At 41.3% G+C, this 144179-nt stretch overlaps 5 protein-coding genes and 2 pseudogenes across 7 annotated transcripts; 5 read left to right on the forward strand and 2 right to left on the reverse strand.

The window, feature by feature from the left end:
- Nucleotides 1-1296: 1296 nt before the first annotated feature.
- On the forward strand, nucleotides 1297-2754 carry Apela (apelin receptor early endogenous ligand). Its single transcript, XM_076852336.1, has 2 exons — nucleotides 1297-1372; nucleotides 2666-2754. The coding sequence occupies exons 1-2, from the start codon at nucleotides 1297-1299 to the stop codon at nucleotides 2752-2754; spliced, it is 165 nt and encodes a 54-aa protein (XP_076708451.1).
- Nucleotides 2755-20227: 17473 nt separating this feature from the next.
- On the forward strand, nucleotides 20228-21649 carry LOC143398171 (tripartite motif-containing protein 60-like). The gene has a single exon (XM_076855254.1). The coding sequence runs from the start codon at nucleotides 20228-20230 to the stop codon at nucleotides 21647-21649; it is 1422 nt and encodes a 473-aa protein (XP_076711369.1).
- A 15220-nt stretch (nucleotides 21650-36869) lies between these two features.
- On the forward strand, nucleotides 36870-37664 carry LOC143396464 (centriole, cilia and spindle-associated protein pseudogene; annotated as a pseudogene).
- Nucleotides 37665-51073: 13409 nt separating this feature from the next.
- On the reverse strand, nucleotides 51074-52492 carry Trim60 (tripartite motif containing 60). The gene has a single exon (XM_076852338.1). The coding sequence runs from the start codon at nucleotides 52490-52492 to the stop codon at nucleotides 51074-51076; it is 1419 nt and encodes a 472-aa protein (XP_076708453.1).
- Nucleotides 52493-60257: 7765 nt separating this feature from the next.
- On the forward strand, nucleotides 60258-60896 carry LOC143398173 (tripartite motif-containing protein 75 pseudogene; annotated as a pseudogene).
- A 16953-nt stretch (nucleotides 60897-77849) lies between these two features.
- LOC143398174 (tripartite motif-containing protein 75-like) lies at nucleotides 77850-79238 on the forward strand. The gene has a single exon (XM_076855255.1). The coding sequence runs from the start codon at nucleotides 77850-77852 to the stop codon at nucleotides 79236-79238; it is 1389 nt and encodes a 462-aa protein (XP_076711370.1).
- Nucleotides 79239-84790: 5552 nt separating this feature from the next.
- Nucleotides 84791-118447, reverse strand: Tmem192 (transmembrane protein 192). Of its 3 annotated transcripts, XR_013091105.1 has the most exons (7): nucleotides 118324-118447; nucleotides 111939-112085; nucleotides 104881-105145; nucleotides 95577-95711; nucleotides 89453-89555; nucleotides 88299-88623; nucleotides 84791-87637 (listed from the first exon to the last, which is right to left on the reverse strand). XR_013091105.1 is itself a non-coding variant. In XM_076852340.1 (6 exons), exons 1-6 carry the CDS (start codon nucleotides 118348-118350, stop codon nucleotides 88485-88487), a joined length of 801 nt encoding a protein of 266 aa, XP_076708455.1. In that variant the 5' UTR covers nucleotides 118351-118447; the 3' UTR covers nucleotides 84791-88484. The 3 variants fall into 3 exon arrangements, 2 of the variants coding, with proteins under 2 accessions (XP_076708455.1, XP_076708454.1); XM_076852340.1 differs by having other exon boundaries at nucleotides 84791-88623; nucleotides 118339-118447; XM_076852339.1 differs by having other exon boundaries at nucleotides 84791-88623.
- Between the last annotated feature and the right edge of the window lie 25732 nt (nucleotides 118448-144179).

Raw genomic sequence — 144179 nt, forward strand, 5'->3', positions numbered from 1 at the left:
ATTTTTTTATGCTCTTGCTTGCTATAACTGCATGGATAACTAGGCAGATAGGAAATTTTTTTATAAGTCAATTTGTAAAATCAAGACAAATTGCATTAATTTAAAAACTTAGGAAGCCCAAGCTTGTGTACCAACTACCTGAATCTAAAGAAAACAAACATAACAAAATTCTTGGCAGTTAATTACAAGTTACATATGCTTTAGATTTAGTGTTTTGGATCTATTTGTATTTCAGAGTGTAGCAACACCATCCTTTTGGTTTAATTTATAATAAGTGCGGTAATTTCTATCTATAACAGCTATATATTACATATAAGGAAATACTTAAAAAGAGGTCTTGGTGCATGTACACAAAAGACAAGTCTAAACTGCTTTTCTTCTGAATTCACTGGGAAATGAACTAGAAAGTTCTACATCTCTAATTCCTGTGACGTGATATGTTAGCCTGGTCTTCCACCACATATAAATTTATAACAGAACACAGATTTTATGAGTTTGTGGCTTGTCCAAATTTCCTTTTTTAAAATCGTGGACATTTGCAGATGAAAATAATTCCGGTTACTTTTGAAATCGCACTGTAGAAAAATAAAAATATAAACACTTTGCAGATTTCAGAACATTCTAAACCCCAGAACTCTTTAATGATACAAACCCACATGAATTCAGCAATTTGGAGATTTAGTATAAATAGTCACCCCTTTGTAGTAGGTTTGTTAAAGATAAAGCAGTTCAGCACATGTTCCCACAAAGCATTTGGGAGTCTTAAGTTCGAGCTTCAGAATTCCTTCTGAAAAGGACAAAAGAGAGACTTCCTGTCATTTCCATTGGTTTCTGCATGTGGGACCAATATGGGCAATGCAAAGTTTAAACAGATGCAAATGGTGAGGGGAGGAGGCAGTGTCATGCCTTGTTTTACATATTTCTCCATATCCAGGCTGAATTTAAGTCACTCTCTGCAGAGCTTCCAGAGTAGACTTCCCACTGAAGTTACTGCATGCTTGAATGGTCTATTTCACCAATATTTGCTTATGGAAATAAAGGGGAGTGACTGGGGAGGGGGCAGGGAGGAGGAGATGAGTGGAGGAGGGGTTTGAGGCTGAGGGAGCCTCTGACCACAGCACAGCGCACCAGTAACCTTGTCTGATGTGATCATTAACCTTTCTGGAAAATGCAGCTGGCAGTCCTCTGAGGTTTGTCATTAGAATGTGAGGAGAGCCACACAGATATTGCACAGACTATTTACAGATTGTTTGGTTTACTTTAAGAGCTATTACTCCACTTGCCCGTGGCAGGAAAATGAGATTTCAACAATTTTTGTGTGTGTTTTTAATTTTTGTGATGAGTCTTCTCCTAATCAACGGACAGAGACCAGGTAGGACTTTCATTCATTTGAATGGAGTAACTTGTTTTTATGCCTGTTTATGTCTCTGGTTCTGAGTACAACTGTGTTTATGTCGAGAGTTGCCTGGGCGTGTTTGCAATAATATTGGGGGTAAATGTGTAGGATTTCTGAAGTAATGTGATCCTGCTGGTGACAGGATAGATCTGAATATATGAAAAAGCGATTGTATGTTAAAGTATTGCTAAATATTTTACCACTATTTTTCTAAATGCAAAGAAAATCTAAATGTAAGCTTTTGTAGATGGGTTGTTCTTACAAATAGAAAGAAATGCAAATCATAGTTTATTCATTAAAGAGTTTAATAAATCAACAACTTTTAATTAGAATGCAAAATTCAGAGCAGTTTCATCCAAAGAGCATGGAGCTGACAGAGGAGAGCAATGTTAACTGAGTGTACAACATGTAAAAATCATAGCATGACAAAATGTAGATGAAATCATAAAATGAGTCAATAGTTGCAATTTCTAGTTATATAATAGGTAGATCACCTAAAACAAAGAAAGCACAGTTTGTAGTATTGTGTTTATAGAGCCAAAAATGTGCATGATCAAGACATATAATATTAAATTTACCTGACATCTTTTTCAAGAATGTGTTATATTTAACCAACAGGAATTTGGTAGACAATATTATTTGAATGTATTTTTACTTCAAAGCCAAATGACTTAGATTTTAAAGTACGAGTAGGTAAAAAATTTAGAAAGTTAAAGTTTTCTGACACAAAAAAACTGCAAACCCAAGCTTTAATAGAAAGGTGATAATCCAAATATTATATTTACTTGATAATGTACTTCTTCAGTCAAACAGAAATGGTACATAACGTTAAAAACTCAGACTTTTAGTTAATTAGAAGTTTGATTGGCATGAGGTTATTTCAAATGATGTCCCAGGCTGTCCTTTTACATAAGTAAGAAAAACAGTCCAAGTCAGCAACTCAGAAAGCAGCAACTGCTATTCAAACCATTTCTTCTTTTCCAAAATACAAAACACTGGGCAATGTCCTGTGATTAAGTTCCTATATATAAGAATATTTAGGAAGAAATTACATGAAAGGAGGAGGATATTACTATTAAGATCTTGCTATTAACACTGTTAGGAATCTACTTTGTGTATATGCATCAGATTATTTATGCTACAATCATCTATGAACAAATGGCAAATAACCACAGAACAGTTTGACTGCAAATATAATTTTATATTCTCCAGATTATACAAATTGATTTTTTTAAAAAGGCTCCTAATCTTTCTTTTTCCTTCCTTTAGCTAATTTGGCCCTGAGAAGAAAACTGCACAGACATAACTGTCTTCAGAGGAGATGTATGCCTCTCCATTCCCGAGTCCCGTTCCCCTAAGGTATTTATGATAGAAAATTGTTTTACTGCATGTAGTTACCTATTCCAAAAATTGCATTTTTGTATTTTGTAATACGTAATTATAGCTTATGATGACATAAAAGTTTCAGGAATGTGTACTAATGAATGGAAGAGGGAATTGATATGATGTTTGGGAATTACTTTTATAGTTAAAGAAGAAGATAGACTAGAGTAAAAAAAAATCCTGATATTGTTGAACCTAAGTGATAGTCAATGCTCTTGTATGTGGTTGAAAATTTTCATAATTAAAAAATCAGACATCAGGAGAATTTAATTATAAATAGTATCTTTCAGGGTTTTTAAAAACATTGAAAAACACATTTTCCATTTAGACCTCTATGTACTTGAGAGCATATTTACCGAACACCACTATAACAATACCAACACTTCCAAATTTCCAGCCTCAACACTTCCAAATTTCACATATAAATCAACTTAATATTAATGGCATGGCAGCTTTCCAGCCTCACTAACAGTATTGGTCTTGATGACTGCATCTTTAAGAATAAATTCAGAATAGAACTTTGCTCCTCCTTTTTTGTTTTATACTCACTAAAAAGCCAATGATTTTAACCACCTCACTTCAGTAATACTACTGGCATCAGTTTTCAAACAGTGCCCAAGTTTAAGTCATTTTCACACTAAAAACTAACTTGACATCCTATTGTAATTATTTTAAGCTCTTTGGTTCATTTAAAATATGTCTTCCTAAAGAAAATACATAGAAATATCCTACAGCTGGTTAACATACACAGGCATTTGCTAAATTAGCTTTTTCAACTGGTCTGTAAACTCTAGTTTTTATGGCTTTGCTCATTCAGTGCAAAGAATATGTGCTTTTCATACCCAGTGGAAGCCTTGTAGTAGGAAATTAAATGAAGTGATAAGCATTTATCAGAGGACTGAGACAAAAAACCAAGATATCTATGCCTTATCTGCAACAAATTACTCTTTGCTATCAAAAAATGTAAAGTAGGTTGGGTGGAAGAATCCAGAAAGATACAGTGGGGGTTGCTAAGAAGAAGCCAATTCACAGTGACAGAAATATGCTTTAAAAGGATTACTATGTTAAAATATCCTTTGGTGTGCGTCAGCGTTTCCAGCAGTGTTTCCACCTATGTAGGTGAGACTGAAAAGCTGGGCTTATAAAGAGTGAAGAACTTCCAGATTTTCCCAGCACTCCTCTGTAAATAACAAAGAGGAGAGGAGGCATTTCACAATTGCAAGAGAATTCCTGTATATACAAAGATGCCTTGCAAAATACAAACACAAGTCCTTAGTTAGCCATAGATTATTTTGGCTTTCACCTCACACAACCTACCATAAAAACTGAGCTACAAGTAAACAAGATAAGAGTAGTGAAATTTGAAAAAGTAAGGGAAATTTTGACTTGCAAACCAAAGGGGAATTTAAATACAAGCTATATAAACCTTTTAATAATAACAATCCTTCACAAAAGCTAGCTGATAGTTTTGTAGAACTGCTCAGGTTACACACCCATTTTTAATGTTTAGGCTAGTCCTAGATCCAGCTACAGTTCTGTGAAGACTGTATGAAAGTCACCTGTTGGAATCTAGTGATTATTATAATAGTCAGTGGAAGATAAACATTAAGGTAATTCCTCAATGTCTTAGTCAGAACTAAAAAGTACTGCCTTCAGATTTGACAACACACTTCTCACTGTCCTGAATACTGTCTCACTTTCTATGTCTTGAAAAAAAGCCACTCTGACAAGTAGGTAAAGACACAAATAGGATCTAAGTAGTGAGTGGACTCTAAGGCAAAAACCACCCTTTCATTTCTCCCTTTTTCTACATTTTTTAGATAAAATCACTTGTGGTTGATTCAGCTAGGGTTAAGTGAGACTGTAAAAAGACAGATAAACAATTGACTTTGGAAGTTTCCAGATTAACCCATTAGAGTGATTTAGACCTTTAGCTCATTTGATCAAATGACTTATCTTTACTCTGTATATTGTCTTTTTTTTTTTTTTTTTTTTTTTTTCTTTTGTGGTGCTGGGGATTGAACCCAGGGCCATAGGCACACAAGACTGAGCTACATCCCAGTCCTGCTCTGCATACTCTGTTCCTTTTGCAGGTTCCTGGAGTCCTTCTCAGTGATCCTCAGCATGATTTCCTACTTTATATAACTGAGTCAATTAAATAGAAGAACTATGCTGCTTACAGTGCATTTCCTTGATATTTGTTTTTCAAAGAAATGTTTTAACATTACCTTCAGCTCTAAGGGAGAAAAGGAATAGGAGAAGGGATGTCAGGAAACAGGAACTCACAGATTAATGAGGGAACTACAGAGTGGGAAATAAAATAGGGGCTTAAAATTCGAGTATCTTCCCTCTGCCAATGTACTATCTCATTACATCAATGCCTTTATTTATAAATATGCACTCTAGATAACTGCATACCCTATTAGTAATACTCTATTCAGTTCTTTCTTTTTTTCTTTCTTTTTTTTTTTTTTTAGGTACCAGGGATTGAACCCAGGGACATTTTACCATTGAGCTACGTCCTCAGCTCTTTTTATTTTTAATTTTGAGACAGTCTCACTAAGTTACTTAGAGCCTTGCTAAATTGCTGAGGCTGGCCTCAAACTTGTAATCCTCCTCCCTCAGCCTCCAGAGTCTCTGGGATTATAGGCATGCACCACAGTGCACAGCCTCTATTTTTTCTTAATATTTATTTTTTAGCTAGGATTATAGCTCAGTTGGTAGAGTGCTTGCCTTGTATGCACAGGGCCCTGGGTTCAATCCCCAGGACCATCAAAAAAAAAAGAAAGAAAAAAAAGAAAGAAAGAAAGTTATTTTATCTATTTTTATGTGGTGCTGAGGATTGAACCCAGAGCTTCGCATGTGCTAGGCGAGCGCTCCACTGATAAGGCACAACCCCAGCACCTCTCAATTTGGCTTTTTAATAACAGTTGTAATGTTATGTTCATGTTAGAAAAGTTTATTTCTAACAGTATAAAAGAATATAAAGTCAGAAGTAAAAGTTCCTTGCCCTCGCCTATCGTTCATTTTCACTTCCTAGGCGTAATGGCTTTGAAAATGTACATGGTAATACACCATTTTAAATTACTTTTTTTCAAACTTGCTTTCCATTCAAAATGTCTCTAGTTCTCTATTTTGTATCTTATTCTCCCCTCCTTGATCAGACCTCTGCTCTGCCTCCCAGCTCCTTCTCCAGTCATCCTATTGTCCTGCCATTTCTCACCCCATTCTGTCTGTGGGGCTTCCTGAAGCCCAGCTCTGCCTTCAGCACAGATTTCCACTTTAGTGAAACACTTCATCTCCAACATTAGCAGGACACTTAGGAAGGACTCTTCTGCTCATTTTTTTAAAACCTATGATATTCAACCAGCTATATTTCAAACATTTGGTCACCTCTAGTTCCCTTTTTTTTGTTGTTGTTGTTGTTTGTTTGTTTTGCAAAGCTAGGGCTCAAACAATCCAGGGGCCCATGTGCTAGGTGAGCACTGTTACACACTGAGCTACACCCCCAGCTAGCTTCTTTATAGCACTTCTAACCTCCTCTTCCAACTCACAACAGGAAAAAACTCCTTTTCATGGAGAAAAGAAAGATTATGAAGCATCTGTGACCCCATAGTGCTCTCTAGTGACCAGCCCATGATCTTCTCACAGGCAAATTTCTTGAAATAGAGGCTGTTTTCTTTTCCTCGCATTTCACTCTGAGAAAATTCCTGTAGACTTCCTTCTGAACACAGTTCAGTTCTGATTTGTTACTTCACTATAGATCAAATGGTGGAACGGATTTTCCTTGGCTTCCATGATACCATGCTTCCTTTTGTTTTTCCCTGGAACAAATGACTATTCTTTTTAGGACCCATATGGGTGACCAAATGCCTCCTTGGAATCGTCTTAGCTGCTCTATAGGCACCTCGGGCCCATGTCTACAGCATACATGCAAATCTCTACTATGGCTTCTCTCAGACTTTTTCTTGCATCTGTTTCCTGTTCCATTATCATATTCAGGAAGACCTTCCCTGATAACTCTTCTTGTGAAATGATAATACTTTGCCTCACTCAAGATACCCCATTCCCTGGTTTGCTTTCTCCATAACACCCATTGTCATCTGGCACATGTAACATATATTTACTTTGTTATTAGGTTTAGTATTTGCTTCTCTTCATTACAAGATAAGTTCTATGAGAACAGAGATTTCCCTCTGGTCCCAGCTGTGTGCCCACTGACTATAGTAAGCTTTCTAGAAATATCTGATGAATGGTGCTGGGGGTGTGGCTCAGTGGTAGAGCACCCCTAGGCTCAATCCCCAGTACCACAAAATAAATAAATAAAATACACTGTAAATCCAATCATGTTACATCTTGATGAATATTGTTAACTTCCCCCACGACTTTCAGAACAAAGAGAACTGACATAATTTGGCAAACATCACTTATAAGGTGTACCTCTCCAGTCTCATCTATCACCTCTTTCTTTTCCCCTCCCATTTACCTAAGGGGACAAAAACTAAAGACTGTTTATACCATCTGAATTCAAGCTCTGGCCACATAGCTCATTCTGGTGAACACTGGCAATTCACTGACCTTCTCCAACTCTCCTTCCCCTTCTACATCTGCAGAATGGAACTAGTTATATACCTGTCTATCATAAGACTATGTGGGCACATAATGAGTGCTAAATAAATAGTACCTGGAGTTCTTATTATTGTTGCTTCAAAAACAATCCATTCTCCACCTCTTGTTGCTCTTCAAGCTACACTTTTGCCTATCCTTTTCTTTACTATCATTCATCCTACAGGATAATTCCCTTGATTTTGATACCCCACCAATTTTATTAAATGCTCATTTTTTGCTTTCAGAGCATTATTTGCATACTTTCTGTCACAGTGCTTGATCCGCTGCATAGTAATGTGTTAACTGACTGTACTCTACTCCCACTCCTCTACCCTGCCCTCTGTATACTGTGAATTCCCTGAAGGGTGAGTTTTATTTATTTTCATATCTGCAATCCAATAAAGTGCCTGGAGCACAGTAGACATTCCATAAATGTCCCCGAAAGGAATAAAATAAGGCCAGGCACAATGGAGCCTACCTGTAGTGCCAGCTACTAGAGAGTCGGAAGTGGGAGGTCAGTTTGGGCAACATAGTGACCATGTCTTAAAAAAAGAAAGAAAATGAAACTTTTTCTTATTATGTTAGCATTTAAGACTTACTGTTATCATACCTGAACACAATTTTCAGTTTTACTTTCTAATATACTACCTGCCAAGCCACACTGATTTCCTATCTCTATGCTGGAGACTTCTTGTTTTCGTTTTGTTTTGTTTTTCCAACATTTCACCACATGTATTTGGAGACCTTTTGACTTCTATGAATTCCTTCCCTTACTTTATCAAGTCCAGACTCTTCCCCTCCCCCATGTTCTCTTCAAATCCCATTTTCTTCATGGGGACTACCTGGCATTAATTAAAATACTTTTCAGTGCCAGCAGGGTGGCACAGGCCTGTAATCTCAACTGTCAGGAGGCTGAGGCAGGAGGATCATGAGTTCAAAGCCAGTCTCAGCAAAAGCAAGGTGCTAAGCAACTCAATGAGATCCTGTCTCTAAATACAAAATAGGGCTGGCGATGTGGCTCAGGGGTTGAGTGCTCCTGAGTTCAATCCATGGTATCCCTCCCCCCAAAAAAACTTCATTCTCCCAATGATAAATTTATGAGATTTGTTGTTGTTCTAAGCCATATCCCTAGCCCTGTATTATTTTCATTTTTGAGACTGGGTCTCTCTAAGTTGCCTAGGCTGGCCTCAAATTTGCCATCCTCCTGCCTCAGTCTTTTGAGTACTTGGAATTGCAGGCATGTATCATCAACACCCAGCTCATTCCAAGCCTTGTCTTTTTTTTTTTTTTTTTTCCTTTTTATTGGCACATTATAATTATACATAACAGTGGGGGGATTTGTTATAATATATCCTACGTGTACACAATAAAACAGTATAATTTGATCAGTTTCAAACTCCAGTACCTCCCCTTTCCTTCCCCTCCCTCCCCCTGGTCCCCTTTTTTTATTCTACTGGTCTTCCTTCTATTTTTTTTTTTTATTTGTTCTAATTAGTTATACATGACAGTAGGATGCTTTCTGACACACTGTACACAAATGGAGCACAACTTCTCCTTCCTCAGACTGTATATGGTACAGGACACACCAGTAGTGTAATCATACATGTATATAGGATAATAATGACTGTCTCATTCTACTATCCTTCCCATCCCAATAGCCCCACCCTTCCCCTCACTCCCCTCTGCATAATCCAAACTTCCTTCATTCTTCCCTACCTTTCCCAACTATGGATCAGCATCCGCTTATGAGAGAAAACATATGCCAAGTCTTGTTTTTGTTTTTTGTTTTTGTTTTTTTGAGACTGGCGGCTTCTAGTTAAGTTGCTCAAACTGGCCTTAAACTTGCAATCCTCTTGACTCCGTCTCCCAAGTCACTGGTATTATAGAGTATATCATCACACCTGGCAAAACGCAGAATATTAACAGAAATTGTTCAGATTGCTAATGGAGACAACTGAGCAAATAAAGATTATTAGGTGAAAAATAATGTACTGTACTAACTTCTTTAATATCTTAAATTCAGGCTTCTAAAGAAATAGGAGCTATATTTATACCAAAAGATAAGGATATATAAAGGTGCTTCAAACACTGAAAAACAGGTAGTTTTAGAACTCTTTTGTCTATTAAAAAAAATTAGCATGAGTAAGTTGGTTTACTGGATAATACATCTTATTATGATATGTTCTCTCGTGTCTTTCAGATATAGAACTCTGCAGCTCATTTCCTTAGGTGTACCAGAAGAAGAGTGAAGGAGAGATCTCAATCACCCAAAAGAACTTCACTGTGGCAATAGGGGGATTGGTTACACTTCATAAAACAAAAAGGAATTGTTTGAAAGTACCAGAATGGTATTTTAGTTCATAGGACTGCCTTCTTCCTGGTTATTCATTTGCCTGCATAACAAAAATCACTCATCTTTTTTCTGCAATTATTCTTACATTGATTAAAAAGAAAAACATCTTTTAATGTCTTAGAACACTCTATAGGTAAAAAGTGCAAGAATTTAAAATATTTTTTTATATTCCTATAATCTCCAAAAGTGTGTTGTATATGTTTAATTCTTAAAATAAATGCTAAATCGGTGAAATGAGTTAGACATTATTACCCTAAGTACATATATGAAGATACGAATGGTATGAAAATACTTTGTGTACAATCAGTGACTTGAAAAATTGTGCTCTATATGTGTAATATGAAATGGATTGCATTCTGCCATCATGTTAACAAATTAGAACAAAATTTTAATAAAAAAAAAGAAATGCTAAATTTAAAATCAAGTGCATTGACTGGCTTTGAAGAATATGAAGAAAATTCTTGATTAATTATTTATACTGAACGACTAAGAAAAAAACTACTAGTTGCCACTGTATTGTATGATAAATTTTAGTGTTTATAATAGTACGTTTTTATTTTATGAACAGTATTCACAAGAAGCCCAGAAGAAAGCATAAAATACTAATTGTAGTCCATGTTATTTTAAAAGGGAAATGTTTATTTCTCAAAAATTTTTTCTCATCACGTAATTTTAAGAAGCCACTGTTTATTTTCCTTGAATGTTTTGTTTTATGGCCTGGATCATTTTGTATAGATAGTTCCTTAAAAAGCCTGGCTTAGTTAACATTAAAATAACAGTTATGCAACCAGGCACAGTGGCACATGCCTATAATCCCAGCAGCTCACCAGGCTGAGGCAGGAGAATCGTGAGTTCAAAGCCAGCCACAGCAATTTAGCAAGGCCCTGTCTCAAAATAAAAAAGGGTTGGGAATGTGACTCAGTGGTTAAGTGCCCTGGGTTCAATCCCCCATACAAAAAAAAAATTAGTTATGCCAATGATGCCCTAACATGACAAAATCTGTATCTAATAGGTGAGCTTATCATTTCTGATAAGCTTTGTTTTGATGCTATTCAACCTGTGATAGATACACAAATAAAAAAATCAGAAAAAAATTTAGAAATATGATTACCCAGAAAGGAAACTATTATCTAGATCTGAATTAATAACTAGGTATTCCCCAAGTGATTAAATGTTATTAGTTTGTATTTATTGAAAGACTGTTAGCTTAGTAACACAAAGTTTAAGTTAATTCCAGATGATGAGTTTACAAAATCATACCTTGAAACTTGTAAACATTGTAAACATTATAAAGTAAGACAAGATATTAAATTAGTAACCTTTATTTTGCTAAAAATAACAGTTTGGCATTAATGTTAAAGAATCTGAAACAGAAAAATCTCAAAATATCATGGAGTTTGTCTTCCTGTCAAGGTTTATTTAAAAATGTCTTTTGGAATAAAAGGTACTTAAGGCACTGAAATTAAACTTATATAAAAATTGTTTATCTCATTAAGTTAGATGTTATTGGGGAACTCCTAAATAATTTTCTGGATAAATTATAATTCCTTTCCACAAGTGCACCTTGAGTAGAAACATAAGCTATTGTCAATTATATTTATATTTAAAACAAACTCACTTGTATACTATACATATAAAACACTTTATACAATTCAAATACATCTCATTCAATAAAGCCTATATTTTTCAAGTATGAATTCTCATATTCACAGAAGAACAGTTAAAATCAGCCTTAATAATGTAATTAAGTGGCTATTGATTTCTGCTCCTAATAATTTAATAAAACACTTGGCGACTTGAGTGTCTGCTGTGTGTGTGTGTGTGTGTGTGTGTGTGTGCAATCATGACGCATGCCGGGTGTGGGTACTGGTGATTAAACCCAGAGGTATTCTACCACTGAGCTATATCCCCAACCACTTTAATTTAATTAACTTAGTTTTGGCTATGGAGATTCATTTAGGGGTGCTACATCCCAGGTCTTTTTATTTTTTGAGATGGGGTCTGCTAAATTGCTGTGGCTGGTCTCAAACTTAAAATCCTTATGCCTCAGCTTCCCAAGACACTGGAATTGCAGGCATGTATCACCAGGCCCAGTCCTATTTATTTAGTTATGTATTTGGGTACTAGGGATCAAATCCAGAGAGGCTTTACCACTCAACTACTTCCCTAGCCCTTTTTATTTTCTATTTTGAGATGGGATCTCGCCAAGTTGCTTAGGGTCTAAATTGCATCCTCCTGCCTCAGCCTCCCAAGCCTCTTGGATTACAGACATGCACCACTGCATCCAGCTCCTTTTACTTTATTTTTTTGTGAGGAGGAGGAGGTACTGGAGATTTAACCCATTGGATACTTTCCCAACTCTTTTTTTTTTTTTTTTCCAACTCCTTATTTTGAGACAGGGTCTCTCTAAGTTGCTGAGGCTGGCCACTGGTCTTGACTTGTGATCCTCCTGTCTTAGTCTCCCAAGTCTTACAGGCATGTGCCACCATACCAAGCTATTTTGTATTTTCAGACAAATTGCCAAAATTGGCCTTGAATTTCTTATTTCCCTACCTCAGCTTTCCACATAGCTAGGATTATAGGTGTGTATCACCACACCCTGCTTTGTTATCTTTTCTCAGTATAAGAACTATTCAGTCTTACAGCTGGGCTTGGTGGTCTCAGTGGCTTGGGAGGCTGAGGCAGGAGGATCACAAGTCAAAGCCAGACTCAGCAACTTAGCAAGACCCTGTCTCTAAATAAAATATAAAAAAGAACTGGAGCAATTACAAAAGACCAAAGGCCAAATATTCTCACTAATATGCAGATGCTAACACTCAATAAGGAGTGGGGGGCAGAGGAGAACAGAAGTTTACTGGATTAGACAAAGGGGAATGAAGAGATGGGGAATGGGAACAGGAAAGATAGTAAAATGAATCAGACACGCCTGTAATCCCAGCAGCTCAGGAGGCTGAGGCTGAGACAGGAGGATAATGGGTTCAAAGCCAGCCTCAGCAACTTAGTGACACCCTGTGTCTAAATAAAATATAAAGCCAGGAGCAGTGGCACACATATGTAATCCCAGGGACTCAAAGGCTGAGACAGGAGGATTGAAAATTCAAAGCCAGGATCAGCAAAAAGTGAGGCACTAAGCAACTCAATGAGACCCTATCTCTAAATAAAATACAAAAAAGGGCTGGGGATGTGGCTCAGTGGTCGAGTGCTCCTAAATTCAATCCCCAGTACCAAATAAATAAATTTTAAAAATTATAAAAAAGGGCTGAGGATGTGGCTCAGTGACTGAGTATCCTTGGGTTCATTCCCTGGTACCAAACAACAACAACAAAAAACAGCCTTTCTCTTTTAAAAATTGCTTGCAAGTGACAAGAAAAACACAAATTTCACAGTTTTCTTTTTAAGTTTTACAAAGTATACAAAAGCAAAACACTTAAATCTGCTCACTCTAAATTTTAGTTAATTATTTCCTAGTGCTAAAGATCTAACCTGGGACCTCATACATACCAAGCAAGTGTTCTACCACTAAGGTATACTCCCAGGCCTTGCTCTAAATTTAATTTCTGCCCTCAAAAAAACAACAAAAAAAGACATTTTTAGATGAATTTATAGATAATGTGTATAATTACATATGAACAAAACACTTTTTATATGTATAATATGTATACGGGTGTATATTTATATATCATTTTCCATGTCTGACACTGTTCAAAATGCTTTAACTTATGAAAACTCGTTTAATACTCAACAATTTCAAGAGATATGCTGTACTATTATTATTGCTCCACTCTTCATTTTATTTCTAGATAATAAAACAGGCATAAAAAGATAACCTGAAAAAGGTCCAAGGAGGTAAAAGAGCCTAGATTTGAAATCATGGAAGTCTGGTTCTAGATCCTAGTCTTATCCACCATCCCTTATCTTCACAGAATTACAGACATTGAGAATGTGGACTCATATATATACAAATACATTTCACAACACAAATAATAAGTCTGTTGGGTGTTCTTGCTAAAAACCATATGGAACTACCAGAGACAAAGATTACAAAGCATCTCAGGAGTAACAGGTATGAAACATATTCCTTGGCTGATAAAGTAGTTCACACTCTAATAAACTGAGAACAGTTTCTGTGGAAGAGTAAGGATGAATGCCAGATTGCTTCTGAACTCCTCATGCCAATTCTAAAAACAACTGGTCCAGAAGAAGACTCAAATCAATAATAATCAACTCTTTAGGTTAATTAGCATCTATCAGCTAGTCTGGCCCCACCCTGTATAATTACGAGGGACCCTACAAAGTATGGTCAGCCTTTCAAGATTCAGGGCCATACTGATGGGGTTCCTATGTTAAGTAATTTTTATGCCATATACTGTGACAGGAACTTATTTTCCATATTATGATATTTAAGTTGAAACAATTCTCTCATTCCACAGAGAAAGAACAGAGATGAACTGCTACCACTAGTATTTCAAAAGGTCTAGCAACCAGGACTTTATCAATATCTTTAGATTTTTCTAGTTCACACTTGTAACTGCTCCTTCTTGGATCTCTTAAAAGTAACAAAAAAAAAAAAAAAAAACGTTTCCTTTCAACTATAGCTAGTCGTCCTTTCAAAGATGTGTGACATCATGTTTAAAATATTTCACTAAGCTGGGTGTGATGGCAGATACTAGCGATTCCAGATACTCCAGAGGCTGAGGCGGGAAGGTCACAAGTTCAAGGCCAGCCTGGGCAACTCAGTCCAGAGACCCCATCTCAAAATAAAACATAATAAAAGAAGCTCAGTGATAAATGGCTCCAGGGTTCAATCTCCAGTACCGCCTTCCCCCCACACACAGAAATGAAATCCCCAACTTTGTCTCAAAGGCCTCGCACTGACTCTTGCCTACCTCACCCTCCACCCAAAGCCATTTTCTACGCCCTGCCCCTTGGCCCTTCTCTTTCCTTGAAGTTCAACAAGCTCCTCACCTGTTCTTCCTTCAGCCTTGAGGGCTATTACCCTTGAAAGGTCAAAAATTTACAGTCATTTCTTCAATTCGGCCTAAAAAACATGACCTCCTTAGGGGAGACTGGAGCGAACTGGAATAGGTGGGAACCGGCTAACGTCAGGGGACAGACACACCCACCTATTGAGATGCAAACTAATCCAAAAAGGGACTGGTTCCTCCTGGATTTTCTGGGTACCATCCAGGTGACCTTGCTCCAGGCTACTGAAGCAGCTTCTCTGCTCAACAACACTCCCTTACCCTCTGAGAGAAGTCTGAGAGAAGGCCTGCGGAAGCTTTCAAAACCAGCCTGCAGCCTTCCTTTGGGCCTCAGGTTGCACACAGAGATATCAGAGTACGAATCTGAAAAGGGTGTGCCAGGAATGAAACCGTCACTCGAGGGCAACCGGGAGATCCTCACTGAGCCACCCAGCTCTGCCCAGGAGCTCTTCACGCGCTCCCCGCCACAGAGGATCATTGAGCATGCGCAGGCCCATTCCCCGCCCACTTTGTAAGGAACAGCCAATCACCGCGCGGGTTTAACAGTGAGCTGGAAGCCCTGCTCTGGGGTCCTCGGGGTTCCCATCACACGCCCCTGCGCGCTGCCGGATTACGACGGGTCTCTCCAGAGCAGCGGAGCTGCGGAGCCGTTCGCTCCAGGTAAATCGAGGGATTGGCAGAAGGAAGCCAGGCAGTCCCTGAGGTGAAGCCTGTCTGAGCAGTGGCTTCGTGGGCCGCGACCACGAGCCAGTCCGCAGGGTCGCAGCTTAGGTATGACTGGGTCTCCGTGTCTGGAGAAGGTCTTGTGAAAAATCAGACAGACAGACAGCCGGGTTCCAGATCAGTGGGCTAACAGCGAGGGTAGGGGGCCGTGGAAATTCAACTTTCAAGAAGACTTTTGAACTGAATGAGAATTAGTGAAGTGATCACCTTCAAAGGATGACTGTATGCATTTGGGGTTGGGGCCGTGGAGGTAAGGGAGCGGGGTGGTAGCCGCCGTTTTGAGAACCCACCACCCTCCATCACCTGCACCTCTCTAGTCATCCTTCAGTCCTCGCAAGGGCCTTACGGGTAGGAATGACCTTTTCAAATTTATACATGAGCAGGTTTAGGGCCAGTTGTGGTTAAAACAGAACTGGGAATCCACCACAGATTTTATTTATTTGTCAAACACTTAAGCCAAAGGCATAGACCACCAAGAACTTCATAGTCAAGTGGGGATTTGGACCCGCTGGATAATAAACGGCAAAAGTAGCCAGATGTGGTAGTGCACGCCGGTAATCTCTGCACCTCTGGAGGCTGAGGCAGGAGGATGGCAAATTTGAAGCCAACCTGGGCAATTTGGTGAGGTCTGTCTCAAAGTAAAAAGAAAAGAAGGATTTTGGATGTAGCAAAGATCAAGCTGTTGTGTGGTGACCAAGGCCTGGAATCCCAGCCACTCGGGGAGGCTGAAGCAGGAGGATGGAAAGTGTGAGGCTGCCTGCAATTTAGTGAGACCCTGTCTCAAAATAAAAAGGATTGGGGATGTGGCACAGTGGTTCAATCCCCAGTAGAGAAAGAAAAGATTGATTCTGCTACATAGTTAGGAATTGATTGGAGGCACCATTGTGTATCCAGGAATTAGAATGGTGATAGTGCCTACAGACCGGTTCCGTTTTCTGTTCACTTCATGACATTAAAAAGGAGGAAAGGCTGATTTGTGTGTGTGTTCTAGGAAAGGGTGACACACTAATACTGGGAGTGAGTGTGTTTTATATCCTTTGCACTATGCCAGAGTTCCTTTTCTGTACATACTTTCTTTAAAGTATTGTATTCTGATTTTATACGTTTTCCACGTGTTCTCTATGTGACAATGAGCAAGATTCTATTTTGGTAGTGGGGATTGAAACACCGAAATGAAGATAATGAAATATGAAGGTTTCTGAATGATAGGCTAAGGGAAGGAAACTTTGTCCTGATTAGGGGAGTTATCAGCAGGAAGGATTTAATGGGTTTATTAGGGTACTGAAGACTAAACTCAGGGATGCTTTAGATACTTTACTACTAAGTTTTATTTGCCCCCTCCCCCCAGTCCCTTTTATTTTCAGATAAGATCTTGCTAAATTATTGTGGCTGCCCTCAAATTTGCAGTCCTCTTCCCCTAGCCTCCAAATTGCTGGGCATTATAGGCATTTGCCACCAGCCTGGCAGATTTAATCAGTTTTACAAGTGAAGGGTTGAACCCAGCATGATGGCTCACACCTGTGATCCTGAGAGGCAGAGGCAGGAGGATTGAAAGTCAAAGCTGGCTTCAGCAATTTGGTGAAGTCCTAAGCAATTGAGACCCTATCTCAAAACAAACATTAAAGCCAGGCATGGTGGCCCATGCCTCTAATAGCAGCTGAGGCAGGAGTATTTCAGGTTCCAAGCCAGCCTCAGTAATTTAGTGAAGCTGTAAGCAACCTAGCGAGACCCTGTCTCCAAAAAAAAGTAAAAAGGGCTGGGGATATGGTTCAGTGGTTAAGCATCCTTGGGTTCAATCCCTGGTATCAAAACAAAAAAAAAAAAAAATTTTTTTTTTTTTTTTTTTTTAAGTTAAAAAGAGCTGGGGATGTGGTTCAGTGGTTATTTAAAAAATAAAGTGCAGGCTTGAGCCTGGAATATGACTAAGTGGTGAAGTGCTTTGTGGGAAGGGGGAGAAGCAATGGGCAAATCTAGAACTTGGGTGGACCTTAATTGAATCCAAATTGCATTATATGCCAAATGAAGGCTTCATTGGCCAAGAATGATGGTCATATATTAGCTACCATTTACATTATATTTTAATAACAAAGTGTTATAATTTTTATTTTACAGTTTAAAGAAAGAAGATTCAAAAAAGATACATAGATTTTCCTGAAGATAGGTAAGTAAGTGAGCCAGGATTCAAACATGTCCTGTGGGGTTTTGTTTTTGTTTTTGTTTGTTTTTTTCAATACTAAGGATTGAACCCAGGGCCTTCAGCATGCTAGATAAGCACCCAGCCACATGCTTAGCCCTTAGTGTTCTCTTAATATTAGACCTTATATAGCCTTTTGCTGTGATAGCTCTTGCTTGTGCAGGTCTGAGACACTGAGTCAGATCATAAGTTTGGAAATAATTTATAAATGGAAACTTTCTAGTCCCGTGGCATTTTTTTAAATTCTGCTGATATAAAGAGAAAGTGTGTATAATAAAAACAATTTACTTGAGAAGCAAAACAAAACCAACCTCACATGTCACAACCATGTCCATGTTATTACTCTTACTATAATAAGGAAAGTTATAAGGAAGGGGAGAAGAATAGAAAAAGCTGAGAAAGTGTCTGGTAGTGTGTTCAGGAAGGGGGAGACTTGTGTGTGATGGTGAGGTAGTTTGCAAACTTGATGGAAGATTTTTTTTTTTTTTTCCTAATTTAGTTTTTGTTGTTTTCTTAATCTTTTTGGAGGAATTTAATTTTTCTTAAATTTGAGTTTGGAGTTTGTTAGAAACAAGCCAGGGAATTTTCTGCCTTGGATTTTTATTTGAAAATGATATCTGAAAAATTCAAACCTATAGAAAAGTTGAAAGTATATGCAGTAAACCTCAGGATATTTTTGCTTTGATTCACCAATTGTTAACTTTTTTCCACATTTGTTCTCTCTCTTCGTCTCTCTATTTATTTATTTATTTGTGGTACTAGGAATTGAACCCAGGGGCCCTCTGAGCTACATTCCCAGTTCTTTTTATTTATTTATTTATTTTATTTTGAGATAGGGTCTTGGGCTGGGGATGTGGCTCAAGCGGTAGCGTGCTCGCCTGGCATACATGCAGCCCGGGTTCGAATCCTCAGCACCACATACAAAACAAAGATGTTGTGTCTGCCGAAAACTAAAAAATAAATATTAAAATTCTCTCTTTCTCTCTCTCTCTCTCTCTCACTCTCTCTTTAAAAAAAAAAAAAAAAGAGATAGGGTCTTGCTAAGTTGTTGACGCTGCCCTTGAACTTGTGATTCTCCTGCCTCAGCCTCCCAAGATGCTGGAATGATAGGTAAGTGCCACTGCATTGACCTCTTTTTGTTGTTGAACTTTATGAAAGGGAGTTGCAGCCATCTAGATGGTACCCTTATTTGTCTTTTTTTTTTTTTTCCTTAGTATCAAAGATTGAACCTAGGGGTACTTTACCAGCAAGTTATATTCCCAATTCTTTTTAAATTAAATTTTTAAAAAAAAATTTTCTCTGTACTGGGGATTGACCCCAGGGGTGCCTCACCACTGAACTACATCCCTACCCCTATTTTATTTTATTTTACTAGTACCAAGAATTGAACCCAAAGGCACTTTTCCATGCAGCTATATCCTAGCCCTTTTATTAGTTTATTTTTGAGACTGTTGCTGAGACGGGCCTTGAACTTTTAATCTTTATGTTTTAGCTTCCTGCATCCCTGGGATTACAGGCCTGTGCCACTGCTCCAGACTGGGCTGTTTCTCTAGTCTTCTTAAGTGTAGAACTTTGTTTCTTTTCGTGCCATTGTCATTTTTTTTAAGAATACATACTAGTTGTCTTATAGAATGCTCCGCAATCGGAATTAGACTAATTTGCTCATAATTAGATGAGGCTAAATATCTTGGGCAAGAATATTATATAGGCAGTGTGTGTGGTGTATCAGAAAACATCTAAGGTTTGTCCTGAATTTTTTGTTGTGGGGATGTGGCTTATTACTTTTAATAAGTAGTATGTGGGGTGAATTTGCAAAGTGAATACCCTATATTTCCAAGAATTTCCACCCCATAATTTTTGCATTAATTTATGATTCCCATGTGAATGGGATTTTTTGTTGTTGTTGTTGTTGTTCTTTTTAGTTACACTGACAGTAGAATGTATTTTGACATATACATGGTGTATAATTTGCCCTTTTTGTGGCTGTACATGATGTGGAGTACACTGATCGAGTATTTCATATATGAACATAGGAAAGTGATGTCTTGATTCATTCTACTGTTTTGCCTATTCCCTTCACTCCTCCCTCCCTGCTGCCTATTGTGAGTCAGCATCTGCATATCAGAGAGAACATTTGGCCTTTGGTTTTTTGGAATTGGCTTATTCCATGTGAATGTTTTAATGCATTGATGATTATAGAACAAATTTTTAATTTAAGCATCTTTTCTCACCCATAGGAAGGATTCCTCATTGTGAACCAAGGTTACTTCTTTTGAGCAAGAAAAGTCTTAAGCTTGACTTCAGATCATTGAGTGGAAAGAGCAGCCACCCAGCTAATATGTCCTAATGTGCAATAGGTTGTAGGCTCAGGAGCATATTGGTAGTAGATTCTGGGGGGTAAGTCACAGAAGGCTAAACAGGTTTTTAAAGGCTGCCATCAGCGAGCTGAGCCAATAGAACCAAAAAACTAGTCAGTTTTGAAATTCTAAGGGAAGATTTCTACTGCTTACCAGGTCTTGAGCCCTATAGAGCCAGGCCCTCCTGAAGGAAATATTACTTTGTCCACCACCTTTGTTTATCCAAGGCTTATGGAGTTTACAACTGTCCTGGCAGACCTCCACAAGGAGGCTAACTGTCCCATCTGTCTGAAGCACTTGAAAAACCCAGTGACGATCCATTGTGGGCATAACTTCTGCCTGTCCTGCATCAGTCTGTCCTGGAAGGATCTAAAGAATAGTTTTCCCTGCCCTTTTTGCCACTTTCACTGTCCAGAAAGGAAGTTCAGGAACAATTACCAGCTGAGTAACTTGACTGAAATTGCTAAGCTACTCCCATTACGAAGAAGCAAGAGAAAAAGACAGGAAGGAAAGTTTATATGTGAGAAGCACAAACAAGCTCTGACTTTTTTCTGTCAGAAAGACCTAGAGGTTTTATGTCCGCAGTGCCGTTTCTCCATTGATCACCAGCATCATACTATTTGGCCGGTAAAGAAGGCTGCCCTCTATCACAGGAAAAAATTGGAGTGCTACATTGACCCATGGAAGGAGAGAGTGGAACAAATTGAAAAAACGATTAGTATGCAAAGTAGAAAATCCCTGGAAGTGAAGAAAAAGGCAGAACACAGAAAAGAAGAACTCAAATCTGAATTTGAACAAATTGTATTGTTTCTCCAAAATGAGCATGAGAGTGCTCTTAGGCAACTACAAGATGAAGAGATGGATATTTCAGAGAAACTGCAGGAAAACTTGACACAGCTTTCAGATCATGCCTCCTCATTAAAATATCTGTTGAAGGAGATAGAGAGCAAATATGTAAAATCAGAAATGAAATTACTGGAAAATGTTAAGAGTATCTACCACAGATATGAAACCTCAAAATGCCCTGAAACTTTTTTATTCAAATTAAAAGATTATGTTTACCAGCTTCCTCCACAGTATTCTGGCCTAAGTAGAATTATCAAACAATTTCACGTAGATATAGTTCTAGATCCTGAAACAGCCCATCGGAACCTTATTATCTCTGAAGACAGAAAAAGTGTGCAATATGGAAGTATGAAAATAAGACCTGATCATTCCAGAAGATTTTATCTCTGCCCGGCTGTTCTAGGTTCTGAGGGATTTCATTCTGGCAGACAGTACTGGCAGGTAGAAGTGAAAGACAAGCCTGAGTGGATTGTGGGTGTCTGTAAACAGACTCTTTATAGAAGAAGGAAGATTCAAAGACAAACAGTTGTAGTACAGGATGGATTATGGGGAATTGGGCATTGTAGTCAGACTAATTATGTAGCATTGGGTTCTGAGGAAATTAGTATTCTCCCAAAAGTAACACCTAGTAAGATTGGTGTTTTTTTAGACTCCGAAATGGGTGAGGTTTCCTTTTATAATATGGATGATAGAGCTCTTCTCTATACTTTTGACGATGATTTTACAGAAAAGCTTTGGCCTTATTTCTGCACTGGAACTGACTCAAAACCTCTTAAAATCTGTACAGTAATAGATTCTGATTGGTGATGTATTCGAAGATTTCTTTTTCTTTCAGTTAGTGGATATAACTGAGCCAGTGAATCTTGTTGACAGTTGCTTTTTAAAAAAATGTTTTTACTATAAAAAACAGTGACTATTATTTCATATAAAATTTTAAGCAAGTTCATAAAAATGTAGTTCCTGATTTATAGGCATACTATGGGGTCTAATTAGGAAATGCTTAAGAAATTCTTAGATAAAATATTTGGGAAAAAATGTATTACTTTGGAAAGTATTACTTCAATGATTGTTAATAAAAGTTAGATTTTTTTTTCTGGTATTTGCCTACATATTTTCCCTATAAGAAAAACAAAGCCTTTATTAAATGCAAACATAACCATGTATGGACCATACCTGCTCTGTAAAGGTCACCATTTTTAACTTTTATCTGTTTACCCCTATATATATTTTTTTTTAATATTTTATTTCTTAGTTTTTGGCAGACACAACATCTTTGTATGTGGTGCTGAGGATCGAACCCGGGCCGCACGCATGCCAGACGGGCGCGCTACCACTTGAGCCACATCCCCAGCCCCATCCCCTATATTTTTGAGTCATGTTTTTAGTCTTGATAGCTTGCAGTGCTGGGGATGGAACCCAGGGGTCCTTCACATCTTTTTTTTTTTTTTTTTTTTTTTTTGAGGCCAGGTTTTACTACCTGTGTTGCTGAAGCTAACCTCCTGAGCTGCTGGGATCACAAGCTTTTTTTTTTTTTTTGTAGTCATACATGGCAGCAGAATGTATTTTGACTTATAATACATACATGGGATGTACATACATCAATCTCAATGTCTATTCTATTCTGCTGCCCTTCCTATGCCCCCTACCTCTCCCCTCCTCTCCCATCATTTCTCTCTATCCAATCTAATGTGACACACTTTTTTTTCTTTTTCACATCACAACATCATATATGTATTCTGTATTAACGATGAGGTTTTCCTATTCATCTATTCAAGGGCATCTAGGTTGGTTCCACATTCTAGCTATTGTGAATTGTGCTGCTATAAACATTGATGTGGCTGTGTCCCTGTAGTATGCTCTTTTTAGGTCTTTTGGGTATAGTCCGAGAAGGGGGATAGCTGGGTCAAATGGTGGTTCCATTCCCAGCTTTCCAAGGAATCTCCATAGTGCTTTCCAAATTGACTGCACCAATTTGCAGTCCCACCAGCAATGTATGAGTGTACCTTTCCCCCACCCCCCATCCTCGCCAGCACTTATTGTTTGACTTCATAATGGCTGCCATTCTTATTGGAGTGAGATGGTATTTTAGAGTAGTTTTAATTTGCATTTCTCTGATTGCTAGAGATGGTGAGCATTTTTTCATGTATTTGTTGATTGATTGTATATCCTCTTCTGAGAAGTTTCTGTTCAAGTCCTTGACCTATTTGTTGATTGGGTTATTTGCTTTTTTGTTGTTTAACTTTTTGAGTTGTTTGTATACTCTAGAGATTAGAGCTCTATCTGATGTTTGAGGGTAAAAATTTGTTCCCAGGATGTAGGCTCCCTATTCACCTCACATATTATTTCTCTTGCTGAGAAAAAAACTTTTTAGTTTGAATTCCTCCCATTTGTTGATTCTTGGTTTTAACTGTTGTGCTATAGGTGACTTATTAAGAAATTTGGGGTCAGCCCCCACGTGATGAAGATTAGGGCCAACTTTATCTTCTATTAGACCCAGAGTCTCTGGGTATGATTCCTAGCTCCTTGATCCATTTTGAGTTGACTTGTGCATGGTGAGAGATAGGGATTCAATTTCATTTTGTTGCATATAGATTTCCAGTTCTCCCAGCACCATTTGTTGAAGATTCTATCCTTTCCCCATTGCATGTTTTCAGCACCTTTGTCTAATATAAGGTAGTTGTAATTTTGTGGATTGGTCTCTGTGTCCTCTATTCTGTACCATTGGTCTACCAGCCTGTTTTGGTGCCAGGATCACAAGCTTTTTAAAAGTATTTTATTTAGAAACAGGGTCTTGCTAAGTTGCTGAGGCTGGCTTTGATCCTCTTACCTCAGCCTCCCAAGCCAGTGGCGTTCGAAAGCACATCTTTTTGTCAGATTTATCCCTGAATATTCACTCTGCAGCCATACTAGGGATTGAACCTAGGCACACTCAACTGCTGGGCTACATCCCAACCCAGTTTATCTTCAGACAAGGGCTCCCTAAATTGCCCAGGCTGGTCTCAAATTCCCAATCCTCATCCTACCAGCTAGTTGGGATTACAGAGGTACACCACACTCCTGGCTTTCGGTTTCTGCAGTACTGGGGTTTGAATCCAGGGCCTCTCATATATTAGGCAAGTGCTCTACCACTGAGCTATATCCCAAACCCAAATTTATTTTGAGAAAGCTAAATTGCCCAGGCTGGCCTCCAATTTGAAATCCTCCTGTCTCAACTTTCTGTGTAGCTTGGATTACAGGCTTGTACCACCATGTCTGGTGTGCACCCACGTCGGGGACTATGTATGTGATACTGGGGATGGAACTCAGGGGCACTCTACCCCTGAACTTCATACCTAGTCCTTTCTAATTTTGATATCGGGTCTCACTAAATTGCCCAGGCTGGCCTCAAGCTTTGGATCCTCCTGCTTCAGCCTCCTAAGTCTGGAATTGTAGGTGTGCTCCACCAAGAGCTAGGTCTGGGGTGTGCTTATAGGCCCAGCTGCTTATGAGGCTGAGACAGGAGGATCACTTAAGCCCTAGAGCTAGAGGACAGCCTGAGCAATACAATGAGACTGTGTCTCAACAAAAAATGTTTTATTTTTTGTTTTGTTGCAGTACTGGGGCAGAGCTGTGTTTTCTCTCCAGAATTTGGAAATTTGTAGAATTCTTTTTGTTACTAATTGCTAATTTCATCCCATTATGATGAAAGATTATCTCTTAAAATTTGCTAAAGTGGTGGCACATCACTACAACAAGGGAGGCTAGGCAGGAGGATCTCAAGTTCAAGATCAGCCCGGGCAACTTAATGAGACCCTGGACAAAAAATAGGGGTTGGGAATGTAGCCAGTGGCTCAACCCGTAGTACTACAAAAAGAAAAAAAAATAGGAATATTTGGGCTAAAGTATAGCTTAAGTGATAGAATGTTTGCTAGCATGTGTTTGAGCCCCAGCACTACAAAAAGGATCAAATAGAAATATTTGGGACTGGGGTGTAGCTCGGTGGTAGAGTACCTGCCCAGGAAACCCTAGGTCTGATCCTTTCAGCACTGAAAGGATAACACAGTGAAGAAAGAAAAATAATTGCTTGAGTCACCCATGCCCCAATTTGACACATTGCAGTGTGCAGAAAGACCCCTTTGACTTGGACAAGGGAGGGGCAATTAAACACAGGCCTTAGCTGGTAGGCACACCTATAATCCCAGTGGCTCAGGAAGCAGGCAGGAGGATCATGAGTTCAAAGCTAGCCCCAGCAATGTAGCTATCTCTAAATAAAATATAAAAAGGACTTTGGATGTGGCTCTCCTGGGTTCAATCCCACTATCCCCTACCTACCCCGCCCCCCCCCAAAAAAAAACACCACAGGCCTTAGACTGAGAGCTCAGTATCAAGCCCCTCATAGTAAAGCCCAGTGATGGGCAGAGTGCCATGACCCTTGGTCCAGTACCTATAGACAAAGCCTCTAGAGCCTCCCCAGAGCCAGGTAAAAATCTTGATTTCAGGGAGCCAGACTTGTATTTCAGACTGTAGCACTGCTGGCCACATGATGGACCTGTATGGTGTCCTCAGCATCAGCCTTGGTGATCAAGGAATGGCTTCCAACATCCACATCAGGCACAGCATGGAGAAAGACTTTATCTACTGATAAGAGGTATGTGAGTGGAGGACTTTTCCTTGGTACTCAGTGCTGGGCCATTGAAACTCAACACTGGGCAGAACTCATTGGTCCCTTCCCCAGGCTAGCACACAAACTTGGTCTCTGGATCGAGCGCAACACCTTGCAGAGACTACAGCCCCAGTAAAATGTACTTATGTTCCAGCCTAACATCACCCCTCCTGGCTGCAGTGGTCTCAGGCCATAGGAGATGACAGTAGCAAGCAGATCATAGCATCATGGGCCTTGGTCTCTGTAGCTTCAGGTTTCTGGGTATGATCTAGCATTGCAGTGGCTGTGGTGGCAAAGGGACTGCCCATATCCTTTCTCCTCTCTCCTCCCACCCAATTGGCACAACACAGTGATTGTCCACATAGGGGAAGAACAAGAATGTGGACACAGATATGGCTGTGGGTCCCAAACAGTATATGCCATTGAGGCCCAGTGCTGGTCAGAATTCCATAGTACCAGACTGTAGGCCAGTGACTGTAGACAAGGCATCAGGGTCCATCCTGGAGGCACATGGACCCAGTGGAGATGGACTACCCTCTCCAGACACTCCTCAAATGCATCCTGAATAATAACACTGCAGATTCAAGGCGACTGTGTGTGTGTTGATGGGAATTGAACTCCTATACCTGCAAGGCAAGCACTCTATCAACTGAGCTATTTCTCCAGCCTCAAGGTAAATTTTGACTTGGGACTCCCACTAACACTAAAATGGTTGCAATATACCAATTGTAGTATCATGGCAAATCTGGAAATTTTTTATTTTTGGTACTGGGGATTGAACCCAGAGGCACTTTACCACTTAACTATATCCACGGCCCTTTTTAAATTTTTTGTTTTGAGACAAGTTCTCGCTGAACTGCTGAGGCTAGCCTGAAACTTGCAATCCTCCTGCTTCATCCTTTGGAATCCCTGGAATTACAGGCCAGCACCTGTGTGCCCTGCATAAACGTGGATTTAGAGCACCATCTAGTGCTCAATAGTAACAATGATCACGGGCTCAGAGAACATTAAACAGCCGGCTTAGATTTTACGGAAGGACAGATTAAAAGAAAGTCACGCTGAAGATTGGAATAACTACCTGGTTCTTCAAACCCTGAATAACATTGTGTGCCAGTAAGGATCTAGCAATTTCTGTGATATCATGAAAATTTAAGAGAGATCAGTAGAATCGAGGAAAAGAACCAGGGGTAGGGAGGAAAGAAGGGAAAGGGGCAGGGGAAATACTGGGGAATGATATTGGCTAAAGTATATTGTTATATTGTGTGCATGTACAGATATGAAACAATAAATCCCACAATTACATGCAACTATAATACACCAATAAAATATGTGGAAAAAAGTTTAAAAAAAAAATTCAATTCTGAGGGAAAAAAAAAAGTTTCTGGGAACTATTACCTCACTGAAGGGACAAAACACCAGAAAATTATGGTGATGGCTATGTGTGATCTCTTTCACAGAAAATTCAGAATAGTCATTTTAAGGGGAAAAGCACAAGATTTCCTAAAATCAGTTTAATTAAGGTTTATACATTACCTTAATGACGCTTCACTCAAGATGTGGTGGCACACACCTGTAGTCCCAGCTACTCAGGAGGCTGAGGCAGAAAGATTACTTAAGCTCAGAAGTCTGAGGCTAACCTGAGCAACACAGCAAGATCTGACCTTAAAGAAAGAAAAAGATGGGACTGGGGATGTGGCTCAAGCAGTTAAAGCGCTCACTTGGAATGTGCGGGGCGCTGGGTTCGATCCTCAGCACCACATAAAAATAAAATAAAGATGTTGTGTCTACCAAAAACTGAAAAATAAATATTAAAAATTCTCTTAAAAAAGAAAAACAAGACAGTATATATTCCTGGTTCATAGTTCAAACCCTGCTAGCTCTTTGAACATGGTGTTGGCACACAGGTGGTAACCACTTTTCTTGTCACACCTTTCTCCAATGTCCTCATAACCCTTCACATTCAGTCTCCCAGAGTCCTAAAGCAAGTAAACAAATGTCAAAATCTTTGAAAAAGTTTCAATCATGGTGTGTTAGCTTTTCATTGCTATCACCAAAATGCTCCACAAGAACAATTAAGAGGAAGGAAAGTTCCTTTTGTCTCACTTTCAGAAGTTTAGTCCTTGGTGGGTTGACCCCATTGCTCTGGGCTCAAGGTGAGGCAGAATATTATGGCAAAAGGGTGTGGTCGAGGAGCACTGGATGCAGAAAGAGGAAAGGGACTGCAAGAAGGCACCCTTCCAGGGCACACCCCCCAGTGACCCACCTTCTCCAGCTATGTCCTGCCTGCTTAGTTACCACCCTGTTAGTCCACTCAAAGGAGAATGGACTGATTAGGTCCAGCTGTCACAATCCAATAAATTCACCTCCCAACATTGCTGAATTAACACAGATTTTGAGGGTCAGCTAGCTCATAACCAAACTATAAGACACAGGTAAAATCTACCATTGGGCTGGGGATGTGGCTCAAGCGGTAGCGCGCTTTCCGGGCATGCGTGCGGCCCGGGTTCGATTCTAGTACCACATACAAACAAAGATGTTGTGTCCGCCGATAACTAAAAAATAAATATTGAAATTCTCTCCCTCTCTCTTTAAAAAAAAAAAAAAAGAAACTTCTACCATTCCCCTGTGTTATTTTGGAGAGCAATCAAATTACCTAGACACTCGGAAAATTAGCATAACCTTAGGGCAAGGAAGAATTCTGTGAAAGTTGTTTAGTGATTGAGTTCTCTGGATCCTAGTCTGAAGAAACTAAAAATGGGAAAAGAAGAAAAATATTAATTTGGTTTGCATGACTGTCCCCCAAGGATTCTATGAATATTTAAGAACATTTATGCCCTTGGAAGGGAAAATGGAACCGCAGGCTCTTCCTCTGAGTCTTTTCTGCTTCCTAGCTCATCATGTGAGAAGTTTTCTCCAACACATGCTCCCCACCATTGTTATCTAGCACCTCTCCTGAGGCCCAAAATAACAATGCTACTCAATCTTGGAATGGAACTTGAAGAACCATATGCTAAATATGCTTACATTAATTGCCTCAGGTATTTTGTTATAATCATATGAAGCTGGTTAATACAATTAACCACCAAAGATCCCAAATGAAACAGCCAAAAGCCATGTGTATGTCTCCATCGAAGAATATTGAGTATTACAGAAGGTGCTTGTGTGTGGTGGGAGATGCATGGCAGAAAAGGACTCCACCAAGACCATAGGGTTTTCTTCACAAACCTAGAGAGTGTCTTCTCTTGAGGCTTTCTTTGACATCTATCCTAAGAGTTGGAGAAGGATGTTGGGAGGCCAAATGGGAGGCTGCTGCAGTAGTGCAGATGAAAAATTACGTGTACCTGATCTAAAATGATGCAAATGAAAAATAAAATGAAATAAATGATACAAATGTATCACACAGACTTGAAGATATAGGAGTTGATTATGAAGGGTGAAGGCATGGAGAGGGGCTGTGTGAACATGGTATGGACCTTGGGGTAGCTGGACCTCTCCTGAGGTAGGAAACACTAAAAGAGTAGGTGTGGGGAGAAAGCAAAGTCAAATATAGGCCATATTGGGATATTGGAGCCACTGCAGGGAAATCCCAGCAGAAAAATTCAGCATAAAGTTGGAAATTCTGAAACTTAGGGGAGAGGATTCCTACAGAGGCAAAGAATAGGAATCTTTCACCAGGTGTAGTGGTGCACACAGGTAATTCCAGCAACTCAGGAGGCTGAGCAGAAGGATTGTGTATATTCAGTGCCAAACTAGGTGGCTTAGTAAGACCCTGTCTCAAAATAAAAATAATTTTAAAAAAAGACTAGGGATGTAGCTCAGTGGTAAAGTGCCCTTGGATTCAATCTCCAATACTGCCACCACCAACAAAAATAATAATTGAAGCTGAGCATGGTGACACATGTCTGTAATCTCAGCGGCTCAGGAGGCTGAGGCAAGAGTTTGTGAGTTCAAAGCCAACCTCAACAAAAGTGAGGCGCTAAGCAACTCCGTGAAACCCTTTCTCTAAATAAAATACAAAACAGGGCTGGGATATTGCTCAGTGGTCGAGTGCCCCCGAGTTCAACCGCTGGTACCAAAAATAATAATAATAATTTAAGATCTTTAACTAGATCAACTGGTATAAATACTTAGAACCAGATTGAGTTCAGGCCTGGCTATAAGACCTGGGGTATTATGGGGAGCCAATCCAAAAAGCACTCTAAATTCAAGCTTTAAATCAAAAGCAAGCTTTACTTACCTGGCCAGAGACTGTCACCCACCTATAGAGATTCAAGCTCTGTGGGAGGACAGCAGCTTCCTGGTACATCCAAGGAGAATATAAGCACAAAACCCACAACTCAGTGACTTCCTTATCGGCATGTAAACTAGCCAATCACAGAAATTAAAATATTAATAAGTGGGACCTGTGGGCTCTAGGCAGGACTGGAATTTTCCAGTCAGCAAGCAAGTGATAAACAGAAGCTAAAAAAGCATTAGCTTTATAGTTCAGTTGACCACAATCCTGGGTTCAAGCTGGTGCTAGAAAGTTGTATCCTGAATTTGGGTGGGGGTCGGCAGGCGAGAATCTACTTCAAAGTCAAGTAGACCCACAAGGGCATTCAAACCCAGGTTGTAGCTTGCCACGACCACCGCTATACCCTGTGTAGGGTACAATTTGTGGGGTACAAAGTACAGGAAAACAATTTTTATAAGAAAACAGCTTTCATTTCAGTTTCTCAGAAACCACTCTTATAACAGTTTTTTATAGAAGGCAGCAAAATGGGTCTTAGGCCTGTCTGACTGTTCTTGCTTTAGAATTGTCTTATTTCACTTATCAAAATCTTATATCTACAATCTAATTTTTTACTAATCTGTACCCTATAACTTACACTCTTCTTGATTGAATTTATCAGTTCACACCATAACAGGGGATGTGACTTAGTAGTAAGCACTTGCCTAGCATGTGCAAAATACTGGGTTTAATCCCTAGCATCACCAAAAAAAAAGTTACAGTACTAATGCTATGAAGATTAGTGAGTTAATAGACACCAATTATTTAAAATAGTGCCAGGTAGTACTTCTTGAGGGCTGATCCTTTTCTTGATTTGTGATGTGGTGCAGGAACTATATGTAATATCTCTAAAATGAAATTGAGAGCCACTTTATGTTTCCCATGACCCTGCCTTCAAAACAAACAAATGTTCCATGTTAAATACATCCTGTAGACTAAGAGACTTCAGGAAAGAGTGTGTCTTTCTCTACCTGTGATATGTAATCAGTCATTTGACTCTACCACGGCTCTGAAACTCTTTTTAAATTTTAATCAGGGATCTGGTGTCCAAATACCAAATTCTGTCGAATTTCAGTTTTCTCGGATTTTTCAGGAACTTGTTGACTGGTATCGTACTACATCTTCTCAGCTTAGCAGATTACTTAACTCTCTCAGTATTCTCAGATATGGATGATTCCCAGGATTCTTCTCTCTTTTCAGTTGACTCCTGGAATTTTAAATTTATTTTTAATATATTTATTTATTTATTGGTACTAGGAATTTAACTCAAGGGGTTTCTACTACTAGGCTACATCCCCAACCCTTTTTGAGACAGGATCAAGCTGTTGCCCAGGCTGGCCTTGAATTTGCAATCTTCCTGCTTTAGGCTCATGAGTTGCTAGAATCCAGATGTGCACCCGACACCAGAGAATTCTTTATTCCAAGTCTCCCAGGCAGAACAGGTTCTATCAGACAGTTGCATATTACATGACACGGCAGGGATATTTTATTGGGGGAGGGGGTAGATCCAGGCTTCCCTACATGCTTAATAGCAAAACCTTGGGCTTGGAATAGTCTGGGAATTCTGACATGTTACACCCATTGCTTATAGAAAACCCATTCATAGAGGAGCTGAACACTGTCAGATCTGCATTTCTAAGCCACATCTCTTTAATCTCACACACCCCAGGTAGGCATCTATCTAATTTAACTCTTCATCCAGCTGACTTCATGTGCTCTCACTTGACGTGAGGCATAATGCACTGAACTTAGAAGTTTGTATTGTGAAGACCCCATCTCTAGCTCCTGCCATGGGAGAAGTCCAAGGGCCAGAGAAGAGAGTATATGTGGTTGAAGGACTTCCTCCACATGGATGGCTGTCCGTTTAGAATATAAGAAAGGTTTTTATTTAAAGAACAGGAACAATAAAAGAGCTTAGAGCAACTCATGGTTCAGTTTCCATGAAGCATGAGAATAAGTTCCTTAAGCCTGTACAATAATGTCCCTAGAGGTGTAGATTAGAAAAATTATTAGATAATTTATTATCTAATATTATTATTATTAATATCTAATATTATTATCCAGATGTGCACCCGACACCAGAGAATTCTTTATTCCAAGTCTCCCAGGCAGAACAGGTTCTATCAGACAATATTGCAATCCAGATTCTGGAAGATTCTAGAGCCTTGCGGGGCCGGACATTAAAAGTGGACTGATTTGTAAATAACAGCACAAATGGCCTTAAGCAAAAAAAAAAAAAAAAAACTTTTGGGGTGTACTCAGGATTGAACCCAGGGCCTCACATGTATTAGCACTTTCCTACTGAGCTATATCAACAGCCCCTTAAACAAATTTTATATTGTCTCCAGAATCCAATAATGTCCAAGAGATGTTAAGCTCATCTTCACATTGGGATGTTGAGTCAAAGGTATTTCTTGACAGTGTCAGGGATAGAGGTGCTTTTAATTTACTAATGTTCAGAAATTTAACCAAATAAAAGAGAAAAAAATTCCCCCTTCAGTACTGGAGATAGAACCCAGGGGTGTTTCACCCCTGAGCTACCTCCCCAGCCCTTTTTATTTATTTTGAAACAAGATCTCACTAAGTTGCCTAGTCTGGCCTCAAATTTGCAATCCTCTTGCCTAACTTCAAATTGCTTGGATTACAGGTGAGAGAATCTTGTACTAAGTGTGAATCAATGACCCTTTGTATAAACTCCTTTATCAGCATACCTGTGTTCTAAATGAGTGTCTCCAGTAAATCTTTTTTCTTTTTGTGGTACTGGAGATAGAACTCAGGAGTGATTCACCACTGAGCTACATCCCCAGATTTTTTCTATTTTGAGACAGGGTCTCACTAAGTTGATGAGGGTCTTGCTAAGTTGCCAAGTCTGTCTTAAATTTACAATACTCCAGTTTCAGCCTCCTGAGTCACTGGAATTATAGGGGTACATCAGTGTGCCTGGCGCGTAGAGCACTTGCTTAGCATGTGAGTCCTTGGGTTCAATGTCCAGCACCACAAAAAAATATATATATATAAAAAGAAATAATTGAATAGTGATGGCTTTTCACATATTGACTATTCTTGCTTGACATAAGTGACTTCATAATGAGCCCACATATGAAACAGGGTACATTCTAACACCCAGGTGCTCTATAGAACAAGAGCCAATGCCAATCAGTCACAGGTTAGATTCTCCCATTAGATTCTACATTAGTCACACTTAGGGAGGAATCCAGACACACAGTTAGTTCAAAGCCAGACATAGATCTGAACTGATATAGGACCTAGAGACACATGATAGACCTGAATCCATACTCTTGCCCCCAAATGCCAAGAGTTATATAAACTTCATAGATCAAAGCCAGGAGCTATGGTACATACCTATAATCTCAGCAATTTGGGAGTCTAAGGTAGGAGGATCACAAGTTCAAGGCCAGCCTCAGCATCTTAGCAAGACCCTGACTCAAAATTTGAAAAAGTACTAGGGACGTTGCTCAGTGTCCCTGGGATCAATTCCCAGTGCCAAGGCCAGAGGGAATCTGTATATCTGTTAAATCTCTAACATCCTCTGCAGAACTCAGCAAATGTAATACAAAGCAGCAGAGCTAAAGTGCACTCTTGTCAGACACTGGAGCCAGTTAGAAAGTTCAAGTCCAGTCTCAGCAACTTAGCAAGACCCTATCTCAAAAAATAAGAAGAGGGCTGGAGCTGGAGCTCAGTGGCAGAGCACTTGCCTAGCATGTGTGAGGCACTAGGTTCAATCCCCAGCACCATGAAAGGACAGATGATGCCACACCAAAGCATGACAAATTATTCCCAAAACGGTTATGGGGAGATTAAGGTGGAAAGAAAGAAAAGGAAGAAAGGAAGGAAGGGAAAGAAGACTCAGTGGGGTTGTTATGGAGATCACAGCGTGGGCTGGTGTGAAGGTTTAGACCTCCTACCTGTGCCCAAATAGGGAGCACCTAGACTTTCTGTTTTGCCCTGGTGCCTGGTGTGGAGTAGAAGGGAGGGTCCTGAAAGGTTAACAGCCAGACAACAAAGTGGAGTCAAAATCTTTATTACAAGTACCCTACAAGAGCATAAAATAAAATATAAACATAGGAAATGGTCCTCCAGGCCAGTTCATAATTCCTGACAATAGTTAATTCCTCTCTGACAATAGTGATTGTAAGAGATTCTGAGGAACATTCAATAGAGAAAAAAGGCACAAGTGTTTCTCTAAAGTCTTTAGTCAAAGTACACATACATGATCTGCTATTCAAATTATAAAATGAAACCTCTCCCAACTCATAATCCAGAAAAACTGGACTTGTGATACATCTGTGGACTGCACAATTTGCCAGAAACCATTGCTGGGACAAACTGATGTCAAATCTTTTCCAGAGGAGGATTCACTACACACACCTAAGGACCATTCACCTGTGCCTCTCACTTCTACTTGCCAAAAATGTCTCCCACTTTCATATCTCTCATGACTCCAGGCAGCTGCAAAGAAAGTAGATGGCTGGGGAGATAAATCGTTTGAGTTCATCATTTCATATTTCAGATTAGGGTGGGAGGTTTGAGAATTTAAAGTCAAATTTACTTGAAATGTGCTGATCATTTTTTCAGACCAAAACAACAGAGGGGGATCGTAACTCTCTGTCTTTAATTCATAAACAAAACAAAACAAACAAACAAACAAAAAACAGCAGTTTCTTCATAAGAGGAGGGAGAGAGAGAGAGAGGAGAGAGAGAATTTTAATATTTATTTTTTAGTTTTCGGCGGACACAACATTTTGTTTGCATGTGGTGCTAAGGATCGAACCTGGGCCCCACGCATGCCAGGTGAGTGGGCTACCGCTTCAGCCACATCCCCAGCCCCTGCCGTGGGTTTTATGTTGTTGTACCTGCTGTTAATGATTCTAATACCTCAAAGTAAATCCAGGTCTGCTTGTATATATTTCTCTCTTATTTCATTTAATAGGCTTTCTAATGTGGCTACCTGGGCTAAAATTTGGCTTTTGTTTTCAACTAATTTTTCTTCAATCATCTGTTCTATAATTAGCCTTAGCTGTGTTTTAATATGTTCCTTTCTATAGAAGTCTTTAAGTTCTTCAAATTCAGTGTGTAATTCCTTCTTCCAATTTCCCATCTCCCATCTCACTTTAATGCATTTTGAAACTTGTAGTTCACACCCAATTTCAGCACCTTCAATTTGCTCCCTGGGGAGCTTCATGTGGTTTTTGAGCTTCATCCTGAGAACGAGCTGCAGCTTGATTAATGGGTGTCAGGTTGTGATCCTGGTGGTTGGAGGAGACTCTGCACTGGGGACACAAGAACTCCAGGTCCTCCTCACAGAACAAGTCCAGAACCTCACTGTGCTTCTCACACAGGGGTCTCCTCTTACCTCTTGTGTCAGGCAGCTCCATGACAATCTGAACCATGCCACATAATTGTTTTTTTTTTTTTTTTTTTTTTTTTTTGAGGTTCTTGGTATGGCAGTGATGGAAACAGGACAGGGGAAGATATCCTGTAGATCTTTGCAGTGCTGGGAGATGCAAGAGCGACAGAGGTTCTGCCCACATTCGATGGTCACTGCATCTGTTAGATAACCCTGGCAGATGGGGCAACTGGCTGCTGTATGAAGCTCTTCCAGGGAGGCTTTAAAGGCCATTGTGCATAAAGAAGCCCGAGGTGACCCTTTCCAGTAGGTCTCCAGGAACTCTGAAGTGAGAAGCCAGCAACCCCTCAGCGTTCTCTCCTGAAGTCAGCCAGAGTCCCAAGAGACTATGGCCCTACACACCTGTATGTTTTTCTCTTCAGTTCTAGAAGCAGAGGAGAAGACACTGGGCACTCCTGAACATCTGGCACTGGACCACCTTCGCACAGGTTCAACCTTGGCTGTTTAATTGTCTTTGCTGGGAAAAAAACCACAACTTAGAGAAGTGATGGAAATTAACAACCATGGAGGGAATTTCCAACTGTGGGATATCGACAGGTCAACTGACAAGGTTTCTTCAACATAAAGAGAAAAAAAGTATACAATCAAGCAATGAGTAGCATATATTTCAATCATAAACATATCTCCTTTTTTCCTAATTTAAATATGAATCTTTTAATAGGTGCAGTGGCGAACACCCATAATCCCAGTGATAAACTGAGGCAAGGAGGATTACAAATTCAAGGCCAGATTTAGTAAGGCCTTAAGCAAGACCCTGTCTCAAAATAAAAATAAAAAGGGATGGGATGTGGCTCAGTGGTAAAGTGCCACTAGGTTCAATTCCCAGTACCAAAAGAAAAATGACACACCAGGAATGGTAGCATCCTCTTGTGCCAGGCTGTGACAGGAGAATCACAAGTTAGAGGCCAGCCATGGCAACTCAAAGAGACCCTGTCTCAAATAAAATACTGGGGGTAAAGTTCCACAGTAGAGCACTTGACCAGCATACATGAGTACTTGGGTTTAATCCCCAGTATTAAAAAAAAAAAAAAGTGGCTCTATACTTTAGACACTCATACTGCAGTATTTAAACATAAAATTGTATATAGTATAGAATTCCCTTCAAAAAATTAAGGGGTAGTCCAGCCACAGTAGCACATGCCTGTAGTAGTGACTTGGAAAGCTGAGGCAGAATTACAAATTTGAGGCCAGCTTAAGCAACTTAGCAAGACTCTGTCTCAAAATAAAAAATACAAAGGGCCAAGGTGTAGTTCAGTGGCAAATCCCCAGTACCAAAAATAACCAAAATATTTGAGGGGGTAGGGCTGGAGTATAACTCTGGAACAGCACATACAGAGTGGATCAGCCCTAGATGCAATCTTCAGCCCTTCCCCAGGGAAAATAAATTATGGATAAAAAGACTGGAAACAAAATTTTGTGGATGCATATTGGACTAATAAACCAATTTTTCAAATTATACATATATATATAATCATATATATTTAATATTTTATATATGTGTGGGTATATATATTTTGTTTGTTTGTTTGTTTGTACCAGGTACTGACCTCAGGGGTGTTTAAGTACTGAACCACATTCCCAGACCTAGTATGTGTGAATCTCCAGCTCTGCAACAACAAAGAGAATTGCAAGATAAAAAGGGAACCACGGAGAGGCGCGGAGGGGGCCGGCGGCGGATCGCAGCACCATGTCACCGGGCAGCGGGGTGAAGAGCGAGTACATGAAGCAGTACCAGGAGCCGCGCTGGGACGAGTACGCGCCGTGCTACCGCGAGCTGCAGCGCTACCGCCTCGGCCGCCGGCTGCTGGAGCAGGCGCACGCGCCCTGGCTCTGGGACGCCTGGGGCCCGGACTGCGCCTCGGAGGACTCGGCCTCGTCGTCAGCATCGGGCCCCGCGCCCTGGTGCGCGCTCGCGGACCCCGAGGAGGCCTGGGAGGCCTCGGAGCCCGCGGAGGCCTCGGCTCGTGAGGAGCCCGAGCGGCCTGCTGGAGAGCGGGGCGCGGAGGCCGGGGACGAGCAGGACGCGGCGCAGCCAGCACTGCCGGTGAAAGAAGTAGAAGAAAAACCCGAACAACAAACCAGAGTGAAGGAGACGGACAGGTTACCCGCTGGTCTCAAACCCCGACAGCAACCAAGTGCCTTATTTGCTAGAGGAAGTAGGAATGCCGTCAGAAGCCCCCAAAGATCATCCACTAAAATAAAAGAAAACAAGCACCCATTTGCTCTTTACGGCTGGGGAGAGAGACAGTCAGACACCGGAAGCCAGAAGACCCACAACGTCTGTGCCTCTGCCTCGGTGCATGAGATTCACGAGTCGGCGCTGCGGGCCAGGAGCAGGAGGCAGGAGGAGAAGAGGAAGCTGGTTGCTCAGCGGCAGCGTGCGCACTCGGTGGAGGTGCAGAGGGGCAGGACAGCGAGGGCCTCCTCTGCAGAGAGCCCCTGGGTGACGGAGTACATGCGCTGCTTCTCAGCAAGGGCCTAGAGCTCCCCAGGGGCCAGTCTGTCTGTGACCAGGATCTGGCCGAGAGACCTTGACCATGCAGGGCCTCTCGGAGAACAGCTAAAGGCTGCCCGGTCGTGAATCTCATCACCTACGTCAGCAGTAGGGCAGAAAGCTGAAGCCATAGACACTTGGTTACCTGTGAAGACAAGCCCCAGGCCCCTGGTATTCTTGTTAGAGTTGTGTCTGAGCATCTTACCTTTGAGGTACTGACACCAGATGCCTTTAAACAACTATGAGGCTTCCGTCCCCCTCTAGGTGGCACAGGTGGGAAGTGTCACCCACCATAGGGGCCTCCAACTCACACTCCTGAGGTCCCCGTCCTGCACGAGATTTGTTTACTGACACATGTGGTTTCCTTTGTGAGAGAGTATCCAGCAAGTATCACTCCCGGTGACCTTGGGCCCAGTTCTCCCCAGGATCTAGCGTCCATCTGTGGTGAAGCAGGGCTGTGATGGCTACTGCAGGTACAGAAGTGCTTGTGTTTCAGCTCACACCAACCTTCACACGGGTCGTGAGTTTAAGGATTGGGCTGGCAAGGCCTGGCTTCTCTGGATGATCTCCTGGGCGTTCCCTCAGCAGTTTAATAGCCACACACATTCCAGTAGACACAGCATGGCCACTGTGTGTAGGTGGTTATGCAGTTGCTGTGAGCCAGTTCACCTCTCCTTAATTACAATATTTCTCTTCAGAACATATAAGATATAGCTGGCCACGGTTACAGGCTGTGGGCTCTAGCCTCTTCTGCAGCAGCTGGCAGGACATGTAGAATGCGTGCCCTGGAATCACATGGAATGAACTGAGACACTCTCAGAGACACTGCCCACCTGCCTTCTCCACTCTTCCTTCTGCAGAACTTGGTCTTGGTGGTTTGTGGTGTTCCTGCTTCAGGTTGAACTGATGGTGTTTGGTTCCTGGCCAGCAGATCTTACCTACACCTTACAGGAGCTTGGGGGCCTGAGCACATGCAGCTGTGTCTCAGCAGGGCTGATCCTTTTGTGCATTTGCCTCTAGGATGGAAAATGGTCTTCACACTGATTTCTCAGGTGCTGGGTGGGTCTCCCTGCTGACGAGGCCTGTCCAGGAAGGACGAGGGCAGGTGCTCTAGGGGAACGAGCAGGTCCTGCAGCTTAGCCCCTGCGGACGTGAGTGGAAAGTTGGTGTTGGACTTGAGGCTTGACATGCCTGGGTTTTCACTCAGGGTCTCTCAAGTCCGCTGGCTCTTAGCACACAGACTGGTCTCACTCCACATAAATTCACCATCTTGTCACTGTGTCGAGCCGTGAAAGTGCCTCTTAGAGCCTCCCGAGTGCTGTGGTCCTGAGGTGAGTCCTGTATGGAGAGCGTGCCTTGTCATGGAGGAGTGTGCTTACCAAGAAGTTCTACATCTGACACCCCTGCTATGAGTTCTAGTGAACTTTGATTTAACCAGTCACACATCTTCAAACGCTGTGGGAACCTGTGGGTCACAGAACCCTGGCATGGTGACAGTGTGGCTCAGGTGGTTTCACCCACTGGCTGAGCATCATGTTGCATCTGACTGTGTTGGAAAGTCAGCTGGGCATGGCACCTGGCACCCCAGTCCTCCAGCCTGTGTCTGCCGGATGTCTAGGAAACACACTTGTCTATGCGCTTTCCCCGACTCCAGGCCTGGAAGGCAGATTGGCAAGTCTCCCTTCTTTATAAGTGAAGATGGATGGAGAAGGTAGTTAAGGGACTTCTCATGTGCATGAACAACCAGTGGCTGAGTGTGGTAGCTGTGGTCCCTCCCGTCTGAGCCCTCGATGGTCGAGATCCTCTTCTTCCCTTTTCTCAAGGGCACAGTTACCTTTGAGCCTATGAATTTTTAAAAATTGTGACAATGTGACATTCCTACTTTCTTCTTTTAATGGGAACTGATGTGGTGGTGATCATGTTCCTAATTGTTAGGACATGTTGCAAGACAGGGAGCTAGTGTAAAGCTGCCTTCAGGTTGGAAAAGTAGAACTGGTTGGACCCAGTGTTATTTAAATGCTACATAAAGTCTTTTTAAAATTTTGGCTTTAAGTTCTTATTAAAACAATTTGCCGGGCTGGGGATGTGGCTCAAGTGGTAGCGCGCTCACCGGCATGCGTGCGGCCCGGGTTCGATCCTCAGCACCACATACAGACAAAGATGTTGTGTCCGCCAAATACTAAAAAATAAATATTAAAATTCTCTCTCTCTCTCCCAATCTCTCACTCTTTCTTTAAAAAAAAAAAAAAAGTTTAGTTAAAAAAAAAAAAAAATTTGCCATAAAAAAGGGAACCACGTATATACTATACATAAAAGATTAGCATGTATGTAATCTTCAATAAAAATAATAAAAATCAGATACCAATATATAAAACCTAAACTGTAGAATTCATGATTAAGAAAGTGGGTTAAGAAAACTAAGAAGGAGCCTGTCAATGTCACATCCCTATAATCCCAGAGGCTCTGGAAGCTGAAACGGGGGGATCATGAGTTCAAAAGCCAGCCTCAGCAACTTAGTGAGGCCCCAAGCAACTTAGCAAGACCCTCTTTCAAAGTAAAAAAATAAATGAATAAATAAAAAGGACTGGGAATAAGTGACTCAGTGTTTAAGGTTTAATCCCTGATATAAATAATAATAATAATAAATATAATAAAGGAAGAAGGTCTAGGGGCAAACTCTGTGATAGAGCACCAAAAGAATAAAGAGTACAGTTCTGGTGTGGGGCAAGTGCTTGCTCAGAAGCAATGTGTGCTTTCCTACGTCACCTCCCATCTAGTCCATGGGACCAAGAAACATACAGAGATCTTGGGGCCACTGTCCACAGTAACAAGTGGATTTTCCATCCACCTCCATTTATTACAGCCTCCTCTGGACACACTCACACTGTCCATTGTGCCAGTCAGGTGTCTTTAAAATGAATCAAATCTCCACTTCTCAGAGCAGCCTCTCATGCCAACCCAATTAGGGCAATCACCCCATTTTCTTCCTTCATGGAGGGTGGTAAGGTATGTATACTCAAAGGATTGCATACCTTCAGCCTAGACCTGCAAGATTTCCTCCCAGGTGTGGTCCCAGATCACTCAGCTGATGTCAACACTTTACTGGGAATCCTGGCACTGCCAAGCAGGGAGCTGGAACTTTTTTTTTTTTATTGGTTGTTCAAAACATTACAAAGCTCATGATATATTATCTTTCATACATTTGACTCAATTGGGTTATGAACTCCCATTTTTACCCCAAATACAAATTGCAGAATCACATCGGTTACACACTCACATTTTTACATAATGGCATATTAGTGACTGTTGTATTCTGCTACCTTTCCTATCCCTTACTAGCCCCCCTCCAAAATGACAAAATCATAGAATTTGCAGGGAAATGGATGGCATTAGAGCAGATTATGCTAAGCGAAGCTAGCCAATCCTTAAAAAACAAATGCCAAATGTCTTTTTTTTTTTAATTTTAATATTTTTTATTCTTTAGTTTTCGGCAGACACACATCTTTGTTTGTATGTGGTGCTGAGGATCGAACCCGGGCCGCACGCGTTCCAGGCGAGCGTACTACCACTTGAGCCACATCCCCAGCCCCAGCTGGAACTATCTTTTGGGTTTTTTTTTTTTTTGCGGGGGGGGGGGGGGGGAGGGAGGGGCTATCGGGGATTAAACTCAGAGGCACTTAACCACTGAGCCACATCCCCAGCCCTGTTTTGTTTTTTATTTAGAGATAGGGTCTCACTGAGTTGCTAAGTACCTTGCCATTGCTGAGGCTGGCTTTGAACTCATGATCCTCCTGCCTCAGCCTCCCAAGCTGCTGGGATTACAGGTGTGTGCCATGGCACCCTTGCTGGAGCTATCTTTTTATCCTCAAGGTATAAGGGCATTAGAGCAGGCACATCAGCACCCACAGCTTCTCCTATCCTTGCAGATCAGCAGCGTCCTCCTTGGTTCAGGTCAGTCCACACAACACATCATAACCTTTCCTGTCACCTTGGTTTCCCAAACTGGCCCTTTTAGGATTTATAATACTATGGGATGTTTCCTTTCCTTTATCCCATTGGACACACTCCAGATGCAATCAATATGGGGGAAATGTCAATCTCCCACTGACATTTCCCACCTTCCTCTCTGATAGCATCTTTACACTAGAGGTGGGGTGAGGGTGAGAAGGGCCTCAGGAACGGGCCACGGAAGCTTTGACTCCCCACTGGCTAACTCTATCGAAACAGTTCTAATTTAATCAGTGATCTCATTTCTAGGTTCCTGGAGTGCTCCAAAAAGCCCTGATCTTTTTCTCTGGAAGGCAGATGCAGCATTTGCTGACTTAACTTGTCCTGTTCCTTCTCAGGAACAGCAGGTTTAACTCTTTCTGCCCCTTAAAGGAAGTACTTCCACCTGGCATGGGGGTAAACCCCTGTAATCATGGCCACTCTGGGGCTGAAGCAGGAGGATTCCAAGTTCAAGCACAGAGCTCTGTGCAGTTCTCCTTCACCTTCTCCAGCAGGCCCAGCTCCCTCTCCCCCAGTGCTTTGCATAAGCAGATCCCTCAGTTCTCTCCTGTGCTGTTGCCAGCTCTTAGCTCCTTTGTCACCTCCTCCTGATCCAGCCATTCCAGACCTCCAGGAACAGTCAACTCCCCTAACCAGGTCACAGGAAACTAAGGACAGGTTCAGGAATCATCCTTTAACTCTCATGACTACAAACATACATACCTGGAGGTCCCCATTCCTCCATAACCATGGCCACCAGTCATGCTGGCCATGACTGTGTGTCCTCATTGCCCAGCATAACCAGATGCAGATCTTAGCCAGGTTCCAGTGTCTCCCTTAAGCTCTGAGCATCTGTTAGTAGCCCTCTGGGTCAATTAAGGAAGTCCAAGATCTTACAGGGCCTGAGGACTAGGGATGTCAGGGCCCCCAGGGCTCTTATCCCCATTATCACAAACCTCCCTCACAACCACATGCTGGAGGGTGAGACCAGTGGCTTCTCATCAGCACTCTGAACATGGACAGACATGGATGAGTCCCTCTCCCCACCCTATATTTGGGGCAAGATAGGATCTGGTTATGTCTACTTTAGCCATTTTATGTTTTTAGGCAATGCTCATTGAAGAGCAGGAAATCATAATAAACAGCATGTGTCTTATATAATCAATGTGGTGCTGGGAATCAAACCCTGGGCCTCAAGCATTCTAAGCACATGCTCTACTATGGATTTATACCCCCCAATCCTACCATTTTTCCCCTGTGGTACTGGGGATGAACCCAGGGATGCTCTCCCTTGAGTCACATAGCCCCACCCTTTTCATTTTTTATTTTGAGACAGGGCTGACTAAATTGCTGAGGTTAGCCTCAAACTTTCAATGTTCCTGCCTCAGCCTCCCATGTCACTGGGATTACAGGCATGTGCCACCACATCCAGCTTCTAGCATGTTTCCAAATAACCCGTCTCCATGCATGGCTATAATCCCAGTACTCTGGAGGAGTCTGAGGCAGGAGGATGGCAAGTTTGAGGTCAGTCTTGAAAACTTAGCAAAAAAAGTTTCAAGAAAAAATAGGGAATATAAGTACTTTGTATTAGACAAAGGGGAATGAAGGAAGGTAGGGGAAATGGGAATAGGAAAGATAGTAGAATGCATCGGATATTTCTATACTATGTGCATATGATCATGTGACCAGTGTAATTCTACATCATGTACAACCAGAAGAATGAAAAGTGATATTCCATATATGTATAATATGTCAACATACATTCTACTATCATATAACTAATAAGAACAAATAAAAAATATATTTAAAAAATTTTTAAAAAGCACTGGAAATGTAGCTCAGTGGTAAAGTGTCCCTGGGTTCAATCCCCACTAAAAAAATAAAAAAATAAAAACAAGCTGGGAATAGTAGCACATGCCTGTAATCCCAGCAGCTTGGGAGGCTGAGAGAGGAGGATCAGGAGTTCAAAGCCAGCCTTGGCAAATTAGCGAGGCATTAGGCAACTCAATGAGACCCTATTAATAAAACGCAATAGGGCTGGGTATGTGGCTTGGTGGTTGAGTGCCCCTGAGTTCAATCCCTGGTACCAAAAATAAATAAAATAAAAGCATGTCAGGTACAGTGGCCCATGCCTGTAAGCCCAGTGGTTCAGAAAGCTGAGGAAAAAGGATCATGATTTCAAAGGCAGCCTCAGTGATTTAAGAAGGCCCGAAGCAACTTAGCAAGATCCTGTCTAAATAAAATATAAAAAGGGATGAGGATGTTGCTCAGTGGTTAAGCTCCGCTGGTACCAAAAAAGTTAAAAACAAAAAAAAAAAAAAATAGAAAACAAAATAACAGGACCCTGAGTTTGGACTCCCGTGCCAGTTTTTCCTGGCACAGGGGGCACTCAGTAGCCTCCAGGCCTTCCCACACCCCAGCCTCACACACCACAAGGGCCCATCTCTCCACTTACCTCCAAAGGACAGCTCTGGGAGGATTTAGAAGCAGGGCTTGTCCACACTGAGTCTTCAGTGGTAGGAGCTTGGCCTGTATAGACCACTAGGAGGGTGGGTATTAGGTCTCCACCTGCTGAAGACTGGTGGCTCCTCCCTCCTGGGACTTGTCTCAATCTACCAAATTGCTGGGATTACACCAGCAGCTGAGGAGAGTTCAGAGGCCCTGGTTGGGTGGGGAGGGAAACTCCTGTGATTCAGTCAGGCTGGTGGGCCCACCACTGTGTTGATCTCTTTTACATCTTCCTAAATCTGCATTAGTCCTCTCAAAACACTCACATCCCAGCCCAATTTAGTGGTTCATACCTGTAATCCCAGCTACTTGTGAGACTGAGATAGGATGGCAGATCAGGGTAGCCTTGACAATTTATTGAAATCATGCCTCAAAAATAAAAATTACCAGGCTAGGGATATAGCTCAGTTGGTAGAGAGCTTGCCTCATATACATAAGGCCCTGGGTTCAATTCCCAGCACCACCAAAAAATAAAATAAAAAATAAATAAAAATTACCGGGCTGGAGATGTAGCTCAGTTGGTAGAATGCTTGCCTTGTATGTAAAAGGCCCTGGGTTCAATGTCCAGCACCACTGGGGGAAAAATACAGAGAGTAGGAGATGTACTTTAGTAGTAGAGTGCTCACCTAGCATGTGTGAAGCACCACAAAACAAACAAAAAAAAGGTAATAGGGTGGTGCAGTTGTATTTTCAGGGATCATACTGGGATGAGGTAGGATGGGTATAGAGAACAATTGATCCTCCACATCTTTTACTCTTTGAATTTTTCCCCTAGTATTAGGGCTTGAACGCACAGGCTCCAATGTGCTAGGCATGTACCCTACCACTGACTTACACCCTTAGCTTTCCTACTGTTACTTTTTTTTTTTTTTTTGCGGTACTTGGGACTAAACCCAGGAGTGCTATGCCACTGAGCCACATCCTCAGCCCTTTGTATTTTATTTTGAGACAGGGTCTTGCTAAGTTGCCCAGGCTAGCCTTAAACTTGCAATCCTTCTGCCTCAGCCTCCTGAGTAGCTGGGATTACATGCATTACTGCTATGTCCAGCTCAGTTTTTCTAAAAGGTACTCATTTTCTACATACACTGAGAGGGTCTGCAGAAATTAAACCATAAATGGAAAACAAATAATTTTAGGTAGCATGAAAATCAAGTTGTTTCTTGTCATTGAAACACAAATCTGAAAACACACACACACACACACACACAAAAAAAGAGGCATTGCATATTGTTTTCAGAGATTACATCTCCAAAAAAGAAAACACATCTAGCAATGTACACATTAAAATTTGCATAATGTTGCTAGGCATGGTGGGAAGATGCCTATAATCCCAGTGATTTGGGATGCTAAGACAGGAGAATGGCAAATTCAAGAGCAGCCTGGACAATAGTGAGACACTATTTCAAAACAAAATAAAATTAAAAGGGCTAAGAATATAACTCAGCTGGGCGCGCGGTGGCACGTGCCTGTAATCCCAGTGGCTCTGGAGACTGAGGCAGGAGGATCGCAAGTTCAAAGCCAGTCTCAGCAAAGGTGAGGCGCTAAGCAACTCAGTGAGACCCTGTCTCTAAATAAAATATAAAATAGGATGTGGCTCAGAGGTTGAGTGACCCTGAGTTCAATCCCCAGCACTCCAATAATTAACAATAATAAATAAATGGCATAATGCTAATTTCTAATATCCTATCTTCCCTAAGCAAAGTCTTTGAAGCAAGAATCTTCGGCATTTTACTGTTGTTTTTGTTGTTGTTTTGGCACTGGGGATTTAACCCAGAGGTGTTTTACCAAGGAGCTACACCACCCAGCCCTTTTTATTGTTTATTTTGAGATAGGATTTCACTAAGTGACTTAGGACCTCACTAAATTGCTGAGGATGGCCTCGGATTTGTCTCAATCTACCAAATTGCTGGGATTACACACAAATACAATTGGTTCAGCTGAATAGAATCTTCCCCATCTTTTTAAAAAAAAAAAAAATTGAGATTAGTTTTACTGTGTGTGTGTGTGTGTGTGTGTGTTGCTGAGGATTGAGCCCAGGACCTCACACATGGTATAAGCAAATGTTCTACTACTGAGCCATATAACTCAATTTCATTTCTTCTTTAAAAACTTTCTTCTGTTTGTCCCCCACACACACACCACTTCTGGCACTGGGGATTGAATCCAAGGTACTTTACTACTAAGACACATCCCCAGTCCTTTTATTTTTTGAGACAGAGTCTCATTAAATTGCTGAGGCTGGCTCGGAACTCAGGCTCCCAAATTGCTGCCACTGCGCCCATCCACTGTACCCATCCAAGATTTATTTTTGAAAGATTCCAATGCATGAGAATGTTGACCATGCAAGCATGCCTTGTAGACAAAATCAATCCATCCATCTTCATGAAGCAGAAGACAACCCTTCACTTTTTTTTTTTTTGGTACCAAGGATTGAACCTAGGGGTGCTTAACCATTGAACCACATCCCTACCCAACCCTATTCCTCCCCTGCTCCCCACCTTTTTTTTGAGACAGGGTATCAATTGCCTAGGGCCTCACTAAATTGCTGAGGCTTGCCTCAAACTTGCAATCCTCCTACTTCAGGACCTCAGGGGTTAAAGGCCTGTGCCCCTGCCTGGCTCAAACCCTTTACTCTTTTTCTTATCTCTCCCCTCTCACTAACTCCCAGGCTGAAGACGATGTGCTGTCATCCTTGTATTTCAGGCTGATAATCAGTGTCCAGATAATGAGCACTCCAATTTGTTGAATATATAAATCATCTTTAGTGATCTTGGTCTATGATCCTAGCTGCTCAGGAGGAATAGGAAGGATTCCAATTTACTCAGGGCAATTTAGAGGCATCCTGTCTCAAAAGTTTTTAAATACAAAGGGCTAGCTGAGCTTGGTGGCACACACCTCTAATCTCAGCAACTCAGAAGGCCGAGGCAGGAGGATCACCAGTTTGAGGTCAACCTCAGCAATTCAGTGAGACTCTGCCCTAAAAAAAAAAAAAAAAAAAAATACAGGTGCAGTGGTGTACGCCTGTTATCTCAGCAGCTCTGGAGGCTGAGGCAGGAGGATCACAAGTTCAAAGCCAGCCTCAGCAACTTAGTGAGGCCCTAAGCAACTGAAGGAGACCCTGTCTCTAAATAAAATCTTAAAAAGAGGCGGGGGGTTGGGGATGCGGCTCAGTGTTTAAGTACCCCTGGATTCAATCCCCAGCACCAAAATGAAAACCAAAAAAAAAAAAAAAAAAAAAGGAAAAAAGAAAAAGAGCTGGGGATGTAGGTAAGTGATAGAGTCCCCTGGGCTCAAACTCCAGTACTGCAAAAAAAAAAAAAAAAGTAAATAAATCATAAAATGCAAATTTCACATATTATTTATTGAAAGTTCACTATAAAACAGAAGCACTTTACCATTGAGCACTATCTCAGGACATTTTTCTTTTTTTTTTTTTTGGTACCAGGGATTGAACTCAGGGGTCCTTAACCACATAACCACATCCCCAGCCCATTTTTTATATTTTACTTTGACACCAGGGTCTTGCTAAATTGCTTAGGGCCTCACTAAATTGCTGAGGCTGGCTTTGAACTTGTTATCCTCCCTCAGCCTTCCAAATGGCTGGAATTACAGTCGCGTGCCACTGCACCTGGCTAGGACTTTTTCTTTCTTTTTTGGGTACTGGAGATTGAACTCAGGGGCACTCAACCACTGAGCCACATCCCCAGTCCTATTTTGTATTTTATTTAGAGACACCGTCTCACTGAGTTGCTAAGTGCCTTGCCATTGCTGAGGCTGGCTTTGAATTCATGATCCTCCTGTCTCAGCCTCCCAAGCCACTGGGATTACAGGCATGCACCACCGTGCCCGGTTCTTTTTTTTTTTTTTTAATATTTATTTTTTAGTTGTTGATGGACCTGTATTTTATTTATTTGTATGTGATGCTAAGAATCGAACCCAGTGCCTCACACATGCTAGGCAAGTGCTCTACCACTGAGCCACAACCCCAACCCTTATTTCTTATTTTGAGACAGGGTTTCACTAAGTTGCACAGACTGGTTTCCAATTTTCAATTCGCCTGCCTCAGCTTCCCAAATGGCTGGAACCACCTGACACAACATTGTATTTGTGTATTTATTTATTTACACAGTGACACTGGGAATTGAACTCAAGAGTCCTTTATCTCTGAACAGTACCACCAACTCCCTCTGCCTTGCTCCCTGGCCTTTTTTTTTTTTTTTTTTTTCAATACCTTTATTTCATTTTTATATGGTGCTAAGGATTGAACCCAGTGCCTCACACGTGCCAGGCCAGCGCTCTACCAGTGAGCCATAGCCACACAAAGCCCGCTCAGTTGCTTAGCACATTGCTGTTGCTGAGGCTGGCTTTGAACTTGCGATCCTCCGGCCTCAGCCTCTCCAGCCACTAGGATTACAGGAGTGTGCCACTGCCCCGGCTCCATGTGGTTAATTTTGTGTGGATGGCTCACATCATTCAGCTCTTACTTGTTTGCGACTCATCTTACAGATTCTGATACTTTAATAACATGTATATGAAAGTTTTTCACACTGAAAGTATACAATTATGGAAATATTTGACGAAAATAAAACTTTGTTAGCTTGACACTTTCCTGAAACAAAACCTAACAATCTTAACATTTGCTGTCATTAATCAGATTCTACCAGAGGTGCTGGGGACCCATGTAGAGTGTACTTAACACACCACTTCAAGTTGATGAAGTGGTGGTTGTAGAGCTGTGGTTTTTACTCTATGGGAAATGTGTCAGGGTTTCTTTACACTGAGAGGTTTAGGGCGGCTTAAACCAGTGTTAATTCTGGTCCCAAACTATAGTGGAATTCAAATTCACATGATCTGGATTTAATTAACAAGTTAACTTACTAGAGTAATCCACTTTGTTCTATTGAATTGTCTTAAAATTTCCTGTTTTAAACAGCTACATTACTTGATTAAAACAATGTTAATTTTTTTAAAAAAATGCAACTTACACTATATTTCAAAATAAAAATATAAAAGGGGTTGAGGTTGTGACTCAGTGGTACAGTATCCCTGGGTTCAATCCCCAGTACCAAAAAAAAAAAAAACACATCCTGGACCTCAAATTATTTTCATTATGAGAGGACAGAACAGATAGTATAGGATAGTTGAGGGAATAGAGCTAAAACCTACATTTAGAACACAGAAAGTGCTGTTTTCTATTATAAAAATACAACCAAAGCAGTCAAACCAGTCAATGCTGAGATCTGAACAGTGTGGCTATTATGAAGGTAGATTCTGCAACTGACTTTACCTCTTACCAACCCTGGACCTATATTATGTGCCACGCCCATGTGTACACGGCTGCAAGCGATGGGACATAGAATCTGAACTGCAGTTGCCTTACTGCTCACCATGTTTCCAATGGTGGGCTCTGTCGTCACCTTGGGGTTTATAAAAATACATATTCCCTGGGGCTGGGGATCTGGCTCAAGTGGTAATGCGCTCCCTGGCATGCCTGGGCACTGGGTTCGATCCTCAGTACCACATAAAAATAAAATAAAGATGTTGTGTCCACCGGAAACTCAAAAATAAATGTTAAAATTTAAGTTCTTTCTCTCAAAAAAAAAAAAAAAAAAAACCATACATATTCCCTGACTTTGTCTATGGAGTCAAAATGGAAAGATGGTAGGAATCCAATGTGGGTGTTTGCCTTTTTAAATAATTTTTTTCATGGAAGCCTTACATATATACAAAAATATGTGGAATCATTATTATACAGCTCTGAAATCACCAATTAGGTTTAAATATATATATATACATAGGGCTGGGAACAGTGGCACAGACCTGTAATACCAGCAACTCAAAAGGCTGACACATGAAAATCACAAGTTCAAAGCCAGCTACAGCATCTTGGCAAGAACCTGTCCCCAAAAAAGTAAAAAGAGCTAGGGTTAAGCTCTCAGTGGTTAAGCACCCCTGGCTTCAATCCTCAGTATCCAAAACAAAACATTTTAAGCAAGAGTGATTTTTTTTTTTAAATGAATGCAAAGAACAGAATGTGGGGGAGATGAGAGCAGCAATGAATGGACCAGTTAGATAAGAGAACAGTGGTCCAGGTGAGAGATGCTGCTGCCCTGGTTTTGGAAGGTGAACATGAGACTGAACAACAACAAAAAATCATTCTCTTTGACACAGCATGAAGTACTAGTATTGGTGACACATTTGGAAGTCACCAAAAGGCAGCTGGACATGCTGACTTGCAGCTTGAGAAATCTTCATGACAGCTACATACTGAAAAATCTTTTGGGGCTGGGGGTATAACTCAGCAGTAGAGTGATTTCTTAGCAAGCACAAAGCCCTGGGTTTGATCCCCAGCTCTGCCAGAAAGAAAAAAAGTTCTATTAAAAAGGTAGGAGGTGAGGGGCTGGGGCTCAGCAGTAGAGGGCTTGCCTAGCATGTGTTCAATCCTCAGCACCACATAAACAAACAAAATAAAGGTTAAAAAAAAAAAAGTAGGAGATAGGCTAGGGATATAGTTCAATTGGTAGTGTTTACCTCACAAACACAAGGCCCTGGCTTCAATCCCTAGCACCAAACACACAAAAAAAGGTAGGAGGTAAGCATGACATTTAAATCAGGTCATACAACTTTAATGATGATTTGCTTTAAAAAAATATGTACAAGCAATTTTAAAACAAAATATTTTATTGTACATGTTAATTATGAAATATTTAAATTAGAATTCAAGGAACTTGACAACTGCTATCCAGAACATCTATGAAATTGCATTACTGTTTTTTATTTGCTGAAAATAAGGGAGGAAAAATCTATTCTGGTTTTCAGTAGTAAAGCCCATAAAGATTCTAGAAATGAGATTAAATTTACTGTTAGTCCTAAAAACTAAAAAGAATAATCTACCAGGTTCTTTATCTTTCATTATCCACTGGTAAGATTTTAAGAGGTTTAGAATCTGTTCCAACATAGAAATAAGGCCATATGGTTTTGGTTTTGGTTAAAGAATCACTGAAACTATATAGGAGAGACCTATCATCCCCATTATAAAAGGAAACCTCACCCAATTCAAAATCCAAAAAAATGCCTATTTTACTGGGTTTTGGTACTGGCAAAAGCTGGGTTTTCTTGGGACCAAACACAACATAACCACTCTCAATATATCGTCCAATTGCCCAGAAGCCACTTAGGACTGATGGCAGATTCCTCCAGTTCCAAAGAAGATAGTCTTGACAGACACCTACTGTCCACTGAGGTTTGTTTCCCACGTCAACCTCCCAGTAATGTCTACCAGAATTAAACATCTTAGAACCCAGGACAGCAGGGCAGAGATAGAATCTCCTTGAGTTATAACAAACAGTCTGTTTTGTTCTTCTGAACGTCACACTTTTTCTGTCCTCAGAGACAATAAGCTGGGGATATGCTGTGTTGGGGTCTAAACTCACATCTCTATGAAACTGCTTTATGATTCTCTTTAAGCCAGAATACTGTGGAGGAAGACTGAAGCCATAGTTGTTTAATCCGAGTGACGAAAGTTCAGGGTGTTTTAGGTTTTGATACCTCTGGCGTATGCTCTTAACATCCTTTAGTAATACCAGGTCTGACTGCACACACTTGCCCTTTATTTCCTTCATTAAGCATTTTAATGTGGATATGTGATCTGAAAAAGTTACAAGGTTGTCATTAAGTTTTGATAAAATATCCAACTCTTCATCTTGTATTTGCTTAAGCAGAGCCTCTTGCTCATTCTGTAAACATAGTTTAATTTGCTCAAATTCAGTATTTATTTCTTCTCTCCTATATTCTACCTTCTTTTTCAGCTCAAGAAATTTCCTACCTTGCAGAATCAGCACTTTTTCAACTCGTTCCACATTATTCTTCAATGGCTGGATGCTAGATTCTAGAATACGTCTTTGGAAGGTGGCAGCTTGCTTAATGGGACAAATGTAGTGTCTCTGATGTTCAGCAGAGAAACTGCACTGGGTACACAAAATCTGCAGATCCTTCACACAGAAAAGGGTCATAAATTGATTATGTTTCTCACAGATAGCATTTTCTTCTTGCCTCTTCCTCTTGCTCTTTCTGATCCGGAGTAGTTGAGCAATTTCAATCAAATTACAGAGCTGGGGGTTCCTCCTGAACTTCCTTTCTGGAAACCCAAATCGGCAGACAGGGCAGGGAAAGGCATCAGTTAGATCCTTCCAGGAATGATTGAGGCAGTCAAAACAGAAGTTATGCCCACAGCTAATGGTCACTGGGTCTTTCAAGTAATCCAGACAGATGGGACAACTGCACTCCCTTTGGAGGTCTGCCAAAGCGGACACAAACTCCATTGAGCTGTGAGTAAAGTTGGTGCACAAGGTAATACTTCCTTGGGAAACCCTCCTCAGGTCTAAATGTGAAGTATGAAATAGATAACCCTCCAAACCCACGCACACAGACCAGATGTAGATTTTACTGGCCTGGCATGTTGGTGAATGTCAAAAGCCTTATTTAGATCTCAGCACTTTAGCTCAGAGGATAAGAAGAATTCACAGCTTATCATTAGCCCATCTGCACTCAAGTTTAATGACTTTCTTCAAGAAAGCAGCCATAGACCTAATGGACCAATCATTCCTGTGGGTGAGAAAATATTTTTAATTTCAAAATGTCCTGGATTTGAAACCATGATACAATAGTTGATTGAGACAAGAATTATCAATAACTGTTACCTTTACAATGTAGAGATCGAAAGAATACCACCATAACCAATGATGGGAAAAACTGATGACCTAAAATAAGAAAAACATTACCATCAATAAATAATAAAAAAAATTACCTGTATCTAATCATAGGGAAACAATCACAAAAATCCAAATCATAGTGATTCAGTAAGACAATGATATTGGACTGCATAAGTGACAATGATAACCAAAAAATGAGGCAGGGAGGAGCTGGGGATGTAGCTGAGAGGGAGACTGCCTGCATAGCATGTGCCAGGGCTCCATACCCAATAAGGCAAAACAAAAGCCAGGTGTGTTGGACTCCACCTATAATCCCAGCCACTTGACAGGCTGAGGCAACAGAATCCCAAATTTGAGACCAGTTTGAGCAACTCGGTGAGACTGTCTCAAAATAAAAAAAAAAAAATAAGGGCTGGGGATGTGGCTCAAGCGGTAGCGCGCTCGCCTGGCATGTGTGCGGCCCAGGTTCGATCCTCAGCATCACATACAAAGCAAAGATGTTGTGTCCGCCGATAACTAAAAAATAAATATTGAAATTCTCTCTCTCTCCCTCTCTCTTTAAAATAAATAAATAAATAAATAAATAAATAAATAAATAAATGTATGGGGAACACCCCTGAGTTCAATCCTCAGTACCAAGAAAAAAGAAGAAAGGGCTAGTACAGCACTCATGACTTCAATCCCCAGTACTGAGAAGGGAAAAAAATTATATATATATATATATATGGTAGAAAGTATCAGATACTGGATATACTCATTATTTACTATTTTTTCAGTACTAGAGATCAAACCCAGGGGCACTCTACCACAAGTTACATCCATAGCCCTTTTTATTTTGAGACAGGGTCTAAGTTGCTGAGGATCTCATTAAATAGCTAAGGCTGGCCTTGAACCTGTGATCCTCCTGCCTTAGTTCCCAAGTAGCTCGAATTACAGGGCACCTGGGCAACTCAGTAAGACTCTGTCACAAAATAAAATGGTTCAGGGATGGGGTATAATAAGTTCAATCCCCAGTACAGAAAAAAAGAGGAAAAAAAATTCATCAGGGACTATAGTCCTATATAAAGTGATATCTGCTTTCCACATTAACCTTTACCATAATCCTTTCTTGCTAGAGTGCATCTACAATTAATTTGTATTAAATAAGCCAAGATCACCGCTGTGGATGTGAACTCCTGTCCTGTAATCTTCCAATACCTGTTTTTTCCTTACATCACTTCATAGACCTTGTCTCCTCAGGGAAACTGTCTCCACTCACCAATCTGACATTCTCCCACTTTCCTGCTTTCTTTCATTCTCCCTTCTCTCTATTTTTTTTTTAAATATTTATTTTTAGTTTTCGGCGGACACAACATCTTTCTTTGTATGTGGTGCTGAGGATCGAACCCGGGCCACACGCATACCAGGCAAGCGAGCTACCGCTTGAGCCACATCCCCAGCCCATTCTCTCTACTTTTAATCATGGGACTCGAACATAATTCTGAAATTGTCTTGTACATGTATTTGTTTCTCTTTGGCCTTCACCAGTAAATTGAGATAGATTGGAAGTTTGTAGTGCACCTTACTCCTTGGGAAATGGCAGAAAATTACTTTTAAGAGAGAAAGCCAGATTCAGTGGCCCATGCCTGTAATCCCAGCGGCTTGGAAAGTTGAGACAGGATTTTGAGTTCAAAGCCAGCCTCAGCAATGACAAGGCACTAAGCAACTCAGTGAGACCCTGCCTCTGAATTTATTGTTATTCAATAAAATTTTGACATTGTGGACAGTCACATCCATGTTTGACCTATGTTTCAGCAATCTAGCAAGATGTTGTCTCGACAAAAAAAAAGAGGTGGATATGTTTGTCTCAAAATAAAGAACTAAGGTTGTAGTTCGTTGGTAGACTGCCCCTAGATTCAATTCCCAGTACCTACAAAACTTGATCGAAGAAAAGAATTTTTAAAACACCCTGTTAGGGCTGGGGCTGTGCACTTGCCTGCCTGTGAGGCACTGGGTTTGATTCTCAGCACCACATATAAATAAAGAAAGGTCTATCAACAACTTAAAAAAAAAAAAAACAGCCGGGTGTGGTGGTGCACGCGTGTAATATCAGCAGTTAGGGAGGCTAAACTAAAGCAGGAGGACTGCAAGTTCAAAGCCAGCTTCAGCAAAAGTGAGGCACTAAGCAACTCAATGAGACCCTGTCTCTAAATAAAATACAAAATAGTGCTGGGATGTGGCTCAGTGGTCAAGTGTCCTTGAGTTCAATTTCTGGTACCCAAAAACAAAAAAACCCAAACACCCTGTCAGCCAGGCATGGTGGTGCATACCTGTAATCCCAGCAACTTGAAAATAAAATTAAACAAAATTTTAAAAAGGGCTGGGATGTAATTCAGTGGCAAAGTGCTTCTGAATTAACTCTCCAGGACCCCTCCCCCGCCCCAATCAAATAAAAAATTTGAAAATTAAAAAGCCAGGCACAGATGCACACACCTATAATCCCAACAGCTGGGGAGGCTGAGGCAGGAGGATCACAAATTCAAAGCCAGCCTCAGCAACTTACCAAGGCACTAAGCAACTCAGTGAGACCCTGTCTCTAAATAAGATACAAAATAGGGCTGGGGATGTGACTCAGTGGTGGAGTGTCAAAAGAGAGAGAGAGAGAGAGAGAGAGAGAGAGAGAGAGAGAGAGAGAGAGCGAGCTGGGGATGTAGCACCCTGGGTTCAATTCCCAGGACAAAACAAACAAACAAACCAAGATATAGTGTGCATCAAAATAAATCCTGGACACCAGCGAGGCATGGTGGTGCACACCTGTAACTCAGCAGCTTGGAAGGCTGAGGCAGGAAGATCCCAAGGACTGGGGATTTGGATCAGTGGTTAAGTGCCTCTGGGTTCAATCTCCAGCACAAAAAAAAACATGGACACCATTCTCATTTTCTGGCTCCCTATACCCACCAAACCACAGATCATGGTTTAAGATTCTACATTTGTTTTTGTCAACCTTTAATTGAGGACACTACTGAGTGCGGCGGTTCATGGCCTGAATTCTTCCCTATTTCTGATTCTTGTAACTACACACCTTGGGCCAGCGGGAGCTCGGAGCTCATTAAACATGAGGCTAATAAATTAAACCTGTTGTGAATGCCCTGCTCCCAGGATTCGACCTTCATTACTTTAGACGATACTTGACATAACTGACCTAAACTTTCTCATCTGTAAAACTACTAACTTCCTACCTAGAAGACCCCTGTGCGGAGTCAAGGGTCCGCTCGGGTAGTGCTGGCACTGTAAGGTAACAGATCCTTCCCTAACACCTCAAATAATTCTTTGACGAACACGTGGCCACTTCCCAAATTGGTGTTCCTCCAAACCTCTCCTCCAGGCCCTGTTGGGTTACAAACCCAGGGCCTCGCACACAGAGGGCAAGCATTCTACCACTGAGCTTCACCTCCAGTCCTTCACCAGGACTTTTAAAACTTTTTTAAAGTTTTGCAACAGGTTCTGGCTAAACTCTCCAGGCTGGCCTCCAACTTTGTTCCTCCTGCCTCGGCCTCCAGGGCACCTGGGATTACAGGCGTGCGCCACCTGGAATCCTGAATTTCCCCAAAGAGGATTCCACAGAACTAGAGGAGACCCAGTCGGGAACAAGCCGCGACCCCAAGGCTTAAGCAGTTTGTTAAGCTTCCCGCCAAGTTCTGGGGGCCTTCTTCCTACAGCTTCCCCCCATCCCCCCGCCCCCCGGGCCCGTTTACCTGGAGCGAGTAGAACCGCGGATCCCGGCCGAAGGACCACAGCCAACTCTGAACCGACGCAGAAAGGGACCAGAGCACCCCACCCCCCACCCCCGCCTCGGAAGTGCACTTCGTGCGCACAGTGATTGGCTTGTCCCTGGAAGTGGGCGGGCAAAGAACTCGCGCATGCCCAATGAGGCTAATTGGAGTGGAGCCTCCAATTGGAAGGGATCTTTAGGGGGTTTAGACGTACCTCCTTCAGTGAGGAGGACCCGGTAGGTCTCAACTGAGCCCCTCAGTCCCATTGGGCTGTAGCTCATTAATTGAGGCTGTGCTTAGAATCGTGAGGCCCTGGATTCAATCCCCAGCACCCCTCCACCCATCCCCCATGATATGGTCAGCTTTTTCATTACTGTATTCTTCTTTTGGCGGGGAGTGAGTACCAGGAATTGAACTCAGGGGACTTCTACGACTGAGCCACATCCCCAACACTACTTCGTATTTTATTTAGAGCCAGGGTCTCACTGAGTAGGTTTAGTGCCTCACTGTTGCTGAGGCTGGCTCTGAACTCGCAACCTCCTGCCTCAGCCTCCAGAACTGCTAGGATTACAGGCTTGTGCCACCACCCCAGCTGGTGTTTTTATTTCTATGAGACCAGCTGGAGGGTCAAATTAAGACCAGGGCATACTCGTGGTAGGCTTGTTTGAAAAGCCTTATCTCCATAGCGCCATCTTCCCCTATGGCTAGAAAGTTCGAGAGTTCCAATCGCCGCTGCTTCGCTGGTCTGGGGTCACACGGTGGGGTAGATGAGGGAGTGATTGGTTTTGAAAAGCGGACCGATCATCATTTAGGTTGTGGTAACCAGGGACAAAGAATAAAATCTTCCAACCCATTGGTGCAGAAGATGCAGACAGCATAATGGATATCATAGCCAGAGGCTGAGTGGGTGGATCTGTACTGAACAATTAGGTGTCACCCTAGGAATTTAGGCTTCCCAAGGTCTCTCCGAAAGAAGTGACACTTAAAGTGGATTTTAGGGATCAAACTTGAGGACAAAATTTTCCAGGCTGCAGTATGAGAACTTAGGGAGTGCTGGCCGCGGTGGTGCACTGTAATTCCAGAGGCCCTGGAGGCTCAGGCAGAAGGATTGCAATTTCAAAGCCTGCCTCAGCAATTTAGTGAGATCCTAAAACAACTGAGTGAGACCTTGTTTTGAAATAGAAAATAAAAAAGGGCTGCAGATTTAGCACAGTGGTCAAGGGCTCCTGGGTTCAATTCCTGTTACCAAGAAAGAAAAAAAAAGAACTTGGTGGGGCGCGGTCTTCTTAATTTACCCCCCCCCCCATACTAGGGATTAAGCACAGGAGAGTTCACTGCTGAACATAACCCCAGCCCTTCTCGGATTTTTGAGACAGAGAAGGCCATCCACGAACTTGTGATCCTCTTGCCTCAATCTCCTGAGTTGCTGGGAACTACAGATGTGTGCCACCACACTCAACTAGGAGTGTCTTAATTCTTATAAACTGGTACATGAGCCTGGAGCAGTGACTCACACCTATAATCCCAGTGGCTCAGGAGGCTGAAGCAGGAAGATCCCAAGTTCCAGGCCAGCACCAGCAACTTAAAGAAAGGAAGGAAGGAAGAAAGGAAGGGAGGGAGGGAAGGAAGGAAAGGAAGAAAAGAAAAGAGAGAGAGAGAGAGAGGAGGGGTCTGGAGGTAAGAAGAATAGTAGAATGAACTGTGTACATATATGACTATACAACCTGTGTGATTCTACATCATGGACAACCAGAAGTGTGAGAAGTAATACTTCATATAAGTGATGATGTGTCAAAATGCATTCTATAGTCATGTATAACTAATTAGAACGATTTTTAAAGAGCATTAAAAAAATAAAGAGCATTAAAAAAGAAAGAAAATTAAAACATGGAGAGGAATTTATGGATTAATGTAGAGTTAAGCTATATACTATAGACTTAGAATGTGGCTCAGTGGTAGAGCACTTGCTTAGCATGTGAGTGGTCCTGTGTTCAATCTCATATAACACACACACACTTTTAATTAAAAAATTTTTTAAAAAGGGCTGGGTATGTGGCTCCGTGGTCAAGTGTCTGGGGGTTCCATCCCAGTACCAAAAAGTAAAATATATGTACCAGCAAGCTACTTTTCCATGTGGCTACCCCTAACTTAGGTCAAGCCAAAGGCTCCAGCCTGTAACCCTCACTGGTTCTTACTAGCCTGTGGCCCCTCACTTAGGTGCTCTGCTCCCAGTAGCAGCTTCATGATATCAGAGGGATAACTGGAGACTCTCAGTTCCTCTTTTCCCTGTAGGAAAAAAAAAAAAAAAAAAAAACCTGGGTTCAAAGATAGAGACTCTTTGGTTTAAGTTAAGAGGGACAGGCCAGACATGGTGGCACATGCCTGTAATCCCAGCAGCTAGTTCAACTAGCTAGGGTTGCTAGTTCAAGGCCAGCCTCAGAAAGGAGGCACTAAGCAACTCAGACCCTGTCTCTAAATAAAATACAAAACAGGACTGGGGATGTGGCTCAGTGGATAAGTGCCCTGGGTTCAATGCCCAGTACTGAAAAAAAAGCAGTTATGTTGGATTTTTTACCCTTTTGTACTTGATTTTTTTTTTTCTTTTTTATTCTAGGGATTGAACCCAGGGCACTTTAATATTGAGTTACATACATACCCCCACCCACCAGATCTTTTTAATTTTTAATTTTTTGGTACTAGGAATTGAACCCAAGGGCACTTATCCACTGAGCCACATCCCTAGTTCTTTTCAAAAAAAAATTTAAGACAGGTTTCCCTAACTTTTTTAGGGTCTCCATAAGTTGCTGAGGCCGGCTTTCAACTTGCAATCCTCCTGCCTTAGCCTCCTGAGCAGTTAGATTACCAGCATGTGCCACTGCCCCTAGCCTCTTTTTTTATTTTTGGTACTAGGGATTGAACCGCCCGGCCCTTTTTTATTCTTTGAGATGGGGCTTGCCTAGGTTGCTTAGAGTCTCGTTAAGTTGCTGAAGCTGCCTTCAAGCCTGTGGGCCTTCAGCCTCAGTCTCCCAAATTGCTGGGATTACAGGCATGTGTCTACCATGTCCAGCTGTACTTTAGTTTCTTAGTGTTGAGTATGATAAGAACTTTCCCTGGTCCCTCAGATATGTTGTAGCCCAGAGACAAGGGATCTAATCCCCAAACTCCCACACTGCAATTCTGTGGAGCCATGCATAGTTGGCTAGGGGTGGAAACAAGAGACAGTGATTGTCTCATGTGGCATTAAGAAGCGCCACCAGTGAAATGGTAATCTTTTTTAAATGAATGAGATTTTCTCACCCCCAGGAACAGCCAAGCACTTTGGATTCCTGTTATCCTACTGACCAGAAGAATTGTTAAGCTTGGATTCATATTGTCTGCTCTCAACAGCTAGTTCTTGAATCAATCCTTGACCAGCTACAAGAGGCAGTGGAACTCCTGGCTCCCTGTCTTTTGTCACTGAGGCCAGTGGCCTCTTAGAACATCAAGACTACCCTTCAGTGACAAGGAGACCTTCAGAACAGGAAGGAGGGTGAGATTCAAGGGTGTATCTACTTCTCACTATAGAGTACCCACCAAGCTACCTCCCAAGAAAGTCCACCTGAGTCCATACCATCAGTAACAGTATGCTGGTGCTGGCAGCAGCCCTTGCAGATCTCCAGGCAGAGGCCAAGTGCCCCATCTGCCTGGATGACCTGAAAGACCCAATCACCATCGAATGTGGGCACAACTTCTGTCACTCCTGCATCCAGCATTACTGGGCAGATCTGCAAGACGGTTTCCCTTGTCCTGTCTGTCATCATCATTGTGAAGAAGGGCACTGTAGGAGCAACACCCAGCTGGGAAGGAGGATTGAAGTTGCCAAGCTCCTCCACCTCAATATGAGCAAGAAGAGGGAGGAGGAGACAAGCTTATGCAAGAAGCACAATGAGGCCCTGACCCTTTTTTGTGAGGAGGACTTGGAGCTGTTGTGCGCCCTGTGTACTCAGCCCCCTGACCACCAGGACCACTACATGAGGCCCATCAAGGAGGCTGCCTCTCACCACAGAGAAACACTGAAAAGTTATATTGAACCCCTGAACAGGCAAGTGGTGGACATTGAAAAATTACTGATCACCTGGGACCAAAATCAATTAGAACTGAGAAAGAAGATGGAACACCAGAGACAGAAATTATCCTTTGAATCTAAGTATCTGAACCAATTTGTAGAACAGGAGCAACAAGCAGTTTCTGCCAAGGTTAGACAAAGAAGAGAGGGATATTGAAAAGAAATTCAACGCAAACATGAAAGCATTTTCAGACCACATTTACAAGATGAAAGATCTAATGATGGAGGTGACAGAAAAGAAATGATGTCGGAAGTGAAATTGCTGACGGATATTAAGAGCATCTTCCACAGGTGCGAAAGCCTCAGATCCCCAGCTCTCTTGTCCTCGCAGTTAAGGAAAGAATTCATTCTTCCTTTGCAGTTTTCAGCTCTCAAGAAAATAAGACAGAAGTTTAGAGAAGAGGTTACCCTGGATCTTGAAACAGCACATCCTTATCTGCTTGTCTCTGAGGATAAAAAGCATGTGACATTTGTGCAGAGAGAGGAACTTGTTCATCTGAGTCCAGGGAGATTCATGGCTTATCCAGTGGTTCTGGGTTCACAGATTCTGGCCGACATTACTGGGAAGTCCAAGAGGATGACATGCCTGAATGGATTGTGGTGGTTTGTCAAGACTCCATTTCCAGGAATGAGAAATGGTCACTGTCGTGTCTGAGCAGATGCTGGACGATTCAGCTGTACAATGGTGTTTACGTGGCTCAGTGCACTGTCCCAGTCACTCTGTGGCTAATGGAAAAACCCAGATGGATTGGCACTTATCTGGACTATGAGTTCGGTGAGATTTCCTTTTACAATTTGAACAACAGGTCTCATATCCAATCTTTCAGAGATACATTTTCTGAAGCATTAAAGCCTTATTGTGGTATGGGCTCTGATTCAAAACCTCTTACTATCTGTGAAGTATCAGATTTGGAAGGGTGAAGATGCAGCATTGCTTCATCTTTCTGCCATTTATGGAGAAATAGCAGTGAATCTAGCACCAATTTTGTTTTCTTTTTTTATTTGAGGTGAGAGTCTCACTATGTTGCCCACGCTGGTCTCCAACTCTCCCTGTGTCCTGCCTCAGCCTCCTGAGTAGCTGGGATTACAGTTGCACACCACCATGCCTGGTCAGCATCAATTATTATTATTTTTGGACTGGGGATTGAACCCAGGGGTCTTAAATAAACTGGTGGCCTTAAACGATCCTCCCACTTCAGCCTCCCAAGTAGTTGGGACTACTAAAAATTGGGCATGTGCTACCACACTCAGCATTTTTTTTTTTTTTTTTTTTTAATTTTGATTCAAAGGAAAAGAGGATGTGAGAATGGACAGATGTGGGAATGACCTGGAAGTGTTTCTGGAATTTTAAGATGCGAGAATAAAAATTGTGATTTTGCAACTCAAGTAAATTTGGTATAGATGCATGTTTTTACACACCTATACATTTACATATTTCATCAGTTCCTTGAAAATTCCAGGTAATCCAGAAGACATCACTGTGGGAGACAATTCTCCTAGGGTCTCCTGTTCCTCATGTGTTAGGAGCAAGGCAACGAGACCATTTTATTTATTTTATATTTCTAACAATTATTAAGCACCTATTATTTTTTAATTTTCCCATTAGTTATACATGACAGCAGAATGCATTTCAACTCATTGTACACAAATGGAGCACAACTTTTTCTGTGGTTATACATGATGCAGAGTCACACCATTGATGCAGTCATACATGTACATAGGGTAATGAGGTCTGTCTCATTCCACCATCCTTCCCACTCCACACCCCCTCCCCTCCCCTCACTCCCCTCTGCCCAATCCAAAATTCCTCCATTCTTCCCCTGCACATGGATCAGCATCCACATATCAGAGAAAACATTTGGCCTTTGGTTTTTGGGGATTAGCTTATTTTCCAGACCATTTTAAAGGCTATTTTAAGAGGAGTAGCCTTGTAAGGTAGAGATGTTGCCACCATCCAGAGCAAAGGTCAGGTTTGTTTCACAGAACAATAAAGGTTGGGCTGATAAGAGTTCTTGTCTAGCATGCATGAGATCCTGGATTCCATCCCAAGCCCCACACACACAAATAAAACAGAACAATAAAGATGATGTCTCATTCCAATACAAGGTTCAGTCTATTAAGAATTTGAGTCAGGCACATGATGGCTCACACCTGTAATCCCAGTGACTTGGGAGGCTGAGGCTGGAAAATTTCAAGCCTGAGGCTAGCCTCAGCAACTTACTAAGGCCCTGTCTCAATAAGGACTGGAAATGTAGCTGAGTGGTAAAGCACCCTTGGGTTCAGTTTCCAGTACTACAAAAATAAATAAAAATATAAAGGATTTTAGTTGCTATTTGTCAAGCAGGACATCCTAACATACATGGCAAATAATTGTGAAGGGAAAAAAAAAATAATTGTGAAGGGACACAGCCTTCTGTATCCATGGGTTCAATATTCACAGATTTAATCAACCCAGATAGAAAATATTCTTTTCAAAAGTTACATCGAAGTATATGTGTACTTTGTACTTAGCTCTACAATGGCTCCAGGCTGTACTAAGTACTACATTGGGAATCTGCAGCCTGGGCAAAATAGTGAGACCCTGTCTCTTAAAAAAGACAAACAGCTGAGCACAGTGGCACACCCCTGTAATACCAGCGGCTTGGGAGGCTGAGGCAGGAGGATCATGAATTCAAAGCCAGCCTCGGTAACATTGAGGTGCTAAGCAACTCAGTGAGACCCTGTTTCTAAATACAAAATAAGGCTGAGGATATGGTTTAGGGGTTGAGTGCTCCTGAGTTCAATCTCTGGTACCCCGGCCCCCCCCCCAAAAAAAAGACAAACAATTGGGTGTGGTGGTGCATGCTCATGATCCTAGTGCCTCAAGAGATTGAGGCAAGAGGATCTCAAATTCCAGGCCAGTCTCAGCAACTTGGTCAGACACTAAGCAACTTAGTGAAACCATGTCCAAAACAAAAAGGATTGGGAATATAGCTCAGTGGTTGAATCCCCAGTATTAAAACAAACAAAAAAACCATAGGGTGCAGTGGTGCTTGCCTGTAATTCTAGTTTATAATCCCAGCTATGCAGAAGGCTGAGGCAGAAGGATGGCAAGTTCAATGACAGCCTGAGCAATGTCGTCTAGAATGCATCTCAGTGGTACAGCACCACTGGGTTCAGTTTCCAGCACTGAAAACAAAAACAAAGTTCTAGTCAGATAAAAAACCAGCAAAATGAAATGTTTAGTCTTCTCATAATATAAAACGGGATTTTAATGAGCGAGATCGTCTTTGATTGCTTTGAGGTTTTTGACATTGTACAGTTTTAGAAAATGGGTTATATAGGAAAAATAGATCAGGTGCTCTGGACCTGCAACTAATCCCAGGTACTCTGGAGGCTGAGGCAGGAGGATTGAAAGTTCAAGACTGCCTGAGCAATTTACAAGCACCCTGTGTCAGAAAACAAATAATTAAAAGGACTGGGGACCTATTTCAGAGGTAGTACTTACATAGTGTGTGTGATACCCTCAATTCAATGCTCATTATTAGGGGGGGTGGGAAGAGCAACCCCACGATGTTTAGGGCAATGTGAATAAATAGTATTTTTAGGGAAGAAAGTCCTGTTTTACTTAAGTTGTTTATTTGTTTGAGTGCTATGGATTGTTGAACCCAAGGCTCCATGCATGTTAGGCAAGTGCTTCACCACAATATATCCCCAGCCATATTGATTTGAATTTAAAAGTAATTTTGATTAAATTTCAGTATGTCTTTATCTAGAAACTTAAGTACTAAATGTAATACCTAGAAAAAAATCTTATATTATTCTTTTTAAAAATATATATTTTTAGATTGTAGATGGACACAATACCTTTACTTTGTTTATTAAATTTTTTTATGTGGTGCTAGGGATCTAACCCAGTGCCTTGCCTGTGCTAGGCAAGTGCTCTGTCACTGAACCACAACCCCAGCTCCCTACAATATTCTTTTTAATATACTAAGTGTAATATGGAATAAGGCATAGAAAAGCAGTCATGAATTGGAAAACCTAAATAAAATTTGTGCTTAATAGCACAGATAGTTGTGTGGTGGCACACAACTGTAATCCCAGCAGTTTGGGAGGCTGAGACAGGTAGATCATGAGTTCAAAGCCAGCCTCAGCAAAAGTAGAGGTGCTAAGCAAGTCAGTGAGACCTGTCTCTAAATAAAATACAAACTAGGGTTTGGGATATGGCTCAGTGGTTGAGTATCCCTGAGTTCAATCCCCAGTTCAAAAAAAAAAAAAAAAATTACCATTAAATAAATAAAGGGAAAATGAAAGAATTGGGAAGAGGAATGAGCTGGAGCTTGGGCAGAGTCAGGGAAGTGAAAAAATTATACAAGTTTGGTCAATATAAAAGAAATTAGAGCCAGGTGCGGTGGAGTAATGACATAATGCCAGTGACTTGAGAGACTGAGGCAGGAGGACTGCAAGTTTGAGGTTAGCCTCAGTAATTTGGCCAGGCCCTAAGTAACTTAATGTGACCCTGTCTCAAAATGAAAAATTTAGATAGAGGGGTGGGTAGCAACCAAGCCATTGATGAGGGGGCATGCAAATTGTGCTTCACTTACAGTGTTTATCAGGGCATTTAATAAAATATAAGGCTGGTATTTATTTGAAGTTATACAGTGTGACTTTACATCTCTTGGAATAGAAAATAGATTCTGTTGAATATTATAGAGGCTGTACATGTTTTCTTTTGTGTTTGAATTCTTTACAGTTTTTTGGTTTGGTCTTATTTTGTTCCCACCCCACCTCCATATCCAGGATTGAACTTGGGCACTCAACCACTGAGCCACATTCCCAGCCTTAATTTGTATTTTTTTAGAGATAGGGTCTCACTGAATTGCTTAGCACCTTGCTGTTGCTGAGGCTGGCTTTGAACTTCTGATTCTCCTGCTTCAGCCTCCAGAGCCACTAGGATTGCAGGCATGTGCCACTGCACTCTGCTAATTCTTTGCACTTTTTCACATTTAGTACAACAAAGTTGAAGGGTGGGGGTGCTGGAGATATGGCTCAGTGTTTGAACACCCCTGGTTTAATCCCAGGTACCAAAAATACAAAAGAAAAGAAAGATATAAGATCAGCCGTTTCTACTAGCTAGCAATTACAGAAGTTAGGATTCTCTCCTTCTACAGAGTCCTGATGATTACATTTCAAAAGAATGGCTTTCAGGGTTTTGTAGTTGGTTGGTTGTTCTGCTGTACTGGAGATTGGAACCCAGGACCTCCTGCACGCTGGGCAAAAATTAGCACTATGGGGCTGGGGATGTGGCTCAAGCAGCAGTGCGCTCACCTGGCATGCGTGCAGCCCGGGTTCGATCCTCAGCACCACATACAAACAAAGATGTTGTGTCGGCCGAAAACTAAAAAAAAAAATAAATAAATATTAAAAATTCTCTCTCTCTCTCTCTTAAAAAAAAAAAAAAAAATAGCACTATGCTGTATCCCCAGCCCTCTGTCTTTTTCTTTCTTTTAATTTTGAGACAGAGTCTCCCTAGATTGCCTACATTAGTCATCAATTTGTCATCCTCCTGCCTCAGCTTTTGGAGTAGCTGGGATTAGAGGCATGCAGCACCATATGGGCCTGGCTTTCAAGTTCTTGAGAATGACACCTGTAGGTTGTAGTGTATGTCTACATAGTCATCCCTAGGTATCCAGGAATTGGTTTGGGGGATTGTGGACTTGTTTTAGGAACCCCTGAAGATACTGAAATGCATAATTTGCACATGTCCCTCATGAAGAATGAAGTGAACCAGCAAGGCACAGTGGCACCTGTCCATAATCCCACAGACTGGGGAGGCTGAGGCAGGAGAGTCGCAAGTTTGATGGCAGATTTGGCAATTTAGTGAGACAGTGTCTCAAAATAAGAAGGGTTACAATGGAGCTCACTGGTAAAAGTGCTCCTGGGTTCAATCTCAGTACCAAAAAGAAAAAAAAAAAAAAAAAAGGCAGGCCAGACCTGATGATGCATGCCTGTAATCCCAGCAAGTGGTGAGACTGAAGAGGGAGGATCCCAAGTTCAAGGCCAGTCTCAGCCATTTGGGGAGATCCTGTCTCAAATACAAATAAAAATAAATAAATAGGGGCTTTGGCTGGGTCTCAGGGGTAGCGCACTTACCTGTTGAGCGCACTTACCTGGTTAGTGATGAGGCACTGGGTTTGGCTCTCAGCACCACATATAAATAAATAAATTAAATAAAGGTCTATCAACAATTAAAAAAATATTTATAAATAAATAAATAAATAAAACGATGTAGTGAAAAAATAATAAAATTGCATATAATCTATTTACATCCTTTGTGTACTTTAAATCATATTATTATTATTATTATTATTATTAGGTACTGAAGATTGAACCCAGGGGTGCTTTACTACTGAGCTACAACCCTGTCCCAGTGAACAAGTGTTGGTGTTACTGCTGCTTACCAGTGACAAGCCCTTCCTTCCCCAAATGCTGAAGTATAACACCAGAGAAGCGCGCCCAGGCAAGTGTAGCGTGAAAAGTGGAAGCTTTGTTAAAGGATAGCAGAAAAGACTTCCTCCAAGAGGAAGAAGGGGACCGGAAAGGTGGAATCCGTGGAAGGGCGAGGTCTTCCCTTTTTTCCATATCTAAGGTCTTCTTTTAGTCTTCCCACATCCCTGTGCTTTGTTTCCCTCTATCCTGCAGTGATAGAATGCCGTGGGAAGCCAAAAGGTGGAAAACTGGTAGAATGCTGGGGCAGGGAGGTGTAATCTGGGCAGGAAGGGCCTGGGGTGGTTTGATTAGTACTTCTTTGTTTGCCAAGAGCTACTTCATTAACAGTTCTTTAGGATGGGTTCCAGGCCTTGGGGACATTAACATTTCAATTTCCCCAGGTGCTGTTCTAGTTTCCCAGACTGCATTCTTGATAATGGTCTCCATTTTTTTATCTTACTGGATATTAGACCCAATTTAACTAACTACACTAGCTACCTATCTTTAAATCTGGCTTCATTTGTACATGTTTTATATTACAGATGAGAAAAACAAAATTCAAGGGGGCCACATGTAACTTGTCTAGGATACCCGAGTTAATAAATAGCAGAGCACAACTGAAATATTTAGAATCTGAAAAAAATTACTAGTAATGTCTGAGTGAGACATAGGTTTGAGAATTGTTAATGCATTGACAGTAGTGTATCTAGGGGAATATGTGCACTGTGAAAAAGACAACCAGAATATACCCTCTGCAGTTCTCTGATAACAGATGCTTACCATCTATCTCCACTTATTTCTTCTTTTTCAGAAGGTATTAACATTTATTAATTGGCTGGTGTGGTGGTGCATGCCTGTAATCCCAGTGATTCAGGAGGCTGAGGCAGGATGATTGCAGGTTAAAAGCCAACCTCAGCAACTTAGTGAAACTGTAAACAACCTAGTGAGATCCTGTCTCAAAAAATAAAAAGGGGGGCTGGGGTTGTGGCTCAATGACAGAGTGCTTGCCTGGCATGTGTGAGACACTGGGTTTGAGTCTCATCACTGCATGTAAATAAATGAATAAAATAAATGTTCATCCACATCTAAAAAATTTTTTTAAATATATAAATATATATTTTTTAGTTGTAGTTGGACACAATACCTTTATTTATTTTTATGTGGTGCTCAGGATTGAACCCAGGGCCTCGCACATGCTAGGCGAGCCCTCTACCACTGAACCACAACCCCAGCCCCCTAAAAAAATATTTAAAAAATAAAATAAAAAGAGGCTGGGAACGTGGCTCAGCATAAAGCATCTCTGAGTTCAAGTCCTGATACCAAAAAAAAAAAAAAAAAGAGAGAGAGAGAGAGAGAGAGAGAGAGAGAAATTGCTTTGTGTGTCTGTGTGTGTGTATGTATGTGTTTTGAGATGGCTGTGTAGGGTGGTCTCAAAGTTTTGTGCTCAAGCCTGGTGCTGAGGTGCATGCCTGTAATCCCAGTGATTCTGGAGGCTGAGGCAAGAGGATCTTGAGTTCAAATTCAGTCTCAGCAATTTTTCTTAAAAATTTTTGTAGCTGCAGATGGACAGAATGTCTTTGTTTATTTTTATATAATGTTCAGGATTGAATCCAGTGCCTCACACACGCTAGACAAATGCTCTGCCACTGAGATACAGCCTCAGTCCCCAGTCTCAGCAATTTAGCGAGGTCCAAAAGTACCTTGGTGAGACCTTGTCTCTAAATAAATATAAAAAAGGACTGAGGATGTGGTTCACTGGTTAAGCACCACTGGGTCCAAACCCTAGTAACAAACAAAAACAAGACAAAAAATTGGTGTGCTCAATTGATCTTCATACCTCAGCCTCCAGAGTACCGGGGATTATAGGTGTGCACCACCATGCCTGTATTTTTTGGTACTAGGGATTGAACCTAGGGGTGCTTTACCACTGAGCCACATCCCCAGCCCTTTTTATTTTAAAATTTGAGACCGGGTCTCCCTGAATTTTTTAGGATCTTGCTAAATTGATAAGGCTGGCCTAGAACTGACAAGTCTTCTGCTTTAGCCTACTAGTCCCTGAGATAACAGGGGTGTGCCACAATGCCCAGGCCCCCTAGCTGTTTATAGTTCATAAAAACAAAAACAATTTCGTCCTTTTGGGGGGGGGTACCAGGAATTGAACCCAGGGGCATTTAACCACTGAGCCACATCCGCAGTCCTTTTTTATATTTTATTTAGAGACAGGGTCTCAGTGAGTTTGAAAAACTAGCCTCTATCTCAGAGCAAAGCCTGTCCAAGAAGGGTGCCTGACCTTTGTCCTTGGAAAGACCCACAGAGCACTCCTAGGCATATTCCCACCCTGCTAAGTGGTTTATCTACAAATAACAGGAGAGATCTGCTGGGCCAGGTGTCTCTGACTCAGTCAGGCTAGGTGGAGATCCATAGCAACCCCCTAGCAGCCACCAATCAGCATGAGACAGGGAAATACCTGGGATGCCAGATGACCCTCCCAGTAGTTTATGGTGGTTGATAACTTGTTGGGAAACCACGTAGTTCAGCAGTACTCCCCTCTTGGCTTAAACCAATCAGTTCAAATGAATCCCCCTCTTGTACTGACCAATCACCCTTCCCCAACTTGTACTCGCCAGTGAATGAGCTAATCATGTTTTAGAGTTGTTATTTGATTTTCCCACGGTGTGTGATGATTTGCTAAGAGATGCTATGATGTATGTGGGGGTCCCTGCCTTCTCCAAAGAATGTATAAAACTGCTGCAAACCCTGGGCTCGGGGGCCTCTCAGCGTCACCAGTTGCTGTGTGCATGCGGAGGACCGAGCTAGCTTGCAATAAACACCTCTTTGCTGCTTACATCGATCTTGGTCTCTGGTGGTCTTTTGGGGGTCCCGAATTCGAGCATAACAAGTTGATTTGGGTCTGGCTAAATTGCTGAGACTGATTTTGAACTCAGGAACCCTGAGTCACTGGGATTAAAGGTGTAAGCCACCACACTGGGCTCACTTTCACTCTTCAGACTGGAAACCTCCCCCTGTTTTGCATTAAAACCCCCAAGGGAAAAATTCCTGTAGTTCTGGTCACTGATCTTTCTCTTTATCCACAGGGTGTGGGCTGAAACTAAAATATATTAGTTAATAGGTGGGAGGCTGCAAAATTGAGACAGAATTACCTATCCTCAGAGGTGTAAAATTAACTACCAAAAAAAAAAAAAAAAAGAAAAAAAGAAATTGGTTGGGGCATGGTGGGGCATGACTGTAATCCCTGTGACTCTGGAGGCTAAGGCTGGAGGATCAGGAGCTAAAAGCCAGTCTCAGTAATTTTAGCCAGCCCTTTGGAATTTAGGGAGATCCTGTCTCAAAAAAAGAGAAACCTTGGGATGTAAGTCTGTAGTAAAGCACTCCTGAGTTCAAAACCCAGGACCAAAAAGAAGCTATCATGGATCTTGGAGGTGTGGCTTGGTGGGAGAGCACTTATCTAGAGTATAAAACCTTGGTTTCAGAGTCCCCAGGGACTGGGGGAGGAAGCAAAAAAAAAAAAAAAAAAAGTAAATAACCACCAAATTTACCATACTTGGTTATTAGCAGGAAGACTCCAAAACTCTTAGGTCAAGACTAAGTATACTTAAGCTGGGTGGTGGCAAGGCCCTGGATAGGATCCCTAATACTAACCCCCCTTCAAAAAAAAGACAAGGACATTTAAGTATTTGACAAGGGAAAACCTCCCCCTGCTTCTCTCCCCTGCCCCTCCCACTGCCTGGGTCTATCCTGGGTGGACTCCTCCCCGCAGCTCCTTCTGTATAAATGGGAGTTTCAGATCCAGTGGACAGCTTCTTACAGGACCACAGGACGGGGAAACAGTCCTTCTCGGCCTTCTACTCCAGGTAAGCAGTGAGCTGGGACAATATGGGTGCTGGAGGCTGGAGCATAGTAAGAAAGACCCATGATCCCCAGCTCTGTGCCAGGAGGGAGACTCACCTCTCCAGAGAATCAACTGCATCAAGCTATTTACTTTTTGGTGCTGGGAACTGAATCCATGTCCTCATGCAGGGTAGGCCAGTGCTCCACCTCTGAGCCACATGGCCAGACCTAGCCGGGGCTACTCAAAATACTGTGCCCTCTGTTAAGGTTCAAGTTACCTAGATAGATGCTTGCCACTGATAAGTTAACCCACGGTCTACCCTGTTGGATGAAGACAGAAAAGGAGAAGACTGATATCTGTGTAAAAATACCCCCAGAGATGCTGGCCTGAAGGCGTGTAGAATCCTCTTCCAATATGTGCCAGGGAAGGGATGGTTTGTATTTAGAGGTAGGGGGAATGGAGGGATTGGAACCGTTTGGGACCCTGATATTGTTAGGGATCTGGGGGCCTATGGGTTGAGCCAGGGAAGCCACCGGAGCCATTGGGTGCCGATCCCTGTAACTTCACCAGAAAGAATTCAAGGGACACAGCAAAAAGTAAGCACAAATTTAATAGAGAGTGAAAGGAGAGAGTTCTGTACAGCATACGGACTGCACGGAGAGGAGCCTGTAGTGCTCACAGGGCTGGAGTTTTTAAGGAAACTGAGTCCTTTGTAATTGCCTTGGTTTCCCCGTCTCCTTTGTTGGTTTTTACCCTTTGGATAGCCCTCAGAAACTTCCTATGTGAAAGCCTGGATCTTCTGTTTCCCAGGTGGTTGGGACATAGTTGCAAGAGATGATGTTGGCATTTATCTGAAAACCCCAGTGCCCCTTGACGGGTTATCATTAGCTGTAGCTGGGGGTCTTGATGTACGAGACCCCCTACTTTTCGGATACTTTCTTAAAGTCCTCAGGATTTTAAGTAATAATTCCCTCATGGGATTAAAGTCCTCTGTAGCTGAGGAAGGTTAGACATTCCAGATCTCACTTCCCAATGCTTGCCTATTTAGATACGGTTCTCCACAGTTTCAGTTTTATGGCCCCTTGGATTCTTCTTGGTACACTCACCTGTTCGTAACTATAACTAACCTACCTCACAATAAACCTGGCACTTAGACTCTTTTTAGGGTTTTTTTGTTTGTTTGGTACCTAGGATTGAACCCCGGTGCGCTTAAAACCACTGAGCCACATCTCTACCCTTTTTATTTTTTGAGACAGGGCCTTGCTAAATTACTGAGGCTGGCTTTAAACTTGTGATCCTCCTACCTGGGCCTGTTGGACCCCTGGGATTACAGTCCCCTGCCACCACAACTGGCAAATTTAACTACATTTTACAAAGTGAACATGTCTGATACTGAGACTAGAAATTGGATTAGGAGCCAGACATGGCACATGTCTGTAATCCAAGTGACTGAGGCAGGATCACAAGGTCAAGGTCAGTCTCAGCAATTTAGGGAGACCCTAAGTAATTTAGGAAGCCCCTGTCTCGAAATAAAAAAGGCTGAGAATGTGGCTCAAAAGTGGAGTGCCTTGTTCTATCCCCAGAACGCCCCCCCCCACCACCAAAAAAAGGAAAAAAAAAGAAAGAAAATTTGGATTCTGAGGCCCAGGAAAGTGTGAGATCTAAAGGAAGAGGAGGTAAGAGAGGAAACTGACAGGGCCTGCTGTATGCGGGCTTCCTGGGGTCAGCAGGGACAAACGCACCTTGCTCTGTTAAAGTTACTGTGTTTGAGTAGGAAGTGCTTCCTCAGGCCCTTCTGGAGAAGTTAGTTAGATAATAGGCAATCAGCCCTGCACGGTGGTGCGCTGCTGTAATTCCAGCAGCTCAGGAGACTGAAGTGGGAGGATTGCAAGTTCAAGGCCAGCCTCAGCAACTTATCAAGGCCCTAAGCAATTTAGTGAGACCCTGTGTCAAAATAAAATGTAAAAAAGGCTAAGGTAAAAGTGCTCGGTACAAAAAAAAAAAAAAAAGAAAGAAAGAAAGGGGGGGGGAAAACCCGGCAACCTATGTGCCACTTTTTTTTCTTTTTTTCCTTGTGCTGGGGATCAAACCCAGGACCAGAGACCAGCTAAGCAAGCACCCTGCCATGGAGCTACAGCCCCAGCCCTGCCTGCCTTTTCCATACCACAGCGTATTGTGTGTATCTTTCTGTATCAGTTTGATTGTCACCATCTTTTCTTAAAATTTTGCTTGCTATTGTCTAGTATAGAATGTGTATTCTGTGAATAGAATGAAGTTTATTTAGCCAATGATGACAAAAGACCTTGATTTTTTTTTTTTTTAATTGCACAATTTTTTTTCTTTATTTTTCTTAAACCCACGCCTGATACAAAGGCTGGCTGCTGAAGAATGGAAACCTGTTTCTTCCTCGTGCCTCAAACTAAGCATTGAATTTATCTGACAAGGCGAATAAGGTCTCTTTAATAATTAATGGTACACACATGAAAATCCTTTATGATGCATAAGTATTTTGTTACACAGGGGACAAAAATACTTTCACGTTGTGGTTGATTTTAAGGTTTGGAAAGAACAAGGAGCGGTTGGTGGGGGCAGGGCACCCTGTGGAGAGGTCAGCAAGATGGGCAGAGGAGAGGGCTTTCTTATAATTATTGGTCCATCTGAGAAGGAAGCAGAGGACCGATTTGACAAGACAAGGCAAATGTCCTGTGGTGGTTGCTGAGCCTGGAAGTGTGTGAGGTGCACGGATCCTCGGGGGAGAAGTGGCCACAGGGCTCAGGCCTCTCTGAAGCCTGGTGGGTGTAGTGGCCTGGTGTGGAGAGAGGGACCTGGCACCATAAGCTGGGACCTGTTGCTATGGAGACTGTGAGAACAAACTCTAGACTCACATATACACAAGTTTAAGTGCCTTAATTCATGCCAGAAAACATGCAAAATTAAATGCCTCATTTTCTTGATGGGGGGAGTTAAGAAGCATGCTTGAGTGGGAGGTCAGGTCAGGTCTTACTGCGTGTCTCAGCAAGAAGGCCCTCAAATCCTCCAGGGAGGCCTTAGAGAAGGGCTTGGGGTGGAACAAGCCTGAGGAAGAGGGAAAGGCACAGGAAGCAGTTCACTGAGTCAGGCTCAAGATTCGCAGTCTCCAGAGAAGCAGCAGCTCTGCGCAGGCTGCACACAGGGGGCGGTGGAAGCTCAGGGCCCTATTGTGGCCCCACCACCTAGTACCACCTAGTTCCAGAACCAACTTCCTGGCGACCACAACTGAAGAATCAACAGAACTGGCCTACTTCCATCCTTGCTGGGTGCCATCAGAGGAGGGATACCAGCGCACCTCCTCCTCCAGGGTTGTGCCAGAACCTCCTCCTCCAGGGTTGTGCTTCAGGTTGCTCATGGTGAAGGGGAAGGGCGCCGCCTGCCTTGGACAGGATGTCTTTTTTTTTTTTTTTTTGTAGTGGTGCTGGGGATTGAACCCATGGCCCTGTGCCCATGTGAGGCCTGCACTCTACCAACTGAGCCCTATCCCCAGCCTCTAGACATTGCTTCTTGACATGTTTCTTTTTGGTAATGGGAATTGAATTCAAGGGAAGATCTACCACTGAGCTACATTCTTTCTCATTTTTGAGACTCACTGAGTTCCTGAGGCTTGTCTCAAACTTGCAATTTTCCTTCCTTGGCCTTCAGAGTTGTTGGGATTACAGGAGTGTGCCATCTTGCCTAAAATACTGAAAATAAGTTTTCCCAGGATTTATTTGTATTTGTGCGATTTCTATTTATTTATTTATTGGTACTGGGGATTGAACTCAGGGGCACTCAACCACTGAGCCACATCCCCAGCCCTGTTTTGTATTCTATTCAGAGACAGGTTCTCACCGAGTTACTTAGTGCCTTGATTTTGCAGAGGCTGGCTTTGAACTCTCATCCTCCCCCTGCCTCAGCCTCTGGAGCCTCTGGGATTTCAAGAATGCACCACTGTGCCTGGCAATTTGTATGTTTTAAATACTATCCACCTTCTGGGTTTCACTTCACAAGTAAATAAGTCTTCCGTTGAATACATTCAACTATAGAGAAGCAAAGATGAAAAACATAAACAAGCTGTAGTAGATGTGAATTTGGAGTCATCAGAAAAGCTTATTTTAAAATCCAAAATTGCCGGGTGGGATAGTGCATGCCTGTGATCCTAGCGGCTCGGAAGTCTGAGGCAGGAGGATCATGGGTTCAAAGCCAGCCTCAGCAATTTAGTGAAGCCATAAGCAACTCAGTGAGACCCTGACTATAAATAAAATATAAAAAAGGGCTGAGGATGTGACTTAGTGGTGAAGTGCCCCTCGGCTCAATCTCCAGTACAAAAAAAAAAAAAAAAAACCCAAACTGATAAGGTCTTTCTATAAATTATTTATATAGATAGAGGGTTGAACTCAGGGCATCTCTACCCAATCTAAGGTGACACAATTGTTTTTTTTTTTTCTCTCACATCATCATACATGTATTTTGTGTAATGATGAGGGTTCCCTTCCATCTTCAATGCAATTCCATTTCTCCTTCTCTTTCCCTCTCACCTCTCTTCCCTATCTAGAGGTTATCTTCTACTCATGCTCTTTCTCCCTACCCCGTTCTGAGTCACCCCCCTTGCATTAGAGAAGACATTTAGCATTTGTTTTTTGGGGATTGGCTAACTTCACTTAGCATAATCTTCTCTAATGCCATCCATTTCCCTGCAAATGCCATGATCTTGCTATTTTTTAGTGCTGAGTAATATTCCATTGTGTATTAATGCCACATTATTTTTATCCATTCTTCCATTGAAGGGCATTTAGGTTGGTTCTACAGTCTAGCTATTGTGAATTGTGCTGCTATGAACATTGATGTGGCTGTGTCCCTGTAGTATACTGTTTTAAGGTCTTTGGGGTATATTCCAAAAAGAGGAATAGCTGGGTCAAATGGTGGTTCCATTCCCAGCTTTCTAAGCAATCTCCATACTGCTTTCCAAATTGGCTGCACCAATTTGCAGTCCCACCAGCAATATATGAGTGTACCTTTTTCCCCACATCATCCTCGCCAGCACTTGTTGTTTGACTTTATAATAGCTGCCATTCTGACTGGAGTGAGATGGTATTTTAGAGTAGTTTTAATTTGCATTTCTCTGGTTGCTAGAGATGATGAGCATTTTTTCATGTAGTTGTTGATTGATTATATTTCCTCTTCTGAGAAGTGTCTGTTCAGGTCCTTGACCCATTTGTTGATTGGGTTATTTGTTTTTTGAGTTCTTTATATACCCTAGAGATTAGAGCTGTGTTAGGGGTAAAAATTTGTTCCCAGGATGTAGGCTCCCTATTCACCTCACATTATTTCTCTTGCTGAGAAAAAACTTTTCAGTTTGAATTCCTCCCATTTGTTGATTCTTGGTTTTAATTCTTGTGCTATAGGTGTCTTATTAAGGAACTTGGGGCCTAGTCCCACGTGATGGAGATTAGGGCCAACTTTTTCTTCTATTAGGCGCAGAGTCTCTGGTTTGATTCCTAGATCCTTGATCCATTTTGAGTTAACTTTTGTGCATGGTGAGAGAAAGGGATTCAATTTCATTTTGTTGCATATGGATTTCCAGTTCTCCCAGCACCATTTGTTGAAGATGCTAACCTTTCTCCATTGCATGCTTTTAGCACCTTTGTCTAATATAAGGTAGTTGTAATTTTGTGGGTTGATCTCTGTCCTCTACCATTGGTCCACCAGCCTGTTTTGGTGCCAGTACCATGCTGTTTTTGTTACTATTGCTCTGCAGTATAGTTTAAGATCTGGTGTAGTGGTACCAACCTGTTTCACTCTTCCTGCTTAGAATTGTTTTAGCTATTCTGGGTCTCTTATTTTTCCAGATGAATTTCATAATTGCTTTTTCTATTTCTGTGAGGAATGCCATTGGGATTTTGATTGTGATTGCATTGAATCTGTAAAGTGCTTTTGATAATATGGCCATTTTTATTTATTTATTTATTTATTTAGTTGAGACAGGGTCTTGCTAAGTTGCTGAGGGTCTCCCTGAATTGCTAAGGATGGCCTTGTATTTGTTTTCCTCCTCCCACAGCCTCCCAAGTAGCTGGGATTTCAGGCATGTACTACTATAGCCCTCTGAATTTTTGGAAGGCAATAGTGAGATCCTTATTTACCTGATTTCCAGAGTGTGGGCTACTATGGATATGTAGTTCTAGGATAGATTACCAGCTTACAAAGTGTGAAGCAGGAAGCCTTAGGTTCAATTCCCAGAACCCTCCCTCCCTGCAAAAACCCCCACAAGTTTGGGGTATAAAGTTCTCCAGGTTGCAGAGCGAGGTACCCAAGCCTGCATTCTAGCTCAAGTGTGGTCCGTCTGGGGCTTGTGTCCTTTCCACAGCTCCAGCTGGGGTGACTGGTAGTACAGGTGCCACGGAGATTGGTGCCCAGTGGGCATAAAAATAGGAATGGAGATGAAGAACTAGGGATTTGTGAGGACCATCTGTGTTCTGCCAGAACATGGTAGTGGGTGAAACCACCCAAGGAAACAAACAAGTTGCTGTTGTTCTTTTTTGCTTAAGTGAAATTTCTTCTCCTGTACAGCAACTCTGAGCTGCCAAAGGCTGGAAGAGCAGCTGTGATTGGCTGCAGGCCGCTGGAAGAGACTTCCTGTTGCATCTGGAATTCAAGGGTCTGCTAGGACTTCAGGGGCTGTGAGAACCAGGGGGCTCAAGTGAGACCATCTGGCTGGAGTACACCCACAAAGCCAATCCTAAAGAAAGCCCACCCCAGTGCAGACTTTCAGCCAGTCCAATGGAGATGTCAGCAGTCCTCGCAAGACTTCAGGAAGAAGTCAAGTGCCCCATCTGCCTGGATAACCTCAAAGACCCAATCACCATCGACTGTGGGCACAACTTCTGTCGCTCCTGCATCCAGCAGTCCCAGGCAGATCTGCAAGACGGCTTCCGTTGTCCTGTCTGTCGTCATCAGTGTGATGAAGGGCACTATAAGATCAACACCCAGCTGGGAAGGATGATTGAAACTGCCAAGCTCCTCCACCTCAGCAGGAGGAAGAGGAAGAGGCAGGGCAAGATGGGCTTGTGTGAGAAACACGAAGAGGTCCTGAGCCTTTTTTGTGAGGAGGACCTGGAGCTGTTGTGTTCCCTATGCGCTGGGCCCCCAGACCACCAGGGCCACTACCTGAGGCCCATCAAGGAGGCTGCTTCTTATCACAGGGGAATGCTGGAAAATTACATTGAGCCCCTGAAGAGGCAAGTGGCAGATGTTCAACAATTAATAAGCATTCAAGGCAATAAATGCCTTGAGCTGAGAGCGCAGGTGGAACACCAGAAACAGAGATTATCCTTTGAATTTGAACAACTGAACCAATTTTTAGAGCAAGGAAAACAGGCAGCTCTAGCAAGGTTAGTTGAAGAAGAGAAGGACACTGAACGGAAACTCAGTGAAAACATCACAGCATTTTCAAACTACGCTTCCACACTCAAAGGTTTACTCAGCAGGGTCACAGAGCACAATGTGTTGTCTGAGGTGGAATTGCTGTCACAGATGAAGCATTTCTACCAGAAGTCTGACAATGAGGTCAGCCCACCAATCTTTTCAATTCACTTAAGGAGGGAAGCTTACAATTTTCCTCCGCAGTATTCTGCTCTGCAGAAAATAATTAGAGAGTTCAAAGCAGATATATTTCTAGACCCTGAAACAGCCCACCCTAACCTGATTGTCTCTGGGGATAAAAAATGTGTCCGACACACAAAGAGAAAACAAAACGTCCCTGATCTTCCATCTAGGTTTACAGTCAACCCGGTTGTCCTGGGTTTTCCAGCTTTCTATTCTGGGAGGCATTTCTGGGAGGTGGAAGTGGGAGACAGATCCGAGTGGGCTATTGGCGTCTGCAAAGCCTCTCTGGCCACCAAGGCAAGGCGACCATCGGTCCAGCAGGGATGCTGGAAGCTTCAGCAACTGAATGATGGCTATGAAGCTCCAGGAGCTGTTCCAGACCCTCTGCTGTTAGAGGTGAGAGCCAGATGCCTTGGCATTTTCCTGGACTGTGAGCTGGGTGAGATCTCCTTCTACAATATGCCTGAGAAATCTCTCATCTGTACTTTCACAGACACTTTCACTGAACCTCTGCGTCCTTATTTCTTTATAGGACCTGGTTCAAAACCTCTCAGAATCTGTTAAGGGAAAAAATTGTGAATGAAAAAGCCCCCCCCCCCCCCCCCCCCCGCCCCCAATAGGCTGAACCATTTTAACAAAATTCTGGGGGGGTTTTGTTTGGTGCTAGAGATTGAATTTTTTTGTACCCTGTTGATAATGTACACTTTTTTTGCTTTTATGTATCAGTTAAATTTAATGTTAAGGAAAAGAAACCTCTAGTTCTTGCTGGTATGTAAGAAGGTTGTTGGTCATTATGTTGTAGTTTAGTACCAGGGATTGAACCAGGGAGGCTTAATCACTAAGCTACATAATTATATGTAATAGTAGAATTCATTGTGACCAACTCAGAACCGAAGGTGGAATGTTCTCTCTGATATGCAGATGCTGAATCACAATGGGGTGGGAGATGTTCACCTGTTTGGACAAGGGGGAGTGGGGGGGGAAGGGAGGGGGGATGGGAATGGGAAACACAGGAGAACGAATCAGACAACCCTTTCCTATGTTCATATATGAATACGGACGGGGCCAGTGTAACTCCACATCATGTACAACCACAAAAATGGGAAGTTATACTCCACGTATGTATAAAATGTTAAAATAAACAGGAATTGTAACATTCATATACATCTGTTCATACATAATTGGTCAACTTTATTCCTTGACACCCTTTTCCTTTCCACCTCCCTCCCCTGCTTCCTTTACTCCACTGGTCTCCCTTCTACTTTTATGAGATCCCCAATCCCCTTTCCCATGATCCTTTACTTTGGAGTCCGGCTTATTTCACTTCACATGATGCTCTCAAGTTCCACTGGCTCTTGAGGGCCGTGAGGGCTGCAGCTATTCTCTAGGTTCCCACAATGCCCTGCCTGCCTGGTCCAGCCTCAGATCCTGCGGGTCTCCAATCCCCTGGTAGTCCTTGGCTGGGTCAGCGGCCTTCTCACAGGATTCTCCCTTTTCTTGTGTATGGCTGGGTCCTTTTGGGTGACCAGCAGGGCACAGCAACAGGTGCTACTGATCTTAATCCTACGCTTTTTGCTGACCCAGATGACTCGGCTTCCTCTGCAGTCACTGTCCTCTTGTGTGCACTTCTTTCCTTCTTTACCAAGTGATAAGAGTGTGGGGCATTTGGGGGGACTAAGTCTATTTTCATAACAGCTCATTTTTCTGCAAGGTCTGCATTTTTCTTCTTGGAAGTCTTTCTTCATTCTTCATCTGTACTTCCCAACTCCTTTGTGACAAGATGCTAATGCAATTATGATTCCTTTTACAGATTGCCATTCCCAATAACGTGAAGCTAAAACTTTGGTTTTTAGAGGTCTCAGTCCAGACATGGTCAGCTTTATTGCTTTGGTCTCAAGGTGAGGCAGAACATCATAGCAGAAGAGTGTGGTGAAGGAAAGCAGCTCAGAGCATGGCCATAGGGAAGGAGAGCTCCGGTTAACTTTTTTTGTGTGTGGGGGGGTGATTGAACCCAGGGATGCTTAACCACTGAGCCACATTCCCAGCTTTTATATTTTATTTAGACAGGATCTTACTCAGTTACTTAGCACCTCCCTAAGTTTCTGAGGCTGGCTTTGAACTATCCTCCTGCCTCAGCCTCTTGAGCCTCTGGGATTACAGTTGTGTGGCATCAGGCCTGGCTGCTTCAGTTAATTCTTTAGAAATTTTCCAGATATATTGCCATCCATGTGTATGATATTTATTTATCTTGCACCTTCATTGATAAGTTGAATTGATAGGCACTTTAAGATAACAGTAAATAACAGTGATCATAAAAATTTGTCATCCCTTTTCTAGGAAAAGTATCATTTCTACCTTTTTTCAGTGCCAGGGATCAAACCTGGGGTCTTGTGCTTGCTAGACAAGCACCATTCCACTGAGTTCAGTATTGTTTTGTGAGACAGGGTTTTGCTAAATTGCTCCAGATGGGCTTGAACTTGTAATCTTCCTGCCCCAGCTTCTCAAGTAGCTGGAACAGGTATGTGCTACCACATCTGGCTTTACATTACCTTTTTTTTTTTTTTGGTGGGGAAGGGGGATACTGGGAATTAAACTCAGGGACACTCTGAGGACCACTGAGCCACATCCCCAGCCCTATTTTGATTTAAAGAAGTTTTTCAGGCTGGCCTAAAAATTGGGACCCTGTTGCCTCACTCAGGCTTCCGAGGATGCTGGGATTACAGGTGGGCACCACTGTGCTGGCTATTTTGTGTCATAAATTTGCACTTCTAAAAATGACCTTAAAAGTGATCCCTCAATTTAGGACTTCATAAACAGAAAGTCCTAGGCTGGATTATCTTATAGGTATGCTTTAAGTTTGTGTGAAGTTATTTTCTACTGTAAAACAAACAAAAAAACCCCACTGAGGTTAGTAACATTAAGCAGAAAATTGAGTGCTTATTTTGTGCCAGACACTGTTGTAGGTTTGAGGGAGACAGTCATGAGTCCCAAATGGAGCTTACCCTGTAGTCAGGGGACAAAGTACCTTACACAGTATGGTAGGTGGTAGGTAAATAGAAAACAGGCAAGGGAGAGGGAAGGGGCCCATGTGGGGATGGACGTGGCGATCAGAGATGAGCTCCTTAACAAGGTGGTATTGGAACAAAGATTTGAAAGAGATAAAAGATACATGGCAGTTGGCCATTTCAGGTCCAGGCAACAAGTGCAAAAGTTCTGATCTGTGAATGTGCATGGCAATCCACAAAGTAACAAAAGCTGAGAAAGCAGAGGGTGAAGCAGAAAAGGGAGTGGGGGTATGAGGTAGAGCAGACTTCCCAGGGCCCTGTCACTGTTGGGGCTTTGGTTTTTACTGAGAAAGACTCTTAGCATGACAATGTACGGTTAGAAGAATCTCAGGCTGGGTATGGTGGCACCTGCTTGTTATCCTAGCAACTTGGAAGGTTGAGGCAGGAGGCCATTTTCAGCAATTTAGCGAGGCTCTTAGTAATTCCATGAGACCCTGCCTCAAAGTAAACAAACAAACAAAAAAAAAACAAGAGATGTAGCTCAGCAGTTACCCCCACACTAAAAGATTTGGCTGCTGTATTAAAACAAATATTTGTATGTTGGTGTTTGGCGGGAAAGTAATTAGAATCAGATAAAAACATTAAAAAACTCAATCCAGCTAGGCATGGTGGTGCAAACCTACAACCTCAGCAATTGCAGGGGCCATGGCAGGAGGGTTAAAGATTTGAAGCCGGCCTCACCAACTTAGCAAGACCTTGCCTTGAAATAAAAAATAAAAAGGGATGTGGATGTATCCTCAATGGTAGAGTGCCCTTGGGTTCACTGGGGGGAAAAAAAATTCAATATCTGGAGCATAGTTGTAGCTCAGTGGTACAGTGCTTAGTGCTGGCTGGGCAAGGACCTGGGTTTGATCCCCAGGATCACACACACTATTTCAAGAACTTACAAGATCAGAGTTTTGTCTTAATGATTTATAAAAGTATCTCTGACCAGACTCTGAGATCATGAAAATATCTCCACTAGATAGCCCTGTTAAAAGGATAGCCCTTTGGGGCTAGGGCTGAGCGATAGCATGCTTGCTTCGATTCTCAGCACCACATACAAATAAATAAAAATAAAAGTCCATCAACAACTGGAAAAAAAAAAAAAAAAAAAGGACCTTTCCTGTAACTCCTGGGGAAGGAGGACAGGCAATTCATTTCCAGTTGATCTTCTGAATTATCCAAGGCATAGTTCTCAACATGAGTGCTCCAAGTAGTTTGAACCTACCAAAACCAAAAGTTGGTTGTCTATTGTCTTCACCTCCATTCTTCCTCCATCATCCACTCTCCACCATCCTGCACCAGTAAAGTGCAGATTCAAGACAGGAATGTTTTCTGTCTCAATGACCCTGGTTTTACCAGCACCTAGAACACTCAGCACTGTTGGCTCTCAGCTAAATGTTAACACTGAACATGGAACAGACATATTAAGTTACTAAGGGTTAATGGAGATATTTTCCAGGCTGAGACAACCAGGGGGATTCTATGGGAATCCTCATCACTAGGATGCCGTCAAACATTCTACAATGCACAGGACAGGCTCCCAAAACAAAGATCCAACCCAAATGCCAGTAGATGCTACAGTTGAGACAGCTTGCCTTAGGGGAAACTGGGGGAAAAGACAAAAGCACTGATTCAGACAAGACTTTTTATTTAGGGGCTGGGGCTGTGGCTCAAGCGGTAGTGTGCTCGCCTGGCATGCGTGCGGCCCGGGTTCGATCCTCAGCACCACATACCAACAAAGATGTTGTATCTGCCGAGAACTAAAAATAAATAGAGACTTTTTATTTATTGGGGGAGGGTACTGGGGATTGAATTTAGGGATGCTTTACCACTATCCATCCCCAGTACGCGCGCCCCCCCCCCCTTAAAAAAAAAAAAAGGTAGCTTATCTTACATAAAAGTACAAATCCTGGAGCTCTGCTCTGGGTAGGTTGGATCCCAACCATGAAAGGTGTTTGGAACTATCTGTCCACTGGTCTAGATTTGGGTAACAGACTTCTGTCAGGAGCCATGACTGGGTCAGAAGGTACCAGGAAGATCAATGCCAGCCACACCCTCTCAGTCAAGGCATTCTGGGAAGAGAGACCTATCTGGGCTGGTGGGATCATGTTTTCTAGGTAAGGTGTTCTATGCCATAGGGAATGGAGGCCCAAAGAGGACTGAATCCCCAAGATGTATCTGTTGTAAGGCTGAGGCTCCCTTCATAAACGCACCACGGGGCACCAGCCACAGGGGCACCAGCAGGCTCGTGCAGATCGTGGTACTGGTCATCTGCATTTCCAGAACTTGGTGGACCAACATTTGCAGCAGTTATGGGTAAGGGGATCTCCTCCTCCTTCAGGATCCAAGCCTCCTGAGTTTACCTCCCCAGGCTTAAAAAAAATAAAAAAATAAATATATATATATATGTGTGTGTGTGTGTGTGTGTATACACACATACACACATATACATACAGTTTTAAGACAGTCTCACCAAGCTGCAGACTGGCCTTGAGCTTGTAAATGCCCCCATTCAGCTTCCCCACTGATGGGATTATAGGTGAGTGCCCAGCTCAGTAAAGATTTTGGTTTAAGTGTTTGAAAGAAGAAAGAGTCTGTGGTGGCTCTCACATGACATCACATCCCATGTGGCTTTAGGAAGTCTTTTGTGTGAACTTTATCACCAGTGCTGGGGGAAGAATAAATTAGGCTTCAGTATCTGAAGAGCAAAAAGCAATAGAATTCCAACAAATTAGAACACATTTTCAACAAACATATACCCACCTATAGTTCTAGCACTCGGAAGGCTGAGGCAGGAGGATCTCAAGTTCAAGGCCAGCCAGGGCAACTTAAAAAGGGCCTGTCTCAGAACAAAATAAGGAAGGACTGGGGATGTACCTCAGTGGTTTTACAGTGCTTACCTAGTATGCATAAGGCCCAGGGTTCAATCTTTAGGGCTGCCAAAACAATGATTATAACATTATAATATATTATCGCCCAAGATAATAATATGACAATAATCATTATGCAATAATCATATAATTATATATAAATAATGATTATATAATAATCATTATTCTGGGAGAATATTAAGCAGAAGACTTTAATACACATCATAGAAGATTTATAAAAGGCCAAAGAATCTGGCAAAAATCATCAGTTTCATTAGTGTTCGAAGAAATGCAATTTGAAACAACATTTCATCCAATGGGCAGGGATTACAGAATGACAACAGTCACAATTGATTAGGGTAGGAAAAAAACAGCAGTTCAAATAGGTATAAATACTTGGTAGAATTTCAAATCATTGCTTTTCTTTATATTTTTCAATGTCTCCATTAAAAAATAACAAGATTTTAACTTTATAATATGTCATGATGCTATTGTCATTTGGATCACACATGTACATCTTTATATTTACATATACACATATATAATCACAATTAAATGTTCTTATACCTGCCCTTGTTCAGGGCTATATCTTTTTGCTACCATCTTTCCTCCATTTCAAATACAATCAGATCCCCCTAAAAGTGACATCGTTTCCTTGATTGAAATCTTTCGGTGGATCCTATTATCAATATAATAAGTGCAAGCTCCTCAGCATATGCTCAAGGCCTCCAAGATCTGAAGACCCTCCGTTTCAAGTTCTATACAACGCATTCTATACAATGTGCTTGTGGTATTTTGTAGCTATCTGCTTTGCTTCTTTACTGATTAGTTTGCCAGGAATTCCTAAAACCTACCACCCAAGTGTATCTTCTGACTCAGTGTTCCTATAGTTATCTTTTCTTCAGTACCAGACACTGAATTTAGGAGGTTCTACCACTGAGCTTCATTACCCAGCCTGTTTTGAGACAAGGTGTCAAGAAGTCGCTGAGACTGGCCTCCAACTTGTGATTCTCCTGCCTCAGCCTGCCCGGTAGCTGAGATTACAGGCCTGTGCCACTGTACCCAGCTGTGCACTTATATCCAGGGCTTCTGCAATTCTTGCAATAGAAGAGCCTAGAAATCATTACCTTCTTTAGAATGTAAACTGCAAGCCAGGTTTTAATTTTTTGTATCCACAATGCTAGCACAAAACTAGTCCGATGAATAGAATCCCTAACATTTATATTGTTTTGTCCATTTTCCCATTCTGCTATTACTGAGACTTACTTTCATTTATTGTTTGAAATGTTCCTGAGTTTAGAAAAGTGTTAGTGATTATACAGATATCATATCAGACCCGAACATCCCAACTTTATCATACCTTTCCCTGTAAACCCATGTTCATCAAGTACATCTCAGAAACTGAATATATCCAAGCTGCATTTTAAAATAAATATTATATCTTTAAAATTACCGATGGGAGCTAGGCATAGTGACATGCACCTGTAATCCCAGCAATTTAGGAGACCGAGATAGAAGGTAACAAGCTCAAGCCTTGCCTGGGTGACAATGAGACCCTGCCCCAAAATAGTAAATAAAAAAGGCTGGGAATGTGTTCAGTGGGGTACACCATTGCCCCCCTCCCCCCATACTGAGGATGGAACCTGGGGTGCTTTACCATTGAGCTACATACCCAGTCCTTTTTATTTATTTTGAGAAAGGGTCTCACTAAGTTGTCTGGCCTTTAGCTTGTGATCCTCCTGCCTCAGGTGTCTGAATTTCTGGGATTATGGGTGTGTTGCCAAGCCTGGCTCAAAACCACTGGTGTTTTAAGGAAAACAACTAGATGCAAAGGTTATAGGCTCTTCCAAAATGTAGAAACAATTTTCCAGAGAAAGCAATAGCTTTGAGACACCTATTAAAAAGAAAAGAAAGGAAGAGGGAGGGAACTTAAAATTTTTTTTTTTTTAATTTTAAGCACCCAGGGGTGCTTAACCATTGAGCAACATTCCCAGCCCTTTTTATATTTTATTTAAAACAGGGTCTCATTGAGTTGCTCAGGACTCTTAAGTTGCTGAGGCTAGCTTTGAATTCACAATCCTTCTGCTTCAGCATCCTGAGCTGCTAGGATTACAGGCGTGGGCCATCACACCCGGCTGAGAATTTAGAATCTAAATTTTAAAATACAATTTGGCTTCAGTTTGTGAATGTCACTATTTTGAGGATTCAACTGTATTTACCTGCAGGTGACACATAATCATACTTATCTTAGAAAAATTTTAGATGCCCCAGCCATGGCTGTATCTAAAGGAAACAGTATCTGCTCTCCATATGTAACAGATCCAATGAATACATTCCTCGTCTATCTGGTCATCCAAAACATTCCTATAAAGCTATGGATAGCTGTCAAGTCACAGTATTCATCTACTGACTCACATAATCACTGCATAATCACAAGTATCTCCTCCCCCCATACTGAGCCTTCAACAACAACAAAAAAAGGCAGCATGTAGAGGTACTGAAAGCAAATTGATAAATTAAAGGGGTGCGCTAGGAAGAATGGAGAAATAATTCCATTTACTCACAAAATACTTTTTATATCAAGAACTAGGTATGTTTAGTATCTGTATAGAAACTGATATGACATTTTATTCCCATCACAATTTTTACATATAATCCAAGTCTAAATAAAGTGCCTTTTTTCTATTTATACAGATTTAAAATCATAGAAGGTTCCATTTCTATACTGAAATTAATGACCCAATGAAAGGATAATTAGTACAGAAATACATGGCAACTTCTTGAAGAAGAGCAAAAATAAAGTGAAAGACATAAATCCTTTAAATTTTTCAGCTTTTGCCAATGGAAGGTACTACCAAGGTAACAGGTATTGCTGGTTGGGCTCACACTGGTCCAGGTAATTTTCCTATCTTGTTTCAGGAGAACAGAACAATGTAGAATTTGTATTGTTGATCACCCAGTGAGGCCTTGGTCCTACAGTGAAGAAATTCTCTATAAAAGCTGTGTGGGGGCTGGGGGTGCAGCTCAGTGGTAGAGGGCTTGCCTGGGGGGATGAAAAAAGAGTATGTGACGTCAGCTGTTATTCAATATCACATGAGCATATAAAATACACAATAAGGGTCTGTAGAGAAAAAACATTAACCATAAGAAATAATGACTCCTTTCGTCAGCTTAAGAGTTGGAAGAACTTGTGGGGTGTGGTGGTGCACACCTGTAATACCAGTGCCTTAGGAGGCTAAGGCAGGAGGATTACAAGTTTAAGGCCAGCCTCAGCAACTTCATAACACCCTGTCTCAAAATTTAAAATAAAATAAGACTGGGGACATAGCCTATTGGTAAAGTACCCGAGTTTAATCCCCACTACTTTCCCACTCCACAAAAGAAAGAACTTATTTAAAACCCCTGTTTAAAATAAATTATGTCAGTTTTACTTTATAAATAGCCATATTATCACAGGGCTTTTTGGGGGGACAGTGGGGGTGTTGCTGTGGATTGAACCAGGGGCTTGTGCATGCTAAACACATGTCCTACTGCTGAGCTACATCCCCAGCTATTAGAGGGATCTAATATCATGTAGAAAAACTATTGGCCATGGGATAATTGAACTGTACCTTTGATCCTAGGAAAAACCAAGAAGTTCAATTATTTAAAAATGTACAAAACAGACATTCTTCTCAAGTTAGCAAAGTACTTCTACAAAGTACCTTTCAAATGATCCATAAGCCCCATCTACTAAACAGCCACACAGGTGAGAACCAAGTTCAAGTTTCCAACACACGCTACACAATGTTCTTCAGCAAGGGCTGTGGTTCCCTAGGGCAGCAGGACAGGTCATCCTTCAGTCTGAGGTTGCTCTGAACTCTTCAGCCATGATCATGCCTGTGAGCCTCTCATGTCCTACTTGGCTGAGAGGCTAGGTCTGAGCAAGTGAGTGCCAACAGTCGCTTACTCAACAGGGCATTGTGTCGCTTCAAGTACACTATTATGTCTCCTTGCTTTTCAACAATTTCTTCTAGGCTTGAAATAGTCCTGCAAAAAAAAAAAAAAAAAAAAAAAAAATCAAGATATAAAGGAGTTACATGTATTTATCAATATCATCTGTTTACTGTAAATTAATCCTCACCTTGTAGAATTAGAGAAGTCTACCAAAAAACACCCATAAAAATGTTTTTCAATTAAGGAAGGAGTAACCCACAGTATCAAAAGCTTTGAGTGAAAGTTGAGCATGATGGCGCATGTCTATAATCCCAGTGGCTCGAGAGGCTGAGGCAGGAGGATCACAAAAGTTCAAAGCCAGCCTCAGTAACAGCGAGGCACTGAGCAACTCAGTGAGACCCTGTCTCTAAATAAAACAAAATAGGATAGAGATGTGGTTCAGTGGTTGAGTGCCCCAGAGTTCAATCTCCAGTACCCAAAACAAAACAAAACAAAACAAAAAAACTGGGATGTACTCAATGGATAAGTACCCCTAGGTTACAAAAAACAAACTTCCAGTGAACCAGGCATAGTGTCAAACACTTGTAATCCCAGCTACTCAGGAGGCTGAGCCAAGAGGATCACAAGTTCGAGATCTGCCTAGATAATTCAGTCAAACCCTATCTCAAAAGAAAAAAATATTTTTTCAAATAAAAAATAATGGAAAAGAAAAGACCTCTGAGAAGTTGATACATGGTTAATCTCACTTTTACATCACACATATTTGGTAAATCTACATATGTTAATTTAGACTTGGTTTGACCACAACTGAAAACAAATTAAACATAATTAAAATGGTATAAATGCTTAATCAAGCCTCAAATGGTTTCTAGGGAAAGCAACTTTTAATTCTTTAAGTTTTAATTTCTCACCTAAACCTTACCTTAATCCTGTTTCCGAGGTAATATTGCTGTGGTAAGCATAGATTTTTTCTTCTTCAAGTACATCAGGCTGTGGTTTGGCTCTATTAAATTCTCTAATTTTCACTAAAAGAATAAAGTCATTATTAGTCAAAAGTTCCTATTTACATTTATTCAAATTACATGAATTGGCTGTTTTTCAGCTGGTTTATTCATTAATGTTCTCAAACATTTCAAATTCTACCAATCTGATACTAAGCCCTGGAGAGAGAAGATTATTACTGGCACTGATAATAACAACAGACGTTTATTTTACTCAATGCATGAGATACAGTTTAAGTGTTTTACACCAGGACCTCATTTTGTTCAGATAATCACCTGGTGAAGTGGCTATTTTACTCCTATTTATACAAATGAGTAAAGTTCAGCCAGGCTTCTAAACTAGGAGTCCTGATACAGTCTTTACACTACTTTACAGCATCAGGACTACTTTAGAAAAGAGTCTCTTCGAATGTCCTTCTCTGGGCATTTCACAGACACAGAGTCACGTAATTAGGTAGTTTTAAAAATAATTGGCTTCTTTTACTGGGGAAGTTTTCAAGGTTTATCCACATTGCAGTACACACATTCTGTTCAACTGTTCATCAGTTTACCCCCAAAACATTTGGACTGTGTCCACTTTTTGGCCATTACGAATAATGTTGCGTTGAACATTCATGTATGCGTGTTTGTGTGGACACACAATTCCAGTTCTCTTGGATATATATCTAGGAGTTAAGTGCTGAGCCACAGGGTAATCAATGTTTAATCCTTCCTTTGAGGAATTGCCAGACTCCACATCTGATCCTGAAGTACATTCTCAGCTGAGAACTAAGTTGAAGAAGTTCAAGTGAATTATTGACATGAGAAGATGAGATGTGCAGACAGTTTCCAGAAAGGACCAGTAAGGAGTGAGCAGTACCTAGTCAAAGGTACAAAGTATGGAAATATATAGAAGCCCCTCAATTTTATTAAGTGGCCATGGAAATCAGAAATGAAGAATGCTTTGACTTAAGTGGAACTGGGCACAGAACATGAAGTGCTGCACCTGCCAAGCTGGAGAAGACAGAGACGAGCCCTGAGGCCCCACCTATGACAGGTCTGGAGAACATTCAGCAAAGGAGAAAAGTACAGAAGGGCGGTCAGAAAACCCCAGGGAAAGTGAAAGTCTCAGCAATCAACACACTGCAAGAAGGCGTGATCAACTGTCCAGGATCCCCGGAAGATCCAACAGATGAGGGCTGCTGGTGTGTCTGACACCAGTTGTTTATATTCATGTCTCTCTAAAATGGTTTCTTCCACATAATTTCTAAATAAAGAAAGAAAACTGGAACACATTCATCTTTTAGACACAGAAGTTTCTTGAACTGGGGACCAGGGGATAACACTTACATAGTTTTAAAGGAGAAGTTTAGAATGGGAAATAAAACCTGTACCCATAGTCTAATGGCATACAAATATTCATTTTGCTAAGTATGGTGGCCCACATCTATAATACCAGAGACTTGGGAGGCTGAGGCAGGAAGATTACAAATTCGAAATCAGCCTCAGCAACTCAGTAAGACCTTGTCTCAAAATATATTGAAAGAAAGAAAAAGACTGGGGATGTAGCTCAGTGGTAGAGCGTTCCTGGGTTCGATCCCCAGTGCCTAAATAAGTTAATAAAGTTAAAATGTCCATCTTTCAGAGTCACCTTGGCAGTTTGAAAAATAAAAATAAGTTAAATTGCCAAGCCTGGTGGTGCACTCTGCAAGCCCCAGAGAGGAGGATTGCAAGTTCAAGCCATTTAGTGAGGCCTAAAGCAACTTAGTGAGACCTTCTCAAAATAAAAAATGAAAAGGGCTGGTGATGTAGCTCACTGGTAGAACAATTGCTTAGCATGTGCAAGGTCCTGGGTTCAATTCCCAGTACCACCACCAAATAAATTTTTTAAATAATAAAAAAAGAAAAGCAATTGAATTGGATGCATTCAGGCATTTTCAGATCACAGGTTAGATAAAACACCAAGGCAAACCACATAGAATATGAATCTTCCAGTCATTTTTCCTGTCATGAGCCAGAGAAAGCATGTATGTCGGAACATCAGAGTAAAAAGACAGGTGGGCTTGCACACCATTCACATGTTCTTTGATCCTGTACTGGAACTCTTCAGGGCTGCTTGAAGGCTCAGAACTGTGGCTTGCATGGATTCTTCTTATGTTTAAATGAATGGAGAGTTAATCCAATTTATTATTGCAAAAAAATGCTTTAAACTGTATTTTCCTAGTTTTTCCCTACAGAGGCAGTAAGTCAAATTAATGCTCAATGAGAAGAGTCCCTTTTTAGTTTCTGGAGATTAACTACCTACAATACAAATAAATTAGTCAAGTTTAGAGCAGAATTAATACCTCAATCAATCAATATCCTAAAGGGCTTCTACCAACATCACCACAACAGAGCTCTCTCTTAAAACCCTTTTAGTATAAAGAAACAAGAAAGATGCCTTTATAAGAGAATCAACCTCAAATTTTCTGTGACATGCCACATACAGCAGCAAGTGTCTCTAGCAGCTACTCCATAAATTCTCTCCTGTGAGAACCTATAGTGTGCCTTTAAATTCACTATAACATAAAAAGTAATCCTATGGGGCTGGGGGTGTGGCTCGATGGTGAGCATTTGCCTACCCAGAAATGTATTTATTTATTTATTTATTATTTATTTATACATCCTCCACACTATAAAAATAAACTCATTAAAATGCTCATGAACTCCTATGCTCAAACCTAACTCATTACAACACTGAAGAGACACGATATATCACAGAATGAAACTGATCTCAATTGAAAGGATAATTAAATGTTACTTATGACACGTGCATCATTTTATTGATGTACTGAGCCACTAACAATGTTCTGAAAATGAAAGTCTCATTCTATTCTATAAAGTTAACTGGGTGGTATGCATGCTTTTTTTTCTTTTTTTTCCCTCCCTTTCTTTGCAGTATTGGGGAACTGAACCCAGGGTACTCTACCTCTGAGCTACATCCCTAGTTATCATCTCTCATCCCAATCCCCTTTCTTTTTTGAGATAGGGTCTTGCTAAATTGATGAGACTGGCCTCAAAACTTGTGATCCTCCTGCTTAAGCCTCCTGAATCGCTGGGATTACAGGCATGTACCACTGTGCCCAGCCAATACAGACCTTGTTTTAACAGTGAAGTGCAAGTATAATCCTCAACCAGAATAACTGCTAACCATTAAATACATTTAAGGGCTGGGGATGTGGCTCATGCGGTAGTGCGCTAGCCTGGCACACGCACGGTGCTGGGTTCGATCCTTAGCACCACATACAAATAAAAATGTTATGTCCGCTGAAAACTAAAAAAATATTAAAAAATTCTCTCTCTCTCTCTCTCAAAAAAAATGAAATGCAATTGGCTAGGAAAATTCTTGGGGAACTTTAAAAAATAAATAAATAAATACATTTAAAATCAGTGTACAGTTTATCCGTAACATTTAACAAAGACAGACTCCTTGCTTTTGCCTGCAGACATATGATGGATGGCTAAAGCAGGATTAGAAACATCGCATCTTTGCCTCCATTTCACATCATTCTCCTTTGCTTTGAGTCACGTCTGATTAATAAATATCTTTCTTTTTTCTTTTATTCTTTGGTACTGGGGATTGAGTCCAGGGGCACTTTACCACTGAGCTATATCCCCAGTCCTTTTAGTTTTTGAGACAAGGTCTCACTAAATTGCTAAGACTGTCCTCAAATTCCTAACTATCTTGTCTCAGCCTCCCCAATCAATGGGATTACAGGTGTGTACATCCTGCTCCCTAGGCTCAATAAACGAGAGGCAATAGCAACTTCCTATACAAACAGGGTCTAGCCAGACCCATCCAGAGATAAAACTGGACAGACCACACCTGCCCAAGGTCACTTGCTTTAGAAGCCTCCAGCCTGCAAACCCACACCATAGGCTTCATTTTCCATTAGCTCAATGCCACCAAGTTAGCTGCTATTACAGACAGACTGCACCTCAAAGTCATTGTCAACTCCTTGTCCGAGACAAGGCTAAGGACGCGGGTCCCATTTTCTTCCTAGTGTAACTACATTGATTAAAGTTTCTTTCATGCTTTTCACCATTTCCTTTTCTCTCTGGTTTTCTGGGAGAATGGAGGCACCCAATTTGCTGGATCCCCAGAGTCAGGTCTCTGGCCTTGGACCCTGCAGCAACTCAAGCACATTTACAAAGGAATCACTCTTGGTATTATAAACCTCCTCCTGTTGGCCTCAAGGACACACACACAAAATCAGTAAAATGAAACTTGAGAGAAGGCCCAGATGACTGCTTGACAACCAGAGAAATGATTTCTTTCAAATGGATACATTCTTAGTAACAAAACCACCATTAGCTCAATGCCACCAAGGTAGCTGCTTTTATGGACAGACTGCAGAGCCTTAAGCAGAACTGAAATCTAGATTTCTCCAGCCCTGAATTTGTTGTTAAAGTGTCCTTATAGCCCAGTGCAATGGCACATGCTTGTAATCCTAAACCCAGTGATTTGGGAGATTGAGGCAGGGGATGGTTGCAATTTAGAGGCCAGACTGGGCGATTTAGCAAGACCCTTTCTCAAACAAAAAAGGCTGGGAATGTAGCTCAGTGAGAGTGTGCTACTGGATTCAATCCCTAGTACTGCTAAATAAATGAAAAATAAAATAAATAAAAAATAGTATATAAAAACATTTTAACGTATCTAAAGTTTATTCAATTTTACCTCTGAGGGTTTTCAGAGAGCAAAAGACATTTTTAAACTCAGAAAATGGGTTCCTACAAGAGCAGATGAGGTAGAGAGGGAAGATGGGAGGGGAGGGGAGCGGGGGATAGTAGGGGATAGGAAAGGCAGCAGAATACAACACTCACTAATATGGCATTATGTAAAATTGTGAATGTTTAACTGATGTGATTCTGTAATTTGTATTTGGGGTAAAAATGGGAGTTCATAACTCACTTGAATCAAATGTATGAAAGATGATATGTCATGAGCTTTGTAATGTTTTGAACAACCAATTAAAAAAAATTTAGAATCAAAAAAAAAAAAAAAAAAGAAAATGGGTTCCTAAATGGCTTACCCCCAAACAAGTTAGAGGTAAATGCAGTTTTGCATCTATAATTTCCTCATATATTTAATTATCTTGTATTACTTTTATTTTATGTTTGGATACCAGAGACTGAACCCAGCACTTAACCACTGAGCCACATTCCTAGCCCTTTAATCCCTTCCCCCTCCCTAATCTCAGGGGAAAACAGGATTCTTTTCTTCCTCATTCTAGGCAGTTATCTGTCCTTGAGCACACACCCATCACAGGAATTAAGTAATTCAGACTTTGGGAATGGTACCAGAGAAAGGATTTCTTTCAAATGGATTCATTCATAGTAATAAAACCACCATTAGCTCAATGCCACCAAGTGGCATTGAAATGACTATCTTCCAAAGAGACATGTGAATTACAAACTCAGAGAACATGTGATATGTAGCCTTCGACTGTCTCTTTAAAAACCTTGCTCCTGCTGATGGGCAAAACCAGGCTCTGGAACAGGAGTCCCCTGTGTTTCTACTTTGCTAGCAAAGCAAGAAAACTTCTTTTTCCTTTTTCTCAAAACTATGTCCTTGTTATTGGATTGGCATGGGGACAAGGACCGGGCTTTCAGTTAACACTGCCTCAGCCTCCATGTCGCGAGATTACAGGCACACACCATCACACCAGACGGTTGTTTTATTTCTAAATATCAGAGTTATACTTTGGTTGACTTTAATGGAAGCAAAAAGTTTATCAGGCTTTTTTCTTGTTTTCAAATGAAAAGGCTTCCCTTTAGTTGACAAAAACTTATTGAAGACACAAACTTAGAAAAGTGCCTCACTGGGGGCTGCAGGTGTACCTTTTCCCTATTGGTTTGAGAGGAGAGGAGCCTGGATGTGACCAGCAGTGGACGATACAGATGCAAAAAGGTTCTCAGTTACGCAGGAAAACTTCCTTGTCACTAAAACAATGGTCTATGAGTCAAACTAGGAGGAAAAAACAGTTAAGTAAAGGTCTTACAAAATGGAAAAATGGCAATTCTTACCTGCATAAATGAGCAGACAGGTCAGGGAGCAGAGCAGTTCCAGGGCCAGGATGGCCAGAATGAGGTCAAGGTACAACCTGCTGGGCTCAGGGAAAGAATGCTGCATGCACAGTATGAGGAGGAGCATCGTATTTCCTGAGGAGGAGAAACACACAGAGCATGAACGGAGGAGGAGGAAGCGTAGTGGGTCTTTATCCTTGGCACAGAGCTCCGAAAACCCTTGTAGTTTCCTGAGTGACAAGAGAACACCTTTTGTTATAATTGGTTTTGTACAGTTCTAAAAAGCCTTGTAATGTCCTCATGTAACTGTGGTCCACTTTATGCTTTGAATTTAGCCCTCGCTGCTCTGCCACAGCAACTTATTTTTAAAAATGGACATGTTTCTTTCTCTTCCTCTCTCCCTGTTCCTCCTAAATCTCAGGGGTAACAGGATTACCTCCCCCCTCTCTCCATTCTAGGCAGAGGTATCTGTCCTTGGGTACACACCCACCACAGGAATGAAGTAATCCAGACTTTGGTGATGATACCAGAAGATCTCAGAAATGACTTGACTATCTCCCAAATGGACAAGTGAATTACAACTCCAACAGAGTACACATGGAATGTAGCCTTTGAGTCACCTCTTTAAAAGCCCCCTGTTCCTGCTGATGGGCAGATCACAGCTTTTGGGACAGTACCCTGTGTTTTTCCTTTGCTAACGAAGCAATAAACCTTTTCCCCAAAACCGTGCCCTTGTTATTGGATTGGAATTGAGGACAAGGACTGAGCTTTTAACAATAAATACTTCCTGCTTTGCAACTTATTTTTTTGAATTATTCTAATTTGTGACATGACAGCAGAATACAAATCAATTCATATGACATAAACAGCACAATTTTTCATGTCTCTCGTTGTGCGCAAAGTACAGTCACACCATTTGTGTCTTCATACATGTACTTGGGGCAATGGTGACTGTCTCATTCTACCGTCTATCTGTTATGCTCGAATTCGGGACCCCCAAAAGACCACCAGAGACCAAGATCGATGTAAGCAGCAAAGAGGTGTTTATTGCGAGCTAGCTCGGTCCTCCGCATGCACACAGCAACTGGTGACGCTGAGAGGCCCCAAGCCCAGGGTTTGCAGGAGTTTTATATACTCTTTGGGGAAGGCAGGGACTTCACATACATCATAGCATCTCTTAGCAAATCATCACACACCGCGGGAAAATCATAAAACAACTCTAAAACATGATTAGCACATTCACTGGCGGGAACAAGTTGGGTAGGGATGATTGGTCAGTACAAGAGGGGGGTTCCTTTGAACTGATTGGTTTAAGCCACGAGGGAAGTACTGCTGAACCTCAGGTTTCCCAACAAGTTATCAACCACCATAAACTACTGGGAGGGTCATCTGGCATCCCAGGTATTTCCCTGTCTCATGCTGATTGGTGGCTGCTAGGGGGTTGCTATGGGTCCCCACCTAGCCTGACTGAGTCAGGGACACCTGGCTTCACAGCAGATCTCTCCTGTTATTTGTAGATAAACAACTCAGCAGGGTGGGTATGGGCCTAGGAGTGCTCTGTGGGTCTTTCCAAGGACAAAGGTCAGGCACCCTTCCTTGGACAGGCTTTGCTCTGAGGTAGAGGCTGGCTTTTCATATCCTACCCCCATGCCCCCTCCCTTCCCCACTGCAACTTATTTTTAAAACAGACATGTTTCTTTCTCTTCATCTCTCCCTGCTCTTCCCTAATCTCAGGAGAAACAGGATTACCTTTCTTCCCCATCCTAGACAGGTATGTACTCAAAGTCAGATAACTCTATCACAAGAATTAAGTAATTCAGATTTTGGGAATGGCACCAGAGAATCTCAGAAATGATTATCTCTCAAATTAACAAGTGAATTACAACAAGAGAATGTAGCCTTTAAATCATCTCTTTAAAAAAGCCCTGATCCCCCAGATGGACAGAATCACAACCTTTAGAATAGGAGTCCTCTGGGTTTGTCCTTTGCTAGCAAAGCAATAGAACTTCTTTTTCCTTTTCAAAACCATGTCCTCTTTATTGGATTGGCATCAGGAACAAGAACTAAACTTTTAGCAACAATATTACCTATTTCTACTAAACCACTCATTCAGCTTATCTACTTTTTCTTCTTCTTTTTTTAAATTCTAGCGGGGGATGGTGGCACATGCCTGTAATACTAGCATTTTGAGAGGCTGAGGCAGGATGATCCCAAGTTTGAGGCCAGCCTCAGCAATTTAGCAAGGCCTTAAGCAATTTGGTGAGACTGTCTCAAAAAGCAAAAAGGGCTGGCCAGAGTTCCATCCCTAGTACCTAAAACCAAAACAAAAATTCTCTTTTTGTGAGTGTCATCCAAGGTTAGGGCCACATCCCCAGCCCTAGTTTGTATTTTATTTAGAGACAGGGTTTCAATGAGTTGCTTAGCACCTTGTTTTTGCTGAGGCTGGCTTCAAACTCATGATCTTCCTGTCTCAGCCTCCAGAGCCACTGGAGTACAGGCGCCAACAACTGTGCCTGGCTCAAAAATTCTATTTATTTTTTAAATATACTCCTTAAAAAACAAACAAACAAAAAACCAAAAACAACTTCACTTCATTTGTTTTATTTGTATGTGGTGCTGGGGACTGAACTCAGTGCCTCACGCATGCTAGGCAAGCACTCTACCACTTAGTCACAACCCCAGCCCTCAAAAATTCTTTTTAATTAATTAATCAAGTATTGTGGTGCTGAGGATTGAACTTAAGGTGTCAAGCATTCTAGCAAGTGTTCTACCACTACATCCCCAGCCTTATTTATTTATTTATTTTTTCTTTTGGTATCAGGGATTGAACCCAGGGGTGCTTATCCAATGAACCACATCCCCAGCCCTTTTTATTAAAGAGGGCCTCACTAAATTGCTGAGGCTGGCTTGGAACTTGCAATCCTCCTGCCTAAGCCTCCAGAGCTGCTGCAATTATAGGTGTGCACCACTGCTCCTGGCTTCTATTGTTTTATTTTTGAGGATCATTTTAACCTCATTTTGTAACAAGGGTTCACTTGATCCTTTGAAACTTAGATTTTATTTTTTCTTTTTCCCAATCTTCTTCCTGATCTCTCCTACCTAATTTCATTTTCTCTGAAGCACAATAAAAAGGCCCCTGTTCCTGAGGATGGGCAGTATCAGAGCCTTTGGGACAGGAGTCCTCTGTTTCTCCTTTGCTAAGCAAAGCAATAAACTTTCTTCTTCCTTTTTCTCAAAACTGGCAACAAATTTGCCCTTTTACTCTGAAGAATGTCAAAGAAAACTTTAGAGACACAAGTGATTCTTAGAATTTCCTAAAAGTTATTTAGCATATTTATCTACATCTGATGTAGGGGAAAACAATGCTTATTTAATTTTCTCCCATTTGTACAAAAGGAATGACTGAACCAAAGATACCTCTTTTTTGGGGGGGTGGTGCTGGGGATTGAACCCAAGGCCTTATGCATGCTAGGCAAGCACTCTACCAACTGAGCTATATCATCCCCACAAAGAGACATTTTTAAAAGGACCTATCAAAACTAATTACACAGCCAGGCTTGATGGCACACCTACAATCCCAGCAGCTGGAGAGACTGAGGTAGGAGGAACTCGAGTTCAAAGCCAGTCTCAAGAAGAGTGAGGTGCTGTCTCTAAATACAAAATAGGGCTGGGGATGTGGCTCAGTGGTCCAGTGCTCCTAAGTTCAATCCCCGGTGCCCCCCAACTCCAAAAAAGAATAATAATAATTTCACAAAGCCCTATGCCTTCCCCTTATACTCTTTGTAACATAATTTTGTGAATTAAGATAAACAGACAACAGAGTACTAAAATAAAACCTCTGCACATAAATGAAACAGCATGCAAAGGATTTAAGGTACTGAGCAACCCCACATGCCAGCATCCTGGTGGGTCACAGGCTGTGACTGGGAGTTTATGGTGCATGAAATCTGCAGCCTGGAAGGAGAGGGGCATGCTGAAATAAAACATTCCCTAAAATGGTCCGTGCTGTGGACAGCACACAAGACCTCTCAGTCAGGAAGTACTGCCCAGCATGATACCTTAGTTCAGACCTAGATCCTTGCCCTGGGGTACTATAGCAGCCTCCTTAACTGCCCTCTCCAGCCATGGTCAGAGTGATCCTTCCAACTCTCAAAACTCTCAGCAGAGCCTTCCCTTCCACAGCTGCCTCTCTCTAAACTTGTGGCAACCCCCATGATTGGCCCTGGATGACTTCTTCAGGTCATTCTTCCCAGCTTAAACTCCTCTGAGTCCACTTCCTCAGAGCTCATTAGAAGTTGGGCAGTGTACACGCCTACAATCCTGGTGACTCAGGAGGCTGAGGTAGGAGGATTGCAAGTTCAAATCAGCCTCAGTAATTCAGTGAGGCTGTAAGCATCTTACTGAAACCCCAAAATCAAAATAAAAAAATAAAAGAATGGCTGGGAATGTGGCTCAGTGGTAAAGCACTACTGGGTTCAATCCCTGGTACCAGGGAAAAAAAAAAGAAGAAAAAAGTCATTAGTTCATCAGAAACTTTCTACATGACAGTATACAATATACAACCAGTTTTCTTTGTAAGTGCTTTATAACCACAGACATAGCCTGTGTGTTTCATTTCATTTGCCATTAAAGAAAAAAAAAAACTATTAGAGCTGGTCCTGGTGTTGCACACCTGTAATCAGGTTGAGACAGGAGGATCTCAAGTTCAAGTTCAGACTAGGTAACTTAGATCTTGTCTCAAGATAAAATAAAAAGGCCTAGGGATGTTGCTCAGTGGCAGATGAGGTACCTAGGATGTGCAAGGCCCTGTTCAAATCCCAGAACAAAAATGAAATAAAAGTTCTTGGAAGAAATGAGCTCCTGTGGGCTGGGAAACAGCTCAGTGGTAGAGCATGTCCCTAATATGTGCAAGGCCCAAGTTCAATCCCTAACTGTCCACCTACTAAAAATAACAAGAAGAAATAAAATAAAATCTCACAAAGCCCTGGACTCTTCCACTAAAAAACTAGAGAAATAATACTGAGCACCCAGGGTTTTTGGAGGAAGTGAACTGACAATGCCTAAGTGTTCAGCAAGTGATATATTTCATTAGTAAAACAATAATTCTGGGAGCTGAGGGTGTGGCTCAGTGGTAGAGGGCTTGCCTAGCAGGCATGAGGCCCCAAGTTTGATCCATAGCAATGCATGTAAATATATATCACAGACCCAGGCACATTCCATGAAGCCTCTCCTCCAAAGCAATTCTATACAGAAAATTTAGCCAGACAATGTTATAGTGAAAGACCTTGCCCCTCAGCCTCCCTGAGCCCAAGAGCATCAGGCCCAGTCCTCAGTGAGAACCCTGCCAGCAGGAATTTCTATGATAGCCTTGGCCTCCTGAGGAATGTGAGGCCAGTGAGAGATAAGAGTGTGCGGGACACAGTCACTGTGTCCTCAGGCATACCTACCTTCCTTCTTTTTCCAAAATAATAAAAATAAAGTAGTTTGGCACCTATAATTCTAGCTTCTAGAAAGGCTGAGGGAGGAGAATCTCAAGTTCAAGGATAATTCAAGTTAGTTCAAAGACCCCATCTCAAAATAAAAAGTGTTTGGCATAGTTCAATGGAAGAACATTTCCTTGTTTGTGTGAGACCTTGGTTTCAATCCCCAGTACTGCCAAGAAAAAAAAGAAAAGTCTAGTTGTTAAAAACAGATCATTATTAAGAGTCACAAACCCAGGGTCACAAGAGGCTGAGGCAGGGGGATTACAGGTTCAAGGCCAGCTCAGCAATTTAGCGAGACCCTGTCTCAAATTTAAAAAAAAAAAAAAAGAGTTCTTGTCTAGCATGCATGAGCCCCTGTGTTCAATCCCCAGCAAAACACACACACACACACACACACACACACACACACACACACACACTATTTCAAAGACCATCATTTGAGAAATAGTATATTTGGTGACAGACATAAGATCTGTCAGTAAAGATCCAGGTTTTTGCTTTTATCTTTAAGTTATAGTGACATCTTCTGGCCAAAAAAGAGTGTTACACACCAACAGCTGAACATGGAAACCAAGTTCATCTTCTAAAGATAGGAAGCAAAAAGAACCTCCCCCAGGAGCTTGGGTTGTGGGTCAATGGTAGAGTGCTCACCTAGCACACGTGAGGCACTGGGTTCAAACCTCAGCACCACATAAAACTGAAATAAAGATATAAAATATATGGCACCAAAATAGGCTGGTGGACCAATGGTACAGGATAGAGGACAGAGACTGACCCACAAAACTACATCTACTTTATATTAGACAAAGGTGCTAAAAGCATGCACTGGAGAAAGGATAGCATCTTCCACAAATGGTGTTGGGAAAACCGGAAATCCATATGCAACAAAATGAAATTGAATCCCTATCTCTCATCATGCACAAAAGTTAACTCAAAATAGATCAAGGATCTAGGAATTAAACCAGACACTCTGTGTCTAATAGAAGAAAAAGTAGGCCCTAATCTCCATCACATGGGACTGGGCCCCAATTTTCTTAATAAGACACTATAGCACAAGAATTAAAACCAAGAATCAACAAATGGGATGAATTCAAACTAAAAAGTTTTTTCTCAGCAAAAGAAATAATATGTGAGGTGAATAGGGAGCCTACATCCTTGGAACAAATTTTTACCCCTCACATATTAGATAGAGCTCTAATCTCTAGGGTATGCAAAGAACTCAGAAAGTTAAATACGCCCCCCCTTCAAAAAAAAAAAAAATAACAATCAACAAATGGGCCAAGGACCTGAACAGACACTTCTCAGAAGAGGATATACAATCAATCAACAAATATATGAAAAAAATGCTCATCATCTCTAGCAATCAAAGAAATGCAAATTAAAACTACTCTAAGATACCATCTCACTTCAGTCAGAATGGCAGCCATGATGAAGACAAAAAACAACAAGTGCTGGCGAGGATGCGAGGAAAAAGGCACACTCATACATTGCTGGTGGGACTGCAAATTGGTGCAGAAAATCTGGAAAGCAGTAATGGAGATTCCTTGGAAAGCTGGATGGAATCACCATTTGATCCATTCCTCTTCTAGGACTATACTCAAAAGACCTTAAAAGAGCATACTACAGGGACACAGCCACATCAGTGTTTCTAGCAGCACAATTCACAATAGTTAGAATGTGGAACCAACCTAGATGCCCTTCAATGGATGAATGGATTAAAAAAAAATGTGGCATTTATACACAATGGAATATTACTCAGCACTAAAAAATAATAAGATCATGGCATTTGTAGGGAAATGGATGGCATTAGAGCAGATTATGCTAAGTGAAGTTAGCTAATCCCCCCCCAAAAAAATGCCAAATGTCTTCTCTGATACAAAGGGGTGACTCAAAATAGGGAAGAGAGGAAGAGCCTGGGAAGATTACCTCTACATAGGGAAGAGGGGTGGGAGGGAAAGGGAATTGCATGGATGGTGGAAAGAGACCTTCATTGCTATACAAAATCCATGTACGAAGATGTGAGGAAAAAAAAAGAATAGCGTTAATTAGGCAGAGAGAAGTGATGGGAGGGGAGGGGAGGGGCTGGGGAGATAAGAAGGATAGTAGAATGAAACAGACATTATTATTACTGTGTGTATATATGTGATTTCATGACCAATGTGATTCTGCAACCTGTATACTCAGAAAAATGAGAAATTATATCCCATCTGATTCAAACGTATGATATGCCAAGGTCATTGTACTGTCATGTGTAGCTAATTAAAACAAATAAAAAAAAGATATAAAAAATAAATATTGCATCATAGTTAAAAAAAAAAAAAAAAAGAAGCTCCGCCCAGTGAAGATCAAACAAGATCACCATCTCCATAAATATTTCTCTCTCCTCGACAGTGCGGCACTTCAGCTTCCACTGAGAACTTCACTGGGGAGATGAGCTTGCAGCCTGCCCTTTAAATAGTGCACTCACAAAGCACAGCAGAAAAATAAAAGATTTGGTGAAGTCGTTTTTCGGGGGGAAAATGAAGTTCTTTTTTCTTCTTTGTGATATTGGGGACTGAACTTGGGGCCTTGCACATGCCAGACAAGCATTGAGCTACATTCCAAATCCTTTTTTTTTTTTTTTTTGGTACCAGGCAATTGAACTCAGGGGCATGAGCCACTGACATCCCCTGCCCTCTTTTGTATTTTATTTAGAGACAGAGTCTCAATGAGTTGCTTAGCGCCTCACTTTTGCTGAGGCTGGCTTTCAACTCTTGATCCTTCCACCTCAGCCTCCAGAGCCGTATAGGTGTGTACCAGCATGCTAGGCTCCATTTGTTTTTTGTACTGGGGATTGAACCCACGGGCATTTTGTCACTAAGTTTATCTACAGTCCTTTTTATATTTTATATCGAGACCCTGTCTTAAATTGCCTACGCTAACCACGAGTTTACAATCTTCCTGCTTCAGCTTCCCAAATCACTGGGATTATGGGCATGCGGCACTGCACCCAGCCTATATTTTTATGTTTAGACAGAGTCTTGCTAAATTACCCAGAGTGGCCTGGAATACGAGATCCTCCTGCCTCAGCCTCTCAGGTAGCTGGGTTTATAGGCTCAGCCACCAGGCCCTGCTAGAAAAATGAATTCCTAATCTGGATTCAGAATACTCAAATGTTTACTCTGGACTCCAAATGAGGTTCTCCTAAAAAGGTAAGTCAAAAGTGCCTAAAGAAATTCAGTTTACTTCCACAGCCTTTAAAATGTATGCAACAATAAAGAAAATCAAGCATTCATGTATTTCCAGTCCTAAATGAAGCTTCTGATCATACATTCATAAATTAGGACCTGTGTGTTTTACAAGTCTTATTTTGGATACTAGATTTTTTTTTTTTTTTTTTGACCAGGGATTGAACCCTGGGGCACTTAACCACTGAGCCACATCCCCAGTCCTTTTTTATTTTGAGACAGGTGTTGCTGAGTTGCTGAGGCTGGCCTTTAATTTGTGATCCCCCTGCCTGAGCCTCCCAAATTGCTGGGATTACAGGTGTGCACCACTGCACCTGGCTACTGAATACTCTATCTTCTTAAGCTGAATAAACCTGCTGATACCAAAAAGGGGGGGAAATCTACATTGTACACAGGGACACACAGATACCATGTCCACAACAAATGCAAATTTCAAGTGAAAACCAAGTGTACAAGAAAACCAGACAGTGGCCATGACACACAGCTCTCTCATAACACTGAGAGATGCACTGGGTCATACAATACAACTTCACGTGTCCTTTCTGCTGTCATTTGGCTACTCAAGGCCCAGAGATGCCAAGAAAGCGGGCTTACCAGTGGAGTGTGTCACCAGGGCGAGGCTCTTCAGATGCCTTGTGGCGCGGTAGATCTGGTTATAGCCGCGGTTTCTCACTTTGCTGTGGTGATACTGAATGTAGCGTTCCAGAAGTAGGTGCAGAATCCACAAAATGACTTTTCCTAGGATCATGACTGTCTGGACCTTCAGTGGGTTGGTGTAGTTTCCAGGGCACTTGTCCTCGTTTGGGTCAGGGTAAGAACAAAGCACACCTGTCAAGAACGCCAAAACAACAAACACAACCTGGCGGAAAGGAAAGCAGCTGATGAATACTCAATATATGGAATTAGGAAACAATAATTGCACCCCAGGAAATACTCTGCACCCATAATTCCTACTATCCTATTTTTATAAAAAAGTCTGAAAACTTTTTTTTTTTGGTCATTTTTTACAAACTTGAAAAACAATGTCACAAATAAAAATTACCCCAAATCCCATCTAAAACAAACGCTAATGTAATGCTCAACAGTTTCTTGCTACTTCTTTTATTAAAAAAGAGGTTAAGTGTTTTGAGCAACTAATAAAAAAATTAAAAAAAAAAAAAAAAAAGAGATTAAGGGGCTGAGGTTTTGGCTCAGCAGTAGAACGCTCGATTCGCAAGGCCCTGGGTTTGATCCTCAGCACCACATAAAAATAAATAAATAAAATAAAAAGTTATAAAATTTTTTTTTAAAAAGGTAACTAATAATAATCATGGTTTAAAAAAGTTTAGCTGAGTGTGGTGGTGCACACATGTAATCTCAGTGATTTTGGAGGCTGAGGCAGGAGTATTGAAAGCCACCCTCAGCAACTTAGTGAGACCCTGTCTCAAAAAAATAAAAAGGTCTGGGAATGTGGCTCAGTGGTAAAGTGCTTCTGGGTTCAATATCCGGTACTAAAAAAAAAAAAAAAAAAAGTTTAACTGACTGGTGCTAGAATATAGACACACAAGACTTACTTGAAAACTGCTAACTAGGGCTACGGTTGTAGCTCATTGGTAGAGCAATTGCCTAGCACATTGTGAGGCACTGGGTTCAATCCTAATCATCACATGAAAATAAACAAAATAAAAGTATTATATCCATGAAAAAAAATTGCTAACTAAACTGCAAATTGCTTTTGGAGAATAATTTGGAAATGTCTTGACCCAGAAAACCTACTTTAAGGTCTCTATTGCTCCAAAGTTAAAGTACAAATACCCAGAATACTGGGATACAAATATTTATTATAGTACTTCCTATATTTGCAAAAACCTGAAATTGCCCATATATTTGCCCACCTACTATGAAATGCTTGAATAAATTAAGACATACCCATCCATGTTATAGAATATTATGCACCTGGAAAAGAATTAACTAAGCACTGGACACAGTGATGCATTTCACCAATCTCAGAGACTCGGGAGGATTGTAAATTTGAGGCCAGCCTCAGCAGCTTAGTGAGGCCCTAAGCAACTCAGACCCTGTCTCATAAATAAAAAAAGACTGGGAATGGAACTCAGTGGTAAAGCACCCCTGAGTTCAATCCCCAGTACAATAAAACACACACACAAAAACAACTCTGTGTATTGGTTTGCCTCTCTCTCTGATATGTTAAGATTAAGCCAGCTTGTTAGAAATGCACACACTGGAGCCTGCCCTAATCCTCTTTAAGCCAGAATCTCTGGGGATGCAACCCAGCAATCTGTCTTTTCACAAGCCTGTCAGCAGAGTCTGATGTGTGAATCTGAGAAACACTGTTAGAAACACACAGGGGCTGGGGATATAATTTTTTGTTAGAACACTTGTCTAGCACACACGAGGCCCTAAAACTCAGGGGTACTCGACCACTGAACCACCTCCCCAGCCCTATCTTGTATTTTATTTAGAGACAGGTATCACTGAGTTGTTTAGTGCCTCACTGTTGCTGAGGCTGGCTTTGAACTCTCGATCCTCCCGTCTTAGCCTCCGGAGCTGCTAGGATTACAGGCGTGTGCCACCGCACCCGTTGATCCAATTTTTTAAAAGTGGGGTAAATCCCTTTGTATAGGTGCTAATATCTTTGTATATATTTGCATTGTATTTATTTATTTATTTATGTACTGGGGATTAAAATTTATTTATTTATTTATGTACAGGGGTACTTAACCACTGAGCTATATCCTCAGCAACCCGCCCCCCCCCCTTTTTTTGTATTTTATTTAGAGAGAGGGACCCACTGAGTTGCTCAGGGCCTTGCTAAATTGCTGAGGCTGGCTTTGAACTCTCAATCCAACGGCCTCAGCCTCTGGAGCTGCTGGGATTAAAGTTGTGCACCACCACACCTGGCTATTTTCTTTCTTTATTTTTGTAGCACTGGGGAGTGAACTCAGAGGTACTCTACCACTGAGATACACGCCCAGCCCTATTTTAAATTTTGAGACAGGGTCTAAGTTGCCAACGCTGTCCTAGAATCTGAAATCCTCCTGCCTTGGCCTCCAGAGTTCCTGAAATTACAGATGTACACCACTGCATCCATCAGTATTTGCATGAATTTAACAAAAGGCAGTGAAGGATATCAAGAAACTGAACCCACATCAGGGAGAGGTCTGACAAGAGAGAAAGGGAAGATTCAATTTTACCTTTACACTTTAGCGATGCTTACTTGTTACACAAGGATATACGATTCTGTGATTTTTAAAAACATCAAATGTAACAGTGGGCATAGTAGTGTATGCCTGTAAACCCAGAGACTCGCGAGCCTGAGGCAGGGGATCAAAATTTTGAGGCCAGTTGGGCGCAGTGGCACACACCTGTAATCTTAGGGGCTTGGGAGGCTCGAAAGTTCAAAGCCAGTCTCAGCAATGACGAGGCGCCAGGCAACTTGGTGAGATCCTGTCTCTAAATAAAGTACAAAATAGGGCTGGGGATGTGGCTTAGTGGTCGAGTGTCCCCGAGTTCAATCCCCAATACTGACTAAAAAAAAGTTTGAGGGCTGGGGATGTGGCTCAAGCAGTAGCGCGCTTGCCTGGCATGTGTGCGGCCCGGGTTCAATCCTCAGCACCACATATAAACAAAGATGTTGTGTCCGCCGAAAACTAAAAAATAAATATTAAAGTTCTCTCTCTCTCTTAAAAAAAAAAAAAAAAAAAAAGTTTGAGGCCAGCCTCAGCAATTTAATGAGGTCCTAAAGCAATGTATCGAGAACTTATCTCAAAAAATAAAAAGGGGTGGGAATGTAGGTCAGAAGTAAAAGCACCCCTAGGTTCAATCCCCAGGACTAAAACAAAACAAAAACAAACTTCAAAACATCATTAATCTGGATGCCATGGCAGTGGCACATACCTGTAATCCCCGCTACTTGGGTGGCTGATGCAGGAAGATCACACACTGAAGGCCAGCCTCTGCAACATAGCCAGAATCTGTCTCAAATGATCTGCCTCTCCCCATCCATCCTTTGATAACGGGGATTGAAATGAAGGGGTGCTTTACCACTGAGCTACATCCCCAGCCCTTTTTATTTTTTGTTTGAGACAGGATCTTGCTAAATTGCCACACACCTGTAATCCCAGCAATTTAGGAGACTAAGGAAGGAGGACTGAAAGTTTGAGGCCAGCCTCATCAATTTAGTGAGGCCCTGAGCAACTTAAGGAGATCTTAAACTCAAAATAATGCCCATCTCCTGTCTCAAAAAATGATTGGGGATATAGCTCAGTAGTAGAGTGCCCCTAGGTTCAATCCCCAGTACTGTAAAGAGAAAAAAGAAGCTATCACTACCATTCACTGCTAAGCATCTAAAAGCTGGCAATATGAGCACAAAATAAATTTACTAAAATGCATAATACAGGGCTGGGGTTGCAGTCAGTGACAGAATGCTTACCTACATGTGTGAGACACTGGGTTCGATTGTCAGCACCACATATAAATAAGTAACATAAAGATCCATTGACAACTAAAAAAATGAATAATATAGCCAGGTATACTGACACATACCTGTAATCCTACCTACTTGGGAAGCTGAAGTAAGAGGATAGCAAAATGGAACCTAACCTGGACAACTCGATGAAAACCTGTCTTTAAAAAAAAAAAAAAAAAAAAGGGCTGGGGATATTAAGTAGATCAATGATCAGTGGTAGCGTACCCCCGCTTCAATCCCCAGTACCACAAAAAAGTTACAAAAACAAAAACAAAACAAAACAAAAAAACAAAGCCCAATATTTGTCAAAGTGATTTGTCAAGAGGAATAATATCGAGAGTAAGTATTACAATTCAAGGTTCTTAACACCACAAATCAAAATGTTGAAAATATAGCCCCTATAAAGTAATACAGTGTACCCTGAATCCAAGAACCATAAACGACGTTAATTTTTCTTTTTCTTTCTTTCTTCTTTTTTGGTGGTACCGGGGACTGAAACCAGGGTCATACACATGCTAGCCCTTTTTATTATTACTTGTTCTTTTCCTTGCACTGCCCCCCTCCCTTTTGGGAGACAGTCTTGCTACATTGCCAGGTTGCTCTGGAACTCCTGGGCTCACGTAACCCTCTCACCTTAGCCTCCCAAGTAGCCAGAACTACATGCACAACCCACTACACCTGGCAATTTTTTTTTTTTAAACACTTAAGATTTTGTTAGTCCCAAAATTAAGGCAACCAATCCCACCATATCAAAGAAATGTAATTTAATATGAAAAGGTCTTTAAAGTAATGTGTGGGTATATATTCTTTTTTTTTAATATTTATTTTTTAGGTGTAGATGAACACAACACGATGTCTTTATTTTTATGTGGTGCTGAGGATCGAACCTGGGTGTCGTTATCCCCACCCCCCCAGGCGAGCGCTCTACCCCTGAGCCACAATCCCAGCCCCAGTATATGTTCTTTATGTAAATAAAGTGTGCTATCCAATAAGTGAAAGTTAAGAAAAAGAAGCCACCCCTACGTGTGGCAGTATCGGGCAGGAGGCGTCTCAGCTGAGATCTGGTGTTCAGGAAGTCATGGCATGTCACACCACAGCCAGAGCGCCCCCCAAGGAAGACAGATGCTGCCCCTCTCAGGGGTTCAGTTCCAAGTACAAGTCTCCGCCCATGTGCCTCACAGGAGGGGATTCCAGTTGCAGAGAAAACTGGGAAACTTACTGGGGCAGGCAGCTTCTGCAGACAGGCACTTTGGATGGGGTCTGGAGCATCAGCTGGGCCTAGTCAATCCCCACTATTATCCTCAAAACCCAAAGAGCAGGGAAACTTGGCCTTTTTTTTTTTTTTTTTTTTTTTTTTTTTTTTTTTGGACTGTTCACATTGCAGCAAATATCAACCCATAGTACTTCTTTTTTCTTTTTTTTTTTTTACTTGCAGGGGAACAGGTACTGAGGATAGAACCCAGGGGCACTTTACTCCCGAGTTACATTTCCTCTTTCTGGCTTTAAAAAAAAAAAATTTTTTTTTTTTTTTGAGACAGGATCTCACTAAATTGTGAAGGCTGGCCCCAAACTTACTTGTGATCCTCCTCCCTCAGCCTCCCAAGTCACTGGGATTACAGGTGTATGCCACCATACTTGGCCAAGGAAATGGTTTTATGGACTGAGCAGAGCCATCACCAGCAAGGCCTACTTACACATTTGTTATTTTATCTTCATACAAACATGAAGCTGTTTTGTTCACAATGTTTTGCTGTAACTTGATTTTTCTGCTTCACATTATTTCCTAAGTGTAAGTAAACTGATAAATTCCTGTGTATACTTATTTGCATATATATTTTTTGTTTTGTAACTGAAAAAGTAATACATGTACATGGTAAAAAAAAAAATCAAATAGTAATACAAAAAGTAAACAATAAAATAGATTAGTGTAATTTCCACCAACGTCCTCATTCTCCACTTCAGTGGCAACCTACATCAATAAGATCTGTGACTACTCAAAAACATTCTGATATTTAGCAATATGTATCCACACCAGCCCTCCCTTCTCCCTTTTAAAAACTACTAACAGGAATATGAAAAATTGTGGTATACATGTGTATTAAGAATTTTAATGCAAAAAAACCCCAAAAAGTACATGTATAAAGGCATTAAAAAAATACTATGTAGTACACAATAAATATATTTACTCTTTTTCAATTAAAAAAAAAAGAAACTGGGGCTGGGGATGTGACTCAAGCGGTAGTGTGCTCGCCTGGCATGCCCGAGGCCTGGAGTTCCATCCTCAGCACCACATACAAACAAAGATGTTGTGTCCACTGAAAACTAAAGTAAATAAATAACACTCTCTCTCTCTAAAAATAAATAAATAAAAATAAAATGCGCTTATTTGATTCATAAAAAAAAAAAGAAACTACTAACAGGAACATTGTATACAAAATGTTGAAAACCTGATTGTTTTTTAGTCAATAGTGTAATAATGAAGGTTATTCTATGTTAATATATGCATATTTCTTTTATAACAGTTGCATAATAGTCTACATTCATGGGACACATAAAATGTCCCCTGGATAGCAGATAGTTTGCTTTTTTTTTTTTTTTTTTTTTTGGTAACAGGGATTGAGCCATATCCCCAGCCCTTTTTACTTCTTATTTTGAGACAGGGTCTCACTAAGTTACTGAGGGCCTCACTAAGTTGCTGAGGCTGACCTTGACCTTGCAATCTTTCTGCTCAGTTTCTTTCTTTTCTTTTTTCCTTTTTAGACAGAGAGAGAGAGAGAGAGAGAGAGAATTTTAATATTTATTTTTTAGTTTTCGGCGGACACAACATCTTTGTTTTTTTTGTATGTGGTACTGAGGATCGAAACCGGGCTGCACGCATGCCAGGCGAGCGCGCTACCGCTTGAGCCACATCTCCAGCCCTCTGCTCAGTTTCTTGAGCCACTGGGATTACAGACATGTGCCACCACGCTGCATAGTTTGCAGTCTTAATGTGATAGTCAACATTGCTCCTAACAATATCCTTATGATTGTGCAAATGTATCTATTATAAATTCTCTCAAGTACAGGCATGATCAAGAAAGCATGTAGATTCTAGATATTGACAAATTTAAGTCCAATTGCCCTCTGAAGAGCTTCAATATTTTTAAGGACATCACCACTGGAGAGATCCCCTCTGGCAACTTACATGGATAAACAGAAGAAGATTTGCTATGATGACTGTAGGAAGAGGGTGGAATCTGGGTCTAAAATGAGCTTGTAATGAGTGATGTGGGAGAAGCTGGGCATCCAGAAGTGGGTCCTCTTCAATACTCTGGATAATGTCCAAGGAACCCTGCAGTGCAAAAAAAAAAAAAAAAAAAATCAAGTTATGGTCACTACTTTCTGGAGTATGTTTCCAAGACAAATCCACCCAACTATAACGCTTTTAAAACTATGATACAAGTTAGATGCAAAACCACATACCATTCCTAAAGTCAATTAAAAAAAAAAAAACTTCCTTCTAGATAAGTACTATAAACAAGAAGTATTAAAATGTGTAGGGGAAATTTAAATTTTTTTTTTTTTTAAACAGTACTGGGGATTGGACCCAGGGACGCTTTACCACTGAGCACATTCCCGGCTGTTTTAGTGAGCTTTTTTGCTACTATGATCGAAAGAACCTGACCAAAACAACTGTAGAGGAGGAAAAGCTTATTTAGGGCTCACAGTTTCAGAGGTCTTAGTCCACAGATGGCCAGCTCCCTTCCTCCTGGCTTGAGGTGAGGCAAAATATCATGGCGGAAGGAAAAGTGTGGCAAAGGGAAGCAGCTCACTGTGCAATCAGGAAGCAGAGACTCCCCTCTCCAGATACAAAATACATACCCCATAGCCACACCCCCAATGAACTGCTTCCTACTGCCACACCCCACCTCCTCCAGTAACCACCCAGTTAATCCCACCAGGGATTAATTAACTGATTAGGTTAAGGCTATTACCCAATCATTTCTCCTCCAAATCTTCTTGCAATGTCTCACATGGGGGACACCTTACATCCAAACCATAACACTAGCCCATTAATTTGTTGTTTTTTTTTTTTAATTTTGAGATGTGGTCTTTCTGAGTTGTTGAGGCTAGTCTCAAACTTGTAATCCTCCTGCCTCAGTTTCCCAAATATTGGGATGACAGGAAGACGCCACACTTGGTGGGCACAGAAAGTCTTTTAATTTTTTTTTTGTATTGGTGATTGAACCCAGGAGTGCTACCTCTGAACTTCATCACCAGCCCTTTTCATTTTAAGACACAGTTTCACTAAGTTGTTTAAGACCTCACTAAGTAGCTGAGGCTGGCCTTGAACTTGCAATTCTTCTGCCTTAGCCTCCTAAGCAGCTGGAATTACAGGCCTGCATCACCATGCCCAGCCAGAAATCTTAATTCAGTTTTTTCTACAATTCACAAACAAAGTAATACATAATGAGATTTAAATAAACCACTTCTTCACACTCTCAAAACTGATTAACTTTATTTATTTATTTGGTAGTAGGTGGGGATTGAATCCAAGGAAGCTTTACCACTGAGCTACTTGCCCTGCCCTTTTTTACTTTTTATTTCAAGACAGGGCTTTGCTAAATTACCCAGGCTGGCCTTGAATTTGCAAACCTTTGGAGTGACTGGGATTACAGGTGTGCACCACATGCCTTTTGTTTTCTTGTGGCAAAAGCAGCTGAAATTTATTCATCTCAAATACAATTTTATTACCTGCAGTCTTCATGCTGTGCTTCACATTTTCTAGACTTCTCATCCTATATATTTGCTACCTTCCTCCAACTTACATCTCCCCACTTTCAACCCACCATGATGGCTTTTATTTTTTCTTTTTCGAGTACTGAAGATTGAATTGAGTCACTCTATCACTGAGCTACATCCCAAGCCCTTTTTATTTTTATTTTGAGACAGGGTTTTGCTAAATTGCTCATGCGACCTCAAACTTTCAATCCTCCTGCCTGAGTCTCCTGAGTCACTGGGATTATGAGCGTGTGTGCTACCACACCTGGCTATGATAGCAATTCTTTTAAGGCGTCTCTCCGGTATTCCATAAAACTTTGAAAAGCTGATGGAGACTTATAAGAATGCTTAAAACAGGGCGGGGTGTAGCTTAGTGGTAGAGAGCTTTCCTAGTATGTGTGAGGCCCTGGGTCCCATCCTTAGCAACACACACGCCTAAAAAATAAACTTTCAGTCTTGTTAAGAATATTAACGAGGGGCTGGGGATGTGGCTCAAGTGGTAGCGCGCTCGCCTGGCATGCGTGCGGCCCGGGTTCGATTCTCAGCACCACATACGAACAAAGATGTTGTGTCCGCCGACAACTAAAAAATAAATATTAAAAAAATTCTAAAAAAAAAAGAATATTAACGAGTACCAATGGAGGCAGATCATCCTGACGGACCTTCAAGGAGTCTTCAGTTTGTAGAAACTATATTTTCAATAAAAACAACTAGTTTCTTTAAAAAATATATATTTTTAGTTGTAGATGGACATAACTTTATTTTATTTCTTTATTTTTTCTGTGATGATGAGATTGAACCCAGTGCCTGACACGTGCTAGGTAAGTAGTGAGCCACAACCCCAGCCCAAAAACAACTTTTTTTTTTTTCTTTTTTTGAGATGGGGTCTCTCTGTGTTTTGCCCAGGCTGTTCTTGAACTCCTAGATTCAAGGATGTTGTTGCCTGAGCCTGACAAACTCTGGCACTAAGGGCGTGAGCTTGGAGGCCTAGCTTGAAAACAGCTAGTTCTAATGTCACTGAAGCAGCTGACAAAGATTGAGTTCCTGTGGGATGTAAAATTTTCAGTTAGTCATGTTTAAAGGTACTGTCTTGACAGGTACAGTACTTCCATGTCTCTCTTGCATACAAATGAGCCATAATAACCTCTCAAACTCAGGCCCTTACTGAAAATTGTAATTTATAGGTGCTGTGCCTGAGGTAAAAACATAGAAGATTACATTTTCACTGGGGTTTCAGATAAAGACATGATAAACTAGACAAGACAAAGACATGTAATGGAATATATTGCATGGAACCTACAGGGAAGCAGTTAATAAATAGGCAAGTGAAAAAAGAGATGTTGCAACAGGGTTAGATCAGGTAACTGCATTAGAATGAGATGGAAATGAATTTTAGTGGGCAAGAGAGGAGCCTGAAAACAGAATCCAGACACAGAATAAAGGACAAATAGTGGAAGGGAGAGCTGCTGGGCATTAAGATGACAAAGATGAATAACCAATCTGAAGCACGACCCAGATCTGGGGTGGGCTCCCCAGTTTCCAGTCTCAGGCATCCAATGCTGCCCTGCAAATCTTCCTACTCTACGCCTACACAGCTTCCCACTTCGGTACAATTCTGATTATTTCTCTTCTCCTTGTGACTCTTCTGCTTGGAGTTCTCAAGTCGTCAATAATAGAGTCATGAAAGCTCTTAGCTAATGGTCTGAGCATCCTTCCTTGACCAGAGGGGGCAATTCCTACCAGGGAGCCTTCCTGAGTACCCCATATCTGGATCACCCGGCCCTCTATGTCTTCTAAAACATTCTGTGCTTGCCTGTATCACACTATTCAATAACGATCTTTGTATTTATTTGTCTTCCTCATTAGGACCCACTAACTTCCCACCTCTAATTTGTCTTGCAGAATGCTAGCATCCAACAGTATCTCATGGCCCCACTCTGCAAACATTTGACGGATGGATGAATGTCCCAAACCTTGTCTCCCTCTCAGCTGTGTGTATCACCAGACTTCTGTGCTCATCAGAAGAGATCATTTGGGCAAGGGACAGAGAATCAACTCTGACCCAAACTACTTTTCAGGATTTGCTTATTGCCATCTCTCCCTCCTGATGCTCACTACTGATTGTTCTCATCTCCCATGAAATGTTTTCAATCTCTATACGGTCTCTACTTGTTCTTCCCCACCTGTCAAACACTTGTCACAGCAAATGCTGCATTCTCTGTGACACTTACCCAGCTTCTTCATCTAACATTGCAGTTTTCACCTCTACAAGTTCAAACTGGGTCTACTTTATACCTTCTTTATTTCTGCATCAGCTTTTGAACACACAGAAAACAGTTACATGTTGTCTTTGCTATCTGTCTCTATGTTGTTTCTGAATCAGTTTCAAATGACCCACTATAGGTCAGATTTTCCTGTCTTAGGCAAGCCTTCTATTCTTATCTATTGTTTCCGCTTCTGTACTATCTCTTCCCTCCTCTTTTGTGACAGTGACTATTTCCTTTGGCAACCCACTGACATTTCTGCATTGTAGGGGTATCCTTCATACATTTCCTTTACTCTCCTCAGGCCTAAGGAGGATGGTTAGACCAATCCACTCCGTGCACAGGAAAGGAAAGGCAGACCACTGCTGCGGTAGATTCATTCCAGAGTAGACCTGGAAAGGACTTCCCTTAGTTCTTAGATCCTTTGAGCTGCTCTTATTTGAGTCCTTTCAGAGACCCTGGTGTTCATGCACTCTATATCCTTTCAAATAAATCCTTGTCTTTGTAAATTAGCCCTTAGTTTACTGCAAACAATGAATCCTAACTAACACACAGTCTGACTCTTTAAGACATTCAAGTTTCTGGCCCATAATTTTTAGCTATTTACAGAACACTAGAAATCATACATTAGATGTACCCAAAGCAGCAACTTACTCAAATCTACAGTAATTTAGCTATACACTGTTGGGGAAACATTGCTCTTCAATTGTCCAGTGAAAGTTTTTTATGATTGTACAACTAAGACTTAGAACTCTGGGGGCAGCTAAGCACCAACTAATAAACACTGCATGTGCTTTTTTCTTTTTTCTTTTTTTTAAGAGAGAGGTAGAGAGAAGTAGAGAGAGAGAGAGAATTTTAATATTTATTTTTTAGTTATCAGCGGGCACAACATCTTTGTTTGTATGCGGTGCTGAGGATCGAACCTGGGCTGCCCGCATTCCAGGTGAGCGTGCTACCGCTTGAGCCACATCCCCAGCCCCATGTGCTTTTTTCTAAGTCTCATTTTCCTTTTAGATATTTTCCCATATATTGTCAACTCAAGAATGTCACTCTTAAAAACTCAGAATCAGGGCTGGGGATGTGGCTCAAGTGGTAACCAGCTCGCCTGGCATGCGCGGGGCGCTGAGTTCAATCCTCAGCACCACATAAAATAAAGATGTTATGTCCACCGAAAACTGAAAAATAAATATTTAAAAAATCCTCTCTCTTAAAAAAAGTCAAAAACAAAGGATTTACTTTATATATGAGTGCCAAATATACTTCCAGGTGTTACAGTTAATTTTTCATTTTCTCAATTAAAAAAAAAATAAAAATTTTTAGCTTATGATTAGAATTGCTATTTATTTCATCAGAATTATTTAACTAATCACCAAACTCTTATAGTGCTGGGACACTGCTTTTCCTAATGCACTCATTCAGGATTAAAATCACAGTAATATTGCTATTAGTTTATTAACTGCAACTTGGGAGTGTGTGGCAATTTCAGCAATTTAGCCAGGCCCTTACTTGGAGAGACCCTATCCTCTCCCAAAAGAGGGGAAAGAAAAAAAAAAAAAAAGTGCCAATGGCCAACTAACTTAATTTTAGGCAATACATGTTTCCTTTAAAATTGTACACTGGGTGCGGTGGGATACACCTGTAATTCCAAGGACTCAACAGGAGGATTGCAAATTCGAGGCTAACCTCAGCAAATTAGCGAGGGCCTAAGCAATTTAGCGAGACCCTATCTCAAAATAAAAAAAAAATAAAAAGGGGTGGGGAGAGAGCTTACAGGTAAAGCGCCCCTGGCTGGGTTCAATCTCTAGTACCTAATAATAATAATAATAAATACAATTGTCTTAATAAACTTAAAGATACAAGATTTTTGCAATAATGGTAACATTCTGTACCGTACACACTGTAAACTGGGGTACTAGATAATCTAGGTTGGATCTAAAATTTTAAAATCTTTCTATTTCTACAACGCCTAAATTCAAAACAGCACATGACACTGTTTTTCTCCAATGGGGGTTTCCGGGAGGTGATAGCGACAGGTCTGCCCGCGGGACGCCGGCGCCCAGCCGCAGCACTGCTGTTACTCCAGGGCCAGTGACCTCCGCAGCCCACCCTGGAGAGCCCACAAGGAAGATTCGCCCCCTGTGCCCCTGAACGTTCAAGTCCAGCGCAGCGGGACCATCTCCGGGAGGAAGGCTGTCAGGCCAGACGCGCATCACGTGAAGCTCCTAGTTCCGGGGCCAACGACAGGCGCCACATGTGGGCGGGCGTCGGCCGGGGACCCCCCAACCCGCACGCCCATCCTGCAGGACCCCCACCCCGACTTCCACCCGGGGAAAACAGGCCCGGGGCCGGCGTGTCGCGGACGCCACCGCGTACCCGCGCCTTCTCCCTTAACCCCGCGCCCGGGGCAGGCCGTGCGCAGGCGGCGCCCCCTCCGGCCGCGGTCGCGCTGAGGCTTCCCCAGCCCCGACAGTCTCCGCCCTGTGCACCCCAGCACAGGAAGAAGGAGATTCCGGGGACAGTCGCCCAACACCACCGTGCACTCACGTCTTCTATTCTCACCCCCGCCGCCATTTCCCGACGCCGGAGGCCGAAGCCCCCTCCAGCCTGACCTCTCCACCTGCGCCAAGGTGCCACAGGCCCGGGAAAGTCGCCACCTTCTGGGACCTGCGGCCCCCGCCCCGGACACACCCACTCCGTGTTCGCCCCGCCCGCGCGGTGCCTGGCCCCGCCTCCCCACTGCCGATTGGCTGAGGCGGAGGGAGGGGCGTGCCGCGCCCTGGAGTCCCGGCCAGTGGGCCGCTGCTACCTCCGGGACCTACCAGTTTCTAGAGATTCGAGCAATGGCCTCTCGATCCGCTGTTGGTCAGAGGCTTGGTCATTAAAGAATGTGTTTCTAGTCCAAAACTGAAGTATTCTAGGCCTCCACTTTCCTCTTTAAGACATTTTAAGACTTTTTCCTGTCTTGTGTAGTATTTGTTTGGAGACACAGCTCTCTGTGCTTAGGTAGAACCAGCGGCAAAATCCTGCTCTACCAGTAGAGAGGACAGGAAAAAAAGAACCAAAAAAAGGCTTTCAATTTCCATTATCAGATTTTTCCAATGAGAAAGGAAACAGGATGGGGGACGGGAGACACTGGGGACTAAACTCTGGGGCATTCTACCACTGAGCTATATCCTCAACCCTTTTTAAAAGTCACTATTATTTTATTTTTAGCTTTGTACAGTGGCAGTATCGTAGCCAATGAGGTTTATTTTATTTATTTTTATTTTTGAGACAGGGTCTCTAAATTGTCAAGAGCTTGAGATCCTCCAGTCTCAGACTTCTGCGTAGCTGGGATTACAGGTGTGTTCTACTGCAGCTGCTGGCAATATGGAATTTTTAGCACTTTTTAAATGGAATTTTAGAAAAACTTTAATGAAATTTTCTGAAAATACATAATTGCAAAAATAGGTGAAATCTTATGGTAATACCAGCTCACAGAGAAAAACTTGATTCCATCTTTATACTTTTAAATGTTTATTTGTACACTGAGTATATTATGATCTTTTCAAATGGTGTTGGTGAAACACTCAAGTGTCAGCAAAGAGAAAGATTGTGTAAGACTATGTGACGTAAAAATCTCATAATCCTGAGAGTCTATGAATTATTTCTCAAGCGCCCTTTCTAGACATACATTCCCCCTCAACATTCCATTTTGAAATTGTCACGCCAACAGAAATGTTGAAAGACTATCACAACAAAATCCATGTATCTCTCACATTGATTCATTAGTTGTTATTTTTATGCCATAATTGATCTGTGTGTGCTTATACAATTTTTTTTCCCCCCAGACTTGTGGTCTCCCTGTGTTGCCCAGGCTGGTCTTGAGCTCCTGGACTCAAGGAATCCTTCTGCCTCCTCTCCTGAGTAATTGGGACTACAGATGTGTGACTACAGGCATGGGCCACCCCTTGGGCCTTGCCACCTTTTGTTTATTTTTCACCAACCAGGGTCTAATCAAGGTTCACACGTGGCATATAGTTGTTATGTCATGACATGCATTCTAATAGATACAGTACAGAGATTAACAACAGTATCCTAAAATTAGTCGTGAAAGTTTGAATTCTGAATTTTACTAAACATGTGATATTAGGTACTTTATTTACATTCTCTAGGACTCAGTTTCCTCATCTGTAAAAATGGAAATCTCCCATTTCAGAGAGATATGTGTGTGTGTGTGTGTGTGTGTGTGTGTGTGTGTTTTACAAAGGGTTGAACCCAGGGGCATTTAACCACTGAACAACATCTCCAGCCCTTTTTTATACTTTATTTAGAGGCAGGGTCTCACTAAGTTGCTAAATTACTGAGATTGGCTTTGAACTTGCAATCCTCCTGCCTCAGCCTCCTGAGCCACTGGGATTACAGGCATCTACCACTGTACCCAGCCAGAGAGATTTTTGATTAAAGAATCTACTGCATGTAATGTTCTTCATTCATAGTCATTGTTTTAATAATATAATCAATCATATATTATTCAAATAGCTCAGTGAATTGTTTTGGAGGTAGACATTTTTCAAAATAAAGAAAGTTTGGCTGGGCACAGATGTAATCCCAGGAGAGGCAGGAGAATCTCAAGTTCTAAGCTAGCCTGGGGAATTTAGCAAGACCCTGTCTCAAAAACATTTTTTAAAAAGAGCTGGGAGGGAGTTGTAGCTCAGAGGTAGAATGCCTCTAGGTTTAATGTCTAGTACCACAAAAATAAATAAAGTTTGGGGGCAGGAAAGATAATGGTCTATTTGGTATGTTAAAGGGCGTGCTTACACTTTTGAATAGGAATTACCCAGTATAAATCAGAAGGGACAGTGGATTTTGAAAATAGAATCCTGAAGTTTGCAATATTTTATGATGGGGAGTTGGTGGGGAGGAGTGAGGTGGTCAGGCTAGGAGGTGTACGTCAGCAGGAAACATGGACCTCCAAGAAAGAGGATGAGTGGGAGAAAAGGATGCTGTCTGGAAATAAGGGTGCTCCTATAAAACGAAGAGGGGGAACATGACCCATCTTATCATTTGTTTGGGACTGCCATGAAAGAATAAGTGGTATGAAAAAAGAATAGGTGCAATTCCATATTTATTATGTCAAGGTCAAAAGTTAGAAGGGAAACAATGTTACTAAAAGTCATTGGGACTAATTCTCAGGGAATTCAAGCAGAAGCAACAGGTTAGGGGCTGTAGATGTAGCTCCCTGATAAAGCTTGTGGTTAAGCATTAAACAAACAAACACAAACACCACAACAGGTCACGGGCAAACACCTCTTCCCAAATGTATGGCACTTCAGGCATAGGTGGTATATATAGGGAATTAAGATTTAGCCCTCAACAGGTAATGTCATTACTAAAATCTCAGCCATAATAATGCTTTAGTGATTGTTAAAACAATTTATTTTCTTATTTAATTAGTGGTGCGAGAGATCAAACCCAGGCCCTTGCACATGCTAAGCGCACATTCTACCACTAAGGTACTTTTCCAGCTCTGTTAAAGCAATTTGTTTATTCATTTATTTGTTAAAGCAATTTAAATAAGCATATCCCTGTAAGGAAATTATATTTACCAAAGTGTCAGTTACTTCATTTTTGCACGACTGAAGATCTTTTGGTGAAGATTCTTGCATTTGCTTATGAGGAGCCAAAAGAGAACTAGAGAACCTATCTTGCTATCAAACAGTTCAGGATTAAACGTTTTGAATGTGAAATCCTGTCTATTCTTCAAGTGTTGTTACTATCAGTACTGTTCAAGGTACAGTGATTGGGCCTGATTGCAAATATTAAAATATTAAAAAATAGCTCATTAACTTTTTCCCCCCAGTGCTGGGAATTGAACCCAGCACCGTGTGCACTCTAGGCAAGCACTCTACAAACGAGTTAGATCTTCAGTTCAGGTCACTGATTTTTTTCCAACATCAAAATAAAATGTATCCTTAATTCAATGCAACTTCTGTTATTTAGCCTATTATACCTACTATCAAATATCATGTTAATATAGATGCTTAACTGACATTTATTATTTTAAAGTAGAATTTTAAAGTAGAATCTGATTAGCTCCAGATATTGATGTTAACAGGACTTTTAAATTTATTTTCTTTTTCTTTCTATTTTTCTTTGTGTGTGTGTGTGTGTGTGTGTGTGTGCGTGTGTGTGTGTGTGTGTGCGTGCGTGTGTGGTACTACGGATTTAACCTAGGGATGCTCTACCTTTAAGCTACATCCCCAGCCCTGTTTTTTTGTTGTTGGTTTTTAAATTTTGAAAGAAGGTCTTGCTAAATTGCTGAGGCTAGCCTCAAACTTGCGCTCCTCCTAACTCAGCCTCCTAAAATTGAGGTTACAGGCATGAGCCATTGCATCCCATTTGCTTGCATACTTATTTCTTGGTTTAACTTGCCTTTTAAGTCAAATTTTAGATTGCAGTGGGTAGAAGATGTGCTTAGCATGTATAAGACGCTCACTTTGATTCCCAGCATAAAAATGAATGAATAAGTAGATAAACAAATTAATAAATAAAAATTTAGGGTGAATAGGCCCTAGGTAGATTTTCCTACAGTTCTCCAAGCTTCCCTTTACCCGCTTCAGTAACAAACACATTCTGGCTCTGGATAATGCTTTGTGGCTAAGTCTCTCAGAACACGCAGAGACTCCCCCCACCCCCACCCTTGAAAATAGTTTTTCTATATAGAAACTTAATGATATTGAGAACAATTGGAAATAGTCCACAGTTTCCATTTATTTATTCTATAAAGGTTTGTGCCTTTCATAGCACTGTGTACCGTAAATAGAATTGAGTTGTAACCCATTTCAAGTTTGCGTGACAAAGGACTCTTTTGTTAATGGTTCTTGGGACCTAAAATTTCAGGCTTTATCCAGTCCTTCCTCCCTCATGAGTGACTTGTTTTCTCCTAAAGTTCATGTGATCTCAAATCCTGACATTTACAAATGCATTTGTTTTTGAAGGCAATTTTTATTTTTGCTTCACTGACTAATTTGGGAGTGAAAGTACAAATTTGCTAAAAATTTTTAAAATAATGTATCTTCAGAGAAGTATCAAATATGCGAAGTATTAGGCCCAAACAATAATGTTCTTTAAAAATTTCAGGAAAAGAACAGAAACTCAGGATGAAAATCAAAGTTGTGATCTTCATGAAAATCAAACCTATTGTTTAGTAATTATAAGAGCTGTGTTGTTCGGTTCTCCATCACTGTGTCAAAACACATAAGAAAATCAATGTAAAAGGGAGGAAAAGTTTATTTTGGTTCACCTTTTCAGAGGTTTCAGTCTAAGGTCACTTGGGTTTTGTTGTTTCTGGGCCTGTGGTAAGGCAGAGCATCATGGCAGAAGGGCATGGTGAAGGAAAGCCACTCCCTCATGGCGGCCAGGAAGGGGCAGGGAGAGGAGCCGGGGTCCCCAGTGCATATATTCAGTGACCCAGGCCCTGCCTCCTAAAGTCTCTCCCACTTCCAGTAGTGCCACCAGCTAGAAACCAAGTCTTTAACACATGAGAATTTGAAAGACATTTCCAGATTCAAACTTAGACAAAGTCTGACCTTATTTAATCTCTGCTCACTCCTGATTCTACTTGAATGCTAAACACCAGGCTTTAACATTTTCATGGGAGGATTTCCCTATATCAGAAATAATCAGAAGATAGACAAACTTTTTGTTGTGACATATCCTTTGTGTTCTAGATGTGGATATAATTTTATTTTTGTCTCACTGACTAATTTGGGAGTGAAAAAAAAAAAAAAAACAAATTTGCTAAGATTTCCAAAGATAATTTATTTTCAGATAGATGCCAAATATGTGAAGTATCAGGCCTCAAAATGTCTTTAAAAGCTTTAAGAAAAACACAGAAACTTAGGATTGAATCTAGGAGGTGTGCTTCAGTAGGAAACTTGGACCTCTAGGAAAGAAGCTGAGTGAGAGAAAGAATGTTCTCTGGGAATCAAGAGTGGTCCTTTAAAAGGAAGAGGGGGAACATGATCCATCTTATCATTTGTTTGGGACTGCCCTGAAAGAATAAGTGGTATAAAAAAAGAATAGGTGCAGTTTCATGTTTACTATGTCCAGGTCAAAAAAGTTAGAAGGGAAACAATGTCACTAAAAGTCATTGGGACTAATTCTCAGGGAATTCAAGCAGAAGCAACAGGTTAGGGGCTGTAGATGTAGCTCCCTGATAAAGCTTGTGGTTAAGCATTAAACAAACAAACACAAACACCACAACAGGTCATGGGCAAACACCCCTTCCCAAATGTATGGCATTTCAGGCACAGGTGGTATATATAGGGAATTAAGATTTAGCCATCAACAGGTAATGTCATTACTAAAATCTCAGCCACATAATGCTTTAGTGATTGTTAAAACAATTTATTTCCTTATTCAATTAGTGGTGCTAGAGATCAAACCCAGGCCCTTGCACATGCTAAGCACACTTTCTACAATAAGCTACATTTCCAACCCTGTTAAAGCAATTTATTTATTTATTTTTATTTGGTAAAGCAATTTAAATAAGTGTAGCCCTGTAAGGAAATTATATTTACCAAAGTGTCAGTCACTTCATTTTTTCATGATTGAAAATGCATATGCCCTAATCTGTATGTACTGCAGGAAGATATAGCTTAAAAAATTAGTTTTCAATATTGTGTGTGTAGGGTAAAAACCATTCAGATATTTGCTTTTGAATATTTGTGAAAATTTCTTGTAAGACTACACAAAAACCATTAATAGTTACTTCTACTCTATAGGTCTGGAAATGAAGAATGTTTTCATTTCAGTTTAACTTTTTGTGTATTCTATTTTTTTTTAACCACATGTGGGTTTTTCAAATTTACCTAAAAAAGTTGTTTTTTTTTTTTTGTTGTTGTTGTTTGTTTGTTTTTGTTTATTTTTTCAACTGGGGATTGAACCCAGGACACCCTATCACAAGATACATTTTTCAGTCCTTTTAAATTTTTATTTATTACACTTAGTATGTATGTATGTATGTATGTATGTATGTATGTATGTATTGGCACTAGGGATTGAACCCCGGAGTGCTTAACCACTGAACCAAATTCCCAGCCCTTTTTATATTTTATTTTGAGAGAAGGTCTCACTGAGTTGCTTAGGGCCTCACTAAGTTGCTGAGGCTGGCTGGCCTTGAACTTGCAATCTTCCTACCTCAGCTTCCCAAGTTGCTGGGATCACAGGATTACCACCATGCCCAGCTTTAATTTTAAATTATGCAAATAGGTGAATGCAATGGTGCATTCCTTTAATTCCAGCAACTTGGAATGCTAAGGTAGAAAAAGCATTGAGGCCACCCCTAAACAACTCAGTGAGACTCTGTCTCAAAAAATAAAAAAAGGTGGGGATGTAGCTCAGAGACAAAATGCCCCTGGGTTCAATCCCCAGTACCAAAAAAAAAAAAAAAAAATCTATAAATCTCATGACTACACATTAAGCAGTTTGTTGTGTCTCTCCAGATTTTCTTTGTATATTATAATATATAGTTACATGTTAAAATATTTTGTTTCTACAATTCATATAAAATTATATCATAACTATTTTGCTGTATTATGGAGCTGGAGCTATTTCCTTTTCTTTTTTTTTTTTTTTTTGCACACACACACACACACACACTCCTCATTTTAAGAAATTGCCATTCCCCCCCCCCTTTTTCTTTTTCTTCTCTATTTTGGTCCTGGGGATCAAATCCAAGGCCTCACACATGCTAAGCAAGCGAATTACCACTAATCTATATCCCCAGCCTAGTGTTCTTAATCTGAGTATAGTTTAACCAGTCCACAAATATTGGATATTTAGGTTGCTTTCAGTTACTTGATTTTGTTTGTTTGTTTTGCTTTTTGCTTTTTTGATATCAGGGATTGAACTCAGGAGCACTCAACCACTGAGCCACATCCCCAGCCTTATTTTGTATTTTATTTAGAGACAGGGTCTCACTGAATTGCTTAGTGCCTCATTTTTGCTGAAGCTGGCTTTGAACTTTTGGTCCTCCTGTCTCAGCCTTCCAAGGCTCTGGGATTATAGGGGTGCACCACTGCTCCCGGTGTTACTTGATATTTCTATCACTGCTATAAACAAACATTTTTTTTTTTTTTTACTTTCTTATTCATGCACACTTTATGCCTCTTGAAAAATATGTGGAGGTGTTGTTCTAGAACAGGTACATCATTTTAAAATTAAAAATCATTTGAAAGAAATTGTGCTTTGGAAAGTTGGTGGGAAAATTTCTTTGAAACATAAATATCCAACAACAAAAAGAGAAGATATATTTAAAAGAGTAAGTTGTCTTTCTTTAAGCAGTTGGAAAGGAGCCAAAACAAACAAAAAGGAAAAAAAATGACTTAAATACCTGCACACATTTTTTTTTCATTTGTTCTAATCAGTTATACATGACAGCAGAATGCTCTTCAATTCCTTGTATGCAAATGGAGCACTATTTTTCACTTCTCTGGTTGTACACGAAGTAGGGTCACACCATTTGTGCAATCATACAAATACCTTGGGTATTTTCTGTATCTTCTGAATATCTCTTAGTCCACTTGGCTGACACATGGTTGATGTTTGAATTACAAATGTTAAATAAAATTTTGAGAACTCTAACAGAAAAAAATAGCTAGGAATATGGCAAGGAATCCTTAGGGACTCTGGACAAAAAGGAATTGGTGAGGAAACATTTTCTCAGCACCGGGCAGGCTGTGAGGCTGTGACTTGAGAATCACCCAACCTGTCCATCAGAAAAAATGCCTGTCACGTGTTCCCAGCAGCTAGTTGCAACATGCCATCTCCCTCTTCTTTCCTAATAGCAGCCTGTCTGCAGGCATTCGAAAGCAACAACCAAGACAAAATTTAAAGTGTTTTCCCCCGGTCATATTTTATACATTTTAACTGACCTTTATCATTTAAGGAGTGAGAAACTAGCAAAGTTAAATTCAGAGATTTCGAGTTTAGAAGGGCAAAAAGAAAATAAAAGACTTTCTCATTGCTTTGGATCCTAGTTCACAACATGCTTCTGTCAGAAACTCCCCAATAATAATTATTCCTAATCATTAAGAGTTTTGTGGTTGGGGCTGGGGATAAAGTTTAGTTGGCAAAGTGCTTACCTTGCATCACAAGGCCCTGGGTTCAATCCTCAGCAACACACACACACACACACACACACACACACCCAAAAAAGAAAAAAGAAAAAAAAAGTCTCATGGTTATGTCTTATTCTCTCAACTAAAAGTTAGGCCCTGAACAGTGTATCCGTCACAACCATGAACACACAACCAACAATAGTTGAATTGGACTGGAAGAGAAATGAAGGCAAAGGTATGCAAATAAGGTAAGGAATGGGATAAATGAGTCCGATGAATAGATTAGAAAGAGTGAGAGAGGGAGGAGGAAGAGAGATGAAAGAAATGGTAGAAGAACGGAAAAGGGCCCTTGTAAAAGATGAGCACAGTGTGGAACAGTGTGGAAAGGTTCAGGAGGCTTTGAACACAGTGGTCTCTGTCCTTCATCAGTTACATCAAGCTGTCCATCCTAAGAGCCATGTGAAAGGCACTGGTAAGGGACACAGGACAATAAATACTCTAGTGTGCCCAAGGCCAGGCAGGACAGGTGCCAAACACAAACTCAGACACAACATTCTGACAGTGAGTGTTACACAGAGGCCAGGCAGAGTGACAGTGTCCTCTTGGGACCTTACCAGGCCCCCAACAACAGCAAAGGCGTAGTTTGTGCAGGGTTACTGTGATTTTTGCCTTAGTTTTACTGCCTTACTTCTCTTATCCCACCACCGGATTTACCACTGGAAACTTCAATGGCAACCTCAGAATTTTGTAAACAGCCTTAGGGCAGAGGGGACAACTGCTTCTCAGGCCACCAGTTTACTTCACCTCAAACCTGTTATGTCTTGAGCAAAACAAATTCAGCTGCAATTTTAGGGATGACGTAAGAAAGTTCTTTTCAAAATGTCCACAGGGCCTACTTTTCTTTGATCTCAAATTATATGAAATACATATCTCTGCCTTCCATCTCTCAATACTTAGAAATTGTCTTATTGTTTTAAGAAGTTTTTTTTTTTTTTTTTTTTCAATACCAGAGATTGAACCTAGAACTTGGGTAAGGACGTCCATCTCATTCCACCATCTTCTGAATACCTCTTAGTCCACTTGGCTGACACATGGTTGATGTTTGAATTACAAATGTTAAATAAAATTTTGGGAATTTATGTGCTTAACTCCTGATCTACATACCCAGCCTTTTTAATTTTTTTTGTTTTGAGATAGGGTCTCACTTAGTCACTTGGAGCCTTGTTAAGTTGCTGAGGCTGGCCTTGAATTTGAGATTCTCCTGCCTCAGCCTCCTGAGCCACTGGGATTATAGGAGTGTGTCACCATGCACAGTTTAAGGAGTCCTTTTGTGCTGAGCTCATCTCACTATGTCAGCCTGTGCTCCTTTCCAAGACAATGTGGTGTTGAGGGAAGAGCTTTGGAGTCATAAAACTCAACTTGAACTCCAATTCTATAATTATCCGTGAGCCTCACTTTCCTTATCCGCAAAGTGGACAAAGTGATACTTACAAGGGGATGGTAAGGATTGAATCTCTTACTCTAAGGGGGATTGGCACACCCCGCGGAACTAATGAAATTCTGGCTTCCTTCCTGTCTCCCCCCGCAGGCCTCCCACTTCTCTCTATTGTGAACTGCTAGAGAGGAGGGGCCTGGTGCACACAGTTCTCTCTGTGGGCATCTCGCACTGCACTGCATGTAATTAAGTATTTAATAAATGCTTTTTGATTAAGTTCGGCATCATCATAGCAGGAGAGAAGCACTCTGCTCAATCACTGTGATTAGATGTTTTTCTCTGGCAGAAGTTCAGATGGCACCAATGCTAAATTCAGAGCGTTGTTTTGGCACATCACATAATGATGCTTCAATTCATTTCTCCCTAAGATGGGATGATAATTCTCACACCTGTCTCACAACTTTGTTGCTCTGCTTTTGGATAGTTAGATATGTAGAAGGGAAGGACTGCTCTTTGGTTAATAATATAGTGATGGAACTTAGAGGCGAGGAGGTTGACAGGTCAGACAAATCGACAAAGTGTTTGCGCCTCCTTACCATCACCCATCACTTCACAGGTTGGAAAGAGGGCGGCTGGGCCAGGTATGGTGGCCCACACCTGTAATCCCAGCAATTCAGGAGGCTGAGGAAGGAGGATTGCAAGTTCAAGGACAGCCTGGGCAACTTATCAAGACCCTGTCACTCAGTAATAGAGCATCCCTGGATTCAAACACACACACACACACACACACACACACACACACACACACACATGCTCTCTCTCTCTCTCTCTCACAGGAAGACAGTGAAGCTGGGGAGGTGAAACTTCCAAAAGGAACCCAAATATTGGATGGGTCCCCTGCTGTTCTCCTTTTACTCTTTCTGCAAGAAACCAGTTTACACCAGGTGTCTCTGGATGTCTTAGACTTTTCTGAGGACCTGGGGAAGAGAGTAGAACCTTCTTTGATCCTATAGGCCTAACCTTTTTCCTCTCCTCCACATTTCCCTCCTTCTCAAAAGCAAAAGTGTCTTCCTTACTTTTTGCAAAACCATTTAGCTCATATATTTGGATGTTTGAGCAGGCAAGGGCCCTACCTTCTCCCAAAGCAGCTTATCAAAATATTTCTTGCCTCAAAATTCAGAACTCTCCCTAAGAGAAATGATTCTGCGTGTGACGGTTTTTTTAACCTCATTACTCCCTTCCTCCTCTTCTTCGGCTTTGTACCATGTCCCCAAACCACTCTAGTGGCTGCTCCCTGGAAGCACTAAAGGAGGTTAGGGCAGCGTGCAACACTTGTTCCAATGCTTTAGGGGACCGCAAGCTATTAGAGCTTTAAGGAACTGATTTGCCTCCTGCCATCTAATCCAATTGTAAGTTTGACAGCAGCACCACCCGCATCTAGAGGTGCAGTTCTCATGTGTCCCACTAGGTAGCGCTGGTCCTCTGTTAGTAAGATGGAGAATGCATTCAGAAGCGTCCTCTTTTCTCATCAAATAGAACAAATGGAACAAATGTTTAGTGATGTGTTTGAAAAGGCTGTTTAGTGAATAATAAGGAAGTGAAGTGAGGTATTATTCGAACAGTACTCAGTATGTGTCAGGCATTGTGTGGGAGGTTGACAAACCTAAATACCCAAAGACAGAATTTAAAAATGTAAAACTTGGTTCGCACATGGTGGTGGACACCTGTGGTCCCAGCTGAGGCAGATGGACCACATGAGTCCAGGAGTTGAAGGTCAGCCTTGGCAACACAGTGAGAACTTGTCTCAAAAAAGAAAGACCAGTCCGGCATGGTGGTACGAGGACTTGGGAGCTTGAGGCAAGAGGATCACAAGTTCAAAGCCAACCCAGCAAATTAGCAAAGCCCTAAGCAATTTAGCAAGATCCTGTCTCAAAAAATAAAAAGGGCTGGGGATATAGCTCAGGGGTTAAGAGCTTCTGGGTTCCATTCATGGTTCAAAAAAAAGAAAAAAAAAAGTGAAACTTCAACCATTGTGCCCAAGTCACCATCATCATCGTCACTAGGGCTGGACTTTGAAGTACTGGGTAAGCTGTTGCTGTATCTCAGGAGATTTTCCTCAAGTTACAGCGGATAGAAGCATGAAGCCAGACAGAATAACCGAAATTCCTTAATGAGTTTAAGAGACATTCTATTTTCTGTTTATCAAGAAAAGCAGGGAAAGAAGATTAGTATTCATTAACTATCCATTATACATCAGGTCTTAAGGTGTTGCTTTATGAATCTTTTTTTTTCCTTTTTTTTATTGGTTGTTCAAAACATTACAAAGCTCTTGACATACCATATTTCATACATTAGATTCAAGTGGGTTATGAACTCCCATTTTTACCCCAAATACAATTGCAGAATCACATCGGTTACACATCCACATTTTAACATAATGCCCTATTAGTGACTGTTGTATTCTGCTACCTTCCCTATCCTCTACTATCCCCCCTCCCCTCCCCTCCCATCTTCTCTCTCTACCCCATCTACTGTAATTCATTTCTCTCCTTGTTTTTTTTTTCCCATTCTCCTCACAACCTCTTATATGTAATTTTGTATAACAATGAGGGTCTCCTTCCATTTCCATGCAATTTCCCTTTTCTCTCCCTTTCCCTCCCACCTCATGTCTCTGTTTAATGTTTTTTTCCTCCTGCTCTTCCTCCCTGCTCAGTTCTTAGTTGTTCTCATTATATCAAAGAAGACATTTGGCATTTGTTTTTTAGGGATTGGCTAGCTTCACTTAGCATAATCTGCTCTAATGCCATCCATTTCCCTGCAAATTCCATGATTTTGTCATTTTTTAGTGCTGCATAATACTCCATTGTGTATAAATGCCACATTGTTTTAATCCATTCATCTATTGAAGGGCATCTGGGTTGGTTCCACAGTCTAGTTATTGTGAATTGTGCTGCTATGAACATCGATGTGGCAGTATCCCTGTAGTACGCTCTTTTAAGGTCTTCAGGGAATAGTCCGAGAAGGGCAATAGCTGGGTCAAATGGTGGTTCCATTCCCAGCTTTCCCAGGAATCTCCATACTGCTTTCCAAATTGGCCGCACCAATTTGCAGTCCCACCAGCAATGTACAAGAGTACCCTTTTCCCCACATCCTCGCCAGCACTTGTTGTTGTTCAACTTCATAATGGCTGCCAATCTTACTGGAGTGAGATGGTATCTTAGGGTGGTTTTGATTTGCATTTCTCTGACTGCTAGAGATGGTGAGCATTTTTTCATGTACTTGTTGATTGATTGTATGTCCTCCTCTGAGAAGTGTCTGTTCAGGTCCTTGGCCCATTTGTTGATTGGGTTATTTGTTATCTTATTGTCTATTTTTTTGAGTTCTTTGTATATTCTGGATATTAGGGCTCTATCTGAAGTGTGAGGAGTAAAAATTTGTTCCCATGATGTAGGTTCCCTATTTACCTCTCTTATTGTTTCTCTTGCTGAGAAAAAACTTTTCAGTTTAAGTAAGTCTCATTTGTTGATTCTTGTTATTAACTCTTGTGCTATGGGTGTCCTATTAAGGAATTTGGAGCCCGACCCCACAATATGTAGATCAGAGCCAACTTTTTCTTCTATCAGACGCAGAGTCTCTGATTTGATATCAAGCTCCTTGATCCATTTTGAGTTAACTTTTGTGCATGGCGAGAGAAGGGGATTCAGTTTCATTTTGTTGCATATGGATTTCCAGTTTTCCCAGCACCATTTGTTGAGGATGCTATCCTTCCTCCATTCCTCCATTGCATGCTTTTAGCCCCTTTATCAAATATAAGATAGTTGTAACTTTGTGGATTAGTCTCTGTGTCCTCTATTCTGTACCATTGGTCCACCCGCCTGTTTTGGTACCAGTACCATGCTGTTTTTGTTACTATTGCTCTGTAGTATAGTTTGAAATCTGCTATCGCTATGCCGCCTGATTCACACTTCCTGCTTAGAGTTGTTTTTGCTATTCTGGGTCTTTTATTTTTCCATATGAATTTCATGATTGCTTTATCTATTTCTACAAGAAATGCCATTGGGATTTTGATTGGCATTGCATTAAGCCTGTAGAGAACATTGGGTAATATCGCCATTTTGATAATGTTAGTTCTTCCTATCTGTGAACAGGGTATATTTTTCCATCTTCTAAGATCTTCTTCTATTTCTCTCTTTAGGGTTCTGTAGTTTTCATTGTATAAATCTTTCACCTCTTTTGTTAGGTTGATTCCCAAGTATTTTATTTTTTTTGAGGATATTGTGAATGGGGTGTTTTTCCTTATTTCCGTTTCAGAAGTTTTGTCACTGATATACAGGAATGCCTTTGATTTATGCGTGTTGATTTTATATCCTGCCACTTTGCTGAATTCATTTATTAGTTCTAGTAGTTTCTTTGTAGACCCTTTTGGGTCTTCTAGGTATAGAATCATGTCATCCACAAATAGTGATAATTTAAGTTCTTCATTTCCTATTTTTATGCCTTTAATTTCTTTCGTTGCTTTATGAATCTTATCTTATTAAGTCTCCCAATATAAGAATGAATCCCCTGGGGGTCCTCTGCCCCTGAGCTATACTCCCAATCCTTTTAAATTTTATTTTGAGACAGAGTCTGGCTAAGTTGCCAAGGCTCACCTTGAATTTGTAATCCTCCTACCCCAGCTTCCTGGTTTTACCATCCATGTGCCACCACACCCAGCATTTTATTAAACCCCTTAATCTTATGAGTTAAGTAATATTGCACTCATTTTATAGAAGAGGAAATCAAGGCTCAAAGAGATGATCTGATCAAAGCCACACAACTACACCATGGGGTAAACTCAAGTATATAAAAATACCAAAATCCATGGTTCCCCCCAACCAATACCCCCACCATCACACAACCAACAATGCTTCTGATGGAAGAAAATATTTTCAGTTTTTCGAAATTATTGTGACATTCCAAGATTGGGAAACTAAGTTTTCAATGTTGTCTAGAAATTGATTCTACACATTCACTCTTTTTTTTTTTTAAACCATTTTCTTCAATATTGCCTTCACAGAAATCTTAAATGATTGAGAATTTTAAACTGAATGGGAAGCAATATAAAACTGTTTCATTGAAGATTTTGAGTTTCAACTCATTCTAATTTTCAGCAGATATTTCATTCAAATGAATGTGCACATTTTAGGAAGTTTCGTTTTTTTCTCTAGAGAGAGTAAATGAGTTTTACATGTGAACATGCCAGCATAATAAAAATAGAGGAATAATTTTATGTAGTTTTCTGCTTCAGGTTGTCTTCAGTCTAACAAGAGAAGGTTAAAGAGAATGAAAGTTGTTTCCTCAAGAAAGTTTGACGAGGCTAGAAGGGGTGGCACACGCTTGTAATCCTAGCCACCTAGGAGGCTGAGGCAAGAGGATCACAAGTTCAAGGCCAGCCTCAGTGATTTAGTGAGAACTTGTCTCAAAATAAAAAATAAAAAGGACTGGGGATGTAGCTCAGTGGTTGAACATCTCTGGGTTCAATCCCCGGTATTTAAAAAAAAAGGGGGAGATGGGGAGAGGATCTGTTTTTTAGAATATTACCTTCTCCTCCCTTATTTTCATTTTAAATTTTGTCGCTTGACAGACTTGGAGGTATCCAATGCCTGGTTACAGATATTCTTAGCAATTTTGATGACTTTTCCAAGTACTTGCTCCTTTTAACAAAATAAAATTAAAATAGTGAAGTCAATCAGGAGCAAATTTGTTCTGTATAGGTAATATAAATGTTCCCTTTGCTGGGGTCAGTGGCACATGCCTGCAATCCCAGGGGCTTGGGAGGCTGAGGCAGGAAGGTCACCAGTTAGTTTAAAGCCAGCCTCAGCAACTTAGGGAGGCCCTAAGCAACTCAGTGAGACCTTTTCTCTAAATAAAATACAAAAAAGGGCTGGCGATGTGGCTTTGCGGTTAAGTGCCCCTGAATTCAATCCCTGGTACCAAAGGAGGAAAAAAAAAAAAAGTTCCCTTTTGCTCTGTCTATTTTATGAAACAACTTTTAAGATTTCCTGCCATCTGTTTCTAAAAGAAGGAAAGGGAAATGATTTGCAAGTATTGGAAACATGCTATTTCTATTTAGAATTTGGTTGAATCACATTTCTGCAGTACCTTTGGTCTGAGAAAGATGGCTTGCCTAGTCACTATTGCTTCAATTGATTGGAACATTTCCTTGTAGGGTCGGAGTAACATAGGATGATTCATTTTCAGGAAACAAATATTTTTAAGCTCCTCTTGTTTGCAGAGCATCATGCAGCTCCTGCCTCCCACCACCAGTACTGAGTATTGAACCCAGAAATGCTCTCCAACTGAGCTGTACCTTCAGCCCTTTTTTTATTTTTGAGACAGGATCTCACTAAGTTTCCCAGGTTGGCCTGGAACTTGTGGCCAACAAGATCAGGTGATGGCTGGGTTGATTTCTTCTCCATACCTGGTACATGGTCATCTTCTTCTCCTGTCTTTCTTCTGTGTCCACATTTTTTCTTCTTATAACAACACCAATTCCATTGAGACCACCCTAAAGACCTAATTTAAATTTAAACAAGACCTTGTCACCAAGTATAGTTACATCCTGTTAGTAGTTCAGCAGAGGGATTTTAAAGGTACCTGATTCTGCCTATAGCATGGAAAGAATGAGCCAGAAAGATCTGACCCATATTCTCACAGAACTTCTAATCTAGTGGAGGTGCAAAGAAATAAACAGGAAGTGATCATTTAGTGTGATAAATAACAGAAGGAATATGGAGGTACAGAAGGGAGTCTCCCAGGAGGAAGTAGCATCCAAGCCAAGGCCTGAAGTATGAGCAGAGGCTTGCTGGGTAAAGGGCAGAGGTGGCAGGGGACAGGGTTGGGAGGAGAAAAATGTTGTAGGCTACGGAAACAACCTTACCAAAGGCTCAGAAAGAAGGGAAAGAACACACTGAAGAACTAGAAATAGTAACGTGACTGGAGAGTGATAATAAAAGCACAGAAGTGTAATGGGTGCAGCAGCATATACCTGTAATCCCAGCAACTCAGGAGGCTGAGGCAGGAGGATGGCAAGTTCCAGGCCAGCCTGAACAACTCAGTGAGACCTCGTCTCAAAACTAAAAAAATAAAAAGGAATGAAGATGTAGCTCAGTGGTAGGGGGCCCCTGGGTTTCGTTCTCAGTAAAAAACCAACCAAACAAAAAAGTGTAACAATAAATCCTCATTGAGGCTCTATTGTGTGCTAGGCATGATGTGTAAGTTCTCCCAGCTTATTTGCACAATATAATTTTATGAGGTCAATACTATTATTATTGTAATTTTACAGTTGAGAAAACTGAAGCACACAGAGGTTATATAAATTGTTCAAGGTCACACATTTGAGTGGCAGAACAGCTGGGCATTTTAACTTCAGAGATAACATGTTCGATTTCCATGTCAGGGTGAGCGAGATTGTGTATAATTGAGAAGGCAGAAGCGAGAAAAGGAGTGAAGGGTTAGGCCAGGAGCAGGATTGAGGAAAGCAGGAAATGAGGTTTGATAAGTAGGTTCCGGATCAGTAAGGTCCTTTTCGCCCAAGTTAAGAGCTGAGATTTCATCCTACAGGCGATGGGGGTGCTCATTGGAAGTGAATACACTCAATATAGAAAGGTCATTCTGAATTTACTGTGATGAATAGATTTTGTATGTATGTGCATAGGGGAGTGGACTATGGATGGGGTATGGCAGAAAAAGCAATGCATTCTGGGAAATCCGATAGGAGTGGATGGCAATGGGGGATGGAAGATATTGGTCAGATGGGATGGAAGTTGATAAAAGGAAGGCAAAAGTACACTCAGGTGTCTGATGAAGGCCATCGATGATGTTGATCATGAAGATCATGGAAAGAGTAGTTTTGAGGAGGGTGAAACTGACTTCAATCACCTGTTGGATTGAGTGCTCCTGTGAGATGATCAAGAGACCTGGAGTATGCCACAGAATGTTTGCATGTTCCTGGAGCTAAGGAAGCGCTCTCTGGGCTAGAAATTTAGGTTTGAGAAGCATCAGACAATAGATGGCAACTAAAGCATTGGAAAGGTTGACACAACAAGAGAGGATATTTAAAGCAGAAACTGAAGAGGGCTCATGATAAAACCTCAGGAATGACAAACCTTTTTTAAAATTAACGTGGAATTAAAAAAAGAGTGGCAAGTAACTGTGCTCTCCATGAAAAAAGTAAATTGAGTCAAGATAACAGAAAATTGTTCTCTATTGTCCAATGATGCTAAATTTTAATTAGAAGTGTGGAGTCATACATGTTTTATTTTGTGATAAAAAATATGAATGCCTTTGACAAGAGCAATCCTGTGTGGCCGTGTGAATGAAAGCCATAGCACTGATGGAGCCAAATAATCACAGAACTGGAGAGAGCTGAGTGGCAGAACCAGTGTAAGAAGTTGGTTGGGACCAGGGTGCAGTGGTGCACGCCAGCGATCCTAGCAACTCGGGAAGCTTAGGCAGGATGATCTAGAATTCCAGGCTAGCCTGGACAACTTAGGGAGACCCTGTCTCAAAATAAAAAAATGAGGTACAGAATAGAGGACACAGAGACTAACCCACAAAACTACAACTATCTTATATTAGACAAAGTTGCCAAGAACATGCACTGGAGAAAAGATAACCTCTTTAACAAATGGTGTTGGGAAAACTGGAAATCCATATGCAACAAAAATGAAATTGAGTCCCTATCTCTCACCATGCACAAAACTCAACTCAAAATGGATTAAGGATTTATGAATACAACCAGAGACCCTGCATCTAATAGAAGAAAAAGTAGTATGGGCTGGAGATGTGGCTCAAGCGGTAGCGCGCTCGCCTGGCATGCGTGTGGCCCGGGTTCGATCCTCAGCACCACATACAGACAAAGATGTTGTGTTCGCCAAATAGTAAAAAATAAATGTTGAAATTCTCTCTCCCTCTCTCTCCTTTCTGTCAAAAAAAAAAAAAGAAGAAGAAGAAGAAGAAGAAGAAGAAAAAGTAGGTCCTAATCTCTATCATGTGGGATTAGGCTCCAGCTTTCTTAATAAGACTCCTGTGGTGCAAGAATTAAAATCAAGAAGCAATAAATGGGATGGACTCAAACTAAAAAGTTTCTTCTCAGCAAAAGAAACAATCTGTGAGGCGAATAGAGAGCCTACATCTTGGGAGCAAATCTTTACCCCTCACACATCAGATAGGCACTAATCTCTAGGGTATATAAAGAACTCAAAAAACTAAACACCAAAAAAATAAATAACCCCATCAATAAATGGGCCAAGGACCTGAACAGACACTTATCAGAAGAGGATATACAATCAATCAACAAATACATGAAAAAATATTCAACATCTCTAGCAATTAGAGAAATGCAAATTAAAACCACTGTAAGATTTCATCTCACTCCAGTCAGAATGGCAGCTGTTATGCACACAAACAACAATAAGTGTTGGCGAGGATGTGGAGAAAAGGTACTCTCATACATTGCTGGTGGGACTGCAAATTGGTGAAGCCAATATGGAAAGGAGTATTGAGATTCCTTGGAAATTGGGAATGGAACCACCATTTGACCCAGCTATCCCTCTCCTCGCTCTATACCCAAAGTACTTAAAAACAGCATACTACAGGGACACAGCCACATCAGTGTTTATAGCAGCACAATTCACAATAGCTCAACTGTGGAACCAACCTAGATGCCCTCAATAGATGAATGGATAAAAAAGTGGCATATATGCACAATGGAATATTACTCAGCAATAAAATAGAAGAAAATCATGGCATTTGCAGGTAAATAGATGGAGTTAGAGAAGATAAGACTAAGTGAAGTTAGCCAATCCCAAAAAATCAAATGCCAAATGTTTTCTTTGATATAAGAGGGCTGAATCAAAGTGGGGTAGGGAGCGGGACCCTGGGAGGAATAGACGAACTCTAGATAGGGCAGAGGGGTTGGAGGGGAAGGGAAGGGGCATGGGGTTATTAATGATGGTGGAATGTGATGATCATTGTTATCCAAAGTACATGTATGAAGACACAAATTGGTGTGAATATACTGTGTATACAACCAGAGATTTGAAAAATCGTGCTCTATATGTGTAATAAAAATTGTAATGCATTCTGCTGTCATATGTAAATAAAATAATACATAAATAAATAAAAATAAAAAATGAAAAGTTCTGGGGATATAGCTCAATGGCAGAGCACCCTGGGTTCAATCCCCAGTACAGCAGCAGCAACAGGAGGAGGTGGAGGAGGAGGAGGAAGAAATTGTTGAAGTTGTTGGTACTGAAGGATGAGAAATGGGGAGTAATTGAAGTATAATTTTGCTGCTAGTCAAAGAAGAAAGATATGGAGTACATTTACTTGGTGATGGGAAGAATCAATAGGAAGAAAGTGACGGAGGATTTGGAAGATGGAGGAATGACTGACAAAGATCCATTAGGTAAAAAGAGGAAGGAGAAGCATCCTATGACTTGAAGTAGAGAAGTGCCTAAGAAATTATGGCAGACGATTACACTGGTGACTTCAATGAGCCAACCCCTCTCATAGTCCCAGCTCACAGTGACTCTTTTGATATGCGGTTTTGGCCAATGGCATATTAGCAAGTGTGATGCAAGCAGAGACTAAGTATTTGTACTTTGGGGCTTGTGCTCTTAGAACACTTCTTTTGAAGCATCAGCCGTCATATAAAGAGACCCAGCTAACCTTCTAGAAAGATCAAGTAAAAAGAGCCATCTTATCAGCCCTAAACTGCTCCCATGGATCTAACTCAGGCATCAGGCACAGAGGTGTGGCCGTTTGGGGTTTTTAGATCCATTGGAACTTCCAGGTGGCTGCATCTGCTACTGCACGGAGAAGAACCATCCAGAGCCACTCTCAGAACTCTGAGTAAGCAAGTAGTTGCTATTCTAAGTCCCCAAGTTTTCAGTGGTTATAATAACAACTAAAACGGATTTAGATTGGGGAGTTATGCTGTCACATAAGGTGTTATTGTTTGAATATTGGGTGTCCTCCAAAAGCTCATGTGTTGGACCATGCAAAAGAAGATTTAGAGGTCAAATGATTAGGTTATGAGAGCTGTAACCCAATCCGTGAATTAATCCCCTGATACGGATTAACTGAGTGGTAACTGTAGGCAGGTAGGGTGGGGATGGAGGAAGTGGGTCCCTGGGGACATGTCTTTGAGGTTTATAATTTGTCCTGGTAAGGCAAGCGCTCTCTCTCTCTCTCTCTCTCTCTCTCTCTCTCTGCTTCTTGGTGGCCGTGTGCTGACCTGCTTTCCTCTGCCACATTATTCCGCCACCATGTTCTGCCTCACCTCAAGCCCTGCAGAACGGAGCCAGCCACCTCTGGACTGAGACCTCTGAAACGATGTGCCCCCAAACAAACAAGGTTTTCCTCTTCTAATTGTACTTGTTAGGTCTTTAAGTCATAGCAGTAGAAAGAGCTGACTAAAACATAAGCTAATAGAGCGGCCCTCCTGCAGATAACAATTATAACTCTGGGGAGAAAAACACAGAAAACTACCCGAGGGCTTTGAAGAGTGAACAAAAACAGCAAGTTTCTGGAGAAGAGTCAAAATTTGGAGAAAGGGACAATGACAGGGTGAATTCCCTGCTTATTTGCAATATGTGTGTATGTACTGTGGTGCTGTGGATTGAATCTAGGACCTTGAATATGATAGGCCAGCGCTCTATCACCCAGTCCCTTTTAACTTTTATTTTGAACAAGGTCTCCCTAAATTGCCCAGGCCGGCCTTGAATTTGTGATTCTCCTGCCTCACCTTTCTGAGTCACTGGGATTTCAGGCACGCACCGCCACCCGCCACTCCTGGCTTGTTTGTGGCTTTTTCCTGAGTGAAGGTCGCAGTCATAGCTGCACACAGAGTAGTAAAAACCACAGTAGAAAGCCAGCTGTGTTTTCAGTCTGATGCATACGTGTGGATCTAACAGCTGAGCATGAGGGGGAGATATCAGAAGGAAAAGAGTCAGGAAGGAAGTTGCTATGGTTTATATGGTTTGGAAGCTTCCTTCCCAGTGGGCAGGTGGGAGATGGTAGGAATCTTTGAGAGGCCTAGTGGGGGTCCTAAAGTCATCGGAGGTACTGCTCTCAGAAGGGATTAAAGTAGAATGAATTATTATTATTAGCAGTAGTATTATTATATAAATGTTATTATATTATTGTTGATGTTAATATTAACTATAATGTTATTATATTATTATTAAGTTAATGTTATTAATCTACTTAATGGATTAAGTAGAATGAATAGTTAGAAGGGCCTGCCCCTGACCTCTGAATCTCTCTTTTGCTTCCTGCCTGGTGATATGACCACGTCTTTCCATATGCTCTCCTGCCATCCACCTTGAATTCCTTATCAGAGCCAAACTGATGCCAGCATCATGCCCTTGAATCTCCAGAAATACAAACTGAATAGCCACCTTTTTATTTTCACAAAGTTAAACTGCCTCAGGCATTCCATTATAGTAAGAACAACAACAGAAGAGTTAACACGGGAGCAAGAATTTTATGTATGAACTTTGCCCAAGATTTTGGCTGAACTATGCAAGGTGTCAGGTTGCAAACAATGAGGTTAAAGATGAAAGAACATAATCAAGATTAGAGCTGCCACCACCCATGGGTGAGATAAGGTTTGCAATTGCAATTTAACCAAATTAACTGTTTGTTAAATCAGAACTAACTCTCAACATTCTTCAGAGAAATAGAATAGATCCAGAAACTACAACATAATATCCACAAGGTTTAGCACACAGTCCAAAATTACTTGACATCCAAAGGATCAGGAGAATGTGTTCTATTGATTCTTAAGGGAAAGACAATCAGGAGAGATCAACTGTGAGATGACCCAGATGTTAGAATCAAAACGACTTTAAAGCACCTATCATAACTTGCCGCAGTCTCTGGCTGGGCACAAATCACGAGTCTCCACACAGCTTGTAGATTCAAACAGCAATTCTTTATTCCCGAACTCACACCGGCCGTCTACAAACACGCTCTGGGGGAATCCACGTTCTCTGCCCAAATCCACTTCTCCCAAAATCCACTCTCTGCCCAAATCCAATCCGCATGGGCTTCTGTCTCCCAAAATATACTGTCTGACCCTAAGCACTCAAGAGGAACTCAGCAGCAGGATACGCCCTATTCTAAAGGGGGAACACCCTAATCTCCTATTATGCTAAACTGCCCTATTCTAAAGGGGGAACACCCTAATCTCCTATTATGCTAAACCGCCCTATTCTAAAGGGGGAACACCCTAAACACGGATCCTGCCCTGGTCCTTGAGCAAGGTCACCTTTCAGAAGTCCTTCCACTAGACAGCATGGGAGTAAGCTGGCAAGGAATTTGTCATACCTACTTGGCTGATGGCTCCCAGCAATAACTATGTACAGTGAGATAAAAGAAATTGTGTTCACGATAGAGATCTGAATGCAATTTGTAGTAGTAGAAGATAGAAATAGAGGAGACTGAGGTGCTGGGTAGTAGCTAGTAATGAGAACAAAATGCACAGCAAGGTCACAGGTGTTCTTTAAATTACTTTTAGGCAAATGAGAAGATATACTCCATTTATGTACCATGTATCAAAATGCATTCTACTGTCATGTATAACTAACTAGAACAAATAAAAAATTACTTCTTTTAGAGTCTTTAAACTACTTCAGTTAATTTGTAGAAAACAGAAGAAAAATGAGCTAACTGGGGAAATATGTCAAGAAAGAAGGATCCATGGGACTCTTGATAGAATCCACGTAAAGCTAAGGGTTATAGCAATAGGTGTGTCCAGATGTCGTGGAAGGAAGATTCCTTTGGTAGCACAGGCTACTGACCCTAAAGCCCACATTAACATGGGATCTACTTGTAGATGATGGCCACCATTGACAGTTCTGGAAAGGACCAATTAGGGTTAAAACAAAAACAAAACAAAACAAAACAAAAAACTCCTCTGCCTGATGTGGAGGAGAAAATGAGCACCTGATCAGCAAAGAGTGCAGAAGGTGATCCCCAGCTCCCCGCAAACATCAAACAGTGATAAATTCAGGAGGAATTGTTTCCTTTGCAATTCTCTTGAGCATGTTCTCTGCTTAAGCCTTACTTTGCTTTTACTTGACTTTCACTTTTAATAAAGTTCTCTTGCATGACTTTTGATGTCTGACTTTAAGTTTTCTTTTGTTGGAACACAGAACCAAAGTTTGGAGCTCCAATTCCCCAGTCTCCTGAGACAGAGGAACAAATGACCTTCAGAGACAAGTTCTTTTCTTTCTTCTGTCAGACTGGTAGCAAGCATTGGATTTTTCTTTGACTGTTGGTCAAGGTAAATATCTTGACAAGGGCAATGTATTTTATCTTGAAAAAGCCTCTCTTGGTACAAAGTAACTAAAATTGGTCAAATGTGAGTGGACATTATGGATTAGAAGAAGAAAAAAAAAAAATACAAAGAAGCAGCATGATGTGGAATCCAAAGACCTAGACGAAATCCTGGTTTAAAACCATTGCTTGACTATATGATCTTAGTCACATCATTTAACTTTTGGAGCAAATTTTTTTTTTCACTTGCAAAAAAGTTTTCTCACTTCCAAAAGGCTGTTTTAGAGAACAATTAGTTGTACAAATTATTTTGTAAAAGTATTATGTCTTTGAAATGTTCAACACTCTGTTCTAAATGGAATGCCAGATATACAAGTACACTTTAGGAGGAAAATCTGTGGCTTTTTTGCACATAAAAATATATGACTTTAAAACATTTTTGTATACTGTGTTTTTCTCACACATTCCGCTTTTTGCATTGTTGTATATTTCCTGATTAAGTTTCAGCCTGTGAAAATATTTGCTACATTCCTCTTTCCATCTACACTAAAAAAATTAATGTAATTTGTGGAGCATAAAGAAGCAAGTTAGAGACAAATCTTATCAACTATGTTCAATCTAAGAACATATTTAATGGAGACATTTCTTTTGCAAAGTGGTAATATGTCAAGACACTGACATTTCTTTAAGGATGTCTACTTCTTTGACACTGAAATTCTCATGAGGATTAACCATGCAGGCACCAGAAATAGCTATTTATTTTGTTCAGCTCAGGCAGCATTTTTATTTCTTTGCAAAGGGAATGATATGAATATCAGGAATTTTGTCTTCAGAAAAGGGCACACCACTTTGATCCTTACTGAAATCAAAATATTTCTAAGGGGAAAATATATCAAATTCTCCCCACAACTTGTAGCTTGATGTGAGTTCATTAAATCTTTGCCTGAGAGTGTAGTGGGGGGAAGGAAGCAAAAACCAAATGTTCTTCTTCCCTAAATTATAGACTCAGATATTTAAATGCCTACTTTACGTTGCTACCTGGATGTCTTACAGGCATCTCAAATTTTAAATACCCCCCAACCCCCCACCCCGCAAAAAAAAAAAAGTTGACTTGGTGGTTGCTCACTTGCGGTCTCAATTACTCAGGAGGCTGAGGAGAGAGGATCCTTTGAGTTTAAGGTCAAGGTCATCCGTGCAGCACAGCAAGACCCTGCCTCAAACATTAACTAATTAATAAAATAACATATTAACAAAACTCTTTGATTTTCTGCCCTCTGTACCATAGACTTCTCCATATAATTAGATAGAAAACCTGCCTTTCAGTTTCTAAGGTCAACAAATTTGAAGGTAGGCCAACAGCAAACTCTATTGGTTCAAGTTGTAAAATATACTTGAAAATCTACTACTTCCCACCACCTCTTCTTTCCTTATCTAGACCATCATTCCTTCTTGCTTATACTATTTCAATGACTTTTTAATTAGTTTCTCTGTTTCAGTCCTTACCCTCACCCCAGCCCATTTTTTTCTTACAC

Source organism: Callospermophilus lateralis, chromosome 4 (genome assembly GCF_048772815.1).
Source record: "Callospermophilus lateralis isolate mCalLat2 chromosome 4, mCalLat2.hap1, whole genome shotgun sequence".
Taxonomy (NCBI): Eukaryota; Metazoa; Chordata; class Mammalia; order Rodentia; family Sciuridae; genus Callospermophilus; species Callospermophilus lateralis.

Bases quoted from the DNA above. Each gene is read 5' to 3' on its own strand.
- LOC143398174 (XM_076855255.1), top strand. From the start codon at position 77,850: ATGGAGATGTCAGCAGTCCTCGCAAGACTTCAGGAAGAAGTCAAGTGC.
- Apela (XM_076852336.1), top strand. From the start codon at position 1,297: ATGAGATTTCAACAATTTTTGTGTGTGTTTTTAATTTTTGTGATGAGT. The intron at 1,373-2,665 runs GTAGGACTTTCA...TCCTTCCTTTAG, and splicing joins AATCAACGGACAGAGACCAG to CTAATTTGGCCCTGAGAAGA.
- Trim60 (XM_076852338.1), bottom strand. From the start codon at position 52,492: ATGGAGTTTGTGTCCGCTTTGGCAGACCTCCAAAGGGAGTGCAGTTGT.
- Tmem192 (XM_076852339.1), bottom strand. From the start codon at position 118,350: ATGGCGGCGGGGGTGAGAATAGAAGAC. The intron at 105,146-111,938 runs GTAAGTTGCCAG...CCTTTCCGCCAG, and splicing joins ATCTTCTTCTGTTTATCCAT to GTTGTGTTTGTTGTTTTGGC. The intron at 95,712-104,880 runs GTAAGCCCGCTT...TCTCCTCCTCAG, and splicing joins CCTGGTGACACACTCCACTG to GAAATACGATGCTCCTCCTC.
- LOC143398171 (XM_076855254.1), top strand. From the start codon at position 20,228: ATGGAGTTTACAACTGTCCTGGCAGACCTCCACAAGGAGGCTAACTGT.